Raw genomic sequence first — 144,179 nt, forward strand, 5'->3', positions numbered from 1 at the left:
AACCGATGTTTCAGGTTCATCAATAATGTGGGGGAGTAAGGGGGTTGAGAGATAATTAGGGTGCGGTGGGGCTTTTGGGGAAGGTAGCTGGGAAGGTGCTTGGTAAATCCAGCTGATGGGGTGATTGTGATTGGTTGGTGGGGAAGGTGGAACATATAGGTAAAAACAATGACTGCAGATGCTGGAAACCAGATTCTGGATCAATGGTGCTGGAAGAGCACAGCAGTTCAGGCAGCATCCGAAGAGCTTCAGCAAAATCGACGTTTCAGATTCCTGATGAAGGGCTTTTGCCCGAAACGTCGATTTTGCTGAAGCTCCTTGAATGCTGCCTGAACTGCTTGCTCTTCCAGCACCTTTGATCCAGAAGGTGGAACATATAGTTGGGAAGGAAGATGGACAGGTCAAGAGGGGAGAGCTGACTTGGAGGGTTGGATCTGGGATGAGGTGGGGGGAGAGGAGAGATTTGGAAACTAGTGACGTCAATGTTGATGCCATGTGGTTGAGGGTCCCAAGGCAGAAGATGAGGTGTTCTTCCTCCAGTTGTCAGATAGCTTGGATTTGGTGGTGCAGGAAGTGTCATTGTGGAGTGGGAGGGGAAGTTGAAGTGGTTGGGCACAAGTCAATGGGGTTATTTGTGCCCAGTCTCACAGGGACACATCCACCAATAATACTCAACACTGCACGAGTGGGCACTGCATTACTGGAACACTGCACGAGTGGGCACTGCATTACTGGAACACTGCACTAGTGGGCACTGCATTACTGGAACACTGCACGAGTGGGCACTGTACAGCTGGACACTGCAAGATCAGTGCTGTGACCATCACTATTTTTTTATTTTTATCATTTTGGTTTGGAATTGAGTCCAAATTGAGAATTGAACTTTGAACAGTGGCTAGTTCTTCTTTAAAAAAAACTGGAGAGACAAAAGACTGATAGGATCTGGCCAGGAAAGGCAATTCAGGTGAATTACTGCTCTCTGAACACAGCAGACATTTCAGCACCGAGATATAGTTCTGCTCAGGAACTGACAGCTGGATGGATATTGAATGGGTCAGTCAGTAAGAGGAATGCTGCCAGGCAGGTAACCACAGAGAATGGTGAGAAAAAAGCAAAAACCATGAGTGACCTCGCTCTGACTGGATTTTGGGCTTGGTGGATGTGCTTCTTTGGAAGCTGCTGGACTGGTCTGGTCTTCTTTTTGGTTTGACTTTGTCTAGTTATTTCCCCAGTTGTCAACTTGTCAAAAGGTCAGAGATGAGAATGTGAGTCTTCGGGAATGAGTGTTAGTCTCCACAGGTCTGCAGAATTTGTTCGCATTGGCTGGTGACTTTAAGTTCAAACATGGTGTACAGTTCTTGTGACTGTAATACAACCCAGCATCAAAGGATTTCATGATGGCCTACTATTGATCATTGAAACTGTTATCAACTGGCAAATTAAAATTTTTGAACAAGTTTATCTCTTAACTGTCTACTGGTGTGCGAATTGGGGGGGGGGGGGGTGCATGGGTTTATGATCATCTGTGTTATGCTAGATTGACATAATAAATTGTTAATTTCTGTTTAAGTTATAAACTTGATATCCAAGATCTGTTATTTGTAAATTCTGGTTAGGAACAATTGAACGATCTTGAGGGTCATTGAATGGTTGAATGTCACTGTGTTGCAAATCCAGTGATCGGGAGGTTGGTTTTGGTTCAGCTTCATTTTCCTGTGTCACTCCGGACACTGTACCTCTGGGCACAATAACTCTGGACATTGTCACTCCCTGTATGACATTGTCAGTCCTGACACTCCAACGCTTGACACTGTCACTCTGGTTCCAACACTGTCACTCTGGACACTATCACTAGATACTGCGAGACCAGACTGTGACCCTGGACAGTGTAATGCTGGACATTGCAATGTCAGCTGTGTTAACTATAGACACTAACACCGGAAATGAAAACAGTCAAAAAGAAAACAAATGAGATAGAATCTACTTGTAGAAATGGGAACTAAATGGGACTGAGTGAGAATGATTATGGCTGTTTAATGAACAGAAATCAGAACACTGCAATAATGTCCACATCTAAGTGAGGGTTTCGTGGGGGTTTGTATAAAGAATACCAGATATGCGGGAGTGGGTTTCAGACTGGAATCTAATCAAGGGGTTCAGGGTGGTTTCTGTACAAATGACGGAAGCTGACCTATGTGTGTGAATGTCCCGTGTTAATCTAACATTCAGGGATTGTTTAATGGAGCTTGCTTCATATTTCAAGGACTCTCCATTTTATCCATCTCCCACCAAAATTGACAGAGCAATGACAGCAGAAGCTATACAAAGAGAAATGCTGCCACTGTGATGCCACATGTAATGCCATCTGTATACATCCAGGGTAGGAACAATCCTGGGATTGATAAGAGTAAATCTCCCTCCACTCCATCCTCATCAAACACTCCCAGGACAGAGACAGAATGGTGTTAGGTACAGAGGAAGAACTCACTTCAACATTGTTCCCATGATTGTTCCTTTGGCTATGGGTTTGAAATGCCATCTCCACATGGTCATTGACTATAGATCTGTCTCTGAATTTTGTTTCATCATTTAGGGATGTATTCAGCCCAGTGAGCACTCACAGCTCTCTCTCCCTCATAGGCATAGACAGTGTGTTTGTCTCTCCTCTTCTGTCTCCCTATTTCTCTCCCTGTGTGTATCTCTCTCTCTCTCTCTCTCTCTCTTTGCCTCTCACTTCTCTGCCTCCCTCCCTCATCGCTGCTTTCTGTGGGTTTTCTGTGGGTTCGTGACACCATTGCGATGTTAAGAGAGACTGTACCATGAATGTCACAGTGTTTGCTGTGCCCTGGAGGGTGGAGGGCTAGCTGGTGGGCAGTAAACAAGGTCATTTCCAGGTTGGTGAGCTAGTACCACCCCAGCCTCAAATTTACCTGCACCGTCTCAGACTCCTCCCTCCCCTTCCTCGACCTCTCCATTTCTATCTCGGGCGACCAACTCAACACAGAAATTTACTACAAACTGACTGATCCCACAGCTACCTAGATTACACCTCCTCCCACCCTGCTCCCTGTAAAAATGCCATCCCATATTCCCAATTCCTTCGCCTCCGCCGCATCTGCTCCCTGGAGGACCAATTCCACTACCGAACAACCCAAATGGCCTCTTTCTTCAAAAACCGCAATTTCCCCTCCGACGTAGTCGACGACGCTCTCCACCGCATCTCCTCCACTTCCCGCACCTCCTCCCTTGAACCCTGCCCCTCCAATCGCCACCAGGACAGAAACCCACTGGTCCTCACCTTCCATCCCACCAACCTCCGGATACATCGTATCATTCTTCGTCATTTCCGCCACCTCCAAACAGACCTCACCACGAGGGATATATTTCCCTCCTCACCCCTATCAGCGTTCCGGAGAGACCACTCCCTCCGCGACTCCCTCGTCAGGTCCACACTCCCCACCAACCCACCCTCCACTCCCAGCACCTTCCCCTGCAACCACAAGAAGTGAAAAACTTGCACCCACACCTCCCCCCTCACCTCCCTCCAAGGCCCCAATGGATCCTTCCATATCCATCACAAATTCACCTGCATCTCCACACACCATTTACTGTATCTGCTGCACCCGATGTGGTCTCCTCTACATTGGGGAGACAGGCCGCCTACTTGCAGAACGTTTCAAAGAACACCTCTGGGACACCCGCACCAACCAACCCAACCACCCCGTGGCTGAACACTTTAACTCCCCCTCCCACTCCACCAAGGACATGCAGGTCCTTGGCCTCCTCCATCGCCAGACCTTGGCCACACGACACCTGGAGGAAGAGCACCTCATCTTCCGCCTAGGAACCCTCCAACCACACCCGATGAATGTAGATTTATCCACCTTCCTCATTTCCCCTCCCCACACCTTATCTCAGTCCCAAACCCCAGATTCAGCACTGCCGTCTTGACCTGCAATCTTCTTCTCGATCTCTCCGCCTCCACTCCCTCTCCGGACTATCACCTTCACCCTCACCTCCTTCCACCTATCGTATTCCCAGCGCCCCTCCCCCAAGTTCCTCTCCCCCCCCCCCTCTTACCTCAGCCCGCTTGGCACACCAGTCTCGTTCCTGAACAAGGACTTATGCCCGAAACATCGATTCTTCTGCTCCTCAGATGCTGCCTGGCCTGCTGCGCTTTTCCAGCACCACACTTTTCAACTCCAGTCTCCAGCATCTGCAATCCTCACTTTCTCCGAGTTAGTACCCAGTGGGGCTGCCTGAAGGGTCACTGCTAAAGACACAGGCACTTGTAATTGATAGCAATGAGTAGCTGAAGGAACAAATGTAATGTTTCCAGGTTCACTGAAAAGACCTACAGTGGGTGGGAGAGAAAGCTGTGGGGACGACCAAAGATATGGGCAACTTCATTGAGTGAGGAAGGAATTAGCAGATGGAATATAATTGTCAGCAGATACTTCCAAACTAACTTAGTGACTGATTAAAATTCCCATTCTTTGCCCAGTCCATCCTTCTACACCCAAAGGTGATTTGTCCCTGTGGGACAGCAGTGTAGGTCAAACTGCAGGATATGAAGATGGGAACTGTGAAGTGTTCCCAGACTGAGCCACAACATGAGGAGCACAAGGATTGAGATGATTATTCTGTCGTGTAAGTTGAATGAGTTTTGGAAACAGGGTCCCTGTGATTTACAACACTATAAACCTGGCAGCATCCAGAACCAGAGGAATCACAGATGGAAGTGGGAAGGGACTGGGCAAGGGCAGAAAAAAATCAAGTAAATGTTCTGGGGACATGAGTTTGAATCCTACCGTGGCAGATGGTGGGAATTGAATTCCATTTCAGGGGAAAAGGAAGGAGTCTTCCCCATTAAAACATTGTTGTGAAAACCCGTCTGATACACTCATGTGCTTTAGGTAAGGAAATTTGCCATTTGACCTGGTCTGGCTTACATGTGACTCCAGACCCACAGCAATGTGCTTAACCTTTAACTATCCTCTAGGCAACTGGGGATGGACAATAATGCCGGCCCAACCAATGATGCTCCCATTTGTGAGCAAATTTAAATAAAGTTCTCCAGCTCCGGTACCCTCCTGGTAATCTTCCTGTGCCAACTCTCCAAGATTGATGAATTCTTTGGCAATGCAGTTCAGTTCAGTTCCCAGTTCCAACATTTATCTCAATTAACAGGGTTTGTGTAGCTTTAATTTTTAATGTTTGCTTTAATGATTAATTGCATTAGGTACTTATCTGTGATTGTCACTCAACTTGTCAAAGATTATAGAATCCCTACACTGCAGAAAGAGACCATTTGGCCCATTGAGTTTGCATCGACCCTCCACAACCCAGGCCCTGGTCATGACACAGGCTGCTTCAGGCACAGCCAACTCCATTTTCACCTGTAGCTCCATGATCAGCTTGTCTTTCTCCCTGCCTCACAATTATTCATCCCTTTGTCTGCCAGACTGCTCTTTTCTCTCTTTTTCTGGGCTCCATCTATTGGAGGAGTGGGACACAAGTAAGTTGTTCTCTCTTACTGGTTCCCTTCATGTGAGTTTCAGGTCCATCTCCTCACAAATTGACGAATTTGGTCCCCAGTATTGCTACTGCGAATCTGATACTTCCCAGTCAGAATCTGTTCTCCGTCCTTGCCATTTGAAGCACGTCTTTGAGGTGGTGTTTAAAGGGCAATCAACATTTAGGAGTGAAGTGATGTAATAATCAGCAAAAACAAACTTGATCATGTCTGTCTTGCTACCAGTTGTTAGGAAGAAGTACTTTACTGTGTTCATTTGTTAGGAAGAAGTACTTTACTGTGTTCATTGTGTGTTTGGCCAATTTCAATGTCGAAGCTGAAACCGAATAGCATTCCTGTTTTCATTCCTCACTCATGTCTGAAACATACATCTTTAATCACACATTAAATAGTTCTGACTGATATATCATGTCTTCTGAAAACACTTCTGGGCCAGACCAGGTAAGATTCCCAGACTCCCTTTGGTGAAGGACATGAGTGAAGCAGATGTGTATTTATAGCAATTGGTGTTTGGTTATATTGGTGTATTTATAGCAATTGGTGTTTATTGCAATTGAAACTAACTTTCAATTCCAGATGGATTAATTATTTGAGATTAAATTCTGTCAATTGCTGGTATTTGTATCCTGGGTTACTGCATTAAAAATCCAGTGAGGTTCCCCAGTCCAACTACATCACAATTTACATTATTCCCCAAATATCAACACCTTAGTTTCCTACAGCACTATCTGTGTGTGCAGCAGCTCATTCAATTCTCTCTCCCCCACCATTTACACCATTTGTTACTGTGTACCTGCTACAGTTTAATTTCAAAATGCATGCATTTCAGTTGGAAAAATACAAATGATTCTGTAATTTTAACTTTATTAATTGGTTGGTTATTAATCATTTATTTCATTCTTAGATTATGGAGTAATCAGTTCATTTCAGATGGAAAGAGGTAGCTCTAATCACTGAGATAATGCAGGGCTGGTGTCTGAGTATTTGTGTGATCAAAGGATCAAGAAGTTGCCAACTATTTGGACTCGAGATTACAGTGTGGTGTATTTCTCTCACCTCTATAAAGGATAAAGCAAAACACATGAGACATTACACTGACTCAAGAAAAGCAATTCCTGGAATTCTGAAATAAAATGGGAGCAAAGTGGAGTCTTCTTTGTTTCAACAAGACTCAGTAGAAAATTTCAGCAGCAGCTGGTGAGCGTTGGGTTGTGAGTTATAGTCACTGTCAAGCACAGGGAGATGGAGCTGTGATTGTGAAGGTTTTATAGAGTCCTAGATGTCTACAGCATGGAAACAGGCTTTTTGGCCCAATTTGACGATGCCACTCAGTTTTCACTGTTAAATAGTCCCATTTGCCTGTGTTTGGCCCATATACCCCCCCCCCCCCCCCCCCCCAGTTGACCCTCACTCCCAGAGAATATGGATAAAGGGGACTCAGTAATAGCAGTGCCACTGAATTTCATGCTAAAATGGTGAAACTTAACAATAAATCTCTAAACAGAAAGTAATCCTTCATGTCGAGGAAACAGCAGTAATGAGGTGAGATGATGTAATGCATGTGGGCAGGACAAACAAGACAGGGAAATACACGATGAACAATAGGACCCTGGGAAGCATTGACAATTAGAGAGATTTGTGGTGAATGTACACCAGTCTCTGAAGGTAGATAAAGAATGGAGATAATATACTTGCTTTTATTAGCCTGACATCTTGTTTCTGTCCTTGGGATTTTCACTTGCAATCTCTTCCTTCCTTGAACTCTCTTTTTCTCATTCCCTCCCTCTGACTGTCACTATCTCATTCTCTGTTGGTTCTTCTCTTTTTCTCTCAATGCATTTTCTCTCCCTCTTTCTCCCTGGGCCCTCTGCTCTGTCCCATGGCAGGGAAGGGGGATTGGGAAGATTTGGACTTAGTGCCACATGTTGCTGTACAGTTAATGCAGTAGGATACACATTTCCCCTATCTCTCCCGGGTTTTACCCTCACTGTTGTCCAAACCGGGCCAGGGGGTGCAGGGATGAGTGGAAGGGGCATATAGCACCTTTCTCATTGTGTGTGTGATCGGTTGGCTGCAGACTGGAATCTTGCTGTGCATTACAGCAGTCAGTCAAAAGACCAGTAAGTCTCTGAACATACTCTTCATGTCCTTCAGCCCAGGGGTTGTGAGTCTTTGAGGGTAGGTGGAGTAGCCATGCCCCTGAGTTCTTGAGCGGAGGAATGGGAAGCAAGGAGGTGGTGAGAGAGAGCCAGGGAGAGGGAGAGTGTTTGGTGGGGCTTGAGGGAGAGAGGGTTGGAGGAAAGAGAGAGGGAGAGAGATGGAGGGGTGAGAGGACAAAAAGGCAGAGTATGAGACAGAGCAGAAGAGCGGTCTCCCCAGGTAGGGGAGTAATAATGCCATTCAGGGTAAGGCCTGAGTAGCTGGACAGCACCAGGATCATTTAATGGGGTGTGTGTGTGTGGGGGGGGGGGGGATGGAGGGTTGTTGGTGGTTGTGGTGGTAGGGACGCATGATGGGCTGAAAGGATTATCTGTGTAATGTGAAGCTTCCATAATTCTGGGACTGGGATCTTGCTGTGCACAAAAGCTGTCAGTTACAGGCCAATTAGTCCAGACAAACTCATTAATCTCTTTGCCAGGGAGTGGGGCTCAGCATGATATGGGGGACAGCAAAACATTTGTGAGGGTACACATTTGGTGAGATGTATATTTGGGAGGGCAAAATAATTGGAGAAGGGCAAATATTTGGGAGCGGAGTACAATGGGAATAGAATAGGGGGATGCAATATTGTGTGGGCAATTTTAAATCTAAGAGAAAAAGACAGGGTGAGAGAGCATGAGAGAAAGAGACAGAGAGAATAAGTGACAGAGAGAAGAGAGGAAGAGTGGGGATTAAGAAACAGGAACAGACAGAGAACAGAGAGGTCGAGGAGGAGGAGAGCAAGCGAAGAACAGAGACAGAGAGAACTAGAGAATCTCAGAGAGGGAGAGAGAGAAGGGCAAAGGGAGAGAAAGGGAAGAGAGAGAGAGAAAGAGAAAGATGGAGACAGAGAGAAAGAGAAGGACAGTGAGAGGGAGATAGAAAGAGGGAGGCAGACAAAAGGACAGAGAGAGAGAGAAGAGGAAAAGTCAGACAGGGAAAAACAGAAGTTAAGACATGGACAGACTGAAGTGGTGATACTCATATTCCAGTTAGTCCCAGCTCTCTTGATGGTTTCTCATATTCCCTCTCTCCCATGAGGTTTGCTTCAGCCTGGGAATGTATCAGTGTGTTGTATATTTGTGAGTAATCTCTGTGTCTGTGTCTCTGTCCAATGGAGTGTCTTTTGTTTTGGGGGTTAATTCCCTCTTTCTCTCTCTCTCTCTCTCTCTCTCTCTCTCGTGTTTAAAATGATACCCTCTGCTGAACACCCCATGCTACTGCACAAGCATCAACAGCATTTCCTTCGAGTGAACTTTTTTGGAATTGAAGTAACAGGTTGTTATTCCATCAAAAAGTCTGATGCACTGCATTATTCCCTTGATGTAAAACATGCTGTGCCAGCAGCTGCCCTGACATATACAATGTACTGGAGGAATGTTGAGCTCAGTGTTGTTGTTACTGCAAACATTTATAAACTTTCAATTGTTAGCTGGCAACAACAATTCCCTTCAATATTACCTTACTCCCACCCTGATATACTTTCCAATCATCAATAACCACAAAGCAATCTGGGGTTATTCAGCACCCTAAATGTGATATTCAATAAATCACCTCACTTTCACACAGTGATTCGAACAACATGAAAAATGACAAATAAAAACTGAAAGAACTGTGGATGTTGTAAATCAAAAACAAAAACATAAGTTGCTGGAAAAGCTCAGCAGGTCTGGCAGCATTGGTGGAGAGAAATCAGAGGTAATGTTTCAATTTCAGTGACCCTACCTCAGAACTGTCATCCAAACAGGAGCTGAACATACTAAACTGCCCTATGTGAGGTCAGTTCCCTGAATAGCCATCCCCAACCAGCAAAGGGTCTCGTCATGAACAACTACCCATAAAGTGAACACAGGCGAGCAGTCATTCCCACTCTCCTCCTTTCCAACCACCCAGAATGCAAGGAAGATGCAATAAAAATTCTAAGAAGTAGATTGGCTAAAATTGCTCAGCAAGATCTTGAACTGACTTGTACTACAGCAATTATAACGGTTGGAATTTATATGTCTATATAAATCTGCCTCTCTGTGGTGTGAATCACCATCACTGCTTGGACAGACATCCCATGTGACAATCGATGTCCCACACCATAATGCAAAGAGCATCTTGTAAATCACGGTTGACAGATGATTCATATTCTTTTAGCAGTGTGCTGCTGATGGACTATGAATCAACTGATGATCCATTTACAGTTTCCAACTCACGAGTCTCTCAATGTTGAATTTCAGTTCAACTGGAGGGCACAACAGAGAGAAAGCACTGCAGATGCTGGAGATTAAAATTAAAGAGTGTGGTGCTGGAAAAGCACAGCAGGTCAAGCAGCATCCGGGGAGCAGGAGAATCGACATTTTGAGCAAAAGCTCTTCATCAGGAATAAACAATAGCAGCACTGACTTTCACTCTGTCGGGCCAAATGTTCTTGATCCTGATTGGAGCCTTGGAGCAGCACAAAAATATCAAATATCCTAAATCACACGTCAGTCACCATAAACCAACTTGGCTTTCATCTGTGAAAAATCCTTTTGGACCAACCAATTTCCACAGTGGTGAGGCCTCTGGACCAGGTCCAATAACAGAGATTTCACAAAGTTGATGGAGTACTGCATCAAGGTGTAACACTATGGCCTCACAGTGAATTGGTCTAAAAATATATCTGGGCATTTATCTCTAAAATGTCAGTACCAACAAAATAATAATAGCAATAATAAATACTTACGCAAATTAATACCCTAAAATGAAATAACAATCCCAAGCAAATGTACATGGGAGTATCTTCACATAGACCATTATCGTTTGGGAACTTCAAAGGATAACAGCAACAAAGGGCAAGATGGGAAGCGTCCTGTTTGACAAAGTTGTTCGATCCTCTCTGGGACAGTTGCTACCACAACACTCCAGATCTCAGTGTTTGTCCTGTTAAAATGTACACCACAGCACTATGCCTCTTTCTACAAATAGCATAACTCACACGTCTTTTTGACAAACAAATAATTCAACAATACACATCATAAATGGAACCCTGGTGTCCTACCATTCACTGGGTACTGCCTTGTCTTGCAACTTCTGGTAAAATGTAAAATGTATCACGTCAGGGTTTATCAGGATTAAATTTTATCTGCCGTTGATCTGCCTGTTTTTCCAATCTACCTACTTTTGTTTGTAGCCTAAGAATATTTTCCTCACTGCCAACCACCCAGTCAATATTTGTGTCATCACAAACTTACTTAGTATCCCCAACCACCGCCACCCCCCAACAACACACACATTCACCCACATACATGAACACACACACACGCAGACGTACACACACTCACACAAATACACATACACTCTTTATCATCATTTACGAATATCACAAACAATAAAAGATCCAAAATTGATCCCACTGGATACCAGTCTCTAATTACACTAACAGCCTTCTTTCAGCTTTGCCTCTGCTTCCTCTGACTGAGTCAATTTGCTAATTTATTCTGAATTTCATGTGTTTTTACTTTAGTTGTTAATCTCCTATGTGTGGCTTTGGGACAGTTCAGTGACTCAGTGCTTAGCACTACTGCCTCACAGCACCAGAGCCCTGGGTTCGATTCCAGACTTGGGTGACTGTCTGTGTGGAGTTTATACATTCTCCCTATGTCTGTGCAGATTTCCTCTGGGTGCATGTTTCCTCCCACAGTCCAAAGGTGTTCAGGTTAGGTGAATTGGCCATGTTAAATTGCCCATAGAGATAGGTGCATTATGCAGGGGTAAAGGTAGGGGAATGGGTCTAGGTGGGTTAACCTTTGGAGGGTGAGTGTGGACTTGTTGGCCTGCATGGCCTGTTTCTATACTGTAGGGAATTGAATATAATCTTGTCAAAGGCTTTGCTAAAATCCATATAAACTACATCAATTGCCCTACTCTCATCCAAAGACCTGGTGACTTCCTCGAAAAATTTCACCACACTTGTGATGCATTTTGTCTCTCTGACAAAACCATGCTAACAAAAAAGAACAAAGAAAATTACAGCACAGGAACAGGCCTTTCAGCCCTCCAAGCCTCTGCTGATCCAGATCCTCAATTAAAACCCGGCGCCTATTTTCCAAGGATCTGTATCCCTCTGTGCCCTGGCCATTCATGTAGCTGTCTAGATACATCTTAACCGATGCCTTCATGTCCATCTCTACCTCCTCTCTGCATAATGAACTTTCCACGCATATTTCCCTTAACCCTTTCCCATCTCACCTTGAATTTGTGACCCCTCGTAATTAAGTCCCCCAGTCTGGTATAAAAAAAGCTTCTTGATATCCACCCTGTCTATACCTCTCATGAATTTGTCGACCTCAGTCAGGATTGCCCCCTCAGACTCCACCTTTTTAATGAAAATAATCTTATTCTACTCAACCTCTCTTAATAGCTAGCACCCTCCATACTAGGCAACATTCTGGTGAATCCCCTCTGCACCCTCTCCAAAGCATCCACATCCTTCTGATAACATAGCAACCAAAACTGTATGCTGTGTTTCAAATGTGGCCAAACCAAAGTCCTATACAACTATAACATGACCTGGCAAATCCTGTACTCAATACCCTGTCCGATGTAGGAAAGCATGCCGTATGCCTTCTTGACCATTCTATTGACCTGCATTGCCACCTTCAGGGAAATATGGGCCTGACCACGCAGATCTCTCCGTATGTCAATTTCCCCAGGGCTTAAGTCCAAAGATATGCAGTTTAGGTGAATTGACCTTGCTAAATTACCCATCGTATTCGGGGATATGTAAGCAAGGTGCATTAGATAGGGGAAGTCTAGACAAATTGGTGTAGGGGACTGGGTTGGTGTGGATTTGTTGGGCAAAATGGCCTCAGCCTGTTTCCACACTCTAGGGATTCTAATTTACTGAATAGTTTCCTTGAGAACTGGGTCTTCCAAAATGCATCACCTTGCATTTGCCTAGACTGAACTCCATCTGCCATTCCTCTGCCCAACTCTCCAATCTATCCTTTTCTGCTGCATTCTCTGACAGTCCCCTTCACCAACTGCTACTCCACCACTGATCACAGTTCTTCATTTTGAGAAACTCTGTTCCACTATTACTCACAGCCTGCTGTTGTCCAGCCAATTCTCTATCCATCTAGCTAGTACACCCTGGATCCCATGCAACTTCACTTTCTCCATCAGCCTGCCTTGGGGAACCTTATCAAATGCCTTATTGAAGTCCACGTATATGACATCTACAGCCCTTCTCTCATCAATCAACTTTGTCACTTCCTCAAATAATTCTGTTAAGTTGGTATTATCTCAGAGAATAGATAAGGGAGATCTCGTGGACGTGGGTACTTGGATTTTCTTTGCTTCTATACTCAATTCCTCTTGTTATGAAGGCCAACAAGCTATTAGCTTTCTTCACTGCCTGCTGTACCTGCATGCTTGATAGGTCAAAATTAACTTGATTTAATTTGTCATGATAAAAGTGGGTACATCAGCATCAGGCCAGGATGAACTGAATGGAAACAAACCAAGTAAAGTATTGCTGAAAATACATTTGCAATCAAAAGGCACAGATTTTTAAAAAAGTATGTGATTTAATCTTTATAATGGAGCATGTTGTCCTCTAATTTCTCGAATTTACATTCTCACCTGTTTACCTGTATTCAAAATGTTCCATGTTCATCATTAATTTATTTGCTTTCTTGGACAGGCATGAATCACATTTTGTAAAATCTCTACGAAAGTGTTAGCTGTTCTGTTGTGATTCTTTCTCTAAGTCCTTCTGATTATCCAACTCCGTCTCCTAAACCTATACCCTCTAGTTTTGCACTTCTCTCCCCTGGGAAATAGACCTTGGTGATTCACCCTATCCATGCCCCTCATGATTTTATTAACCTCTATAAGGTCACACCTCAGCCTCCAATACTCCAGGAAAAATTGCCTCAGCCTATTCAACTTCCCCCTATAGCTCAAACCTTCCAACCCTGGCAACATCCTCGTAAATCTTTCCTGAAACTTTTCAAGTTTAACATCTTTCCTACAATAGGGAGCCCAGAATTGCGCACAGCATTCCAAAAGGTCTAACCAAAGTCCTGTATAGCCGCAACATGACTTTCTAACTCTCATACTCAACACACTGAACAATAAAGGCAAGCACACTAAAAGCCTACTTCACTACCCTGTCTACCTGCGACTTCACTTTCAAGGAACAATGAACCTGCACCCCAAGGTCTCTTTATTTGTCAACACTTCCCATTAAGTGTATTGGTCCTTTCCTGATTTGCCATACCAAAATGCAACACCACATGCTTATCTGAATTAAACTCCATCTGCCATCCTTGGCACATTGGCCCATATGATGACGATTCCATTGTACTCTGACATAACTATCTGTACTGTCCACTACACCATCAATTTTGGTGTGATTTGATTTTGATTATTATTTTATTGTCACATGCATTTTACATAAAAAAGTACAATAAAATACAGTGAAAACATTTCATTTGTCACAATGACACAGCACTATTTTGAATAATTTAAGAATAAGGAAAAATGGAAAGATATGGCTAAAGCTGAGCCAGTTAAACACTGTCATCAATGCCTATGCCATCACTCTTTTTCCATCACCACTTCACCACCATATGCAGTGGACCCAGCCAACACTGAAGTTGCTGATCCCTAGACATATACTGCTCAACCATTGCGAGCCAATGGCTGCGCCAAACCAACCAACGTCAGAGCTGTATTTCTCACCGGTAGACTCACCTCATCGATGTTGCCATCATGCCTTTCCGCCACTGCACTGCCGCTAGTGCTGGACCCAACCAACAACAAAGTCACCAAACCTCAGGCATGATCTTTTGCCGCTGGGTTGATCTCGCTGATGTCGTCTCCACCGATATGACAGACATTGATTTTAGGTCCTGTGCATGCTTTGGAAAAGTAAGTAGCTGCTCACTCGAGGTGTGTCCTGGGCTCACTCTTCCCTGTATTGGACACTTGCTGCCATGGTACTGTCCAAACTCAGGACAAGGTCAAGAAGAGAAATAAAAAACAGAGAAGCAAAAGAAAGAAAGAGAAAAGTGGTCGGAGCAAATGAGTTCTGGCAGAAGAACCATCCTGCCATATGGTGCTGCCATCTTAGGACGAAGCAAACTTATTGCAAACTTGCTAACCATACCTCCTATATTTACATCCAAATCATTTATGTAAAATGATAAAAAGTAGTGGACCTAGCACCAAATTCTGTGGAGCACCACTGGTCAGAGGCCTCCAGTCCGATAAACAAACCTCCACCACCATCCTCTGTCTCCTACTCCAAAGCCAATTTTGTAACAAATTGGCAAACCCACCCTGAATCCCGTGTGATCTAACTTTACTAACCAGTCAACCATGCAGAACCTTGTCAAAGGCTGCACTAAAATCCAAGCAAACAACTTCTTCTGCCCTCAATCTTTTTGATTACTTCCTCAAAAAACTCAAGCAAGTTTGTGAGGTACGATGTTCCTTGCAAAAAATCCATGCTATCTCTACTCAATCCTTGCCTCTCTAAAAGCATATAAAGCCTATCTTTCAGAATCATCACCAACAACTTACCCACCACTAAAGTTAGACCCACAGGTCTATAGTTCCCAGGCTTCTCCTCACACCCTTTCTTAAACAATAGCACAATATTAGCCAAATTCCAGTTCTTCGGTTCTTCACCCATGCTCATAGTGTTGAAGAAAACTCTCGAGACTTGGACCTTGCAAACTGATTAGTTTATGACACAATATATCATGGGAATTCACCATCCTAACTGTGGCTCAGTGTTATTCCGAAGTACATCAGGATACTACAGGATTATATAGAGAAAGGAGCTGATCGTTAATTACACAGTTTGGCATGCTTACAAGTTGGTACTAAATTAGAGGTTAGTCATTAAGTTCAAAACTAAAGCACTATTATGCATTCTATAAGTGGACAGATGAAATGGTATCACCACCTGCTCCAGTTAACACTAAACAGAGATATCCGAATTGGCTGAATGACCATGAAGAGGCAATAACTAGAGAAGGAAGGGGGATGAATTGGAAAGTCTATGTCAACTTGACTAGTTCTACAGCCTGCGCTGATCATTCAGCAAAGGGAGGAGATGCTATCTTGAGAAGGAAGATAAGGATAACCTTTCACATTACCTCATAGTAAGGAATGCATAGCCAGCAAAGTTCTGGCTGGGGACACAAAATGGAACTCTCAGCCAAATCAGGAAAATGGCTTCTGGGCAAATAATGTTAACTTTTCCCCAACATATAGATAAACAAATATTTCTACTAGGTGCCCCGCAATTTCCTACCCACCTTCCCACAACATCCTGAGACACATATAATCAGGTACTGGGGGGTTATCTATCTTTATGTTTTCTAAGACCTCCAGTTCTTCCTCTTCTGTAATGTGGACTGTTTTCAAAATATCAATATTTATTTCCTGGAGTTCTCGAGCCCCCATTTCTTTTTCAACAGTAAAAATTGATGTGAAATATTCAGTTGCCATCTCTCTCACCTCCTGAGGTTCAACACAAAGACAACATTGTTGATCTTTAAAGGGTCTTACTCTTTCTCTCTCAATGCTCTCCTGCTCTTGAAGTGTTTATAGAATCTTTTTTGGGTTATCTTAAATCTAATTTTCCATTTTTGCTTTTCTGATTTCCTTTTTAAGCATGTTCCTACCCTCTTTATACCCTTCAACCAACAGGACCATATGCTTCTAAACACTCATTATCACACTTTTAAAGACTCCCATTTGTCAGTCATACTTTTACCTGTAAACGGTCTGCTCTAATCAACTTTTGAAATCATTCTCTTAAATTTTGCCTGATTCCAATTAAGAGCTTTAACTTTTTTTGGAAGATTTATCCTTTTCCATAGCTATTTTAAAACTAACAGCATTATAATCACTAGTTCCAGCCACTTACTCTGCCTTATTTTGCAAAAGATATTCAAGTTTTGCTCATTCTCCACAGAACATTTATATATTGATAAAGAAAATTTTCTGAAACACATTTAACAAATACTTCACCAACCAAAACTTTAACACTATGACAGTCCCTCAGAAATATCTATTCTAATTGCCATCATTTTGGACATGCTGGTGTTGGACTGGGCTGTACAAAGTTAGAAATCACACAACACCAGGTTATAGGCCAACAGGTTTAATTGGAAACACACTAGCTTTCGGAGCAAAGCTCCTTCATCAGGTGATAGTGGAGAGCTCAATCCTAACACAGAATTTATAGCAAAAATTTATGGCAAATGTCCGAGACTGGTGGTCGGATCTCCGGGTGACCATCCTCCAAGGTGGACTTCGGAACAGGCAGCAGAGGAAAGTGGCCGAGCAGAGGCTAATAGCTAAGTTCGGTAACCATAGGGAGGGCCTCAACCAGGACTTTGGGTTCATGTCACAATACAGGTGATCACTATTGCACTACACACACACACACACACACACACAGATATTCCTACACACACACACACTTTCTCACACTCACAACCCCCACCCCAGACAGACACACACACACACACAGAGACAGACAAAGACCCACATGCACATATATATTTTGTGGGGTGAATTTGTACTTGCAGAGTTATATTGCACTTTGCTCAAAAACTGCATACAGTCATGTAGAACTCTGAGCTCAAAAACTGCATGAATTTATGTAAAACTTGTTATCTCATTTTTTAGATTAGAATCAATCTAAACATCAGGTCATAGACAGAGAACACAGGGGGCTAACATCTTCAACATTTTGTCTAGCTATCACCATTGTTAACAGCTAACCCAAGAATGCAACTTTTAAAAAAACGTTTTGTGATTTACACATGAAAGAAGTGAAACTATCACTGTATTCTAACGGATGAAAGGCTTAACAAACGATCAATTTTCAATGTATAATTTCAGTTACCTCACACTGTAAATTTTTGCTATAAATTCTGTGTTACGATTGAGCCCTCCACAATCACCTGATGAAGGAGCGTCGCTCCGAAAGCTAGTGTGCTTCTAATTAAACCTGTTGGACTATAACCTGGTGTTGTGTGATTTTTAATTTTATTCTAATTGCAGTAGTAATGTATTCCTTAATTAAATATGCCATTTCCTCTCCTCTCTTACTATCCCTCCTATAACACCTAAAGCCTGGAATGTTGAGCTGCCTCTCTTGTCAATTCCTCAGCCAAGCTCCTGTAGTAGCTTTGACATCCCAAACCCACATTCCCATACATGCGCTGAGCTTATCAGCCTTACCTGAAAGTTAAATCATTCTCTGACCGCTCATGTCTGTCTTTTCGAATTAACTTGCTCTTTTCTGATTCAGAACCATCCTCATATTTCTGTCTATGCACTGTTACTTAGAAGCTCCCACCTCACCACTCTAAAAATGTTGGCAGGATCCGAAACTAGAACTAGCAAATCTCCCCAGTCGGATATTGGTCCCTTTCCAGTTCAGGTGAAACCCATCTTTTTTGAACAGATCTTTTATTTCCCAGAAAAAATCCCAATGATCCAAGAAACTGAATCCCTGCACATTGCACCACCTTTTCAGCCATTGATTTATCAATCCTCTCCTTCCCTCAAACGAAACCCCAAAACACAGAAATGATGTGCCATCTACATTTCGGAAATAAGCCTTTCATCAAGAATGTGACTTGGTTTCAATAGATTCCAGTATCTGCAGTAATCTGCTCCTACATTTTCCCCTGTATCAGCTTTTATTTCTCCCTGCCTCACAATTATCCATCCCCTTTATCTGCGTCTCTTCTCTCTCTTTCTGGGCTCCATCTCCACCTATTGCAGGAGTGAGAGCCACTAACTGCACTTTTTTTCCGAGCTACTTTGAGTGATGAAGGGTCACTGAATCTGAAACGTTACCTTTGTTTTAACTCCACAGAAGCTGCCAAACCTGCCGAGTTTCTCCAGCGATTTCTCTTTTCATCCACATCCACTTCCAGATGACGTTCCCAACGCGGGACCGCACTTCTATTGGCTATAAGCACGAGATTGACAGATGGTCTGATCAATCAGAGCTGGATGAGAGTAAAGGTCCGCCCTGAGGGCTCACGCGGGGTCTCGAGGCGCGGCCGTTTAACCGACTCTGCGCGAGCTCGCGGACTGGGGCCTCGCGCTGGAGAGAAATAAGAGTTTATTTTTAAGTCTTTCAAATGAAGGTGAGAAAACAGGTATGATACTAATCAGTAAACTGTTAATGTGTGGATACACTGAGGAGGAAAGTTTTTCTATCCAGTTACCTGTCCAAATGACGTTGGCGCTCGGGGTTAACAGGACACCAGATCAGGATGAGATCCATCCAAGGATTCTGAAGTGAGAGGGGCACTGGCCACAACATCACAGTCTCCTCTGGACTGAGAGGAGGTGTCAGGAGACTGGAGGGTTATCAACATTATGACCTTGTTCTGTGAAGACTTGTAAATTAATCCTGGAATTGACAGCCTTGTCAGTTTAACACTGTTGTTGGGAGAGCTTCAGGAAACAACTATTGGGATAAAACTGATAATCACATGGATAAAGGTGGGTTGGTTAAAAAATGTCAAGGGGAATTGTGTAAAACTATCTTGCTGAAGTTTTCTGATGACTTAACAGAAAGGGTCAATGAGGGCAATGTTACTAATGTGATTAACATGGATTTCCAGAAGATAGCATACAACAAATTGTGCAGATTATAAGTCATGGCACAAGAGGTACGGCAACATGGATACAACATTAACTGAGTGATAGGAAAGAGAGAGTCAGTGGTCAGTGGATATTTTTCTGGCTGGAGGAAGATTTGGAGTGGAGTTCCCAACGGGTCAATATTGGGACTGGCATGTTCCAGTAAGGAGAAAGGATAAGGATAGCAAGGTAAGGGAATCTTGGACAAAGAGGGAGGTTGTGAATTTATTCAAAAAGAAAAAAAAAAGCAAATGGAAGGTTTAGGAAGCTAAAATTGGACAAGGACTGTAAAGATTATAAAGAAAGCAGGAAAGAATTCAAGCAGGGAATTAGTAGAGCAAGAAGGGACCATGAAATTGACAAATAGGTTTAAAGAGAATTCCAAGGCATTCTAGGCATACATTAAAAAATAAAAACAAGAGGATAATGAGGGAGAAGGTAGAACCATTTGAGAATAAAGGAGGAACTTGTGCTTGGAGGCTTGCAAAATCCTAAATGAGTACTTTGTGTCAGTATTGACCCAGAAGAAGGATTTAGAGGATAGTGAGATTAGTGTGGAGCATGCTAATATGCAAGGGCATTTTGAGATCAAGAAAGAAGTGGTGTTGGGTTTTTTGAAGAGCATTAAAGTTGCTAAGTCGCAAGGGCTTGATGCTATCTCCACCAAGTTTTTCAGTAAGGCAAGAGTGGAGATTACCGGGACCTTGACCAATACATTTGTATCTTCACTAGCCACTGGAGAGATACCGGAGGACTGGCAAGCAGCTAATGTTTTTCCTCTGTTCAAGACTGCAATTAGAGATAATCCAGGAAGTTATAAACTGGTGAGTCTTTCATCATTCGTTGGGAAGCTATTGACAGAATTCTCCAGGATCGGATTTAAGCATGGCTTTGTGTAGGGCAGGTTGTGTCGAATTTACTTGGTTGAATTTTTTGAGGAGGTGATCGATGAGGGTACAGCAGATGGATATTGTCTCCATGGATTTTAGTAAGGCTTTTGACAAGGTCCCTCATGGTAGGCTCATCCAGAAGAGTATAATGCATGGGATCCACAGTAACTTGGCCGCATGGATTCAGAATTGGTTTGCCCATAGAAGGCATAGAGTAGTTGTGGAAGGGTGTTTTTCTGGCTGGAGAATGGTGACTAGTGGTGTTCCGCAGGGAATCATACTGGGACCTCTGCCTTTGTAACAGATATAAATGACTTGGATGGAGTTGTAGATGGATGGGTTAGTAAGTTTGTAGATGATGCAAAGATCAGTAGAGTTGTGGATATTGTAGAAGGTTGTGAAAGGATGCAGCAGCATATAGATCAGTTGCAGAAATGGGCGGAGAAGTGGCAGATGGCATTTAATCTGTCTAAGTGTGAGGTGCTACTCTTTAGGAGATCAAATGTTAAGGAAAAGTATACAGTTAAGGACAGAACCCTGAACATATCGATGTACAGCGGGATATTAGGGTTCAAGTTTGTAGCTCCCTGAAAGTGGCCACACATGTAGATAGGGTGTTAAGAAGGTGTGTGTCATACTTCCAGTCTTGGTCAGGACATTGAGTCCAAGAGTCAGGATGTCATTTTGCAGCTGCATATGACATTGGCTAGGCCATATGTAGAATATTGCATTTGGTTCAAAGTTTAAAAAAAAATCACACACCAGGTTATAGTCCGACATGTTTATTTAGAAGCAGTAGCCTTTGCAGTGCTTTCGATGGTCGTGGAATATAAAATCGAAAGACATAGAATTTATAGCAAAAGTTTACAGTGTGATGTAACTGAAATGATATATTGAAAAAGACCTGTATCTTATAATCTGATACTCCACAACCACCTGATGAAGGTGCAGCACTCCAAAAGCTAGAGCTTCCAAATAAACCTGTTCGACTATAACCTGGTGTTGTCTGATTTTTAACTTTCTCTTCCATCATTGTATAATTTGCTCTAGAAATAGACTTGCCTTACCTATGAGATAGTATGCTTTCTCGCATGACTCATGAACTGCCTTATCTGGAGACTGTCGCTAATGAGCATGTGAATACAGAGTATTGACCCAAGTCCTGAGAACAATGCACCATTAATACCCACTCTTGGCAAGGTCTCAACTCTGCTGCATGCAAGTGTAAGTCAGCCATCTCGTGGCTAATTTTTAGTACTGAGTCTAGTTAAGCAAATTGTCGTTGGGCCATTTATGAATCCCTACTGAACTGGAGCTTTTCGACACAGTCGTGATCCATTTGTTTTATGGACTGGCTGCTACCCATGACATATTATGAGATGTAATAAGATTGGTCAATTCAAGGTCTGCATCTGAGATTTTCTTCAACACCGTCCGATGAAGAAAAGCAATCCGTATGCCTTCTTGATCACTTGGTCGACCTGCATTGCCACCTTCAGGGCCTGAACATTCTGTACGTCAATTTTCCCAAGGGCATTTCCATTTACCGTGTAGTTCGCTCTCGAATTGGATCTTCCAAAATGCATCATCTCACATTTGCCCGGATTGAACTACATCTGCCATTTCTCTGCCCAAATCTCCAATCTATTTATGTTCTGCTGCATTCTCTGACAGTCCCCTTCATCATCTGCTAACCCACCAATCTCCGTGTCATCTGCAAATCAGACCACCTGTACATCACTCCAGATCATTGATGTAAATAACAAACAACAGTGGTCTCAACACGGATCCCTATGGAACACCACTGGTCACAGTTCTCCATTTTGAGAAACTCCCTTCACTGCTACTCTGTCTCCTGTTGCCCAGCCAGATCTGCATCCATCTAGCTAATACACCCTGGAGCCCCAGAAACTTCACTTTCTCTATCAGCCTGTCTTGGGGAACCTTATCAAATGCCTTACTGAAGTCCATGAGTATGACATCTACAGCCCTTCCCTCATCAATCAACTTTGTCACTTTATTTTTAGATTAGATATCTCAAAGAATTGTCTTCAGTTTTAAAAAAAAGCCAAGCATTAAAATCCCTGTTACTCTTTCTTTCGTCAAAGCTTCCAATGGAAGTATTTCAAAATACGAACTATATTGCACCACTGTTACTTTAACTTGAAGTAGTTAAAACTCTCTTTGCTCAAAGGTTTTTGAAAAGAAACAAGCATTTGGAAAGGCCTTGGACATAAAGATGCAGGTTAGATGGAGATCTAAATGAAGACGGAATATACTCAAAATGAATTTCCCTTCTGGTGAGAATCCAGAAGTCACTCAGGAAGGACATTGCAAAACATCATTTTTTTTTCTCCCAATCACTGCATAGTCAGTTGCTCAAAACAGAAGAGACCTTTGAGATGATATTGTAAAATCAGGCAGTCAGTGGAAGCGCTGCTGACATTGATGTGTCTGGAAAATTCTAAACTATAAGCAGCAAAACCATTAATCAATTTAAAAAGATTTTAGTACAGGACATTTTTACATCATCTCGGAGAAAGATGCTTGAGATCAGAGCTGAAAGTGTGTCCATTCCTGAAGAAGGGCTCATGCCTGAAAGGTTTCATATTTAGTATGATTTTTATTGCTTTTGTAGGATGTTTCAGACAAGCTGACCAACCAATTTATTTTTGAAACCTGTTGTGTCTTATGAAAAGTTGTCGGAGTTGTAAGATGTTTACCTGTTTTAAGGACGTTCCCAGAACAGCTCCAATTATCATGCTCTGCTCCCAAGGCAAAACGTTTACTTCCCTCTACAGGAACTAAATAGCACATCTAGAGACCGAGTGTCTAATCAATCCAAAATTGATTGATAAATCAATCCAAAATTGCACCTCATAAATCCATAATTTGAAGGTCTCTTATGGTAAAATCCGTGTGTCTTGTCAAGGAGGCCTGGAATCAAATCCCACCTGCTCCAGAGCTGTGCAATAACTTTGAACATAGAACATATCTACAAACAATGCACCTGAAATGGAGCTCCATTTGTCTTGAGAGGTTATGGATACATGATTTTCCAGCAATCTTGTTTTTAACTTACAGTTTAGCAACAGGGCCAACACTAGCAAGGCTTGTCATTCACTTCCATTGAGACAGTGCTGGTGAGTTGCCGACTTGAACAACTGGTCTATCCGGTGAAGATGCATCTATACTGATGTTAGGCAGGGACTTCCATGACTTTGATTCAGTGACAATGCAGGAATACCAATCTAGTTCCAAATTAAGGTAGGACACGAATGTGAATGCACCTGTCAACTTTCTTTTTCAATGATGGAGATTCCAGAATTGGAAGCAACAGCTTGACAAGTGGCTCCAGGATACAGTAAGGACAGGAGCTGCACATGGTGCTGAACATTGTACGGTCATCAGTAAATATTCTCATCTCTGACATTATGAAGGAGCAAATAGATGCAAAGATTATGTGCGAGATAAGCGGCTGTCCGGCCCCATCTCCGGCACTTTTATTTCCCTTCCCAGGAACAAAGATACAGAGGGGTCTGTCCAAAACTTTTTCATTCAACTTTGCAAAGTCGGGTGTTGTTCCCGTTGGTACACACACAAGCATAGTAATCTCCACGCATTATATACACGTATATGTGGGCTGGGTCTCCTACTGCTGTCTTGACCAATGAGTGCTAGGGTTCCCCACCGTTTTCCTTATTTGGGTTCTGGTGCCTGCGATTATTTTGTTATTCACTTGGCCAATCAGTGTTCGAGCTCCCCTTTCTTTCCTTATATGGATGATGTTGTACAACTGTGGTTAAGGGCGGCCTCTCAACTATCGAGGAAAGCTGTTACAATTGTTTCATTCATTAAAAACATGGGGGAGGTCCGGCAACAGTTTCGAGTGTCTGCTTGTGTTTACTATAAGGTAGAAAAGACTAAAATGCTGCTAACCGTTTAAAAATTACACTACAAATCCCCCATGTCTTTTCTTACGGCCTGTAATTTTTAAACCGTAAGTTTCTTCTCCAGGGCGTTTAATAACTCCCGAGCTTGTTCATCAAACTGCCCGTCTCTAATACTACCCCCGCCCAAGAGGGATTCACTTTGTTCCATCTCGAGATTCATTCCTTCAACCTGCCCATAGGGAACATCCCTCTTAGTAAGGGCGGTTTCGATCAGTCGTTGAGTTAATCCCCGGACGCAGGGAATAACGCAACACCCAAGGGCAGTGAGTACCTCTGCCACCACTATACATGAGACAAGAAAGGAAACGACCACTCCCGTCCATTTACCGAACCAAGCTTCCAACCAGTCCGTGAGGCCAGAGTCTGCCCGAGTTTTCGGCCAGTTCGTCCACCAATGTGGTGAGTCCATCCAGGGCGCGGGTGATGGACCCATCAGGGGCTGTGTTGTTGTGGATGAAAGTGCAGCACTGAGTGCCTATCATGACACAAACACCCCCTTCTCTGCCAACATCATGTCTAAGGCCAACCTATTTTCCCACGCCATCCTACTAGTGGCGCCCAGTTGTTCTGCTATTCCTTTCACTGCATCCCAGGTACAATTAATGAACCTCTGCTGATTGTATTAAATATAATTAATCCAATCCACGTTCTTATTGATGGTCACCCACCAGAACAGTGACGACTCAAAACCCGCCGCTATCTGGTTCCTAGCCTTGTATTCGTCAGGAACACCCCTGGGGACCCCTATGGCATCTAAATATGTTATCATCGAAAGAGGTCTCCAAAGCTCTCAGTTCTTCCACTGGAACGGGGTTGCTCTTGTTTTTCGAATGCCAGGGTGAATGGGATGGCCAATTGAACGATTGCACAAGTGCTCGTCCATTTTTGGGGCAGGGTCGGTCGCAGAACTCTCCCACCACAGTACCACCAGAGGTCTGACCTAGCCACATGAATGTGGGAGTAATTCCCGCCCCCGGTAGTTTCATTGACCAGCCGAATTGATCCGCTGCACTTGTCAAATGTCCCCACATCGTTGTCCCACTGTAGTCCCATCCGAGAGACGCAGGCCTGATGCGTACCCGTTACCCCTGAGAATGATGGCGGGCGGGGCGCCCCCTCTGACCTGACGGGGGGAAACTTCAAACTCAAGGATCGACAAGTGAAATCGTTCCAGGCCTCTCGGTCCTGGTACAGCCTTATCATGCAGTCCAAGGCTCATGGGTGTTTCTCCCATCCCAGCAGGAATGGGACCACCTGAGGGTTAGGGTGGGCACTCGTGCATGCGTAGCAATCACTCTTTTTCATGCTCCTCACAATATATTTGACCCATTCCATCCAGGCATTTGCCTCCCCATATCCCGTTTCTATTTCAAAGGTCTTTTCCAAATCCGTCACCTCAATTATTCTAATCTTTTCCTGCTCATCGGTGGCGGATGAGCCCCCAGACTCAGCTTCAATGACCGTGATATACATGCAGCACAGCTGCAACCCCTCCTGTCCTGCCTGGCTCCCAACCCTAATACCCAGTATTGTTCCATTAAGGCTCGCCCCATTGTTTCCCAAGTTCTTTATGGTCAGATAGAGCGGATTGCATTGATTCTGCCCACAATCCCGTCCAGGGGTGATGGGATCACAGACAACTGACACCATAGCTGGACCCTGGGGGCTGGAGGCATATTTATGCCTTCCCTACCATGCAATTGTAATACTAATGTCTGACCCTGGAATCCCCTTTCTCTCTCTAGGTTCCGCTTAGTTTGATTCAGTTCACTTTTGGTCCTACAGGGCACCAACCCACGTAGGTCTAAGCTAAATGTCTGTGTTGGCTTGTTGGCAAGCACTGAGATGGAGAACCACTGACGGTCCTCTGCTTGTTTTTTCCGGAGGCCAAATTGGGTAACACGCACACTATGACCCAGCCCAAGGATAATGGCATAGCAAGTTAACAATACGATTGACCGCATTTTGTCGCGACACCTGTAGCCAGAGGGCACAGTTCCTTTAGACTCGCCAAAGTCCGATTAGTTTGTTCTCGGGGTCTCTGTTCCTTAGATGCCATTGTCAGAGACGTTCGTTCGTCCTCCGTCGGTTGTGGCACTGGTCCCTTGACTCGAGCGTAATGTGTCCAGCCCTTTTCGGCCGTACGGACAGCCGTTTCGGTCATCAAAAGTACCAGGAAGGGACCGTCCCAAGTTGGTTCGAGGGTACGTTGCTTCCAGCTTTTAATCAGGACCCACTGACCCGGCTTGACGGTGTGCACCGCAAACTCGAGGGGCTGCGTCTGTGCCAAAAGTCCCTGTTGGCGCAAACGAGATAGAGCAGACCCCAGAGCCACCACATATTTTTGCACAAACATATCCCGAGACTCGAATACAGGAGGTTCCCCCTTCGGCCCATGGAACGGGAGGCCAAACAGCATTTCGAAAGGGGAGACGGCCAAATCCCGCCTTGGCTGGGTGCGAATTTGCAATAGGGCAAGGGGTAGGCACTTGGTCCAAGGCAGGCCGATTTCACTAGTGAGTTTGGTTAGCTGCTTTTTGATGGTCTGGTTCATTCTTTCGACCTTGCCCGAGGAGGGGGGATGCCAGGGGGTGTGCAAATGCCAGTCAATCCCCATTGCTTGCACTACATTCTGGAGGACGGTCAAGGTGAAGTGGCTCCCCTGGTCAGAGTCAATAGCGCGGGGCAGCCCAAATCGTGGGATGATTTGTTCGAGTAGAATTTTGCTAACCTGAGTTGCCATTGCCATGGCAGTGGGGAAAGCTTCCACCCATCCTGTCAGGTGATCTACTATTACTAATAGATACTTCAAGCGACCTATGGGGGAGAGCTCAGTGTAATCTACCTGGACATACTCAAACGGCCTATAGGCCGGACTCCTACCTCCTTGTCTTGCATGCTGCCGCAGCCCTCTTTTGTTAATCTTTCGACATGTTATGCAATCTCCTGTGACCTGCTTGGCTACCGTGTACAGACCAGGGTGAGCATATCGGCGCAGGAAGACATCACACAGTGCCTGGGCGCCCCAGTGACCCCCTTGGTGTAGACGGGCAATAATGTCCCGCGTCAACGGTTGATTTAGTAGCTGGCGGCCATCGGGTAAGGTCCACTTCCCTTCCCTATCCTTTGTACCCCCCAGAGATGCAAGAAGAGTTTCTTCTTTGTCAGTAAACGTGGGCACTTCGGTAATTTCGGATATCTGGGGAATCCTTACCAGGCAGTTTATTACTTCCTTCCTCATCCTGGCCAATTTTGCCTGTTCTTCTGCCAATTGATTCCCCAGGGTCTCTATTTTATCGTCTTTCTGGTGCCCTTTCACATGTACTACAGCAATCTCTTGTGGCAGCAACAAATCCTCCAAGATCATGGCTATTAGTTTCTCATGCACCAACTCCTTTCCTCTATTATTTATCATTCGCCTTTCCTTCCAGATCTTCCCAAAGGTGTGTACTACCCCAAATGGCATACTTAGAGTCAGTGTAGATTGTCCCGGCTATTCCCTTTAAATTCCTCAGAGCCCGGTGCAAGGCATACACTTAGCACATTTGTGTGGACCAGGCATTCGGTAGCCGTCCACTTTCCACTAATTCCCAACCAGTCTCACTAATGACTATTTAACCATTGTGTCTCTTCCCATCTATGACTCGAGCGGACCCGTCAATGTACCACCGCCTTCCTGCATGTAAGGGGGTATCCCTCAGATCTTCCCTCACTTTACTCTGGTACTCTTTTATGTCTGAACAGCAGTGTTCCAGTTCCTCCTCCCCTTCCCCTTTCCAAAGAAAGTCCGCCGGGTTCTGGCAGCCCCCGACTTCTATTCGGAGGTCTTCTCGGTCTAACAATATGGCTTCATATTTCAGAATTCTTGAGTCAGTCAGCCACCTCCCAGCCTTCTGATTCAGGATAGTTCTAACCTGGTGGGGAGTAGTGACTGTCAAGGGGGCCCCGAAAGTCAACTTCCTGCTTTCCTCTACCAGCTTTGCCGTGGCTGCCACCGCTTGGACACACTCCGGCCACCCTCGGGAGACTGGATCCAGAATTTTTGACAGGAAAGCCCCCCCCCCCCCCCCCCAATACTCCAAAAGCGGCTCCCTTTCTGGAGTTCACAAAGAGATGAAATGTCTTACTAAAATCCGGCAAGCTTAAAACAGGTGTGGTCATCAATTTTTCTTTTAGGATTCCAATTAACTTTTTCTCCTCCTCCTCCCATTTTATTCTGTTGGGTGCCTCCTCAATGAGTTTTAGGTACAAGTCTTTAGTAAAGGGGGCATAGTCATCTATCCATAACCGACAATAGCCTAAGAGTCCCAAGAACTTCCGCAACTCCCTCTTGGTCGTTGGGAGCTGGTCTTGGCCCAGCTATGTCTGCCTCTTCGTAGGATATGTGGAACAATCCATCTTCCGCAACTACACTGGCCCCACCCCCCACCTTTTCCTCCGCTACATCGATGACTGTATCGGCGCCGCCTCGTGCTCCCACGAGGAGGTGGAACAGTTCATCCACTTCACCAACACCTTCCACGCCAACCTCAAATTCACCTGGACAGTCTCAGATTCCTCCCTCCCCTTCCTCGACCTTTCTATTTCCATCTCAGGCGACCGAATCAACACGGACATCTACTACAAACCGACCGACTCCCACAGCTACCTAGACTACACCTCCTCCCACCCTGCCCCCTGTAAAAATGCCATCCCATATTCCCAATTCCTTCGACTCTGCCGCATCTGCTCCCAGGAGGACCAGTTCCAAAAACGCACATCCCAGATGGCCTCCTTCTTCAAGGACTGCAATTTCCCCCCCGACGTGATCGACGATGCCCTCCACCGCATCTCTTCCACTTCCCGATCCTCCGCCCTTGAGCCCCGCCCCTCCAACCGCCACCAGGACAGAACCCCACTGGTCCTCACCGACCACCCCACTAACCTCCATGTACAGCGCATCATCCGCCGTCATTTCCGCCACCTCCAAACGGACCCCACCACCAAGGATATATTTCCCTCCCCTCCCCTATCAGCATTCCGTAAAGATCACTCCTTCCGTGACTCCCTCGTCAGATCCACACCCCCCACCAACCCAACCTCCACTCCCGGCACCTTCCCCTGCAACCGCAGGAGGTGCAAGACTTGCGCCCACACCTCCCCTCTCACCTCCCTCCAAGGCCCCAAAGGAAACTTCCATATCCGCCACAGATTCACCTGTACCTCCACACACATCATCTATTGCATCCTCTGTACCCGATGTGGCCTCCTCTATATTGGGGAGACAGGCCGGCTACTTGCGGAGCGTTTCAGAGAACACCTCTGGGACACCCGGACCAACCAACCCAATCACCCTGTAGCTTAACATTTCAATTCCCCCTCCCACTCCACCAAGGATATGCAGGTCTTTGGACTCCTCCATCGTCAGACCACAGCGAAACGACGGTTGGAGGAAGAACGCCTCATCTTCCGGCTAGGAACCCTCCAACCACAAGGGATGAACTCGGATTTCACCAGTTTCTTCATTTCCCCTCCCCCCAGCCTGTCTCAGTCAAATCCATCAAATTCAGCACCGCCTCCCTAACCTGCAATCTTTTTCCCGACCTCTCCGCCCCCACCCCAATCTGTCCTATCACCCTCACCTTGACCTTTTTCCAACTATCACATTTCCGACGCCCCTCCCCCAAGTCCCTCCTCCCTATCTTTTATCTTAGCCTGCTGGACAAACTGTCCTCATTCCTGAAGAAGGGCTAATGCCCGAAACGTCGATTCTCCTGTTCCCTAGATGCTGCCTGACCTGCTGCGCTTCTCCGGCAACACATTTCCATCTCTGATCTCCAGCATCTGCAGACCTCATTTTCTCTTGGTCATTGGGAGGCCTAGTTCGATTATTGCCAGCAATCGTTCCGGACTTATTCGTTTCTGTCCCTGGCTTATCAAGTGTCCCAGGTACTTAACCTCTTTCTCGACATATTGGAGCTTCTTCTGACTCACTGTTAACCCCTTCTCAGCTAGGTAATTTAACAGGGCATTAGTCCCAAGTAGGACGTCCTCCTCCGCGGGTCCGGATAAAAGGAGATCATCCACGTATTATATAAGCTTAAGGGCCGGGGACAAGGTTAGTCCCTCCAATAATTGTTCCAGAATCTGCCCGAACAGAGTCAGGGACTCAGTGAATCCTTGGGGGAGCACGGTCCACCTGTACTGCTGTTTTCTGCCAGTATCAGGATCCTCCCATTCGAAAGCAAAAAGATCCCTACTGTCCTTGTCCAGGGGACACGCACAGAAGGCATCCTTTAAGTCTATAACACTAAACCAGCCGTGGTCCGGGGGTATTCGCCCCAGAAGAGTGTATGGGTTCGGTACCACAGGGTGCCGTACTTGGACAATTTTATTTACTTCCCTTGGGTCTTGGACCATTCGGTAGCTCCTGTCCGACTTCCGGACCGGCAGGATGGGGGAATTGTATCGTGACATACAGGGCTCTAACAATCCATCTTTTACTGGGTCTTCCATAACTGTCTTCAGGCCCCGCCTCCCTTCCCAAGAGATGGGGTATTGGCGCACTCTGACGTCGGGGCTCTGGGGCTTTAAGTTTACCTCCACAGGTCGAATTGCGAGTCCTCCCCGGTTCCCTTTGGCGACCCAAACCCTAGAGTCTATCTCTGTCAATCGGGACTCACTAAGGTATGACATGGTAACGGCTAATTCATCCTCTTCTCCCACTTCTATTTGTAATCTGAAACGGACTATCAAATCCCGTCCCAACAACCCATAGGGAAGATGGGGGAGGTGAAGGAGTTCCACCTGGAGCTCCTCCTCCTCCAGCCGCAAGGGTTGTGGTTCGAATATTTTCGCACTTAAAAACCCCACCCTTAACTCCTGAAATGTTTAATGTTTTCGGGAATTGAGGATCTGTCGGCTCCTGTGTCAACTAAGAAGGTAACATCTTGTCTAAATGGGCCCACCCGTAAATTTACCAGGGCTTCTTGGTAGGTCCATGTTTCGATCCTCCCCTGAATTCCCTAATCCATTTGTTCACGCTCCATTTCATACATCCCTTCTCTTTCCCTTTTAAACTCAGGACAATCCCTTTTGAAGTTTCCCGCAATGTAACATCCGGCCTCCTGAGGCCGCTCAATTCCATAAGATCCTCCTCTCTCACTTCTGCCCTGACTCGCTTCTCTCCCTCTCCAACTTTTCTTCGACATTCCTCTTTCCACCCCATAACCTCCCTCCCCCATTCCGGTGGACTTACAAGCTTCCCGTACGGCTGCCACCATCATTTTTGTCTTATGTTTCTCCCTTATTACATCCCTCTGAAAGTACACCTTCTGTGCTTCCCATAATAATTCTGCAACATCCTTTTCAGCCCAATCCTCCACTTTCTGTAATTTCTTCTGAATGTCAGGCCATGACTTAGTCACAAAGTGCACCTTAAGCATGCCCTTGCCTATTTCCCCATCGGGGTCCAAACCTGAATACTTTCGCATGGACTCCCGCAAACGGTCTAAAAACTCACTCGGGGATTCATCCTTTTTCTGTCCAACTTCGAATGCTTTCGCTAAATTCCGCTGTTTGGGCACGCAGGTTTGGATCCCCCTGATTATAAGGCTTCTGAGATCTGTCATATTGGCCCGTCCCCCCGCGTCGAAATGATCCCACCGGGGGTCCTCTAAGGGTTACTTCTGCTCTCCACGCTGAGGGTCGTCCTGATGCTCCCTATCCCAAATGGCCATTGCACTATTCCGGATCATAACAATTTCATCGTAATTAAATAGTATTCTCATCATGGCCTGCAGTTCAGCCCATGTGTATATACTGGGCCCCAGAAATTGGTCCAGTTGTATTCCCACACTGACGGGGTCGTCCAGTAGACGGGGTAGTTCATTACGGAGTTGCCGGATATCCCCAGAATTTAAAGGTTGTACTACGAACCCGGTCCGTTCGTTCCCAAATGGCGCCTCTCGTAAGGGGTTCAGCTGTTCAATATTGTCACTCCTCCCAGCTCTCAATCCCTCTTCTCCGTCTCTCCGCATCTCGAGTCGGACTGATTTCCTAGTGCCTGGGGTGGGTTCTGCGTCCCCTCCTGTGCCCCCCCCCCAGCAGTCCCTGCCTCACTGGTCATAGCCTGCTGGGAATTGGATTTATCCATCGCAGGAGGGAGGTCTGCGCTGGACGCCTGGTCGTGCGCGGGTGGTATATACGGGGGCGGGGCAGACAGTGGCAAACCGTCGGTGAGGATGTCCCAAGATTTCTGGGGCTTCCTCGGGTCTGTTTGGGGAATCAGAGGATAGAGACGCGTGGGACTCTCGCCGTCGCCCGCCAACCAGGTGGAGCATTTGCTCTCTTCTGGGTCAAACGGTTGTTTTCTGTTAACATATACATTTAGGATTTGACACACCCAGTCTTCATCAGACCCATACTCGGGCCAAACTACCGAGGGGGCGCGGATTGGTTCTTTGGTCCATATAAAACAACAATATTTTATCATGGTCTCTTTCTTTAAGTCCTTCGTTCTACTACTGTCCATCCATAGACTTAACTTCCGACCTAGTGGACTATCGGGGGGTATTTCTTTCCCATTTGCAGTCTTCCCTGACTTCTCCTTAGTAAATCTAGAAGTCTGATTTCCCATGGTCTATCTTCGGTCCTGGTCTTAAACGCCTAAAACATTTTCACAGATGACCGTCAAAACCACGCGGCCAACAAGGAAGAACAAAAGAAACTCTCGAACCTTGATCCGTGCATGGAGTTGTCTGGCCTTTTTAAATGTGTGTACCCCCCGTGTATAGTCACTAACCGGTCGTCCCAGCACTCGTCCGTGTGTTCCTTTTTCCAGGATTCAAAATTATTTTTAAATGAGCCGGGTCACATCCTCTCTTGGCCGACGGCCGACGGACCAAGCTGATCAATGAGAAGTATAAATATGTACTAGACATGTCTTTGTTGTGATCAGGCTTGATCCGTGAGCCGAAGAGACTCTTCCCCCCCCCCCCCCCGGCAATAATTATTTCATCCCTGAGGAGCCCCCAGTTGTGCAAGATAAGCGGCTGTCCGGCCCCATCTCCGGCACTTTTATTTCCCTTCCCAGGAACAAAGACACGGAGGAGTCTGTCCAAAACTTTTTCATTCAAATTTGCAAAGTCGGGTGTTGTTCCCGTGGGTACACATACGAGCATAGTAATCTCCACGCATTATATACATGTATATGTGGGCTGGGTCTCTTACTGCTGTCTTGACCAATGAGTGCTAGGGTTCCCCACTGGTTTCCTTATTTGGGTTCTGGTGCCTGCGATTATTTTGTTATTCACTTGGCCAATCAGTGTTCGAGATCCCTGTTCTTTCCTTATATGGATGATGTTGTATAACTGTGGTTAAGGGCGGTCTCTCAACTATCGAGGAAGACTGTTACAATTGTTTCATTCATTAAAAACAGGGGGAGGTCCAGCAACAGTTGAGTGTCTGCTTGTGTTTACTATAAGGTAGAATAGACTAAAATGCAGCTAAACGTTTAAAAATTACACTACCCCCTACAATTACAATAAAGCAAAAGATTTTCTCCCGATTTTAAAAAATCATTAGTTAAATCCCAGTCAGAGAACTCTGCTCAACACTGGGCAACATAATATAGAACGAATGGCAACGCACAAAAAGGGGATTCACTGAAATGGTATTGAGGATAAAGGATGATAGCAAGAATAGTTGGAACCAAGAGAAGCTAGGAATATTCTTCTTACAGCTGAGTAGGTGAAGGGAAGATTTGATAGAAACTATTTATATAAAAAGAAACAGACTCCACTGACAGCAAGATGAATGGACAGTGGATGTATTTGATGGTGGAATGATAGTTGATAAAAGGTGGTTTGGTTCCACATGGGACTTCCCTCCAAGTGTCCCTCTTCTCCATCTCCATTTACCTTTTCCCCAGGCAGAATTCAGCCCCGTTCCCTATTCTCCCCCCATTCACCAATCCTTCCATTTCCCCTGCTTCCTATAGTTCCTTGACCTCCACATCTCCCCCCAGTCTCCCTCAAGCCCTCCAACGTCCTATTTGCTCCACCCTCAGTGAATGGAAGTTGGTTTCTCTTGCTCTGTGACTGCATGGATAGAATGTGCAAAAGCAGAGAAGTGAGGAATACCATGCAAGCAACAACAGGAATTGCTTAGCTATGCAGGGGCTATCACCAATCCTGCCAACCAAGGTGTTGGTTAGGCCTCCAGTGGAGGTGGCACAGGCTACATTCCCAAAACTATCTAATGCAATAGCAAATGGTCACTATGTTAGCTAAAAATGAAACTTAAGAAATAGGAAATCAGAAATAAAGTATCAGTGCACAGCCCTTCAGTATTAAACTACTTTAACCAATTAATCACAGCAACGAGGTTAAAATGACCTCTACTTGTCCACTTGAACTGAAGCAAGTGTTAATGCTCCAATAATGACATAATATTGTTCGCAAATAGTCAAACTTCAGGACATGAAGTTAGTGCATGGTGTACTGAAGTTATGCTCATGTTTCTGCACAGCCTTAGTCACAAAGATAAAGTCTTTTATGAGTGACGGCAGAAATTGAACTTCCTCTCCCACTCTGACAAGGTCATGCAGGTCCTGGGCCTCCTCTACCGCCACTCCCTCACCCCCCAACGCCTGGAGGAAGAATACCTCATCTTCCGTCTTGGAACACTTCAATCCCCGGGCGTCAATTTGGGCTTCACCATTTCCTCATTTCCCCTCCCCCACCTTACCCCAGTTCCAGACTTCCAGCTCAGCACCTTCCTCATGACCTCTCCCACCTGCCAATCTTCCTTTCTGCCTATCCACTCCACCCTCCTCTCTGACCTATTGTACACTTAGCTACCTTCTCCCCATCCCCACAACCCTCCCATTTATCTCTCCACCCCGGAGGCTCCCAGCCTCATTCCTGATGAAGGGCTCTTACCCGAAACATCGATTTTCCTGCTCTTCGGATGCTGCCTGACTTGCTGTGCTTTTCCAGCACCACTCTAATCTTGACTCTGATCTCCAGCATCTGCAGTCCTCACTTTCACCTAAAACTTTAACATAGCAGAAGGAAACTGCTGGTTAACACAAGTATAAGTGATTAACTCTGATATCACATGCCCGGTGACCGTGTTCTGAGGATCTGTGTACAATGTGATAAACACTATTGCGAATTTGACTATTTTAGGCAAATGCAGGGTGAATGAATAACATCCAAGTGTAAAAGTACCTCTGGCCATAACCCAGGCTCGTGCTTCTTTCTACATTTTGGCTTAGATTCTGCAGATATGGGAATTCAGAAAATCATGCTCAACTCCAGCCCCCACATCTAACACCATAGTAAAACAGGGAAGGTAACAGGCAACTTGATTCAAACAAGTACCATATTGTAAGAAATGCTAATTGTATTAAATGAGCCCTCACTAAAACCCCATAACCATAATGATACTGAGGTCAATAAAAATCATTGTACACGATTCTGTACAATGTATAGTTTAATGAACAAAATAAGATAGAATTAAATACACTTCCATTTGCGAATCCACTGGGGTGGAAGCTGCTTGGAGGTTTCGCTGCCATCAATCCCCTAAACGTTCTGTAATCAAAGCCTCCGTTGGGACTTTGGGAAACCCCAGTGTTTCAGCAAATCGCGATGCCCCTCGGTCACTCAGCATCACATGATTGGTCTGGAACAGCAGCAGCTTCCAATCAGCATTTAATTAAGCAAATCACAACATATCACCAACAAAAACAGAATTTGCTGGAAGACTTTAGCAAGTCTGGGTGGTACAGTGGTTAGCACTGTTGCCTCACAGCGCCAGAGACCCAGGTTCAATTCCTGCCTCAGGCGACTGTCTGTGTGAAGTTTGCACATTCTCCCTATGTCTGTGTGGGTTTGCTCTGGTTTCCTCCCACAGTCCAAAAATGTGCAGGTTAGGTGAATTGGCCATGTTAAATTGCCTGTAGTGTTAGGTGAAGTGGGGGGGGAATGGGTCCGGGTGGGTCGGTGTGGACTTGTTGGGCCGACGGGCCCGTTTCTACCCTGTAAGTAATCTAATTTAATATCACCAACAAAAACAGAATTTACTGGAAGACTTGAGCAAGTTGGCAGTGGCTGTGGAGAGAAATCAAGATTTAACATTTTGGGTCCAGTGACTCTTCCACAGAGCTGCTAGTCACGAGGAAAGCTTTTTTCTTCATGCAGAAGATAGAGTTGGTTGGGGGTGGGGGAGGGAAGGAGTAAAATGGAGATGGAGCCCAGAGAGAGAGATAAACAGTTGGGCAGATGGAGAAGTGGAGCAGCCTGGGAAATCAAATAGCTAATAGGGGGATAAATTAATGGCTAATAATGGGTTGGTATGTAATAGCAGACCAGGCAAGGACAAGGCTTGGGGTTGGGGCAAGGAATGGGAGAAGGTTTTTCAAGTTCTAAAATTGTTGAACTCAACGAGTCTAGAAGGCTCTAGAGCTCTCAAATAGAAAATGAGGCACTGTTCTTGAACAATGCAGCAAGCCTGACACAGTGATGTAGGCCAGAGAGCAAGATGGGATGCTGAAGTTTCAAGCAACTGGAAGCTCAGGGACATTTTTTTGCACACACAACATGGATGTTCTGCAAAGCAGTCACCCAGTCTATGCTTTGTTTCCCCAGTTTAGTAGAGACCACATTTTGAGCAGGGATTGCAGTAAACTAAATTGAGTGAAGTATAGATTAAGCATGACTTCATCTAGAAGGTGTGTTTAGCCGCTGAGATATTGATGATGGAGGAAGTAAATGGGCAGATATTCCACCTTCTGGGGTTGCAGAATGAAGGAGGAGTGCACCAGAGTCTCCCAGAGAGAATGGTCCTTGCAGAAGGCTGACACGGGAGGGGAGGAGATGGGAGGACATATTTGCTGATGACATTTGGAGGTGGCAGAAATGGGGCTTATGGAGTGTAGAGAGACCTAACTCAGTTCTGCTTTTCTTCCCTTGTCCACATACCCCACAAAGAGACAACATAATTGGGCTCTATGTGGGTATCCACGGCCACCTCTCTGACCTGAAGAAGGTGAGTGCCATTAAGAGAAGCTGTTCAGGTGAGGATAAGCTCAGCCAGGTGGAGGAGGGTGGTGGTGGGTAGGGCCCATCAGGCTATTTTTCCAGGAAGAAGCAGAGAGCCCTGAGACCACCCTGATGGGGAAAGGATTGCTTGTCCATGGTAAAGGGGAGGTGGCTAGAGCCTGCAAACTGAAAATTCTGAAACTGACGTAAAGTATCAGAGAAATTATAGATGTAAGTGGGAAGGGACTGGTCAATGGAAGAAAACCAGATGTGAGTTAGGATCTCTACACTGCATAAGCCCCATTTCTGCCACCTCCACACGCCATCAACAAACTGTTCTGGATACTGTTTGTGTGGAGTTTGCATATTCTCCTTGTGTTCTGTGTGGGTTTCTTCAGGATGCTCCAGTTTCCTCCCACATCCAAAGATGTGCAGGTTCGGTGAACTGGCCAAGCCTCCCATGAGAGGAAACATCCTCCCTGCATTTTCCCTGTCAAAGCCTATGTTTCAATGAGATCACGGCTCATTCTTCTGAATCCCAGTGAGTACAGTCCCAAACTGTTTAATGTTTGTTCATAAGACAATCCATCCATTCTCGGGACCCTCCGAGCGAATCTTCACTGAACTGCCTGCAATGGAATGATGCCTTTCCTTAAATAAAGGGACTGAAACTATTAACACTACTCCAGATGTAGTCTCACCAGCACCTTTTCCAATTACAGGAAGACCTCCCTACTCTTATATTCCAACCTCCTTGAAATAAGGGCTAACAATCACAATTGTCTTTTTTTTCCGGAATCCCTACAATGTGGAAACAGGCCCTCTGGCCCAACAAGTCCACACTGAGCCTCTGAAGAGTAACCCACCCAGACCCATTCCCCTACCCTACTACTCTACGTTTACCCCAATCTAATGCAGCTAACCTGCACAGCCCTGAACACTATGAGCCATTCTCTTTGTTGGCTACGTAGAGCAGTTGATCTTCCGTAATTACACCGGCACCACTCCCCACTCTTCCTCCGCTACATTGATGACTGCATTGGCGCCACCTCGTGCTCCCGCGAGGAGGTTGAGCAATTCATCAACTTCACCAACACATTCCACCCTGACCTTAAATTTACCTGGACCATCTCTGACACCTCCCTCCCCTTCCTGGACCTCTCCATCTCCATCAGTGACGACCGACTTGACACTGACATTTTCTACAAACCCACCGACTCCCACAGCTACCTGGATTACACCTCTTCCCACCCTACCTCTTGCAAAAATGCCATCCCGTATTCCCAATTCCTCCGCCTCCGCCGTATCTGCTCCCAGGAGGAGCGGTTCCACCATAGAACACACCAGATGGCCTCCTTCTTTAGAGACCGCAATTTCCCTTCCCACGTGGTTAAAGATGCCTTCCAACGCATCTCATCCACATCCCGCACCTCCGCCCTCAGACCCAACCCCTCCAACCGCAACAAGGACAGAACACCCCTGGTGCTCACCTTCCACCCTACCAACCTTCGCATAAACCAAATCATCCGCCGACATTTCCGCCACCTCCAAACAGACCCCACCACCAGGGATATATTTCCCTCCCCAACCCTCTCCGCCTTCCGCAAAGACCGTTCCCTCCGTGACTACCTGGTCAGGTCCACGCCCCCCTACGACCCACCTTCCCATCCTGGCACTTTCCCCTGCCACCGCAGGAACTGTAAAACCTGTGCCCACACCTCCTCCCTCACCTCCATCCAAGGCCCTAAAGGAGCCTTCCACATCCATCAAAGTTTTACCTGCACATCCACTAATATCATCTATTGTATCCGTTGCTCCCGATGCGGTCTCCTCTACATTGGGGAGACTGGGCGCCTCCGAGCAGAGAGCTTTAGGGAACATCTCAGAGACACCCGCATCAATCAACCAAATCGCCCAGTGGCTCAACATTTCAACTCCCCCTCCCACTCTGCCGAGGATATGGAGGTGCTGGGCTCCTCCACCGCCGCTCCCTCACCACCAGACGCCTGGAGGAAGAACGCCTCATCTTCTGCCTCAGAACACTTCAACCCCAGGGCATCAATGTGGACTTCAACAGTTTCCTCATTTCCCCTTCCCCCACCTCATCCTAGCTTCTAACCTCCTGCAACTCGACTTGTCCGACCTGCCCAGCTCCTTTTCCACCTATCCACTCCACCCCTCTTCCCTGACCTATCACCTTTATCTCCTCCCCCACTGACCTATTGTACTCTATGCTACTCTCTCCCCACCCCCACCCTCCTCTAGCTTAACTCTCCATGCTTCAGGCTCTCTGCCTTTATTCCTGATGAAGGGCTTTTGCCCGAAACGTCGATTTTGCTGAAGCTCCTCGATGCTGCCTGAACGGCTGTGCTCTTCCAGCACCATTGATCCAGAATCTGGTTTCCAGCATCTGCAGTCATTGTTTTTACCACTATGAGCCATTGGTTAGCTCAGTTGGCAGGGCAGCTGGCTTGTAATACTAATAGCAGAAGTTCAAATGGCACCCTGGCTGAGTTTACCAAGAAGGACTCTCCTTCTCAACCTTTCCCTTTGTCTGAGATGTCGTGATCTTCAGGTTAAACCACCACCACCACCAGTGACCTCTGTCTAATGAGAGATCAGGACGATAGTCACTTTGCCTTTTCTGTTCTGTATGATTTGAAATGGACTTTAATGGAGTGTATTGCACATATTATTTCATAAAATGCTGCATACCTTTGCAACAAAAAAAAATCATTGATTCACATAAATTATCCAGTTATATTACTTAACAATTCAGTATCATCATATCCTACCTCATCAGTGTTCTAACCTGGATAGCTGCCAGAATTTGTTTACCCAAACTATACACAAAATCTTTGAAAATGCTGCAATCTGAATGTCCCTCTGGAGATTTCCAGAGAATATAGATAATTGGCTTCATTTACTCAGTTTAATTCAGTCGGGTTGTTCGAGGCAGAGTAATGCAGTCCGAAAATGCACGGAATTATTCGCAATGTCAACAAAATATGTGACATGATCCTGGCCATCATTGGTATTCCGGGTAAGTGAGTTTGTGCAGAAACTGTGTAAATATGCTGGTTTTACTGTGGGACTGATACTGCTGACCGTCTTTCTGCAGATACCAGGTCACTTTTTATCATATATTTTCAAACTGGTCGGTTGGTCTCAATTCACTCTGGAGTTTTGATTTACTGCCTCGGATACAAGTGAGGTTCTGATTGTAGTTGGCATGACTGTTTAGTACAATGATATCTAAACCAGCGATGCCTGCAAAAGAAAATTTTATATTATCAAATCAGAAACAGAAATTGCTGGAGAAACTCTGCAGGTCTGGCAGCTTCTGTGGAGAGAAAGCAAAGTCAACGTTTTGAGCCTGGTGATCCTTCTACAGAATTGAATCTGTTCCAAAAGCTTTGCCTTTGTTTCTATTTGCTTCATCATCCCAGCTCATCTTGCTCTCCTGCTCCCACCCCTACCCAAATGGGGAATCCAGAGCAAACTGAGGTCCAGCTGCATTTGGTTCACTTTGGTAACTGAGGTCACTGCTCATGACATGGTTATTTGGCAACGTGTTTAAACTTTGGTCAGAAGATAACTCTTCCATACAGGACTTCATCCTCGTATTTGGATCTTCTGTTACTCATCTGCAAGAGGCCACTCAACTCATCATCCAGAGGTGTGATGGGAAATGGGGTAATGTGGTGGAATCTGGTCCGGGTAATGTCTAAAATTAGAAATGTCTGACCAAACTTAAATTGACCAAATCCCAGTATGATCTGAAGATACAATCGGAATGGGATCCGATCTTCAACATTGTGCAGCTTTAGCTTCTCGTGACTCCAAAATAGGTGAGCTTAATCAAAGAACTTTGTCCAGCCTGATAAGAAGTGTGCTTACATTTTCACTGATTCTGGGTTTACCTCCTTTCAGCTTCCTGAATTCCCACACCAGGCTGGGAAATGCTCAAACTGCAAAATCAGTTAAATCAAGGTTCAAAAATCTCATTGAAACTTAGAAAGATGTCAATCAGCTTTCAGGAAGTGGACTAAGGTTTATCCCATAAACTCTCTGTGTATTAAACTTTGGAATAGGCATGTCTGAGATTAAATGAGATCACAGTTGTGATGTTTAACCATTTGCTTAATTCAAAGTCTATGTCTTTTTGTATCAAAATACAAATATGATAGCCTGGACTTGGACAGTATGTTTGCTTCAAACTATTTTAGTCTATTTTCTTTTCTCTTCCTAGCAAGTTAATTTAGTGGCACTTAATATTTTGTCTCTGAAAAGTGTGGCCTGTCTTCCTGCACTTCTTGCTACCTGGTGGCCATGGCAGCATCTGATCTGATGGTTGTTATCACTGAGGTCATACCAAGGCAGATCAATGTTTATTTATCCCTTTATCTTTCTTGGATAAAACTCCTGTGTGAAGCATAAATTACATCCTGTCAATAACAGCCACTTCTTGCTCTGGTTGGTTCATTGTTAGTTTTAGCTTTGATCGTTTTGTCACTATTAGCTTCCAGAAAATGAAAAACTAAATATTGCACAAAGAGAAATGCTGTTGTAGTTCTAATAACAACCTATCGTGGTTTTGTATTTCAAAGTTGAGCTATTATAGTGAATCCCAGCTGAGTGGGATTTAAATGGTTCCTTACAGTTCTTAATCCATTGTTGCCATTTGATCTTATTCTGCTGCTCAACGCTCTGACAGTCAGACACATTATAGTAGCCAGTCGAGTCCATAAAGGACTGAGGGGTCAGAACAAAGAAGAGATTCACAGTGATCCAGAGATGGAGAGCAGAAGGAGGTCTATAATTTTACTCTCTACCATTTCTGGCAGCTTTGTTATTTTGTGATCCACATATGTGATAAATTTCATTTGCAATACTATTCCTTGAACTGATCCCATCGATGGAAATCATTCTTTACACGTATTTGAACAAGTCGGAGTTATTTTGGTGAATTTAAGTGGTTGCATTTATTTGTGGGGCAACACAGTCCAAATTCAGGCACCAGATCAAGAAAGCAGTGAAATGTTCTTTTACATAAATCAGCATTGTAATGAACAAATAGAACAGCATAGAGTGTCCAAATACAGATCCTAGTGTTTCCAAAGCATGGAAGGTTTATTAATATCTTAACTTGACATTTGCATATCTCTAGTAGCTGATTTTGTGGGTGGATAAATGAGATGCTGCTGGGGAATGGTGTGCAGGGGGATGCAGGTAGTGTTGTAGATGGTAAAATAATTGTGATTCTGAAAAAAACTGCACAGAGCTGGTATCCCAATATCAGTTCACCTTTTATCTACATGTGCACAGTACACTGGCTGTGGGTAGCCAGCTCAGAATCAACCCCTGAAGTGAGGAGACTGAATTTCCTATTTCCTATTTCAGATGGTGGTAATTCTGTGTGAAATTGTGCTCTGTTATTATCCTTATGCAGCCTGTTTTGGAAGTCAATTGCTCATTCATTCTCTTTGCCCAATCTGTCTAAATCATAGAATCCCGACAATGCAGAAGGTGGTGATTTGGACCATCGGGTCTGTCCTAACCCTTCAAACAGCATCCCACCTAAACTTGGTGCATCACCCTACCACTGTAACCCCAATTTACCATGATCAATTCACCTAGCATTGTACACCCCTGGACACTACTGCACAGTGAATCCACCTAACCTCTACATCTTTGGACTGAAGGAGGAAACCCATATGGATACAGGGAGAACATGCAAACTCTACACAGACAGGGGGTGGAATTAAACCCTGGTCCCTGACACTTTGAAGCAGTCATGCTAACCACTGAGCCATCATGCCAACTTTCCCACAGAACATAGAACATAGAACAATACAGCACAGAACAAGCCCTTCGGCCCACGATGTTGTGCCGAACTTCTAACCTAGATTAAGTACCCATCCATGTACCTATCCAAATGCCGCTTAAAGGTCGCCAATGATTCTGACTCTACCACTCCCACGGGCAGCGCATTCCATGTCCCCACCACTCTCTGGGTAAAGAACCCACCCCTGATCTCTCCCCTATACCTTCCACCCCTCACCTTAAATTTATGTCCCCTTGTAACACTCTGTTGTACCCGGGGAAAAAGTTTCTGACTGTCTACTCTATCTATTCCTCTGATCATCTTGTAAACCTCTATCAAGTCATCCCTCATCCTTCGTCGTTCCAACGAGAAAAAGCCGAGAACTCTCAACCTATCCTCGTACGACTTCCTCTCCATTCCAGGCAACATCCTGGTAAATCTTCTCTGCACCCTCTCCAAAGCTTCCACATCTTTCCTAAAGTGAGGCGACCAGAACTGCACACAGTACTCCAACTGTGGCCTAACCAAAGTCCTGTACAGCTGCAACATCACTTCACGACTCTTGAATTCAATCCCTCTGCTAATGAACGATAATACTCCATAGGGCTTCTTACAAACTCTATCCACCTGAGTGGCAACCTTCAAAGATCTATGTACATAGACCCCAAGATCCCTCTGTTCCTCCACCTGACAAAGAGCCCTACCATTAACCCTGTATTCCGCATTCTTATTTGTTCTTCCAAAATGGACAACCTCACACTTGGCAGGGTTGAACTCCATCTGCCACTCCTCAGCCCAGCTCTGCATCATATCTAAGTCCCTCTGCAGCCGACAACAGCCCTCCTCACTGTCCACAACTCCACCTATCTTCGTATCATCTGCAAATTTATTGACCCACCCTTCGACTCCCTCATCTAAGTCATTAATAAAAATTACAAACAGCAGAGGACCCAGAACTGATCCCTGCGGAACTCCACTTGTAACTGGGCTCCAGGCTAAATATTTACCATCTACCACCACTCTCTGCCTTCGACCGGTTAGCCAGTTTTCTATCCAATTGGCCAAATTTCCCTCTATCCCATGCCTCCTGACTTTCTGCATAAGCCTACCGTGGGGAACCTTATCAAATGCCTTACTAAAATCCATGTACACTACATCCACTGCTCTACCCTCATCCACATGCTTGGTCACCTTCTCGAAGAATTCAATAAGACTTGTAAGGCAAGACCTACCCTTCACAAATCCGTGCTGGCATTCCCTAATCAAGCAGTGTCTTTCCAGATACCCTCAGTACCCTTTCCATTACTTTGCCTACCACAGAAGTAAGACTAACAGGCCTGTAATTCCCGGGGTTATCCCTATTCCCTTTTTTGAACAGGGGCACAACATTCGCTACTCTCCAGTCCCCTGGTACCACCCCCGTTGCCAGTGAAGACGGGAAGATCTTTGCCAACGGTACTGCAATTTCCTCTCTTGCTTCCCACATAATCCTAGGATATATCCCGTCAGGCCCAGGGGACCTGTCTATCCTCAAGTTGTTCAAAATGTCCAACACATCTTCCTTCCTAACAGGTATCTCTTCTAGCTTACCAGTCCATTTCACACTCTCCTCTTCTACAATATGGTCCCTCTCGTTCGTAAATACTGAAGAGAAGTACTTGTTCAAGACCTCTCCTATCTCTTCCGACTCAATACACAGTCTCCCACTATTGTCCTTGATCAGACCCACCCTCGTTCTCGTCATTCTCAGGTTTCTCACATACGCATAAAATGCCTTGGGGTTATCCTTGATCCTATCCGCCAAGGATTTTTCATGCCCTCTCTTAGCTCTCCTAATCCCTTTCTTCAGATCCCTTCTGGCTATCCTGTATCCCTCCACTGCTCTGTCCGAATCCTGTTTCCTCAACCTTATGTAAGCCTCCTTCTTCCTCTTTACCAGACATTCAACCTCTCTCGTCAACCAAGGCTCCCTCACACGACCATTTCTTTCCTGCCTGATAGGTACATACATTTCATGGACACGTCGTATCTATGGAAGAAACTGGAACCAAATCAATGAAAACAAAGGAGTAGTTGTGGCTATATCTTCACCCCAATATTGTATAATGTTGCAGAACCATTGGCATTACCTCAGTGTCCCTTAGCTTGTTGTCAAGGAAGAGCTGAATCTCATGGTCATTTGTACAATTAACAGACTTGTATAACAGATCTGTGTAATCACTGGATAGCCGTCTGTGAAAAGGATTGATGTTTACCCTCAGAAACTCAATCAAAAAGTAAAACTTGCTGACTTTACAAGTTCATGTCAGTCTCATTCATACCTTGTGTCGATCCCGTGGGAATTGTGTGAAATAATTGCTGGAATAGGGAAGGGTCCAGCAATTCCTTTCCCTCCAGCTCAGTCTGAACAGCATCAAGAAGCTGTGACTCTGGGACTGGAACAGATCTGCAGCAATCTCGGCTGGTTCTAACAAGTCAGTCTGACAGAGAAAGACGTTTGTGTGTGGATGTGGGGATGGCACGGACTGGGTCCTGGTCACTGGATATCCCACACTGAGTCTTGGTTCAACCCTCCCTGTTCCACTAAGCTGCCATCACCTGACTGGTCGCACTGTATACTGCAAAGGTTGTGCATCCTGACAACATCAGTCTCTAAAAATTGTCACATGCCTAATAAAGGTGTGCCAGTACAGCTACAGTGCTGACGTGGAATACAATGTCTACAGTATGAGATAACTGATGTGTGGACAGTCCACAGTGTGCAACGTATGTACTGTCTACAGTAATACAATATCTACAGTAATGCAACATCTGTAATATTTGATAACTAATATACGGACATTCTGTAATGTGCAAAGTGTGAACTTCCAACAGTGATTGCTGTCTACAGTGTGTGACAATGACATGTGGACAGTTAGCAGAGTGCACGTTTGTATTGTCTACAGTAATACATAGTCAACAGTGTGGGGGACTGATATTTGAATATTTAGCTGAGTGCAGCCTGAATTGAACACACGGGTGCACAATGAGGTGCTGGGTTCTTTCCAGTCTTTACCATTGGACGATGCACCATTTGTTGAACTCTAAGACTGAATGGAGCCTTGTGGAGATCTGTGTTAGAGGCAAATATTTAACAGACAAATCGACAAAATGGCCGTTGGACACTGACAAGTTGACCCGACCCTGCAGCCCGACATGAGATAGGGAACCAGAGATGGTCAAAGTGAAATTACAGTGAATGCAGTGGGAGCATCAAAAAATGGCCTTTTAGGGGCTAGGAGGGAGATTACTTAATTAATCTTCCCTTACAAATGTGATTTCTTTCAGAGTTTTGTTAGCGGGGTCTCTGCTCGTGTCGGAATCTCCAGCATATTTGATGGGAGTGGGACAGGCACAGGTGCAGATGGTCACTGGTTCCAAAATATGACCTGATCCTGACTGATTTTACACACACTGTTAATGCACACCCTATCATTTCCACAGGGGAACAGTTACAGCGCTGACCAATCTCTGTCCCAGTATCAAACAGACTGTCATCAAGTCTAACGCTGGGAATAATCACACACTTGAACATATGGTTGTTTGTGTAATAAACATATGTTTATGACAAATTGAATATAGCTTTATGTACAACTGAAGTCAGGTAATAATAAATAATTAATAACTAACAGGTTTATTGTACAATTGAACAAATTGCAGAGCATGGAGTACAGGAGTTGGAATGCCTTGTTGCAGGTGTATAAGAATTCTTTGAAGAAGTAACAAAGAGGATTGATGAGGACAGAGCAGTAGATGTGATCTATATGCACTTCAGTAAGGCTTTGAGAAGGTTCCCCATGGGAGACTGATTAGCAAGGTTAGGTCTCATGGAATACAGGAAAAACTAGCCATTTGGATACAGAACTGGCTCAAAGGTAGAAGACAGAGAGTGGTGGTGGAGGGTTGTTTTTCAGACTGGAGGCCTGTGACCACTGGAGTGCCACAAGGATCCTCTACTTTTTGTCATTTACATAAATAATTTGGATGTGAGCATAAGAGGTACAGTTAGTAAGCTTTCAAATGACACCAAAATTGAAGGTGCAGTGGACAGCGAAGAGGGTTACCTCCGATTACAAAAGGATCTGGACCAGATGGGCTAATGGGCTGAGAAGTGGCAGATGGAATTTAATTCAGACAAATGTCAGGTGCTACATTTTGGGAAAGCAAATCTTAGCAGGACTTATATACTTAATGGTAAGGTCACAGGTAGCGTTGCTGAAAAAAGAGACCTTGGAGTGCAGGTTCATAGCTCCTTGAAAGTGGAGTCGCAGGTAGATAGTGAAGAAGGCGTTTGGTATGCTTTCCTTTATTGGTCAGAGTATTGAGGATAGCAGTTGGGAGGTCATGTTGCAGCTGTGCAGGACATTGATTAGGCCACTGTTGAAATATTGTATGCAATTCTAGTCTCCTTTTTGGAAAGATGTTGTGAAACTTGAAAGGGTTAAGAAAGGATTTACAAGGATGTTGCCTGGGGTGGAGGAGTTGAGCTATAGGGAGAGACTGAAAAGGCTCGGACTGATTTCCTTGGAGCGTCGGAGGCTGAGGGGTGACCGTATAGAGGTTTACAAAATTATGAGGGGCATGGATAGGGTAGGTAGGCAAAGTCTTTTCCCTGGGGTCGGGGAATCCAGAACTAGAAGGCATAGGTTTAGGATGAGAGGGGAAAGATATAAAAGAGACCTGAGGGACAACATTTTCATGCAGAGGGTGGTACGTGTATGGAATGAGCTGCCAGAGGAAGTGGTGAAGGATAGTACAATTGCAACGTTTAAGAGGCATTTGGATGGGTATATGAATAGGAAGGGTTTGGAGGGATATGGGCCGGTGCTGGCAGGTGGGACTAGATTGGGTTGGGATATCTGCTCTGCATGGACAGGTTGGACTGAAGGGTCTGTTTCCATGCTGTACATCTCTATGACTTTATGACTCTGACATGAGTGAGGTTACATTTGGAATACTGTGCCCAGTTCTAGTCGCTCTACTATAGAAAGTAACTATTAAACTAGAAAGAGGACAGAAAGGATTTACTAGGATGTTACCTGGACTGGAAGGTTTGAGCTGCAAGAAGAGATGTGATAGGATGGAACATTTTTCCCTGGAGCGTAGGATATTCAGAGGTGACCTTATACAGAAAAATATAAAATCATGAGAGGCATAGATAAGGTAGGTAGCCTGCAGCTTTTCCCCAAGGGAGTCTAAAACTCTGGGGTGCATGTTTAAGGGGAGAGATACAAAAGGGTATAGAGAGGCACTTACCTTTACACTGAGGATGGTGAGTGTCTGGAATGGGCTGCCAGAGGTGGTGGAAGTGAGTGCAATTTCATCATTTAAAAAACATTTACACACGGTTCGATACGGGGATACATGGACCAAACACAAGCAAAAGGGACCAGTTTAACGGTGAAAACTGGACAGCTTGGGCACATTGGCCGAAAGGCCTGTTTCTATGATGGCGATCTCTCGGACTCTTTTATAAATGCTTCACAGTCACAGCTCCATCTCCCTGTGCTCGACGGTGAATATCACCCACACACCAACACTCACCAGCTGCTACTGAATACTCCACATCATTCCCATTCTATTTCAGAATTCCAGGAATTGTTTTTCTTGAGCCAATGTAATATCTCATGTGTTTCACTTGATAGAGGTGAGAGAAATACACCTCTCAGTAATATCAAGTCCAAATAGTTGGCAAGTTCTTGATCCTTTGATCACACAAATACTCGGACACCAGCCCTGCAATCTCTCAGTGATCGGAGCTGCTTCTTTCCATCTGAACTGATTCCTCCATAATCTAAGAAAGAAATTAATGATTAAGAACCAACCAATTAATCAAGTTAAAATGACAGAATCATTCATAATTTTCCAGTTGGGAAACACATTTTGATATCAAACTGTGAGCAGCTACATAGTAACAAATGGGTGTAAGTGGTGGGGGAGAGAGAATCTAATGAGCTGCTGCACACACAGTGCTGTAAGAAACTAAGAAACTGGGGAATGATGTAAGTTGAGGATGTAGTTGGACTGGGGGAAATCGCATTGGACTTGTAATGCAGTGACCTAGAGTACAAATACCAGCAACTGGCTGAATTTTATCTCAAATAATTAATCCATCTGGAATTGAAAGTTAGTTTCATAGTCACCATTGCAGAACCTAATCAGTAATTGCTGTAAATACTGCTTTACTCATGTCCATCACCAAAGGGAATCTGGGAATCTTACCTGGTCTGGCCCAGAGATATTTTCAGAAGACATTAAATAGTTCTGACTGATTGATATATATAATGTGTGGTTACAGATGTATGTTTCAGATATGAATATGGAATGAAAATGGGATGGATATCTGGTTTCAACTTTGGCACTAATATTTACAGGGAGAAAGTGAGGACTGCAGATACTGGAGATCAGAGCTGAAAATGTGTTGCTGGAAAAGCGCAGCAGGTCAGGCAGCATCCAAGGAGCAGGAAAATTGACGTTTCGGGCATGAGCCCTTCTTCAGGAATAGATTCCGACTGGGGAGCATCAGATTCTCAGTAGCAACATATGGGACCAAATTCGTTAATTCATGAGGACATTGTCAACCAGCCTAGACCTGAAACTCGCGCAAAGGGAACCAATAAGAGATAACAACTTGTTTCAACTTAATGAGAAGGGAATCGCAGAGGCCATGGGGCTCAGCAGGAGGAAGAGCATCCACCAGAGGGTGGTAGTGAGAAGTGACTGAGGAAAATTCTTGGAGTTGAATCACTAGAACAGGGAAGGAGATTGCTGAGTATTCAGTGTCAAAGAACAGCTGGATTAACTCCTGGAAAGGGAGGGTGAACAGCAGTGTGTGTGATTCAGGTGGGAACTAATAATCAACAACTTTAAGGCAGAACAAAGAGTGTCTTTCAGCAAGGTGATGGTCCTCCAGAAGCAGTTGATGTTTGTCTCGTTGTGCTCCCGGGGAACAGACTGTATAGCACAGAGTCTTGTGTCATGGAGCTGCTCAGGACGAACCTTGACAAAGGCCACTGCATCTTTATCCAGACTTCTTTTGCAAAGACAAATTCCAGAAGGAGATGTGTGACAGTCTCTCTCTCTCTCTCTCTCTCCCCCCCCCCCCCCCCCCCCCACCCACAACCCCTTAGAGAATAGCATGCTGAGGCAAAGAGTGTCTGGGTGTGAGAGAGGCAGAGGGAGAGAGAGAGAGAGAGAGAGAGAGCGACAGAGAGAGAGAGAGATAGAAAAAGAGGGGAAAAAAAAGAGGATTCAACGACAGGAACAGGACTGTCTAGTTGCCTACATGCAGTGCCTTGGTGAGACCACACCTGAAGTCATGTGTATAGTTTTTGTCCCTTATCTAAGGAAGGACATTCATGCATAGAAGGAATACGACAAAGGTTTTCCAGACTGACTCGTGGGATAGCAGGACTGATGAATGAAGAGAGACTGGATCAGTTAGGACTATTTTCACTTAGGTTAGAATAATATGGGGCACTTTTTAGAAACCTACAAAATTCTAACAGGAAAGGTCAGGGTAAACACAGGAAGGGTGTTCCCACGGTCCAGAACCAAGGGTCAATGTCTAAGGATCTGGGGTAGGCTATTTCGAGCTGAGCTGAGGATAAATGTCTTCACTCAGATTGAGGTGAGTCTGTGAAATTCCCTGTCAGAGAGAGTGTTTGTTGGCTAAAACACTGAATGGTTGGAAAGAAAAAGTTAAATATTGTTCTCAAAAAGAACAGAAATTTCTGGTGAAACTCAGCAGGTTTACAGAGAGAGAAACAGAGTCAGCTGTGAAGAAGAATCACTGGACTTGAAACATTAATTTTACTTTCTCTCCACAGATGCTGTCAGGCCTGTTGAGTTTCTTCAGCAATTTTGGCTTTTGTTTCAGGTTTCTACTATCTGTATTTCTTTGCTTTAGTCCGTCATGTTGTGGCTGTGCAGGCCATTGCTTTGGCCACTTTTGAAATGCTGCATGCAGCTCTGGGCTTCTTGCTATAGGAAGGATGCTGTGAAAGTTGAAATGGTTCAGAAAGGATTTACAAGGGTGTTGGTGGGGTTGGAGGGTTTGATCTTGAGGGAGAGACTGAATAGGCTCGGGCTGTTAACCCTGAAGCATGGGAGGCTGAGGGGTGACCTTATTGAGGTTCATAAAACAATGAGGGGCATGTATGGTCAAATAGACAAGATGTTTTCCCCAGGGTTGGGGGAGACCAAAACTAGGGGGCATAGGGTTAAGTTGAGGGCGCAAGATTTAAAAGGGTCCTAAGGGGCAACTTTTTCACACAGAGGGATGGTATGAGATTGGAGTGAGCTGCCAGAGGAAGTGGTGGAGGCTGGTACAATTACAGCATATAAAAAGCCTCTGGATGGGTTCATGAATGCGAAGGGTTGAGGGGGATTAGGGCCAAATGCTGTCAAATAGAGTCTGTGATGATGTTGCTCCTTTAACAAGGTTCTGTTGTACTTGATTTTGTTCCCCCCCCCAGAGAGATCGTAAAAGACACAAGTTCCAAAAGGTTTGGGTTTTGAAGAGTTTTACGGTGAGTTTAATTATAGCTACAGATACTGCCTCCAGCAAAAAGTTTTATTTTTAAAAGACATTTGTGCAATGAAAGGAGAATGGTCACTTTCACCAGCTCAGCTTTTCTCTGGTTTGATTTGGTTTTGGAAGTTTGGCTATTCACTGAAAGCAGACAGGTAGCGTTTTGAGGCTGCTGATCCAAGAAACAGTTACATGAAAGAAGCAGGTTTGTGCTGATCCTCTCTGTCTGACATCTCTCTCCTGTAAGACCCTGTGTTTGATGCTACCTTTTGTGCAATGAGGTTTTTATGGGGATTGTTGCAAGTATAGGGAACAACAGGTAAAGTCTGTTTGGTTTTTGGATAGGTGAGGTTATTCTGCATTCGGTTCTCTTTTGCTTCTATTTCATTGGGTAATCTTGTAAATAAATTTGGTTTTGTTTAAAATGAAGTGGTTTGACCAGTGGCACCTCTCCTGGAATATCCACTTTACACCTTCTTAAAACAACGAGCAATGTTAGTGTCTGGACTACTTTCTTGAAATGTTTTGAGGGCGTCTGGCCCGGTCCATAACAAGTCAGAGACATGTACAGCACAGAAACAGATCCTTCGGTCCAACTCGTCCATGCTGACCAGATATCCGAACCTAATCCAAAAATCATTCAACACCAGGTTATAGTCCAACAGATTTAATTGGAAGCACTAGCTTTCGGAGCACTGCTCCTTCATCAGGTGGTTGTCCGGAACAGTGCTCCGAAAACTAGTGCTCCCAATTAAACCTGTTGGACTACAACATAGCGTTGAGTAATTTTTAACTCTGTATACCCCAGTCCAACACTGGCAGCTCCACATCCTAACCTAATCTAGTTCCATTTGCCAGCGCTTGTCCCATTTCCTTCCTATTCTTGTGCCCACCCAGATGCCTTTTAAACGTCATAATTGTACCAGCCTCCACCATTTCTCTGGCAGCTCATTCCATACACGCACCACCCTCTGCATGAAGAGGTTGCCCCTTAGGTCCCTTTTCAATGTTTCCCCTCTCACCCTAAACCTACACCCTCTAGTTCTGGACTCCCCCATCCCAGAGAAAGACCTTGTCTACTTACCCTAACCTTGGTACTCATTATTTTATAAACCTCTATAAGGTCACCCCTCAACCTCTGACGCTCCAGAGAAAACAGTTTATTCAGCCTCTCCATACAGCCCAAAGCCTCCAACACTGACAACAGTAAATCTTTTCTGAACCCTTCCAAGTTTCACAACATCTCTCCTCTAGGAGAGAGACGAGAATTGCACAGAATATTCCAAAAGTGGCCTAACCAATGTCATGTACAGCTTCAACATGACCTCCCAACTCCTATACTCAGTCGTCTGACCAATAAAGGAAAGCATACCAAATGCCTTCTTCACTATCCTATCTACCTGTGAATCCACTTGCAAGGAACTATGAACCTGCACTTCAAGGTCTGTTTGTTCAGCACAGTCCCCAGGACCTTCCCAATAAGTGTATAAGTCATGCCCTGATTTGCCTTTCCAAAATGTAGCACCTCACATTTATCTAAATTAAACTCCATCTGAACTAGATTAATTTGGGGTATCTGTTTGACATGGACAGTAAGACAAAAGGGCCTGTTTCCATGCTGAACATCTCTATAACGCCAGGCAAATAAAGTTCTTAAGGGTTAAAGGGGTCAAGGATATCCAGGAGAAAACAGGAATCGGGTTCAAAGTTGGATAATTATCCATTGGTATATATAATGATAGATCAAGGTCTATGGGCTGAATGGCCTGCTGCTGCTCTGATTTTTTATGTTCCGGTGAATTAATATGTTAAGCACACCTGAAGAACTTGCTGTGGACATGACTTAAGGAAATTATTGTTTACAATACAATGGAAATGTTTAATGTTTTAACATATGCACTCACTGAATAGCTCCAAATTCTTGCAGTTGATGATGAAGTTTCTCATTTTCGGAATGCAATCATCTGTGAATTTATTTACATCCAGATATAACATTGACAATGATTCGCTCTGACTAAATGCCATCCTCCGGTCTTCAATGCAAGCAAATGTCAGATTGTTATCCAGCAAACTAAAGATTGATAATTACAAATCAGTTTTCAACATAGCTCGAAAAGATAAAAGAAATTCTACTGAGAAGGAAGAGCAATAATTGGATCATCATAACAAAGTGGGCTGCACAGTAGCACAGTAGTTAGCACTACTGCCTCACAGCGCCAGAAACCCGGGTTCAATTCCCGCCTCAGGCGACTGACTGTGTGAAGTTTGCACATTCTCCCTGTGTCTGCGTGGGTTTCCTCCGGGTGCTCCGGTTTCCTCCCACAGTCCAAAGATGTGCGGGTCAGGTGAATTGTCCATGCTAAATTGCCCATAGTATTAGTAAAGTGTAAATGTAGGGGTAAGGGTCTGTTGCGCTTCGGCGGGTTGGTGTGGACTTGTTGGGCGAAGGGCCTGTTTCCACACTGTAAGTAATCTCATCTAATCTAAAAGTGAGAAAGCTCTTGAACCATCAGCCTCCTTTTCATTTTATTTGACTCAGTAATGACGAACTAATAATCAATTAACTTTAATGCTTTTAGTCTTTAACACTATTATTCCTTAATTGAAAGACATCGCTCTTAATTTTGAAAAGAATATGCGTACCTACAGCCTCACAGAACCAAACAGGGTACAGTGCAGGAGGAGGTGATTCGAGGCTCCGAATGAGCAATTCACTTCCTGCCACTCTGTATTCCGTATCCCTGTGCACTGGGCCTTTCCAGACCAAAGTTTAATTCCTTTTTGAACACTTCAGTTGAACCGGCCTCTGCCATGAGGTGAGTGAGGTACAACATTCCAACCTTAACCAGTCACTGTGCAGAAAAGATTATCTCACATTGTTCTTGCTTCTTTTGGCAATTTCTTGAATTTTTGTGCTGACATACTTGACCATTTCATGGCAGTGAACAATTTATTGCTACCGACTCTTTCCACTGTCATTATCATTTTTAATACTTCATTCAAATTACATCACAGCTTCCTTTCCTTAATGGAGACAGATCCAATGTTTGCAATCTATCTTCAGACCTTATGTTCATGATCCATGTAATCCTTTTCATGAGACATTTCTTCCTTTCTTCGATGCCCTGCATCTCTCCTCAAGCATTGTAACAACGTGAGATGTAAACACATCAGCTTAGGCCAAATTGTATTAATTGAACAAAAAAAATAACAACTTTTTTACTTTCTTCTCTGAAACTTAACAACTCTTTTTGTTGAGAATCTGAAAATTGTGCTTCTCTAGTTGGAAGAAGTGTTGTTTGAACTGGCTCCTGAATGAATGGCTTAACTGTAACTTTAAAATAATGCTCTTTCCTTGATTTTTTAGCTAACGACCCTGTCCCATCATTCAGCATTTTAAACATCTCCATTGGTTACCATGTGACCGTAGTTTCCACAAAAAGATTCTGATTCAATTTCTCCCTAATATCTTCCTGTTGAAATTTGATTGCAGTCTAATATATACTTGTTGTGTAGAACAGAACAGAATACTCCAGGTGCAGTCTAGCAAGATCGAAGAATGTGGTGCTGGAAAAGCATAGCCGGTCAGGCAGCATCCGAGGAGCAGGAAAATCGACATTTTGAACATAAACCCTTCATCAGGAGTCCTAATGAAAGGTTTATGTTCAAAACATCGATTCTGCTCTTCGCATGCTGCCTGACTGGCTGTGCTTTTCCAGTACCACACTCTTGACTCTGATCTCCAGCATCTGCAGTCCTCACCTTCCCCTTTATTTTCAACAGTGGTCATGCCAAAGATACAGCAAATTCCTGACTTGCCACAAATCATTGCACATAAAATTTGGGGTTAATGTTGGGAAGATTATCTACTCCAATCGCTTTGTTTTGCATTCCGAATGCGCCACTGATGCAGACAAAATGTTGACTCCTGTATCTCCAATGTTATTGTCATTCAGCCTAACAGCCAAGAAAAAAAAACAATCAAGAAGTGGGAAATCTCTCCGATTAACATAACATAAACTTCACCTTACAGAAACTCCATCCAATTGTTTCTCATTGACACACTGAGGCATGGGCAGATAGAATAGTGTTGTGCAGTATTAGAAAGCAGATTTAAATCTTGCATAACTATTCTCACTGAATTAGTTGGTGACCAGTAAACATATATTTCAAACAGTAAATTAATTGCTTGAATGGTGAAAAATGAGAGGTGTATAGTTATCATATATTTTACTCAGTAAATTGCTGTTACTCGTTCACCAACTGAAAGGCTATTGACAGCACAACCCAGCACAACTCTGAAAAGAGGAATTTGATATATACCTGAAGGAGAAAACGTGATAGCTTTGAGGGAAGAGGAAGGGAATAGGATGAAGTGTGTAGGCCATTTAAGGAGCCAGTGCAGACATAATTGGCCAGATGGCCTCATTATTCACTACCTATTTTATGACCTGGAAATAGAATATATATTTTAACCCAAAACTGGACACATGGGATTCAGGGAGAGCTTGCCAATTGGATACAAAATTAGCTGAACAGCAGGAAACAAAATGGAGGGTTGTTTTTCAGACTTGGAGGCCTGTCACCACTGATGTTCCACGGCGATCGGTTCTGGCTTGTCTTTTGTTTGTCACTTATAGAAACGATTTGGATGAAAATACAGAAGGCATGGTTAGTAAGTTTGCAAATGATATCAAAATTGGTGGCATAGTAAAGAAGAGGATTTTCTAAGGGATTTTGACAAAATGGGTCAATGGGTTGAGAAATGGCAGATGGAGTTCAATCTAGATAAATGCATTTTGATACAACAAACTTGGGGAGAGGTTAATCAGTTAATGGGAGGGCTTTGGACAGTGTTGTACAACAGAGGGAGCTTAGGATTCAGGTACATAATTCTTTGAAGTTTGCATTGGTAGGCCTCTTCTGGAATACCGTGTCCAGTTATAGTCACTTAGGTAAAAGAAGAATATTGTTAAGGTGGAGAAGGTTCAGAAAAGATTTACCAGGAAGCTTTGATATGGCAGGTTTGAGTTATAAGGAGAGGCTGGATAGACTGGGATTTTTTCCCACTGGAGCATAAGAGGTTGAGAGGTGACCTCAGAGGGTGATAAAATCATCAGCGGTATAAAAAGGCTAAATGGTAGGTGTCTTTTCCCGAGGATGGGGGATTTCAAGACGAGGGGCACATTTTTAAGGTGAGAGGAGAAAGAGTTAAAAAAGTCACAAGAAGAAATTTTTTTAAACTCAGAGGGTAGTTCCTGAGGAAGTGGTGGATATGGGTGCAATTAGTGGCAGATGGAGTTTAATTCAGATAAATGCGAGTTGCTGCATTTTGGGAAAGCAAATCTTAGCAGGACTTATACACTTAATGGTAAGGTCCTAGGGAGTGTGTCTGAACAAAGAGATCTTGGTGTGCAGGTTCATAGCTCCTTGAAAGTGGAGTCACAGGTAGATAGGATAATGAAGGCGGCGTTTGGTATGATTTTCTTTTTTTGGTCAGAGTATTGAGTACAGGAGTTGGGAGGTCATGTTGCGGCTGTACCAGACATTGGTTAGGCCACTATTGGAATATTGTGTGCAATTCTGGTCTCCTTCCTATTGGAAAGATGTTGTGAAACTTGAAAGGGTCAGAAAAGATTTACAAAGATGTTGCCAGGGCTGGAGGATCTGAGCTATAGGGAGAGGCTGAACAGGCTGGGGCTGTTTTCCCTGGAGCATTGGAGGCTGTGGGGAGACCTTATAGAGGTTTACAAAATTGAGGGGCATAAATAGGCTAAATAGACAAAGTCTTTTCCCTGGGGTTCAGTAGTCCAGAACTAGAGGGCATAGGTTTAGGGTGAGAGGGGAAAGATATAAAAGAGACCTAAGGGGCAACTTTTTCACACAGAAGGTGGTACGTGTATGGAATGAGCTGCCAGAGGATGTGGTGGAGGCTGGTACAATTGCAACATTTAAGAGGCATTTGGATGGGTATATGAATAGGAAGGGTTTGGAGGGATATGGGCTGGGCGCTGGCAGGTGGGACTAGGTTGGATTGGGATATCTGGTTGGCGTGGACAGGTTGGACCGAAGGGTCTGTTTCCGTGCTGTACATCTTTACGACTCTATGACTCTAAAAGATATTTCGATAAATACATGAGAAGGAAAGGTTCGGTGGGATATGGGCCTGGAGCAGGAAGGTGGGACTAGTTTAGTTTGGGATTATGTTCAGCATAGACTGGTTGGACCAAAGGGTCTGTTTCCATGTTATTTGACTCTATGACAAGTTGAACGCAAGACAGAAAATTGATTGTCTTATATCCAATTTTTAAAAACATTTGTGCAATTATATTCCATTGAACTCATCCATATGTAATCCAGCAAAGAGTAAAAGCATTGGTTAATTGTGAGGCATTATTGCCCTGCTTGGATAACACAACAAAGAAAAAGACTTATAGACATCAATCAATCAATAAATTCCTGCTTCTCTGATGCATTTACCAATACACAAGCCATGTTTTCAGTTCCAAGCAGAATGGATAATCGTTCATCCCAACAGTCATATAAAATATGTGGTGATGAGCTGCCCAATCTCCCTGCTGCTGAGGTGAATGGTGAATTTTGTGCTACCACAAAGGGCAGATCATGCCTCCTGTAAATCACAGACTGTTGAACCTCTATTTCAAACCCACCCTGACCTCACCCGTAACAGTTTCAGATACATGAATGGCAGCCTTGCTGTGTTAGCAACGTATTCTGCATTGAACTAGGTACAGCATTCACTTACTATTTATCTAGTGAATGGTTGGGTCAAATACATTATCAGATTAGCTTTGGTTTGTAAAAGTAAACTACAAAGGATGATATTCATCTCTGCAATGGCACACAATTGGTGACAGAGGTTGGGTTCAACAGTTTGATTTGCCACCTGATCTCCATTGCTATTCTCTGTCAGTGAACTGTGTTCAGTCACACGCCAGGTCTATTCATTTAATTGAGGGCCTCTTAGGATTAGTGTTCAAACCTTCGCCAACTTTTGTAGCTGTGAACTTGCAATGAGCTGGAAATGATCTTTGGATTGGGAACAGCAACTTGTGTTTCAGCACAACAAACAAGCTGCTCTTTGTTCAGAGGTGGGGTCTCACAGTTAATGGCAGGTTAGCTCTTGATCAATAGGATCCTGTAGATGTTTCAGCACAGTGGGAGAGCAGCACATTGAACCAGATAAGAAATGTTTGGGAATTGACCAGGCCAGTACCTGGGAATTGTTGTGAACAAGCCTGGGATACAACATAAAATCAAAAGAACTGTGGATACTGGACATAAGAAACAGAAACAAAAACAAAAATTGAGGGAAATGTGCAGCAGGTCTGGCAGCATCTGTGGATAGATATATTTCGGTCCAATGAGCTTTCCTCAGAACAGCAATTTCCATTTGTTTCTGGGAGGGAACGAAATGATCAAACATAGGCATAGATCACAGTTTAAATTGGTGTTTGGGACTGTGTTTTTGAGAGAATGAATTTAGCTATTGATGTTACAGCATGAAGATTTAAATGCTCCCTGCCTAACCTTCCACTTTATTTCAGAATTTCAGTCCTCAGAGTGAATTCAAAGGTGGCACAGATCGATATCTTCAGAAAATTAACAAAGAAACCATCAAATATACATTGAGAGTCAGATATGAAAACCACTTAATCTGGCCAGTTTTGTTACTTTATTTTAATTATCCCTTCACTGTGTTTATTTGTCTGTCTGTCTGTCTTTTGTGTGAATTGCCCTGAAAACAAGGTTATTGGTTTCAAACGTTGTTGTTTAAGTTTGCTCTGCTAAAGTTCCTATATTGGTAATAAATTACTTTTTTTTGTTGTTTCAGTTATTAACCTACCATCTAGGTTTCATTATCAACAGAGTCTGCGATTGGTTATAAAGCCTGGTTAGGAATTGCTGAGGTTAAAATCTTTGAAGGTTTTAATTTTACTCTGTTGTGAACACAGAGGTACGATGATTTGGCTCGGTTCTTTGTTTCCTTGTCATAGCACTAGTTAAAGACTCTGCCAGACTCCTTGTGGCTTTGAATGTCTCACAGTGTAAGACCAACTAAGTCAGCCTGGTGCTTTTTTTTGTTATAGTTAGAGCACTCAGTATCAAGGTCAATGCAGTAGTAGTGTTAAAAATAAATAAAAAGCATGGAAAACTCCTTGACTCTCAAAAAAAAACGAATAGTAATTGTGATTCAGCTACTATAGTGATAAGTGGCTCAACAGTTAGCATTGTTTCCTCGAGGCACCAGGGATCTGGGTTTGATTCCACCCCTGGATGACTGTGTGGAGTTTGCACATTCGTCCAGTGTCTGCGGGGGTTGCTTCTGGGTACTCCAGTTTCCTCCCACAGTCAACTATGTGCAGGTTAGATGGACTGATCATGCTAAATTGCCCATAGTTTCCAGGGATGTGCAGACTAGATGGGTTATAGAGTCATAGAGATGTACAACAAGGAAACAGACCCTTTGGTCCAACTCATCCATGTCGCCCAGATATCCTTAATTAATCTAATCACATTTGCCAGCATTTGGCCCATATCCCTCTGAATGATTTCTATTCATATACCCATCCAGATGCCTTTTAAATGTTGTAATTGCACCAGCCTCCACCACTTCTTCCTCTGGCAGCTCATTCCATACCCACACCATCCTTTGTGTGAAGAAGTTGCTCCTTAAGTAGCTTTTAAATCTTTTCCCTCTCACTCCCAGATCCCAAGGAAAAGACCTTGCCTATTTACCCTAAACATGTTCCTCATGACTTTATAAACTCTATATATAAGGTCACCCTCAGCCTTCAATGCTCCAGGGAAAACAGTCCCAGTCCATTCAGCCTCTCCCTATAGGTCAAACGCTCCAACCCTGGCAACATCCTTCTAAATCTTTTCTGTAGCCTTTCATGTCCCTTGGGAAATGCAGGGATAGGGGAGGGGTCTGGATGGGATGCACTTCAGAGGGTTGTTGCAGACTAGATGGTCCAAATGACCGTTTTTTGCTCTGTAGAGATTCTATGAAATTCATATCAGGTGGAATTTATAAGAGAAAATCAATGGGTCATTGCAGACATGTTATCTAATTTCACCCGGATCAATACATACCTTAGAACTTTGCACTTGTGGATTGCAGAGGCCAATCGTTTGATCCCCTCCTCCTGAATATAACATTTCTCCAAATTCAACTCCATCACTGATTCACAAAGTTGTACAACATGAGACATTACAAAACAGTCCATTGGGTTCAATCTCAGTGCATTCTTTGGATTGGAGTCCCCAAAGTTCAAACGTTCCACAGATCCAATGGTCTTCTGGACGAAAGCTCTATTCTGAGACTCTGACAAATAATGGAATGTGTTCAGCAGTTTCCTCTTTCCAGTGACTCTGTCCATGTTTTTGATTTCTGCCTGAACATTGGCCTGCAGCCAGTCTATCACCTGACAGGTCGTGTAATGAGACAGCGGACCCAGGAATGGTTCCAGATTTCGGGATGAAGTGGGTGTTGAAAGACCAACTAAAAATCGAATAAAAATCTCAAACCAACCATCATCCTTCTTAAAGGCACAGTGAAGCATTTCCACCACGTTCTGATGCTTTGGACTCAAATACTGCGCCAGGGCAGCCAAGAATTCCTGGATGGTAAAGTGTAGAAATGTGTACACAATGTTTTTAGCTGTGTCATCCCTTTCCAAGATCTCCATCATGAATCCTGAATTGAATTTGCTGGACTGCAGCTGATGCTGAATGAAGTGATTCTCATTAAAAACAATTCTCCTTTTCGAAACTCCCTGGTAAGCCAACTCCCCGAGTCGCTGTAAAACCATCCGCTGGTCCTCAACATCTCGCTTGTGGTTGTCCAACAGATTGGAAAGGTAGATGGAGAAAAGTTGAGTGATGGTTTTGGGAAGAGATTGCTTGCACTTCAGCTGTGTAAAGAGTGGACCTAAGGTTGAGCAAATGATCCAAAAATATGAAGGGTTGTAGCACGTGGTGTACATGATCTCATTCTCCTCTATGTGTTTGAAAACATTGGTAGCAAGTTGCTCACTGCCAAAAAACTTTCTGGAAAATTCTTTTCTTTCATCAGCAAGAAAGCCCAGGATCTCAGCCCAAAGGTTGACATTGGCCTTTTCCAATGAGTCAAGGGCAGTCGGCCGGCTGGTAACCAGCACAGAACAACCTCTGAGCAGCTGTTGCTGTACCAGGGAGTGCACCATTTCAAAAACTTCACATCTGCAGTCAGGCGCAACACAGTCATTCGCAGAGACATCACCAGCCACACGGCCAGTGAAATCAATCTGGTGTTTGTACTCATCTAATCCATCAAAAACCAAGAGAAGATATTCAGGTTTCATCCAGATATCTTCAATTATCTTTTCTAAATAAGGGTACTGATCCAATACCATTTCAGTCAGAGAAACGGCTCTGTTGATGGCATTAAGATTTCAAAATGTGAAATGTAGAACAAATTGGAACTGAGGATCGAGGTTTCCTGCTGCCCATTCATGGACCATCCTCTGCACCATTGTTGTCTTACCAATGCCAGCCACTCTGCTAACCACCGTGGTGCTAGACAGGCTGGAGTGGCCAAAACGGCTCCTGAATAATTAATCAATCCGGATTTTTTCAAGTTCACTGGTGACGTACTTCCGCTGCCATTCTTCATGTTCCCTGCCTCTGGAAAGGAGCTCATGTTCCACTAGTCTCCGTTCACGCAGAGTGAAAATAATGATAAGCTCTGTATATCGATCAGCGAGGGAAATGGTCGTTATTTTGCTGTCTCCTTTGATGGTGTGTTTGACCACATGCTCGGTTTGGTGGAGGAGGTGTTGCTTGTGTTGATCTTGTATACCTTTCATGACAATGATCAAAATTATGTTGGTATTGTTCTTATTTGTTAATTAACTACATTAAAACAATTAACGAGAAGCAAGGAGGAGTTTGAGTTGGGTAGCAATATAAAATGTGAGTCGAATCCAAATTTTACTATGCCATGCTAGAAATTAATCTTGCCGAATAAATATTGAATTAAATTAAATATAAATTGGGGAGAATCAGATGGATTATAGTAGATTTTACATTATAACAGACAAGCCCCTCCACTCTATCATCATCTCCATCTCCATTTGAGGAGAATTTAACATTGGAACATGTGAGAAGCCAAATATTATCACATTGTTCATTTATTATTATTTACTGTATTCATTTTTGTTTTGTCTGTTGTCCCCAGTGGAGATAGTATCAGAGTGTTTATAAGATTGATATCTGATTAGATTAGATTAGAGTGTGGAAACAGGCCCTTCGGCCCAACAAGTCCACACCGACCCGCCGAAGCGAAACCCACCCATACCCCTACATTTACCCCTTATCTAACACTACGGGCAATTTATTATGGCCAATTCACCTGACCCTGCACATCTTTGGACTGTGGGAGGAAACCGGAGCACCCGGAGGAAACCCACGCAGACACGGGGAGAACGTGCAAACTCCACACAGTCAGTCGCCTGAGGCGGGAATTGAACCCGGGTCTCTGGCGCTGTGAGGCAGCAGTGCTAACCACTGTGCCACCGTGCCGCCCACAAATCTCAGACAATTCAATCTCAGCTTCAATCTCAGACAATTTATACCTAATGTAAACGTATGGCCCACTGGCTGAATAGGGAGTGTGCATAACACTCACTTTTTCAATGCTTAATGTTGGGAACAGGATGACAAACCAGTGATACAATTAAATGTGCTATGTGAACTATAATTATAAAATAACACTGCCGATGTATAAGGATCACATTGGGATCTTCCACCAATTTTATCAACTCATTGTCCATTTCAGTGCGAAAGCTGAAACCTCTCCTTGTACAGACTAAGACTGTATGTGAATGGACTCCCTGTCTATTCTGAATCTTCATGTGAATCTACCTGTACCCAGCTTGACCCCTTTTTTGATTTCATGTTTTAACAAGTTTGAGACATAGACGAAGCAAATCTTATCTCGATATGAGCCTAAATATGTTTCCAAGTCAACTAATTGCCTGGCAAGACAATTGAGTACAGTCTTTGACACAGCCACTCTACGTTAGTAAGATTTTAAATATGGGCTCTTCACAAATCCAATGTTTCAGCACTGTGTGTAGAAATGTGTTTCTGGGATATGTGACTTATTGAAAAACAATTCCTTATCTAGTCTTGGTTGATCAATTAGGTCAAGCTAATATCATTGTAGCCCTATTTGTGCCTTCATTCAATGCCCAAACAACATGTGTGCAATCTGATACATGTTGAACTCTAGTACATATGCAGTCGGTAGAAATATGACACTTGAATGTTTAAAGATTCTGTTTCTATACGTGACCCATATCCTCACCTTCTTTAGGTCAATGTGCATTTCAAGTCATTGCCCAAGGTGGAGCCGACATATGATTCAAGACCTTCTTCAACCAGTACATACATATCAGTTCAGTCTATCCACACTATGGGACCACACTCTAACTTCTGTATTCATCAGATCTGACTTCATCAGTAACTAGTCTAGAACCAATTGTGATCCTATAAATGACATCATCTTTACTCAGTCTGTCATGTATTTGATTTAAGCTTTAACTGGGTCTGGAGCTCTATGTGACTCCAGCCCAATACAGACTTTGTAGACTCCGAGACTCTGGCGATATTGAGATTTAGATTTGCATTAAGGCACCCGACGGCCTTGTATTGACAGTAAAAGCAAGACTTCTTTTCAGACCCTGATGTGACTGAAGGGAAAAGAAATAATGGCCTGACAAAGTACCAGGGAAGATTTTGAAACCAACTGAATTGCAAAACTGAATGTGACTTTGTGGTTCAGCATCTAAAACTGGAAGGTTGGGTTCAGTCTGCTCCAAAGCAGCTGGGAAAATCAAAATGAGCATTCAGCAATTTCTGACAAAGCTCAATATCACACATGTGGCATATAATTTGTGGCAGATGGAACACTGTCCATGCCCAAGTTCCAGTTGATTTGCTTCGTGTTGTAACTTGGATTGTATTTTATAGAAACAGTTCATAGTAATAATTTGGAGAATTTGTTTCCTTTCAGTGATGAATTGTGAGACACAAATAAAATGTTAGAACTTAATTAATGCGGTACGTTTTTATGATTAACGATTACTTTTATTTTAACTTACTTTTGAGGTGATCTGATAGCTCTCCTTCCATCTCTCCGATGTGTGCATTATAAAGCAAGTCAAAACCTGGGAAAGATGTTTCATTTCATTAGTAGTGTGTGGCAGCCTCACCATTAAAGAGGCAACAATGTTTGATTGCTAGAAATACTTGGACTGTACAATACCTCTGCTCTGAATTTCTTTCAGAATGAGTTTCAGTTTTGGCTTTCATTCTTGCATTTTCACCAATGTTTCCCAAAATATTCATTCTCTGCAGCCATTGGTTTTGGTCACTGTGTTCAGAAGATGTTTTGTTGCTTCCTTTCTCTGTTGATGCTCTGACAGATTATGGATATACTGGAATAAAAGAGAAGAACAGGTAAAATAGAAAGGGAAATGGGAAAAGGGAAACAATAGATGAAGGAACGGAATGGAAGAATGAATTGAAGAAGGAAATGAGGGAAAAAGAAAGATGGGAAAGAAAGAAACAAAGGAAGAACAATGAAATAAACCAGAAAGAAACAAGAAAAAGAAGAAATAGAAAGGAAAACAATGAAAGAGAGAAAATGATAAACAGCAGTGTCGTAATTGTGATGTTCGATTGGTGAAGAATATTCATCTCAGCACACTGATGTGACCTTGCCTCCACTTGTGAAGAAGAACTATGAGGGAGACATTAGTAGTAGGCAAAAACAAGGGCTGCAGATGCTGAAAACCAGATTCTAGATTAGAGTGGTGCTGGAAAAGCACAGCAGTTCAGGCAGCATCCAAGAAGCAGGAAAATCGATGTCTTGGGCAAAAGCCTTTCTTCAGGAATAGAGGAATCTATTGGATGTGACATGAAACTTGCAGTTAACAAGTCATGTGATAAACAAAATTGGACTCTACAATATTGGAAGTTTTGGGGTTTGGGTTTGAATCCATAACACTTGAACTATGATGTGAACATGAGATCCATGTTGTCACTTTAATAGCTTGTTGTGTATTGCCTTTGATGCTAGAACCACAACACCTTCGATGAATTCCGACATTAAAAGTGGACTAGTTTCACTGCTATATCCAAAGAAACAAAAAGGAAATCCAAAACAATAGATTAGAAATTTTGTAGGAAACATTGAAAAGTTTGTAATTGCTAGGATTTTATTGCAGTAAGAATTGAAAGGATATCAATGGTCATTATGGTATTTGGGGCAATTTGGGTAACTAGTTCTGATAACATCATGAAACTCCAATAATTGAAGTCATAAATATCCTTCAGCTCACCAACAGACACAATATTAACATCACTGCAACTGCATGAAGTGTTGCCTTTTCAACGTGTGTGCTTCCAAAGAACAAAGAGAATTTACAGTCCAGGAACAGGCCCTTCAGCCCTCCAAGCCTAAGCCGATCCAAATGTACTGTCTAAACCTGTCGCCCAATTCCTAGCATCTGTATCCCTCTGCTCCCCACCTACTCATGCATCTGTCTAGATGCAAGTTAAATAAATCTACTGTGCCTGCCTCTACCACCTCTGCCGGCAACGTGCTCCAGACACCCACCACCCTCTGTGTGAAGTACTTACCGCGTGTATCCCCATTAACCCTTCCATCTCTCACCTTGAAAGCGTGACCTCTTGTTATTGAATCCTTCACCCTGGGTAAAAGCTTATCTCTATCCACCCTGTCTATATCCTTTATGATTTTGTAAACCTCAATCAGGCACCCCCTCAATCTCCTTTTTTCTAATGAAAATAAACCTAACCTACTCAACCTCCCTTCATAGCTAGAACCTTTCAGACCAGACAACGCCCTCGTAAAACTTCCCTGCAACCTCTCCAAAGTGTCCACATCTTTTTGGTAATGTGGCAACCAGAACTGTACACAGTATTCTAAATGTGGCCAAACCAATGTCTTGTATAATTTTAACATGACTTGCCAGCTCTTATATTCAATACCCCGTCCAATGAAGGCAAGCATACTGTATGTCTTCTTGATTTTGGATGAGCAGCTGGTTGATCCTCTCCCTCCAATTTCCCTATCTTTGTAAACCACTCCAGCTGCAGCAATCCGTACTGGCTTTGTAACACCGTTCAGGTCCTGGCCACTCTCTGTAACACTCTCACCACCTCCAGCACCTTCATCTCTTCCTGTTCCTGTCACGTCATTAAACCCTGACAATGATTCACGTTCCACCTGCCCTCCTCCTGCGAGCAGACCCTTTGCGATTCCTTTAAAACTTACTCTTAAAGCCCGCTCTCACTTCTGGATTTTAAGCACGTTTTGCTGATCTTGTTTGCCTCATAATCTAATATGATCCATTTTGTCCTGAGTGAGGGACAGGAGTCAGTTTCTTGTTGAGGTTTTGTCTGTTTCGATGGAATGGTTATGTAGTGCAGACCACGTCAGGATGTGTAGATGTCCATCTCTGAAGGACAAGTGTTTGGGTTTTTGTACATCAGCAATGGTCTCATACTTACATGTGGATTGTTAATTACTATTTTTAACATTATTGATTTCAAATTCTACCATTTCTGATGGTGGGATTCAAACCTTTCTCCCCTGTACATTAGCTGAGGTTTTGGATTCATGCTCGAGCAGTTATACCACTCGGCCATCACTTCACCTGCTCGATGGTTGCCCATCCCTGAACACTGACACCAGTGCATCATGAAGCTAAACCCGTTCTTCCAACACAATTGTTTGATCTTGATAACTTGCTGCACTCTGGTGATATCACTCAGTCTCTCTCCATGTGGTATTCCTCACCGTGTGGGTCTAATTGCTGCCTCTGTCAGTGTCTCTCGCTCAGGATCTCCAGATACTGAGCCAACAGAATTCTCCACTCCAGAGAGATGCAGCAGCACAGGCCAGGGATGGAAACTGAGATTTTCCAGATCTCTGTGTGATACAGTGCCATTTTCCATGTGTAACCCTCACAGCATTAGTCTAATTTCCCATTCTGTCTGTCTCCTACACATACTCAGGAAGGTCCTGACTCAATAGACTTCCCAACTACTGGGTGTCTCGTCAATCATCACATTGAAGATGGTTGGTCAGCCAGAGAGACAAAGAACAGGGGGATCTGGAACCTTCAATACATCCTGGAGTGAGGTAAGATTACTCACAGTGCACAGGGCAGAGAGCAATGAGAGGCCTCCAAACATCAGCTAACAGGACATGACATAGATATAGTGCTGGAGGGGGAGCACAATACAGACATACCCCAGGCTCAATCACTGCCCATAATTTAAGGTCTGTTGTACTAAGACTAACTACACTGCAACACTGAATCTATGTCATATCTTGGTGACCAATGTCTTCAATAATTTTTTTAATCCTATAACAGTTGCTATCTTTGTAACCTCCTCTCTTCCTTATAGTCACTTCACTAATTTGAAACGTACTGCATTCCAGCCTACCATCTCTATCGCTGTAGCTTGCTTCAGTGCCTACAACATGCCTTATCTCAGTATTCTCCCCCTCTTTAACTGGATACAGAGTCATGTAGCACGGTGTTTTAAAAATTCTCAAGGTCAAGGACCAGGCTCGCAGGAAAGTAGTCTGACACAGAACAAACAGCCAAGAGGCGAGTCTGCTAGAATATAAGTGTTTTATTCCCCGCAGCGTCGCCACAACCAGGTCTCGTACTTACAACGGGTCTGGTTTATACTCACTCTACGTGTTACCGGAACTGGGAGCCGTCAGTTCTCGTAGAGCGGTTGCCAACAACCCACGCTCGGCGGTTAAACGCAACCCCGGAGCAGACTCAACCGAACTGGAGACCTTTCCAGCTGATATACTCTTTTCGAGATCTAAACATTCATGTGAACAGCAGAGCAAGGCTAAAAAACACATTCCATTCTGGTTACATACAGATAAGAAGATTCACACCGGAAGGAGTGTAATAAGATTCACACGGGACTAAGCAACACCTTCCATTCCGGTTAGATTCACACATGTATTGGGACATAATTTTAACCCTTTCACCACATTCCACTGCTTGGCCCAATACATGTGTTACATTATGCTTAATTCAGTTCAATTCGTTTCAGTTAATTTCAGTTCAGTCAATTCAGTGTAGTTCAATTCAGCTCAGTTCAGGTCTGTTCAGTTCAATTCAATTGTGTTCAATTCAGTTCCGTCTCATTTCAATTCAATTTCAATTTGATTCACTTCAGTTCAATTCAGTTCAATCCCATTCAATTCTGTTAACTCCGCTTCAGCTTTTTGGCGCTTGTCTGACGGTTGTCTACAAGCCGCAGCACATGCCCACATCCCCCGCTGTACCCCAGGCAAGGGGTTCTTCGGCAGGACTGGGATCCTCTCAAGGGTGGACAGCAGCGACCCTGGGGTTCCTCCGGTCGCCCCCCACCATTTCTCAAACAAACTGCCACGTCATGCCACGGTCCATGCCATCCCGGGACGGTCGGGACCTCCACAGTTTGTTCTTCTGGTTTCTTAGTCTTTTTCCAAAACATTGTTCTGTATCAAAATCTCTCCTCAATTGCGATTGACCCTGCTCGCAGCGCCAAAATGTTTTAAAAAAATTCTCAAGGTCAGGTTCGTAGGAGAGTAGTCTGACACAGAACAAACGACCAAGAGGCGAGTCTGCTCCGGGGTTACGTTTAACCGCCGAGCGTGGGTTGTTGGCAACCGCTCTGCGAGAACTGACAGCTCCCAGTTCCGGTAACATGTAGAGTGAGTATAAGCCAGACCCGAGAGTCTGCTCCGGGGTTATGTTTAACCGCCGAGCGTGGGTTGTTGGCAACCGCTCTACGAGAACTGACGGCTCCCAGTTCCGGTAACATGTAGAGTGAGTATAAGCCCGACCCGTTGTAAGTATGAGACCTGGTTGTGGCGACGCTGCGGGGAATAAAATGCTCATATTCTAGCAGACTCGCCTCTTGGTCGTTTGTTCTGTGTCAGACTACTCTCCTACGAACCTGACCTTGAGAATTTTTTTAAAACACACGGAAACAGAACCTTCACTCCAACTCATCAATGCTGACCATGATTCTTATACTAAACGTGTCACATATGCCTGTGTTTGACCCTTATCTCTTCAAACCTTCTCCTTTCCATGTATCTCTCCAAATGTCTTTTCCATGTTGTAATTATATACGTTTCTCCCATTTCCTCTGGTGGCCCATTCCGTCTATGCACCATCCTCTGTGACTAATGTTGCTGCTCAGCTCCCTCTTTAAATCCTTGCTCTCTCACCCCCTGTTTATACCCTCTAGCTTTGGACTCACCTATCCTTGGCTTTTCACCTTACTGAGGCCCCGTATGGTTTTATAAATCTTTTTAGAAGGTCAATCCGTAGCCTCCTCTGCCTAAGGCAAATATTTAGGACAATGTTACAAATGTCTCCAATTCATATCAACGCTCTGGACAATGAAGGAAAGTGCGTCAAATACTGCTTTCACCACCCTATCCAACTGCAATGTCACTTCCAAGGAACAATGTAACTGCACCCCTTGGTCTCTCTCTGTTCGACAACACAGTCCAGGGCCAAACCATTAACTGTGTTAGCCCTCCCTGGTTTGTCTCAACAAAACCCAACACCATACGTCAACTGTATCTTTCATTCCTTGGTCCACTGGCTCCGTTGTTTAAGAGTCCCTTTGATAACCATATTCACTGCACGATGCTATTAATTTGATCATCTGCAAACTTACTAATAATGACTCCTATATTCTCAATCAAATCGTTTATGTAGATGATACAAATCAGTGGACCCAGCCCCGACACTTATAGCACACCGCTGGTCACAGGCCTCCAGTCTGAGCAACAATCCCCTTCCACCACCCTCTGTCTCCAACTGTCAAGCCAATTTTGTATCCAGTTGGCTAGCTTTCCCTGATCCCATGTGGATCTAACCTTCTGAACCAGTATATCATGCTAAACCCTGTCAAAGGTCCTGCTGACTTTAGTGTAGACAATGTATGGTCACCACTTCAACAAAAGCAATCAAGTTAGTGAGACCTGACTTTGTACTGACTAGCTTTCATCAATCCTTGCCTTTGCAAAAGCATGTAACTGGCAGAATCATTTCCACAACCTACTATCACTGACATCTGGCTAATTGGTCTTTAGTTCCCTCGCATTCCATCAACGCGTTTCCCAAAAAATGACCAAAACTATATTCTTGTCATAGTTGTACAGCATGGAAACAGACCCTACAGTTGGTAGAAAATATAATCTCAAACTAAACCCATCCCAGCTGCCTGTTGCTGGCCCATATCCCTCCAAATGTGTCCTATTCACGTACTTATCAAAATGTCTGAAAAACGTTGTTATTGTACCACCCCTTCCTCAAGAAGTTCATTCCACACTCAATCCGCCCTCTGTGTAACAATTTGACCCTCATGTCATTCTTTTCAAGATCTCTCTCCCCTAACCTTAAAAATGTGGCCCGTTCTCTTGAGACTCCCCCATCCTGGGGAAAATGCAGCGACCATTAAGTCTATCTATATCTCTCATTATCTTATAAACTTCTATAAGGTCACCTCTCAATCTCCAGGCTCCTATGAAAAACGAGTCAGCATATCCTGCCATTTTTCACATCTCAAACCTTCCATACCCAGCAACATCTGGTATATCTCTTCTGAACCCCTTGCAGCAGAATAATATCCTCCCTATAACTGGGTGACCAGAATGGACAAGAGTGTTGCAGAAGAGGCCTCACCAATATCGGTACAATCTCAACATGACGTCCCAAATGCTACACTCAATGGACTGTGCAATAGTCAATCATGCCAAGCTCTGCCTTATCCATCTTGTGTTGCAAACTTCAAGAATTATGTACCCAGAGATTACTCTGCTCTGAAACACTAACCGAGGCCCTAACATTAATTATATAAGCTCTACCCTTGTTTGTTTTACCAAATTTATTAGGTTGCATTTATTCAAATTGAATTCCTTCTACAGTTTTTCAGCCCATTCACTCATCAAGATCCCTTTGTAATCTTAGAAAACCTCCTTCACTGTCAATTATTCCACCCTCCAAACTTCCAGCCCATCTCACGTGGCTGTCAATGTTACAAATACCTTTGCTCGGGGCTCCACAATTTCTTTCCTGGCATCGCTGTCTTACAGTTAATCAGGTACTGGGACTGAGGGGTGACCTGACAGACGTTTATATAAACATGAGGGGTATGGATAGGGTAAACATTCAAGGTCTTTTCCCAGGGATTGGGTAGTCCAAACCTAGAGGGCATAAGTTTAAGTTTAGAGGGGAAAGATTTAAAAGGGACCGAAGGAACAGTTTTTTCATGCATAAGGTGATGCATGTATGAAATGAACTGAGAGAGAACAGATATTGATACTATGACAACATTTAAAAGATATCTGGATGGGAATATGAATTGTAATGGTTTAGTGGTACATGGGCCAAATGCTGGTAAATGAGATGGATTTGTTTAGATCTTCTGGTCAGCATGGACGACTGGGACCGAAGGGTCTGTTTCCATGCTGTACATCTCTATGACTTGAAAAGAGTGCATGTTATAGAAGAGGTGGTGATAGAAGCTTTATAACACAAAGGTAAAGTGTTATACCTTACCTTCTGAACCAGTATATCATGCTAAACCCTGTCAAAGGTCCTGCTGACTTTAGTGTAGACAATGTATGGTCACCACTTCAACAAAAGCAATCAAGTTAGTGAGACCTGACTTTGTACTGACTAGCTTTCATCAATCCTTGCCTTTGCAAATGCATGTAACTGGCAGAATCATTTCCACTGAGTCTCCGATGCTCCAGGGAAAATAACCCCAGCTGTTGGCCAGCCAATTCTGTATCCAGACAGCTAAGTTCCCCTGTCTCCCATTTCTCCTGACCTTCTGAATGAGCCTACCATGGGGAACCTTATCAAATGCCTTGCTGACGTCCACCTACACCACATCCACAGCTCGACGCTCATCAGCTTTTCTAGTCACATCCTCAAAGAACTCGATAAGGTTTGTGAGGCATGACCTATCCCTCACAAAGCCGTGTTTACTGCATTTAATCAAGCCATGCTCTTCTAGATGGTCATAAATCCTATCCCTCAGAATCCTTTATAACACCTTGCAGATGACAGATGTGAGACTTACTGGTCTGTAATTGTCGGGAATTTCCCTATTTCCTTTCTTAAGAGAGGAATTACATTTGCTTCTCTCCAGTCCTCAGGTACGACTCCAGTGGAGAGCGAGGATGCAAAGATCTTCGTAAGTGGCGAAGCAATTGAATTTCTCATTCTCCAAAGCAGTCGAGGACAAATCTGGCAACTTGTCCAGGCCTGGCAACTTGTCAATCTTAATGTTTGACAAAATTTTCAGCACATCAGCTTCCTCTATCTCTGTCCATTCCAACGTGCGCACCTGCTCTTCAAAGGTTTCATTCACTACAAAGTTTGTTTCTTTCGTAAAGACAGAAGCAAAAAACTCATTTAGGGCTTCCCCAACTTTCTCAGACTCCACACACAAATTCCCTATGCTATCCCTGATCGGCCCTACTCTTTCTTTGACCATTCTCTTATTCCTCACCTAAGTGTAAAATGTACTTGTGTTCTCCCTAATCTGTTCTGCCAAGCCTTTCTCGTGCCCCCTCCTGGCTCTCCTCAGACCATTTTTAAGCTCCTCAGTTTCTCATATTTGTTCCTCAGTCTCCCACTGATTATTAGGCGTCAGCAGTATGGTCGTGTCAAAGTGATGACCCATTCTTGTTTCTCAGTTCCACTAACATAGCTTCACTGGGAATTCCCACAGGAATATCCTCTCTAAGTACTGCTGTGATGATTCATGTAATCAAAACCCACCACCACACATCCTCTCTTGCCTCCCCTTCGATGCTTCCTGCAATCCCTGACAATGAGTTGCCAGTCCTGCCCCTCCCTCAGCTGTGTTTCTGTGATAACTATAATCTCCCAGTCTGATGTTCGAGTCCATGCCCTGAGTTCATCTTCCTTAGCTGTCAGGTCCCTTGCATTGAAATACATGTAGTTTAATAACCAGTTTTCCTCCATTTCCTGCTATGTTCTTGCCTGCCTTGTCTTTTGAAATCACTCTCTTTAACTTGTGTACCATCTTCTTTCTGACCTGACGGCTGTTTAAGGTCCAACACCCTGCCAGACTAGGTTATGTCCTCTCAAGCAGCTCTATCAATTCACTCCACCAGGATATGGGTCCCTCTCCTGCTCCCAGTTGAGATGCCCTTCCCACCCTCTCTCCCTGTGCTGACACCTTCAGGGATCTATGGACTTGTCCACCAAGGTCCCTGAATTCCTCAGTACTCCGCAAGGACCTACCGTTCATTATGTCTGTTCTTCGCTTATCGTACCTCACTTCAATCAGAACTAAATTCTGCTTAGATTATCATCCGATTGACATCGGACTGCAGACGGAGACCATCCTCCTCACTGTGAACAACACCCTTACCTTTCATGTCATCTGCAAACCTACTCTTGATACTGTCTGCTTTCACTTCAAAGTTATTATTTGACAGAATACCCAGCAATGGTTCCTGCACAGATCCCTGTGGTACATCCACTGGTGAAAGTATGCTATCCACCAATTTTGCATCCAATTTGCCAACTTGTCTTGGAACTCAGTCCTTTTGGACCAGCTTTCCATGTTGGATCTTGTTTAAGGACTTAGTCAAGTCCATGTAAACCACATCATTTGCACAGCCCTCATCAATATACTTAAGCACCATTTCAAAAAAAAACTGAACTGAATTCCTCAGACAGTATCAACCTCTGCCAAATCCGTGATGACTAAACCAAGTTGATCCTTACCTTTGCAAGTGTTGATTCATCCTCACAGTTGTTTCCAATAATTTCCCTCCCCCTGCTGTTAGACTATCTACTCTGTAATTACCTGGCCTATCCCTGCTGCCCTTCTTGAACAAAGGAACCACATTAGCTATCCTCAGTCATTCAGCACTTCACCTGTGGCCAGCAAAGTATTAAATATATCCACCAGGGCCCCAGCAATCTCTGGGTAATTAGCATGGGGTCAAAGAATGCTGGTCTAGGCAATGACACCCACATCGCATGACAGAATAAATAAAAATACATATGTCCCTCCTTACCTCTGACACACCTCACAGCTGCAGCAATCCTTACTGGCTTTGTAACACCATTCAGGTCCTGGCCACTCTCTGGAACTCTCTCACCACCTCCAGCACCTTTACCTCTCCCTGTTCCTATCGTGTCATTAAACCCTGACAATGAATCCACTTCCCACTGCCGTCCCCCTGCTAGCAGACTCTTCACAATGATGGAGACCGAGATTTTCAGTTTGACAATTATTACCATTCTCCATCTGTTTCCATCACCCTAATTTCAGAGTCTGTCTATTTCTCTGTCTCCTGTAGGTATTTAGGAAGTTCCTGACTCAGTAGACTTCCCAACTGCTGGGTGTCTCATCCATCACCTCATTGAAGATGGTTGGTCAGCCAGAGAGGCAAAAGGAAGGGAGATCAGGAGCCTTCAATAAATCCTGCACTGAGGTGAGATCACTCACGGTGCACAGAGCAGAGAGCAATGAGAGGGCTCCAAAGATTGGCTAAGAACACATGACAGAGATACAGTGCTGGAGGGGGAGTACAGTACAGACACACCTTAGGCTTAATCACATCCAATTGTAAGTTTTGTTGTACTGAGACAGTGTCGGGAATGTCTCAGTTATCAGTCCAGACCTGTGCAGTCTTTGTGAGCACCTGGGCAACAGAGGGGAAAGCAGGCCTCCCAAGAGAGGGTGGGAATGCTGCCTGGGATTTCTCTGTTGTGTATTTTCCCCCAACACTATATCTATGGCATTTCTTGTGGACCAGTGTCTTCAATAAGTTTTAACTCCTATAACAGCTCTTAGCTCTGTCATCTCCTCCCCTGTCTACAGTCCCTTCCCATAATTGAAACGTACTGCATTCCAGACTACCATCCCTATCTCTGTAACTTGCTTCAGTCTCCACAACATGCCTTGTCGAGATTGTCTCCTCCTCCAATAACTGGAGACATAGAGTCAGGCAGCATGGAATCAGACCCTTCAGCCCAACCTGTCTATGCTAACCAGGTTTCCGAAACTAAACGAGTCGGGTTTGACTGCGTTTGGCCCATGTCTCTTCAAACCGTCTACTCTCTATGTACTTGCCCAAGTGTCTTTTCCATGTTGTAATTGTACTTGTTTCTACCATTCCCTCTGGCAGTCTGTTCTGTCTCTGCACCTTCCTCTGTGGATCATGTTGTCCCTCCACTCCCTCTTTAAATCTTTGCTCTGCCACCTCCTGCTTATACCCTCCAGTTTTGGGCTCACCTACCCTTGCCTATTCACATTCCATGGTTTTACAAACCTTTGATAAGGTCACCCATTGCCTCCTATGTCCAAGACAAATATTGAGGGCAATATTACATAGAACATAGAACATAGAAGAATACAGCGCAGTACAGGCCCTTGGGCCCTCGATGTTGCGCCGATCCAAGCCCACCTAAACTACACTAACCCACTATCCTCCATATACCTATCCAATGCCCGCTTAAATGCCCATAAAGAGGGAGAGTCCACCACTGTTACTGGCAGGGCATTCCATGAACTTACGACTCGCTGAGTGAAGAACTTACCCCCAACATCAGTCCTATATCTACCCCCCCCTTAATTTAAAGCTATGCCCCCTTGTAATACCCGACTCCATACGTGGGAAAAGGTTCACACTGTCTACCCTATCTAACCCCCTAATCATCTTGTAAAATAGCTTCAATTCTTCACTCGGTGCTTTGTCCAATGTGTGGAACAAAGCGCTGTCCAATGACAGCAAGTGTGCCAAAAAAGAGTGCTTTCCCCTCCCTGTCCACCTGTGATGTCACTTCCCAGGAACAATGTAACTGCAGCCCTTGGTCTCTCTCTGTCCGACAACACTGCCCAAGGCCCTACCCTGGTTTGCTGAAACAAAACCCAACACCTGAATTCAACTCCATCTTTCATTCCTTAGCCCATTGGCCCTGTTGATCATGATCCCCTTTGATAACTGTATTTACTGCACAGGAGACCACAAATTTTGGTATCCACAAGCATAACAACAGTGACTCCGATATTTTCACCCAAATTGTCTATGTAGTTGATGCACAACAGTGGCCCCAGCATCAATCCTTACAGCACACTGCTGGTCAGAGGCCTCCAGTCTGAACAACAATCCTCTGCCTCCTCCTATCAAACCCATTGTGTATCCAGTTGGCTAGCTCTTGCTGATCCCATGTGATCTAACCTTACTAACCAGTGTACCCTGCTCAACCCTGTCAAAGGCCTTGCTGAAGTCATAAACAATGTCTATTGCTCTGACTTCATCTGTCTATTTTGGTCACATATTTAACAAAATCAATCAAGTTTGTGAGTCATGTTTTCCCACGCACAAAGCCACTCTAACTGTCTGTAATCAATCCTTGTCTATCCAAATGCATGTAAATCCTACATCTCAGAATGATCTCCAACACCTTACCGATCCTTGATTTCTGTCTGCTCAGTCTGCAGTTCCTTGGCTTCCCCTTGCAGTCTTTCTTAAATAAGGCCACAGCATTATTTTCATCATCATGTAGTCATACAGCATGGAATTTAGCTGTTCGGTTGATGCCGATCATAATCTTAAACTAACCTTGTCCCTCCTGCCTGTTCCTGGATCACATCCCTTCAAACCTTTCCTATTCCTGTACTAATATTTTAAGCATTGTAATTGTACACACATTCACCCCTTCCTTGGAAATTTCATTCCACACACAAAACACACTCTGTAACAGTTTGCTCCTCATGTTTTCTGATTTTAAATCTCTCCCTTCTAACCTTAAGAAATGTAGCCCCTAGTCCTAAAATGACCTGCTATTTGGACAAGACAAGTCACATTAACTCTATCTATACCGCTTCTTATTTTGTAGACTTCTATACGGTCACCTCTCAGCCTCCAGGCTCAAGTGAAAAACGTCCCAGACTGTACAACCTTCCTTTATAACTGAAACCTTCTATACCCATCACCATTCTGGTAAATGTGATCTGAACCCTCTCCAGCTTAATATCCTTCCTATAACTGGGCAGAGTATTCCAGAACAGGCCTTACCAATGTCCTGTACAATCTACACATGACTTCCCAAACTCCTAAACTCGAATGATTGAGCACTGAAGGCAAGTACCATTTATAACCATCCTGTCTCTCCTTGTGGCAAACTTCAAAGAACTACGTACCTGAACCCCAAGGCGTACAACACTACTGAAGACCCTACCATTAATTGTGAAAGCTCGACCCCTTGTTTGTTGTAACCTAAATGCATTACCTCGCATTTACCCGAATTGAACTCCATCTGCAGTTTTTCAGCCATTCACGCATTTCATCGAGATCCCTTTGTAATCTCAGAAAATCTCCATCACTGCCCAGAATGCCACAAATATCACTGCTCAGGCCCCTACAATTTCTTCCCCAGCTTCCCACAATGTTCTGAGATACACTTGATCAGGTCCTGGGGATTTATCTACCTCTATGTTTTAAAACTTCCAACACCGCCTCTTCTATAATGTGGACTCATTTCAGGACATGGAGTCATTGAGATGTACAACACGGAAACTCACCCTTTGGTCCAACTCCACCATGACGTTTTTCATCCCATTTGCCAGAACTTTGCCAATATCCCTCTAAAATCTTCCGATTTATATACACATCCAGATGTCTGCTAAATATATTTCTGTCAGCCTCCACTATTTCTTCTGGCAGCTTATATCATACATATACCAACCTCTGCAGGAACCAGCTGTCCCTTTGGTCCCTTCTATATCTTTTCCTCTCAACTTAAAGCTATGTCTTTTAGGTTTGGACTCACCCCCCTCCTCCCACCCCCCCACGACTGGAGAAAAGTCCCTTATCTATTGACCCTATCCATGCTCATCATGATTTTATGAAACCTTTCTAAGATAACTCCTCAGCGTCCCATGTTAAAGTAAAAATAATCCCAGTCTATTCAGCTTTTCTCTGTAGCGCAAACCTGCCAATCCTGGCAACATCCTTATTCATTTCTTCTGAACCTTTTCAAGTTCCACAACATCTTTCCGATGGCATTGAGACCAGAATTGCACACAATATTCCAATAGTGGTCTGGCCAAACAATGTTTAGTTCCCTGACCGCCCCCGACCTTATCCACAGTAAGCTCCAAAGTGAAATATTTGTTTAGGATCTTATAGTTTCACACATCGTTGGATTTGTTGATCATAAAGAAAACTGGTTTTGTCCCCAGCTCTTCTTTTGCTCTTAATACACTTGTAGAATATCTTTGGATTCTCCTTAACTTTATCTGTCAAAGTTATTTCATGTCCCCTTTCTGCATTCCTGATTTCCATCCGAGGAGTATTCCTACAGCCCCTATGCTCCTCAGGGATTCCCTTGATCCAGCTGGCTATACCTGACATGTGCCCCCTTTTCTTTGACCAGAGTCTCAGTAGACCGCCAGTGTTTCCGAAAGCTGCTAGCATTGAGCTGCACACTAACAGGAACATGCTGGTGCTGAACGGTCCTTTTATCTCACGTTTAAAATATTCCCAATTGCCAGAATTCCGTTTTCCTGCAAATAAACTCTGTAATCAACTTTTTCAAAAGGTTCATGTCTAATACTATCGAGATTTGTCTTGCCACATTTTATAACTTTAACTTTTGGACCAGGCCTGTCTTTCAGCAAAGCTATTTTCAAACTAATACAATAGCGGTCACTTTGCCAAAGTGCTCCCTCACTAACACCTCAGTCCTATTCCCTACCTTGTTTCCCAAGGGGATGTCAGGTTTCGCTCCTTTCTCCAGTTGGGCTGAGACCTTATCAAAGGCCTTACCGAACACCATGATAACCACATCATCTGCACTGCTCACATAAATATTTCTAGATAACTTTTCAAAAAAACTCAATTGAATTCATCAGACAGGGTTTTCCTTTACAAAATCTGTCCTGAATCTATTCCTTCCTTTTCAATGTTGATACATCTTGTCCCTCAGAATTGTTCCCAATTTTTACCTAATATCCCTGTGGCCAGCAAAGTTTTAAATAGATCCACGAGGGCCCCAGTAATCTCCTCCCTTACCTCCCACTGCAGCCTGCAATACATTTCATTGGGCACTGGGGATTTCTCCCCCTTTATGCCTGTGAAAGCAGTTAATACCTCCTTATGATCTGAACATGTTCTCGAGTCTCACATCCCGACTGAATTCCCTGGCTACAGTATCTTTCTCCTGTGTGAATACAGATGGGAAGCATACATTGAAGACCTCAGCTACTTCCTCTGGCTCCATGCGCAGATCGTCCCTTTGGTTTCCAACAGGCCGCACTCTGTAGCTGGGAATCTTCTTACTCTGATTCTCATCATAAAATAACTTGTAGCTTTTCCTTACTAGTGTCTGCCAAGGAGGTTTCATGGCCATTGAGTGCCCCTCATTTTTAAGGATCCCCTTGCACTCTCTATAGTTGTTGAAGGGCTTCTCCTGGTTTTATTGCACTGTATTTTCTTTACCAAACTCACAACATCACTTGATTAGTATTCGCTGAACTTGGTGCCTTTGTCATTCACTGTTCATGGTACACGCTGGCCCTGAATTCTAACTGTATCATTTGAAAATACTCCCTTTTTCCAATTGGAGGCTCGACTGCAAATAGTTCCTCTGAGTCTATATTTTTCAAATCCTGTCTAATGCTAGTAATAATGATCAGTGATAGTGATAATGAAATGATAAGTGTCATTCCCCAAATTTACACACACAACTTCTGCATGATCCTTAGCTCTTTCCATCATGACTTCAAAACATATAGAATTATGGTCATTATCCCCAAACACTACCTTATCCTTATCTCTGTCAAAATGTCCAGTACCTACAGCCCACCCTGTCTCTTTAATATCCTCCAGCCCTTACCAATCGCCCCATCTGTGTACCTTCCTCATGCCTTTCCATCATATGATATCACTGCAAACTTCTCCAATCCCCACAGCACTCCTCCATCCTATCCTACAGCACCTCACTCCCATCAACCTTCTACCATCCCTATAAACCTCCTTATCTGTATAAACCCCTCCAGCTCCCACTGTCTTTCCTGCCCATCCCCTTTGTGTAAATTATGAAGCCACGTGACCGTTCCCCAGATCTGTAACCCCGGCCAATCTCTGCAATCTTATCTATCTCTGTGACCTCCTCCCATCACTACTAGCCTTCTTAACTCTGTAACCTCCTGCAGTCACTAAAATCATCCGTGAATGTGTACCATCCTATTGATGACTGTCACCTCTTCCAGTCTGAACAACTCTCTCTGCCGGTAACCGTGGCCAGTCTGAAGAGTCCTTGATAACTCTGCAACCCTCAGTACTGATAACTTCATCCAGTCTCGATAACCGAGAAGAGAGGAATGAGAAGGCTCCAAACCTCTGTTAACAAGACATGACATCGATACAGATCTGGAGGGGGAATACAGTACAGGCCCACCCCACGCACAATCCCCACCCCTACTTTAAGTTCTGTTGTACTAAAACGTCCTACACTCCAACACTGCACCTATGGCATGTCTTGTGGACTGGTGTCTTCAATAATGTTTAACTCCGATAACAGTTTGTATCTCTGTAACCTCCTCCTATCCCAACAGTCACTCCACGTTTTTGAAACGTACTGCATTCCAGATTACTATCCCTATCGCTGTAATTTGCTCCAGTGTCTACAACATGCCTTATCTCGGTTGTCTCCAGTTATTGGAGGAGGAGACTGAGTCATGCAGCACGAAAATAGTTCCTTCGATCCAACTAGTCCATGTTGACCAGAGTCCCTGACCGAGTCGCGTTTCCCTGCATTTGACCCAAATCCCTTCAAACCTTCTCCTCTCCATGTTTCTGCCCAAATCTTTTTTACATGTTGTTATTGTTCTTTTCTCTACCACCTGCACCATCCTCTGTGTGAAAAATGTTCTCCTCCAATTCCTTTTAAGTCTTTCCCCTCTCACCTTATGTTTATTCCCTCTAGAACATAGAACATGGCGGCACAGTACCGGCCCTTCGGCTCTCGATGTTGTGCCAACCTGTGGAACCAATGTGAAGCCCAAGTAGCCAACACTATTCCATTCTCGTCCATGTGACTATCCAATGACCGTTTAAATGCCCTTAAGGTTAGCAGATCGACTCCTGTTGCAGGCAGTTTGTTCCATGCCCCTATTACTCTGAGTAAAGAAACTATCTCTGACATCTGTCATATATCTTTCACCCTCAATTTAAAGCTATCCGCCCTCAGATCACCATCTGAGGAAAAAGGCTCTCGCTGTCCAATCCATTTCACTTTCTGATTATCTTCATGTCTCAAATAATTCATCTCAAACGTCTTCTATCAAACAAAAACAGCTTCAAGTTCCTCATATCACATTCCCTCCATATCAGGTAACATCTTTGTAAATCTCCACTGAACCCTTTCCAAATCTTACACATCGTTCCTCTAATGGGGTGACCTATCTGCTCTGTAATTTCCTGGCCTATCCCTGCTGCCCTTCTTGAACAAAGGAACCACATTTGCGATCCTCCAGTCATTCGGCATTTCATCCGTGGTCAGCAATGTATTAAATATATCCACCAGGGCCCCAGCAATCTCCTCCCTTACCTCCCAAAGCAGATTGGGATACATTTCATTCAGAGGGAAGAGAGACCTGGAGCCTTCAAGAAATCCTGCAGCGAGATAGGACCACTCCCAGTGAACAGAGCAGAGAGCATTTCAGTGATCGATCTTTGGTATGGAGGACATGACATAGATGCAGAGTTGAAGGGTGAACACAGAGTGTGATGGTCCCAGGCTCAATCCCCACTCTCTTGTTTACTTTCATCTCTGCTGTATTGAGCCTTCCTATGTCAATATAGGAAGTTAACAATTAACAATCCAGGCCTGTGCTGTCTTAGTGAGGATCAGTACAACAGAGGGGAAAGCAGGCCTCCCCCAAGGAGATGGTTTTGAATCCTGGGATCTTTCTGTTCTATATTTCCCCCTATCACGTTGACTTTTGTCATGGGATGGAGTCATTCAGCAAGGAAACATACCTTTCGGTCCAACTCATCTGTGCCAGGGCCTTGAATGCTTGTAATTCCCAGAAAAGTTCTTACTTCTGTCACCTTAACCCCGCCCACAATCCCACGATTAATTTGATCCCTACTCCAATACTGATGATTCTTCCTATTTGTAAATTGCTCCAATCTTGATAACATGCCGAATCTCAATAATCTCATCCCACACTCAGTACAATAATCACTATTTCTGTAGTTTTTCGCAATAACTAGAGTCCACCCTGTCACTGTAAAATCCTTTTCAGACCCTTTTCCAGTCGCAACAACACTCCACATCTCTGTTTGCTTCTCCGAGCACCTCTAACACTCCCACTTTGTGGGGCCAGTACAGTGTGTGAATAACCCTTGGCATGTGGATGGACAATATGGTATGTGAATAATCCTGTGGCCAGAGGATGGTCAATACTGTGTGAGAATAATCCTGTGGTCTGCGGTTGGTCAATTCTGTGTGTAAGTAATCCTGTGGCCTGAGGATAGTCAATCTGTGTGAGAATAATCCTGTGGCCTGAGGATGATCAATTCTGTGTGTGAATAATCCTTTGGCCTGAGGGTGGTCCATACTGTGTGAGAATAATCTTGTGGTTTGACATATGTCAATACAATGTGTGAATAATCCTGTGGCCTGAGAATGATCAATACAGTGTGTGAATAATCCTGTGGCCACATGCTGGTCAATAAAGTGTGTGCATAATCGTGTGGGCTCAGAATGTTGAATATTGTGTGTGAATACCCCTGTGGCTTGAGATTGGTCAACACAGTTTGTGAATGATCCTTTGGCCTGTGAATGGTCAATACTGTGTGTGAATAACCCTTGGCCTGAGGATGGTCAATCCTGTGTAGGAACAATCCTGTGACCTGTAAAAGTGGCCTGTGAATCGCCAATACTGCGTGTGAACAATCCTGTAATTTGAGAATGGCCACTACTGTGAGTGAATATTCCTGTAGCCTGATGATGGTCAATACTGTCTGAAAATAATCATGTGCCCTGAGGATAGTCAATAGCGTGTGTGATTACTCCTGTGGCCTGAGGATGGGCAATACTGTGTGTGAACAATCCTGTGGCCTGAGGATGGGCAATACTGTGTGTGAACAATCCTGTGGCCTGAGGATGGTCAATACTGTGTGTGAACAATCCTGTGGCCTGAGGATAATCATGAATAATCCATGGCTTGAGGATGGTCAATCCTGTGTAGGAACAATCCTGTGACCTGTAAATGATCAAGACAAAGTGTTCATTAATCCTGTGCCTTATGCTAGTCAATACTGTGTGAATAATCCTGTGCCCTGTGAATGATCAATACTGTGTGTGAATATTGCTGTGGCCTGATAATCGTCAATACTGCGTGGAAATAATCCTGTGACGTGTAAATGTTCAAGACAGTGTGTTCATTAATGATGTGGCCGAATGGTGGTCAATACTGTGTGTGAATAATCCTGTGGCCTGAGAATGGTCATTCATGTATGGGAATAACCTGTGGCCTGAGAACGATCAATGCTGTGTGGGAATAATCCTGTGGCCTGAGAATGATCATTCATTTATGGGAATAACCTGTGGCCTGAGAACGATCAATGCTGTGTGGGAATAATCCTGTGGCCTGAGGATGTTCAATACTTTGTGTGAATAATCCTGTGGCCTGAGTGTGGTCATATTCTGTCTGGGGAAAATCCTGTTGACTGAGGACGGTCAATACTGTGTGTGAATAATCCTGTGGCCTGTGAATGGTCAAGACTCTGTGGGAATCATCCTGTGGCCTGAGGTTGGTCAATACGGTGTGTGAAAACGTATGTTGCCTGAGGATGGTAAATACTGTGTGAATAGTCCTCTGGCCTGAGAATGGTCAATAGTATGTGTGAGAAATGCTGTGGACTGTGAATGGTCAATATTGCATGTGAGTAAACCTGTGGACTGTGAATGGTCAATACTGTGTGAGTAATCCTGTGGATGGAGAATGGTCAATACAGTGTGTGAATTAACCTGTGGCCTGAGAATTGTGAATACAGTGTGTGAATAATCCTGTGCACTGTGAATTCTCAATAAAGTGTGTGAATAATCCTATGGCCCATGAATCGTAAATACTGTGTGTGAATAACCCTTGGCCTAAGGATGGTCAATACTGTGTGTGAATAATTCTTTGGACTGTGAGTGGTCAATACACTGTGTGAATAATGCTGTGGCCTATGAATCATCAATATTGTGTGTGAATAATCCTGTGGCCTGAGGATGGTCAATACTGTGTAGGAATAATCCTGTGGCTTGAGGATTGTCAATACTGTGTGTGAATAATCCATGGCCTGAGAATGATCAATGCTGTGTGGGAATAATCCTGTGGCCTGAGGATATTCAATACTTTGACCTGTAAACTGTAATCCTGTGACCTGTAAACTGACAAAGCAGTAGGTTCAAAAATCCTGTGGACGTAGGCTGATCAATACAGTGTGTGAATAATCCTGTGGCCTGAGGATGGTCAATACTGTGTGTGAATAACCCTTGGTCTGAGGATAGTCAATACTGTGTGTAATTAATCCTGTTGCCTGAGATTATTCAGTACTCTGTGTGAATAATCCTGTGCACTGTGAATATTCAACACAGTGTGAATAATCCTGTGGCCTGAGGGCAGTCAATACTGTGCGTAAATAATACTATGGCCTGTGAATTGTAAATACTGTGTGTGAATAACCATTGGCCTAAGGATGGTCAATATTGTGTGTGAATAATCCTTTGGACTGTAAATGGTCAATGCACAGTGTGAATAATCCTTCCGCCTGTGGATGGTCAATGCAGTGTGATAATAATCCTGTAGACTGTGAATGGTCAATGGTGTGTGTGCATATTGCTGTCGACTGTGATTGGTCAATACTCTGTGTGAATAATCCTATGATTTTAGGATGGTAAATACTGTGTATGAACAATCCTGTGGCCAGAGGATGGTCTTCACTGTGTGTGAATAATCCTATGGCCTGACGATGGTCAATACTGTGTGTGAACAATCCCGTGGCTTGAGGATAGTCAATACTGTGTGGGAATAATCATGTACCCTGTGAATGGTCAAGACAGTGTGTTCGTTAATCCTGTGTCCATATGCTGGTCAATACTGTGTGTGAATAATCCTGTGGCCTGTGGATTGTCAGTACTGTGTGGGAATATTCCTGTGACCTGTTAATTGGTAAAGAGAATGTGTTTATTAAACCTGTGGCCTCCGGTTGGTCAATATAGTGTGCGAATGATCTTATGGTCTTAGGATGGTCAATACTGTGTATGAATAACCCTTGACCTGAGGATGATCAATACTGTGTGAGAGTATTGATCCTGTGGACGGAGGATGGTGAATAATAATGGGGCCTGAGGGCAGTCAATACTGTGTGTGAATAATGCTATGGGCTGTGAATCGTCAGTACTGTGTGTGTATAACCCTTTGCCTAAGGATGGTCAATACTGTGAGTGAATAATAATGTGGGCTGTGGATGGTTAATGCTGTGTGATAGTAATCCTGTGGCCTGTGGATGCTCAATGCTGTGTGATAATAATCCTGTGGCCTGTGGATGGTCAATGCTGTGTGATGATAAAACTGTGGCCTGTGGATGGTCAATGCTGTGTGATAGTAATCCTGTAGCCTGTGGATGCTCAATGCTGTGTGATAATAATCCTGTGGCCCGTGGATGGTCAATGCTGTGTCATAATAATCCTGTGGCCTGTGGATGGTCAATGCTGTGTGATAATAATCCTGTGGCCTGTGGATGGTCAATGCTGTGTGATGATAAAACTGTGGCCTGTGGATGGTCAATACTGGGTGTTAATAAACTGTGGCCTGTGCATGTTCAGTACTGTTTGTACTGCATGGTCAATGCAATGTGTTTATTAATCCTGTGGCCGTATGTTTGTCAATACTGTGTAGGAATAATCCTGTGGGCTGGGAATGTTGAATATTGTGTGTGAATACTCCTGTGGCCTCTGTACAGTCAACACAGTGTGTAAATAATCCTGTGGCCTGAGGTTGGTCAATAATGTGTGTGAATAATCCTGTGGATTGTGAATGGTTAATACTATGTGTGAGTAATCCTGTAGACGTAGAATTGTCAATACTGAGTGTGAATAATCCTGTGGCCTGAGAATGGTCAATACAGTGTGAGAATAATCCTGGTGCCTGTGGATGGTCAATACTGTGTAGGAAAAATCCTGTGGCTTGAGGATTGTCAATACTGTGTGTGAATGATCCATGGCCTGAGGATGGTGATACTTTGTGTAAATTTTCCTCTTCCATGAGGATGGTCAATACTGTGTGGGAATAATCCTGTGACCTGTAAATGATCAGACTGTGTGCTCATTACTCCTGTGGCCGTAGGCTGGTCAATACTGTGTGTGAATAATCATGTAGCCTGAGGATTGTGAATTCTATGTTGGAACAATCCTGTGACCTGCAAAAGTTGAAGACTGAGTGTTCATTAATCCTGTGGCCGTGTGCTAGTCAATACTGTGTGTGAATAATCCAGTACCCTGTGAATGGTCAATACTGTGTGTGAACATTGCTGTGGCCTGAGAATCGTTAATACTGCGTGGAAATAATCATGTGATGTGTAAATGATTCAGACAGTGCGTTCATTAATACTCTGGCCTTATGGTGGTCAATGCTGTGTGTGAATAATCCTGTGGACTGAAAATGGTCAATACTGTGTAGGAATAACCGTTGGACCGAAGGATAGTCAATACTGTGTGTGTGAAATATTCTGCTGCCCGAGGATATTCAATACAGTGAGGGAATAATCCTGTGGCCTGAGAATGCTCCATACATTGTGTGAAAAATTACGTTGCCGGAGGACAGCCATACTGTGTGTGAATAATCCTATGGCTTTAGAATAGTCAATAATGTATGGGAATAATCCTGTGGCCTGTGACTCGTCAATACTGTGTGTGAATATTCCTTTGGCCTGAGGATGGTTAATACTGTGTGGGAATAATCCTTTGGACAGTGAATGATCAATGCCATGTATGCATAATGCTCTGGCCTGTGAATCATCAATACTGCGTGTGAACAATCCTGCAATTTGAGAATTGTCACTACTGTGAGTGAATATTCCTGTAGCCTGATGATGGTCAATACAGTGTGAAAATAATCATGTGCCCTGAGGATAGTCAATAGCGTGTGTGATTACTCCTGTGGCCTGAGAATGGGCAATACTGTGTGTGAAGAATCCTGTGGTCTGAGGATGGTCAGTACTGTGTGAGAATAATTCTGTGGTCTGAGGACGGTCAATGCTGAGTGTGAACAATCCTGTGACCCGAGGATAGTCAATACTGTGTGAGAATAATTCTGTGGTCTGAGGATGGTCAATACGGTGTGAGAATAATTCTGTGGTCTGAGGACGGTCAATACTGAGTGTGAACAATCCTATGGCTTGGGGATGGTCAATATTGGGTGCAAATATTTCTGTGACCTGTAAATGGTCAAGACAGTGTGTTCATTAATCCTGTGGCCGTATGCTGGTCAGTACTGTGTGTGAATAATCCTGCGGCCTGAGAATGGTCAATACTTTGTGGGAATAATCCTGTGGCCTGAGAATGGTCAATACAGTGTGTGAATACTCCTGTGGTCTCAGGATGTTCAATACTGTGTGTGAACAATCCTGTTTCTTGAAGATAGTTAATATTGTGTGGAAGTAATTCTGTGACCATGTAAATGGTTAAGACAGTGTGTTTATTAATCCTGTGGCCGTGTTCCAATCAATACTGTGTGTGAATAATGCTGTGGGCTGGGAATATTGAATATTGTGTGTGAATACTCGTGTGTCCTAAGGATGGTCAGTACTGTGTGTGAATAATCCAGTGGCCTGAGGATGTTCAATGCAGTGTGCGAATTATCCTGTGGCCTGAGGATTGTGAATACAGTGCGTGAGTAATCCTGTGGCCTGAGAATGTTCAATACTGTGTGCAAATTATCTTGTGGCTTGAGGATTGTGAATACAGTGTCTGAGTAATCCTGTGGCCTGTGAATTGTGAATACTGTGTGTGAGTAATCCTGCGGTCTGTATACTGCCAATACTATGTGTAAATAATCCAGTGGCCTGAGGATGTTCAATACAGTGTGTGAATAATCCTGTGGCCTGAGGATTGTCAATATTGTGTGTGAACAATCCTGTGGCCTGAGGATTGTCAATACTGTTGGGAATAATCCTGTGACCTGTAAATGGTCAAGACAGTGTGTTCATTAATCCTGTGGCTGTATGCTGGTCAATACTATGTGTGAATAATCCTGCGGCCTGAGGATGTTCAATACGGTGTGTGAATAATCCTGCGGCCTGAGAATGGTCAATACAATGTGGGACTAATCCTGTGACTTGCAAATGTTGAAGACAGTGTGTTCATTAATCCTGTGGCCATGTGCTAGTCAATGCTGTGTGTGAATAATCCTGTGCCCTGGTTCAGGTGTAGACCATGTTGTTTGTAGATGTCCCACTTACCCCAGAATGAGCCCCAATTATCCGGGTATCTGAAACCCTCCCTCCTATAACATCCCTATAACCACATGTTCAAATACTCTGTCACCTTATTCCTCACCTCACGAGCATGTGACATGGGTAACAAACCAGAGACATCAATTCTGTTTGCTCTAGCACTAAGCTTCCACCCTAGCTCCCTGAATTTCTGCCTGAAATCCCCCTCCCGTTTCCTACATATGTTGTTGGTGCCTATGTGGAGCACGACTTGGGGCCGCTCCTCCTCCCACTTAAGGGATACCGAAAACACGATCAGAAACATCATGGACCCTGGCACTTGGGAGGCAACACATCAACCGTCAGTCTCTCTCGTTCCCACAGAACCTTCTATCATTCCCCCTAATTATGAAGTCCCCAATGACTAATGTTCTGCTCCTCCTCCCCCTTCCCTTCTGAGCACCAGGGACATACGCCACGCCAGAGTCCTCTACCCCATGTGTTACTCCTGGTAAGTCATCCCCCCCAGCAGTATCCAAAACAGTATACTTGCTATTGAGGGGAATGGCCACAGGGGGTCCCTGCACTGTCTGCCGGTTCCCTTTCCGGCTCCTGACTGTAATCCACCTACCATTCCCCTAACCTGAGGTATGACTACCTCCCTGTAACTCCTCTCAATTACTCCCTCAGCCTCCCAATTGATCCGAAGTTCATCCAGCTCCGGCTCCACTTCCCTAACACCGTTTCCGAGGAGCTGAAGTTGCCAGGATCTTGCTGCAGAGCCACATGGAGTGCTTCAGTATCTGAGAAGGGAAGAATGCTGCTGAACATTGTGTGAGTATTAGCGAACCCTCTGACCCATGACATTCTGCCTGAGGGAAGGTCAGTTACACAGTCACTAAAGATAGTTAGGGCTAGGATACAATCTTGAGGACCTCCTGCTGTGAGGGCCTGGAGCTTAGATGGCTGACCTCCACCAACCGCACCAATTGTTGTGGGTCTGGAGTCACATTTAGCCCAGACAAGACAAGGACAGCCCTAATCCCTAAAGGGCATTAGAGAACCATATGGGTTTTAACAACAATTGACGAGGGTTTTGTGATCATCATTAGAGTCATAATTCCACATGTTTATTAAATTGAAGTTCTGACATCTGTCATTGATAGGATTTGACCCGGGTCCACGATAAGATTTGGGATGTATCTGAATATGAGCCAGTTCGATGGATGGCCTCCTGGCTGATTTAGAATTCAACTTGACATTTTTGTCCCAATTATGAAATAAATATTTAAGTTTTATTATTTCTCATTGAGTGTAATATTAGTTTGCTTCTGTTTGGTCTCGAGAAAATATGAATACAGACTGACTGAGTGAGGGCTGTCAACTCCATGAACTTGAATCCTACCTGAACGATTGTGACATCACCCAGTTTGAGATCGGTGAGTGAATTCGCTCAGTACCAAGTTTAAATGAACTACAGATGAGCGGAGTGAGCTGTTTTCCCATGCAAAGGAAGGTATTATGGAGAAAAGCAGAAACATTATTTACGTGTGTGTGTGTGAGAGAGAGAGAAAACCATAAAGATGTACAACACAGATATATACCCCTTGGTCCATCTCATCCAGACATTCTAAATTAATCTAGTGCCATTTTCCAGCACTTGGCCATATCCCTCTAAACCGTTACTGTACATATATCCATCCGGATACCTTGTAAATGTTGTAATTGTACCAGTATCCACCACTTCCTCTGGCAGCTCCTTCCAAACTCACACTACCCTCTGCATGAAAACGTTGCCCATTAGGTCTCTTTGAAATCTCTCCACCAACCCCAGGAAAATTCCTTGTCCATTTATCCTATCCATGTCTCTCATGATTTTGTAAACCTCTATAAGGTCACCCCTCAACATCCAATGCTCCAGGAAAAACAACCTCAGCCTATTTAGCCTCTCCCTGTAACTCAAATCTTTCAACCTTGTAGATATTTTTGGAACCCTTTCAAGTTTCACAATATCCTTCCGATAGAAGGGAGACCAGATTTCCTTACAGTACTCCAAAAGTGGCCTAACCAATGTCATGTACAGCCATAACATGATCTTCCAACTATGATACTCAATAATCTGACCAACAAAGGAAAGCATACCAAATGCCTTCTTCACGACATGTAACTCGGCTTTCAAGGAGCTATGAACCTGCGCTCCAAGGTCTCTTTGTTCAGCAATACTCCCCAAGACCTTACCATTAATGTATAAGTCCTGCTCTGATTTGTCTTTCTTAATTATAGCACCTCACATTTATTTAAATTAAACTCGATCTGCCACTCCTTGGCCCATTGACCCATCTGAACAAGATCATGTGTATGCTGAGGTAACCTCCAATTTTGATTTCATCTGCAAACTTACAAACTATATGTCCCAGGTTCATATCTAAATCATTTATATAAATGATGAAAAACAAAGGACCCAGCACTGATCCTTGTGGCACATCGCTGGTCACAAGCTTCCAGTCAGAAAGGCAACCCTCCACCAACATCCTCTGTCTTCTACCTTTAAGCCAGTACTGTATCCAAATGGCTAGTTTTTCTTGATTTCCATGAGACCTAGCCTTGCTAATCAGTGCACCATGAGGAACCTTGTCAAATGCCTTACTGAAGTAGATCATGTAGATCACATCCACTGCTCTGCCCTGATCAATCCTCTTCACATCCACAAAGCCATGTTGACTATCCCTAAACAGTCCTTGCCTTTCCAAATAAATGTAAATCCTGTTCGTCTGGATTCCATCCAACAACCTGCCCATGATCGATCAGGCTCATCGGTCTATAGTCCCTGGCTTTTCCTTAACACCTTTCTTAAACATTAGCCAATCCTCAGTCTTCCAGCACCACACCTGTAACTATCAATGATACAAGTACCTGAGCAAGGGGCCCAGCAATCACTTCATTAGCTTCCCACAAACTCCTAGGTTACACCTGATCACATCCTGGGGATTTATCCACCTTTGCGCATTTTAAGACATCCTCTGCTGTAATATGAATATTTTTCAAGCTGTTACCATCTCTTTCCCCACATTGTATATCTTCCATGTCCTTCTCCACAGTAAACACTGATGCAAAATATTTGTGTAGTATCTCCCCAATCTCCTGTGGGCACACATAGGCTGCTTTGCTTGATCTTTGAGGGGACAAATTCTCCCCCATTTACTCTTTTTCATTAATGTATTTATAGAATCCCTTTGGATTCTCCTTAAATTCAGATAAATGCAAGGTGGTGTATTTTGGGAAAGCAAATCTTAGCAGGACTTGTACACTAAATGGTAAGGTCCCAGGGATTGTTGCTGAACAAGGGGACCTTGGAGTGCAGGTTCATAGCTCCTTGAAAGTGGAGTTGCAGGCAGATAGGCTAGTGAAGGAGGTGTTTGGTATGCTTTCCTTTATTGGTCAGAGTATTGAGTACAGGAGTTGGGAGGCCATATTGCGGCTGTACAGGACATTGGTTAGGCCACTGTTGGAATATTGCATGCAATTCTGGTCTCCTTCCTATCGGAACCCTTTTGAAAGGGTTCCAAAAAGATTTACAAGGATGTTGCCAGGGTTGGAGGATTTGAGCTATTGGGAGAGGCTGAACAGGCTGGGGCTGTTTTCCCTGAAACTTCGGAGGTGAAAGGGTGACCTTATAGTGGTTTCCAAAATTATGAGGGGTATGGATAAGATAAATAGACAAAGTCTTTTCCCTGGAGTCGGGGAGTCCAGAACTGGAGAGCATAGGTTTAAGGTGAGAGGGGAAAGATATAAAAGAGACCTAAGGGGCAACTTTTTCACACAGAGGGTGGTATGTGAATGGAATGAGCTGTCACAGGAAGTGGTGGAGGCTGGTACAATTGCAGCATTTAAGAGGTGTTAGAATGGGTATATGAATAGGAAGGGTTTGGAGGGATATGCGTCGGGTGCTGGCAGGTGGGACTAGATTGGGATGGGATATCTGGTCGGCATGGATAGGTTGAACCGAAGGGTCTGTTTCCATGCTGTACATCTCTATGACTCTATGACCTTATTTGCCAATGCTTTCTCATGTCCCCTTTTGGCCCTCCTGATTTCCCTCTTAAATATATGCCTACATGGTCTCTGCTGTCCAAACCTGACATATGTCTCTTTTTTCTTTCTTAACCAACATCTCAATTTCTCCCGTCATCCAGCATTCCCTACACCTACCAGCCTTGCCTTTCACCCGAACAGGAACACATTCTCTCTGGACTCTCGTTATCTCATTTGTGAAGGCTTCCCATTTTCCAGCCATGTATAGCTTTGAGTGTGATTTGAGAGATACAGACTCGATGGAGCGAAGGGCCATGTCAGTCCTGTATGATGTCATCATTCTATGAATTTGATCTGGATGTAATAATTTGTTTTGAGTAAATGTGACTGAGTGGAAGTTCCAGCTGTTGGTGTGGTCGGTACCAGCTTCAGGTTCTGTATTAGAGTGCTCATTCACAGAGAGAATTTCCCAAATCAGTCGTATAACTGAATTAACAAGGAAATTAGTGGGATAACAGTGTGCAGTGGAACAGCTCTCCAAAAGCTCTCCAACACGAGGTATTGAATGTCTGAGTAGAATGAAGGTCATCATCAAAAGGTAGCTAGATATTGATGGGACTGATGGTGAGTGAAATTTGCAAGAACTGTTGCTTGAAGCCAAAGTAGATTCCCTGAGAATTAACAGGATCAGACTAATCCAGTCTTTGGGGAATTCGAATACAGACGTAAATCTCAATGCTATCACATCATTAAAATAAACCTGTTGTCATAATTTGTTTGTTCAAAATTATGTGAAAAAAATTGAAGGTGTAATCACAGTTTCCCAGTGGAGATACCTCACAATATAAAATAAAGTCTCTGGAACTGTGTCAGCTCCATCTCTGAGAGAATTCTCTGATTTCGAACATAGCGGGCAGCAGGAAGGGAAAGGTTGTACCACACACAACGAAATGCATCTTCTCAGGGAAAGGATCTATAGAGTGTACGAGACCATCCTCGCTGTCGTTGGTGTTCCTGGTAGGTCTTGCAACAACTTAACTTACATAAACCTCTGCATTGAATTATCCTGATTTCTACCGACAACTGATAAATTATTATATTTCCATTTAACAAAGCAAATCCTGATGGCAGACAATAGTATCCTCATTTAGTGAGTTTAAAGTGAATAGATTGTCAGTTCGGAGGCTCCACAGTAATGTGCAGCATTGTGTGTTTCCCTATACTGTGCAGAATGGGTTTACACTGAGGCCACATTGATGCAGCTTGGCTGAGCACCAGCCCTGGCTGGTCTAGAAAGTGTTTTGGAAGACCACCCTCTCTCTGTGGTAGTTCACAGCCTGCTATAAGTCAGATGGGTTTTGTAACAACCCACCTCTCAGTGACACTTAGTATTTCCCATTCCTTGATGGAAAGGGATTGTGTTGGTGGATCTTGATCAGGCAGTTCGCTCCAAATGGGAGCTCAGATACAGCAGGGTAATGGGTGGGTTCAACAGGTCATTAGAAATGAGGAGACAATGGGGGCTGCAGATAGACCATGGTGATGGAAAAGGCACAGCAGGTCAGGCAACATCCGAGGAACAATAGAGTCAAGGTTTTGGGCAGGACCCTTCTTCAGGACAGTTAAAGTGACCAATGTTGCATGGATTCAGATTTTATTTGCGGGAGGTGCTATTCCATTGTGGGCAGGTTGGGGGGTGGGGTGGGGGAAGTCATGCCCAAAATATGGACTTTCTTGCTCCTGGGATGCTGCGTGACCTGCTGTACCTTTTCCAGCATCATGCCGTATCAACTCAAGTCATCAGGAGTGATAAGTGATGGTCAGCAAGGATGAGTTTGACAGTCTTGTGTGTTTTCATCAGTCAGTGGATGTGTGACGGCATCGTATTTGTGAGGACAGATCACTGGGAGGGTTGTTGAGAACTGGAGGCCAATTATGAAGTGTATTGTTGAATTCTTTGATTGTTGAACAGACATGTCAGTGTGCCGTTTGTAAAATGATGCACAGTACCGTGGTACAGTGTCTAATAGGACAGACTCTAAGGTCTGGAGTGTTGTGGCAGCAGATTTCCCACAGAGGATCAAACAACTTTGTCCACAGGATATTTCCTTCATTGCCCTTTGTTGCTGTTACACTTTGATGTTCCCCAAACAATAATGGTCTTTGTGAAGGTGCATTCATTTGAGAATGTTATTTTGTCTTTGACTATCAATTTTGATAAGTATTTATTAGTCTGCAATCCACAGCTGTGGGTACAAGTCTAGTGAACTCCATGGAGAATGCTGGGTAAACTGTGGGGTATTCTAGCCCCAGGATTCACTCCGAATCTGAGAGGGGGAATCTCCATTCACTAGGAGAGGGCTGAGGAGAGAAGCTTGGGAGCATAGGCCTCGACATCAGGCAGGAAGCTTTGCTTCATCCCAGATAAAGTGTCTGCTTTTTAAACCAGAGTGTTACCATGACCAGTGTTGTGGGGATTCAGATTTTATTTGCATGAGGGCTGTGCTGTACTATCTTGGACAAATGTTGCAGTTTTTCTGATTAAAGTGGATATCCAACCTGGGGCATGGTGATTGGATTCACTGCTGAATACCTTCATGGGAAAGGGACTCAATACCCTATCATTTGTTCATCCATATTGTGATTAAATGCCCAGCCCTATGGTTCATAAAGTGTGGATATCGAATTCTGGATGTAAACTGAACTGTGGAGATTCCAAAACCAAATAGAGGAATGTTGTGATCAATGTCCATATTAGGTGTCTGCTATTCTGTTTTACTGATCCCTGGTGTCTTTGTGTGGGTGCTATGGGCTTATGGGTAATGCCAGCCAGTCAGAGTAACCCGGAAAGCAGATGAAATTGACTGCTGCTGAACCAAAAACACCTTGAGTATATGACTATGTTTCTGTGAGTAATCTGCTGCTCATGTTCTTCCCTATGTCCTTTAAATGTGCAAATGATTCATTTAGAGAGAATGCGATGATATGGTTCAGATTCTTTAAACTTCATATAACATGGAACAACAATTATCTTTGTGTCATTACTTACAGTCTGGGCTCAGGCAAAGAGAATGTTTGATTAATAACCTCAAGTCCCTTTTTTCTTTCTCTTACAGTTAGTCTAGTGGTGATTGTAATCTTAGCTCGGGGCAAATGTGGCCTTTCTACATGCAGCACTCGCTATCTGGTGGCCATGACAACGTCAGATCTACTGTTCATTGTTGTTTATATCATCCTTCGCCGATTTCAACTTTATTATTATCCACCGTGTTTCCTGCAAATCACTCCTGTTTGTACCGTTCTCTATGTCCTCAGCCACTTGAGCATTGATTGTTCTGCGTGGTTCACCGTTGCTTTTTCCTTTGATCGATTTGTCGCCATTTGTTTCCATGAGATGAAAACTAAGTACTGCACAGGGAAAACTGCAACCAGGGTTCTAGCAACAATCTGCATCTTCTTTTGTTTGAAGAATATTCCCAACTCCTTTGTGTATAGACCTGGAAAGATGGTCAACAATGTTCCATGGTACTGTTATTTCAGGCCTGGTTATTATAACGACCCTCGGTGGACAAGTTTTAAATATTTGGAGACTTTTTTAACACCAATGTTCCCATTCATTTTTATTGGCTTTATCAACATTCTGACTGTCAGACACATCTTCGAGGCCATTAAGATGCGGAAGGAACTGAGAGGTCAGAGAAAAACAGAGAATGATCCAGAGGTAGAGAGCAGGAAGAATTCTGTGATTGTACTCTTTGCCATATCTGCCAGCTTCATACTTCTCTGGTTGTTGCATATTTTATATTTCTTTAATGCTGGTTATTTCTTGGATTCTGTTTCTTTTCGTCTTTTTGTTCAGATTGGATACATGCTGAGGAACTTAAGTTGCTGCACAAATGCCCTTATTTATGTGGTGACACAGAAACATTTCAGAGACCAGTTAAAGTACGCCATGACGTATCCAGTTAGAACAATAATTCAATTGATGAATCAATCCAACATTAGGTGCAGCAGGTAACAGAACGAGGAGTCCACGTGACGAATGGACCGAAAGGAGAAGGAGGAGCAGCAACATGATAACACTCCTTTCCTCATGGGCAAGGAATGACTCCATCTGAGGAGCAAAGTGAATGAGATTGGAGGGGTAAAGCCAGTGTAAAGTGCTGTTTGCAAATTGCAAATTGCAAAAATTTCGTAGGAAGTGGGACAACAAAAGCAAAACCAAAAGAGAAATTAAATGTACACAAATGCTATATTTATCCCAAGTAATCCATTCTCAGTGAGTGAAGTGGGGAGAAAAATAAATGGTATGGTGTTAGGTGTAATCGTTCACTGCAGGCCAGAGAGGGAAATGAACAACAGGAATGACTGTCCACTCTTCCTCACTGAATACTCTGAGCAACACATCTGGGCAAATTAAAACACATGAGTAGTTTCCTGTTGGAAAGAGGAAAGAACATACTGTAAGAGTTATGTGTGTTTTGATTGCACATTTATTTTCAATAATAATTTACTTTGTTTCCTTTCTCTTCCTTGTGTTGATTCCTGGCAATCTCAAGCTGAGCCTTTCACATTGATCAGGAGTAAACCCCAAAGACAAAAGGAATTTGATCAGTTTGAAAATACATTTGGCTTTCATTCCAAGATGATAAAATGCAAAGTTGGAGTAGACAAAGGCAGACTGGATAAAACTGTTTACCTGCTGCATCCTCTCACACCTCCACCCTCCCTTCCTCCCCCCATCCCTCTAATCCCACTGTGGTGACTCTGGCTATGCTCCATCCCTGGGGGAGTTAATTCCCGGATAGAGGGAGCTGAGTTTCACTTCTCTCATGTGTAAATCACAAAACGTTTTTTTAAAAGTTGCATTCTCAGGTTAGCTGTAACAATTGATGTTAGGTAGACAACACACCCTTCCCCCTGATGTGTCCGTGAGCATGTGCAGAGACTAACGTGTCTTTTGACTGCCTACCATAATGTCATGTAGTCATTGAGTCATATAGCACGGAGACAGACCCTTCAGACCAACCAGGTCACACTGACCATGTTCCAAAACATAAACTATTCCCACATTCCTGTGCTTGGCCCATATCCCGCCAAACATTCCTATTCATGAACTTATCCAAATGTATTTTCAACATTGTAACTGTACTTACATCCATCACTTCCTCTGGTAGTTCATTCCACACATGAACTAGTCAAAACGATGCCCCTCATCTTCTTTTCAATCTTTCTCCTCGCACCTTAAAAATATACCCCCCTGGTTTGAACTCCTCACCCGAGAGAAAAGACCCTTGTCATTCACCTGATCTATGCCCCACGTGATTTTTTAAACATCAATAAGATCACCCCTCACCTTCCAATGCAATAGCCCATTTTTATATCTCAAGCCCCCTATTCTTGGCAACATCTTAGTAAATCTTTACTGAACCCTTTCTAGTTTAATAATATCCTTCCTATAACAGGGGGATGAGAATTGCACACATTAATCCAGAAGAGGCCTCATCACTGTCCTGTACAAATTCAATATAATGTCAGAACTCCTATGCTCAAAAGTCTGAACAATGAAGACAAGCATGCTAATCACCGTCTTAACCAGACTGTTTAACTGTGATGCAAATTTCAAAGGATTATGCACTTGAACCCTGAGGTCTCTCTCTGCTCTACAACTCTACCCAGGGCCGAGGACCCACACTGAGGTCAGACTCACAGGTCGATCTTTTCCAGGCTACTCCTCACATCCCTGCTTAAACAATGACATTTTAGCCACACCTCAGTCCTCCAGTACTTTGCCCAAGTTTATAGATGATACAAATATTTCTGCTCTGGGCCTGACAATCTTCTCTCTAACTTCCCTCAACGTCCTGGGACACACTTGATTAGGTCTTCAAGGTTTATCTATCTTCATGTTTTTTAAGATCTCCAGCACTTCCTCTTCTGGACTGTGAAGTGTTTCTAAAATATCAGTATTTATTTCCCTCATTTCTCTAGCCTCCATTTCTTTCCCAACAATAACAACTGATGTGAAATATTCACTTTTATCTCTCCCATCTCTTGAGTTTCAACACAAAGACAACCTCATTGGTCTTCAAGGGATCCTACTCTCTCTCCAGTTGCTCCCTCACTCACTATTTATAGAATCTCTTTGGATAATCTTTACCCTATCTGCCAAGACGATCTCCTATCCCCTCTTTGCCTTCCTCATTTCCTGCTGAAGAATGCCCCAAAACTCTTTATGCTCTTCAAGACATTCAGTTGATCTCAACTGTCTTTCTAATAGATGTTTTTTTTTTATTCTTGACTTAAACTTCAACATCTTTATTCACCCATTGCACCCTAATCTTACCAGCCTTGTCTTTCACTCTAACAGGAACAGAATGCTTCAGAATTCTTGTTCTCACACATTGGAAGGCCTCCTACTTGTCAGTCATCCTTTTACTTGCGATCATTCTGCTCCAGAAAGTTCTTGTTTCATACCCTTTCATAACCATTTGCCTTACTCCAAATAAGAACTTTAACTTTTATCCTTTTACATAACTATTTTAAAATTATTAGTTGATGACTGGTCCAAAATGACCCTGACTAACACTTCAGTTACTTGCCCTGCCTTATTTCCCAAGAGAAGTTCAAGAATTGATCTGTCTCTCGTGGGAAGATTTATATATTGATAGCGAAAATTCTCTTGCAATTGAACAAATACTTCACCATCAAAATCTTTAACACCATGGCAGTCTGAGTCAATGTTTGGAAAATTAAAATCCCCTCCTATTACAAACTTATTATTCTTACATATATTCGAGATCTCTCTGCATATTTGCTTCTCAATTGCCCTCTGACTTTTGGGGAGCTGGTAGTATAATCCCATCAAGGTGATCACCCCTTTCTTATTTCTAACTTCAACCCATACATTTTCACTAAATGATCCCTCAGAAATATCTTCCCTAATTACAGTCGTAATATTTTCCTTAATCAAAAATGCCAGTCCTTCTCCCACCTTGCCTCTTTCTATCCTTTCTGTAAAATCATTGAGCTGCCAGTCTTTTCCATTCAGCAGAAGTGGGTACTGCAGATGCTGGAGGTTAGAGTCAGAATCAGAGTGGTGCTAGAAAAGGGAAGCACGGTGGCTCAATGCTCCAAGAAAGTGACTCCCTGCACATTGCAGCACCTTGTCAACCATTGATTTATCTGTCCTGTCCTTTTATTACTTCCCTCATTAGAACTTGGCACCAGAAGTAAACCAGAGATTGCTACTTTTCATACTACTACTTTTTTTAACCTTCGACCTAACCACTTGTACTCACTCTGTAAAGCTTTAACCCTTTCCCAGTTCCAGCTTCTCACTCTCCCCTTTTGATAATCTGCTTCAAACATTTTGAGACGTCCTTCACCCTGGTACCAGAAAAGCAACGTACTATCCTCGATTCACACTCACTACTGCAGAATATCCTGTCTGCATCCCTGACAGGAGAGCTCCCGAAAACGAATATTCCTTTAAAACTTGACAAACCCATTTAACACAAAATTCATTGTTAGTGCCCAAGATCTGACAACCACTTCTATTTTTCTCATTCAACTATACCCAAAATGGAATATCTGTTTGAGAGAGAAATAGCCACGGGGACTTCTAAACCACCTTCATACCCTTCCTGATGGACAGTTATCTGGCTGAATGATCTTGTTATGTAACCAATTCACTAAATCTATTTCTCATCGTCCTCAATATCTCTTTTACATTAATGTGAAAATGAAGAAGCTTTCAATAGCACCTTATATGATTGTATTTTACATTATCTATAGTGTAGAAACAGGTCCTTTGTCCCAGCAAGTCCACACCAACCCTCCAAAGAGTAACCCATCTCCAACTTTTACCCTGACTAAAGGACCTAAACTATGGGCAATTTAGCATGATCAACTTGCCTGGACTGCACATCTTTGGATTGCCTTATTCCCAATTCCTCCGGCTCCGCCACATCTGCCCCCAGGAGGACAAATTCCACCATGGAACATCCTAGATGGCCTCCTTCTTCAAGGACCACAGTTTCCCCTCCCAGGTGATCGATGGTACCCTCCAGTGCATCTCCTTCACTTCCTGCTCCTTCGCCCTCGAACACCAGCTCTCCAATCGCACCAAGGACAGAACCCCCCTGGTTCTCACCTTCTACTCCACCACCATCCCGATAAAACATGTCATCCTCTGCCACCTACAACAGACCCCACCACCAGGGATATATTTCCATCCCCACACCTATCAGCATTCCACAGAGACCATTCCCTCCGTGATTCCCTTGTTAGGTGCACAAGCCCCACCAACCCGCCCTCAACTCCTGGCAACTTTCCCTGCCACTGCAAGAAGTGCAAACCTGTACCCATACCTCCCCCCTCACCTCCATCCAAGGCCCCAAAGGATCCTTGCACATCTGACAGAGATTTACCTGTAATTCCGCACACACCATCTACTCTGTCCGTTTCTCTGGGTGTGGTCTCCTCTACACTGGGGACACTCGAAACCTACTTGCGGAATGTTCTAGAGAACATTTTTAGATTAGATTACTGACAGCGTGGAAACAGGTCATTTGGCCCAACAAATCCACATGGACCCTCCAATGTGTGACCAACCCAGACCCCGCTTCTTCAAAGACTCTGTCCGTCTTCAGTTTCTTTCTGGGACACAGTCACTAAGCAGCCCCACTGTGTCTCTGTCACTGACCTAGGGGAGAACAGACTGATCCACTGTCGCTGATCCCAGAGACACAGTGGGGTCAGTCTGTTCTCCCCTGGGACCAGTGACAGAGACACAGTGGGGTCAGTCTGTTCTCCCCTGGGTCAGTGACAGAGACACAGTGGGTCAGTCTGTTCTCCCCTGGGGTCAGTGACAGAGACACAGTGGGGTCAGTCTGTTCTCCCCTGGGGTCAGTGACAGAGACACAGTGGGGTCAGTCTGTTCTCCCCTGGGGTCAGTGACAGAGACACAGTGGGGTCAGTCTGTTCTCCCCTGGGGTCAGTGACAGATACACAGTGGGGTCAGTCTGTTCTCCCCTGGGGTCAGTGACAGAGACACAGTGGGGTCAATCTGTTCTCCCCTGGTTCAGCGACAGAGACACAGTGGGGTCAGTCTGTTCTCCCCTGGGTCAGTGACAGAGACACAGTGGGGTCAGTCTGTTCTCACCTGGAGGCAGTGACAGAGACACAGTGGGGTCATTCTGCTCTCCCCTGGGTCAGTGACAGAGACACAGTGGGGTCAGTCTGTTCTCCCCTGGGGTCAGCGACAGAGACACAGTCGGGTCAGTCTGTTCTCCCCTGGGGTCAGTGACAGAGTCACAGTGGGGTCAATCTGTTCTCCCCTGGGTCAGCGACAGAGACACAGTGGGGTCAGTCTGTTCTCCCCTGGGTCAGTGACAGAGACACAGTGGGGTCAGTCTGTTCTCCCCTAGGGTCAGTGACAGAGACACAGTGGGGTCAGTCTGTTCTCCCCTGGGGTCAGTGACAGATACACAGTGGGGTCAGTCTGTTCTCCCCTGGGGTCAGTGACAGAGACACAGTGGGGTCAATCTGTTCTCCCCTGGGTCAGCGACAGAGACACAGTGGGGTCAGTCTGTTCTCCCCAGGGTCAGTGACAGAGACACAGTGGGGTCAGTCTGTTCTCACCTGGAGTCAGTGACAGAGACACAGTGGGGTCATTCTGCTCTCCCCTGGGTCAGTGACAGAGACACAGTGGGGTCAGTCTGCTCTCCCCTGGGTCAGTGACAGAGAGACAGTGGGGTCAGTCTGTTCTCCCCTGGGGTCAGCGACAGAGACACAGTCGGGTCAGTCTGTTCTCCCCTGGGGTCAGTGACAGAGTCACAGTGGGGTCAATCTGTTCACCCCAGGGTCAGCGACAGAGACACAGTGGGGTCAGTCTGTTCTCCCCTGGGTCAGTGACAGAGACACAGTGGGGTCAGTCTGTTCTCACCTGGAGTCAGTGACAGAGACACAGTGGGGTCATTCTGCTGACCCAGGGGAGAGCAGACTGACCCCACTGTGTCTCTGTCACTGACCCAGGGGAGAGCAGCCTGACCCCACTGTGTCTCTGTCACTGACTCCAGGTAAGAACAGACTGACCCCACTGTGTCTGTCGCTGACCCCAGGGGAGAACAGACTGACCCCACTGTTTCTCTGTCACTGACCCAGTGGAGAACAGACTGACCCACTGTGTCTCTGTCGCTGACCCCAGGGGAGAACAGACTGACCCCACTGTGTATCTGTCACTGACCCCAGGGGAGAACAGACTGACCCCACTGTGTCTCTGTCACTGACCCCAGGGGAGAACAGACTGACCCCACTGTGTATCTGTCACTGACCCCAGGGGAGAACAGACTGACCCCACTGTGTCTCTGTCACTGACCCCAGGGGAGAACAGACTGACCCACTGTGTCTCTGTCACTGACCCAGGGGAGAGCAGACTGACCCACTGTGCCTCTGTCAATGAGCCAGGGGAGAACAGACTGACCCCACTGTGTCTCTGTCACTGACCCAGGGGAGAACAGACTGACCCCACTGTGTCTCTGACGCTGACCCCAGGGGAGAACAGACTGACCCACTGTGTCTCTGTCAATGACCCCAGAGGAGAACAGACTGACCCACTGTGTCTCTGTCACTGACCCAGGGGAGAACAGACTGACCCCACTGTGTCACTGTCACTGACCCCAGGGGAGAACAGACTGACCCGACTGTGTCTCTGTCACTGACCCCATGGGAGAACAGACTGATCCACTGTGTCTCTGTCACTGACCCCAGGGGAGAACAGATTGACCGACTGTGTGTCTGTCACTGACCCAGGGGAGAACAGACTGACCCACTGTGTCTCTGTCGCTGATCCCAGGGGAGAACAGACTGACCCCACTATGTCTCTGTCACTGACCCCAGGGGAGAACAGACTGACCCCACTGTGTCTCTGTCACTGACCCCAGGGGAGAACAGACTGACCCCACTGTGTCTCTGTCGCTGACCCCAGGGGAGAACAGACTGACCCCACTGTGTCTCTGTCACTGACCCCAGGGGAGAACAGACTGACCCACTGTGTCTCTATCACTGACCCAGGGGAGAACAGACTGACCCCACTGTGTCTCTGTCACTGGTCCCAGGGGAGAACAGACTGACCCCACTGTGTCTCTGTCACTGACCCAGGGGAGAACAGACTGACCCACTGTGTCTCTGTCGCTGACCCCAGGGGAGAACAGACTGACCCCACTGTGTCTGTGTCACTGACCCACGGGAGAGCAGCCTGACCCCACTGTGTCTCTGTCACTGACCCAGGGGAGAACAGACTGACCCCACTGTGTCACTGTCACTGACCCCAGGGGAGAACAGATTGACCCGACTGTGTCTCTGTCACTGACCCAGGGGAGCGCAGACTGACCCCACTGTGTCTCTGTCACTGACCCAGGGGAGAACAGACTGACCCCACTGTGTCTCTGTCACTGACCCAGGGGAGAGCAGATACCTCCCACTGTTAATCTGTCACTGACCCAGGGGAGAGTATACTGACCCCACTGTGTCTCTGTCACTGGATTCGGTATGTGGGTGAATCTAAGTGTAAAAGGAGCAAAATTTGCCCTTCTCTTGGGAAATTAGCGAGGGCTGGGGAGCACATTGGGGTCAGAGACCAAAGCTCTCCTTGTTTTAAAACCGTGATGGAAAAGGATAAATTGGATCTAAAGTTAATGTTCTAAATTGGAGAAAGGCTAATTTTAAATATATTAGGCAAGACTTTTCAAAAGTTGATTGTTCACTGCTAAAAGGAGGGCTGGAAAATGGGAAGCCTTTGAAAATGAGATACTGAGAGTTCAGGGACACTATGTTCCTGTTAGGGTGAAGGACAAAGATTGTAAGTGTAGGGAGTGCTGGGTGATCAGTAATAATAACATGCTTCCCTATTACGTAACCTCCTCCAGGACCTGCACTCCTCCACGTTTCTGTGACATCTCCCTGCCCCGAAACACCACCCTATCATTGTAACCACCTCCAGACCCTGCCCCCTTCCCTATCTCTGTAATCACCTCCTACACCTCCACCTCTCCCTCTCTCTGTATCCTCCAGCCTCTTCACCACAAACTATCTCTGTCATGTCCAGTGCACATGTCGGAGACACGTCACGTGCACAAAGATTGCTCGTCAGTGACAGACTCTTTGTTTCATCCGAAGTTCTCAGGATCTGAGAGGAAGGGTCCATCACATCAACACCAGAGGGCATTTCCCCGAGTCTTCCCACTGAAACTGGGCTGGCACAGAATTTCTGTAAATACAATGAATTGGTTGCTTGACTCAAGGCCCGCTTGCTGAAACAAATTCCTTTAAAACTGAGAGTAACTGGCAATGTGAGAGTTAATGATGAGAAAAATGACAGAATTCATTCAGAATCTGAGAATAAATGTGTATCCTGTAAACAGTGAAGGGGGACATGACAGAGAACCTCACCTTCTTATCTCTGTCACCATTTTCTTTTGTTTTGTTTTTAGATGACAGTTAGTGAGGATCAATTACACCCCAATCTTTTGTTTCTTCACTTCTCCCATTCTCCAATCTTAACCTGACCCCGTTCCTTGCACCATTTTGGTCAATATTGTTACTGTGTCATTTAATCCTCTCCTTCCCTTCAGCCCATCACAGCCTTTCCCTTCGGCTCTTCTTCCCACCTTCCCGCTGAGACTCAAGTAACAATGCAGGCAGTTCCCTCTCACACACCCTCACATTATCACTGACAGAGATACAGAGACACAGAAGGGTCATCACTCCCACAGGCTCAGACAGAGACAGTGTTTAGTCCCACTCTGATCCCACCTTCCAGTGACATTTTTATCCAAACACTCAAACAGAACAAGAGAGAAAGAAATGATTTATATTTCTCTCTAAATTGGTCTGTAAACAAATCACAGCCTCCAATAATACGTTATGGAGATTTATAATTTGAAAAGCTGTATAATCCAGATACTGAAAATATTAAATAAACACAGAGACTGCTGGCAATTCTCAGTCACTCTCTCTGATGAAAGAAACATTCATTCTGTTTTTCTCTCTCCAAATGCTGTCTGACATATCAAGTGTTTGCAGCACTTTCTGTTTTATATCATGTAGGTTCCCTCCATGTTCAGAAGGCACGCAAGTTATTCAATTCAAATGGATACTCCCATTAGAGGTCAGGTTCTTTATAATTGATATACCACATTGAAAATTATTTGTACACTGCACTATTAAAGATTCAATTACAATCATAAATAGAGATAAGCATTTAGTATATGAACATAATCCATCAGGCTTGTAAAGAATAACAGAGACCTGAATGCAGAGTGAATCTCACTCTCATTTACAAGACTCAGAAAAGGTTTCTACAAATCACACTTACAGATCGTAATGTCCAAAGACCCCACTGTCAGCTCCATACACTTTAACTTGTCGACCAGTCTATCCTTTTCCATAGCTATTTTAAAACTAATCGAATAGCAGTTAGTGCTCCCCCCACTAATACCTCAGTCACTTGCCCTGCCTTATTTCCTGAGAAAAGGTTGGGTTTTGCCCCTTCTCATGGAGGACGGCCTTTATATTAATTGAGAAAATTTTCCTGAATATACCCAGTAAGTTCTCCAATCCATTCCCAGTCCATATTTCGAAGGTTAAAATCCCCTTTTCTTGCAACCCTATCATTCTTATAGATTTTGGCGAGTTCCCCACGTATTTTCTCCCCAATTTCCTGCTGAGTATTGGGGTGGGGCGAAAGTGTAATCCCAACAATGTGATTACACCCTTCATTTTTCTCAGTTCCATCCATACAACTTCACTGGATGATCCATCAGGAATATTCTCTCTAAGTACTGCCATGACGTTTTCCCTTATCTAAAACACCACTCCCCTCCTCTCTTGCCTCTCCTTCCCTCCTTCCTAGAAACACACCTTCGATGCAGGTTTGCATTTGAACACAGACCTTGTGGTTCTGAGGTAGGGACACTGCCACTGCACTGCAAAAGCCCTCACAAATCAGAATTAAAACCACAGAGAACATTCATAACACATGACATAATAAGAGACACCAATGTTCGAGTGTCTGTGTAATGGTGACCACTGGACCAGAACGTAACATCTTCCATCACAAAGTGCAGGGAGCAACTCTCACCCAGATTTACAAAGCTTCAATAATTTTAATCACATATCAGGAAGACTAACATGACAAGAATCATTTTGAATAATTTATTCATAATTGCAAATGTTTTAAGCATTGGGATAATCTGTGTTTTCATGCTGCAGTCAATCTCTCTCCATCAAACACTGATGTCCCACATTGCCCAGCCCTTTAACCTATACCATGGGGGATCACCTGGGGATTGTGAGGTGCCACCACTCTTCAAATGAGTGTTTCATTCAAATGTGAACAAACAGATTAGGACAATGCATATTAAGTGCTCAAATGAATATACATGTATTTCTAAAATTAAGTTTTAAAGATTGGACAATTCTATCACATTAATTAATGAAATGAGAACTTTCATTCCACAAGCAATATTGTTTTCCAATCAAACACTCCCATCTCTAAATTGCATTGTTTTCCAAAGATATCCTTCTCTCGAGAATGCCCATTCAGTCACTCTTCCCTCAGTGAGCTGGACAGCTGGTTTGTAATATAGAGGCATGCAACTACATTGGCCTTGTTCCCACATTAGATGATACTACCATGAAGGACTCTTCTTCTTACCCTGACCTGAGCTATGGTGACCCCGAGGTTACACTCAGCACCAGTTGCCCCTCTCCACTGAGGGAGTGGTGTGTGACCATGGCCTTGGAGAAAAACAGATGATACCAGAGGGTGGTGTGAGTATAACTGGGTTTAATGTTAAAGCTGCATTTGACTGAGTGTGACATCAAGGAGCCTGAGCAAATCTGGAGCCAATGGAAATCGAGGAAAACTCTCTGCTGGTTGGAGTTGTACCTGGCATAAAGGAAGAAGGTTGTGATTGTTGGCGGTTAGTCATCACAACGACAGAACATTTCTGTTGGAATTCCTCAGGAGAATGTCCTCGGCCCAACAATCTTCAATAGTTTTATAAATGTACACAGAAGCTCCTTAGACAGCACTTTCCAAACCCACAGCACATTCTCAACAACCACTAGGGATGGACAATAATTGCCGGCCCAACCAGCGATGCCCAGGAATGGATTAGAATTCATTTAAAATGTTACCCAATCACAACCAATGGTGGGCACTGGGTTTTAGGTTTTGTGAGTGTAAGCTGGCTGGGTCCAGGCAGTAACCTGTTTGTTGTGAAGAACTGAAGAGAAATGCTGTTTGGAACAATCTGTCAGTCTTTCAGAGGCATGGTCTACATACATATCATCACACAGACACTGACCTTCACACACCAGATTACTCCCACGGGAGATAGGCGGAAGCAATTTAAAATGTATTTTTTTTTAGATTACTAGATTAGATTACTTTACAGTGTGGAAACAGGCCCTTCGGCCCACAAAGTCCATACCGACCCGCCGAAGCGTAACCCACCCATACATTTACCCCTTACCTAACACTACGGGCAATTTAGTATGGCCAATTCACCTGACCTGCACATCTCTGGACTGTGGGAGGAAACCGGAGCACCCGGAGGAAACCCATGCAGACACGGGGAGAACATGCAAACTCCACACAGTCAGTCGCCCGATGCGGGAATTGAACCCGGGTCTCTGGCGCTGCGAGGCAGCAGTGCTAACAACTGTGCCACCGTGCTGCCCACAATGTTTGTATCTGGACTGAAAAATATTTGGAAACACAGTTAAAATGTTGTAATGAAAACAATTTGGTCAAGAAGTTAGTATCCAAATAAGATATTTTCAAAGTGCTAGAACTTTACAATGATTTGATCTGGGTGTGATAACCAGGCACATTTCAACAGATTTCAGTCTGAAACTCAACCAAACGCATGGGTGAACCTGTGTTTATTGGACAATCAAAGTGGACATGGTTGGTATTGAAGAATAGTCACTGGATACGAAAGGTTAACTCTGATTTCTCTTCACGGATGCTGCTGAGATTTTTTTCAGCAATTTTTGGTTTTGTTTTTGATTTAAAGCATCTGTCGGTTTTTTTTGGATATGGTCAAAAGATTTATGACCTCGAATAATGAGACTTTGCTGTTGAAGCTCAGGACTCTCTGGGAATCATTGACATTCTGTCTCGAGTCACACAAAAGGATGTTGGCTGGGATTATACCGGACATCAATATCGATGCACAATTCTTTTCGGACACTGAAGTTGTGTAGCTGACACACACTGGATATGGTTGATGAGAGATTCAATGTGAGATCCCATGTGCTGCAGTATTCCATCACCGTTGTAACACCTTCACTAAGGATCTGGTCCAGGGGGCAGAATTAAAGAGCCTTTATTGGTCAGTGCATTGAGTGTAGGGGTACATGACATTAGTTAGGCCACTTTTGGAATAGTATATTCAATTCTGGTCTCCCTGCTATAGGAAAGATGTTGTTAAACTTGAAATGTTGCAGAAGAAATGTACAAGAATGTCACTTGCCCTTGAGGGCTTGTCCTAATGGAGGCTGAGAAGTGACCTGTTTCTGAACAAAGAGACCTTGGAGTGCAGGTTCATAGCTCTTTGAAAGTGGAGTCGCAGGTAGATAGGATAGTGAATGAAGTATTTAGTATGCTTTCCTTTATTGGTCAGCGTATTGAGTACAGGAGTTGGGAGGTCATGTTGCGGCTGTACAGGACATTGGATAGGCCACTGTTGGAATACTGCGTGCAGTTCTGGTTTCCTTCCTATCGGAAAGATGTTGTGAAACTTGAAAGGGTTCAGAAAAGATTTACAAGGATGTTGTCAGGGTTGGAGGATTTGAGATATAGGGAGAGGTTGAACAGGCTGGGGCTGTTTTTCCTGGAGCATCGGAGGCTGAGGGGTGACCTTATAGAGGTTTACAAAATTATGATTTGCATGGATAGGATAAATGGACAGAATCTTTTCTCTGGGGTGGTGAGGTCCAGAACTAGAGGGCATTGGTTTAGGGTGAGAGGGGAAAGATATAAAAGTGATCGAAGAGGCAACCTTTTCATGCAGAGGGTGGCAAATGCATGGAGTGAGCTGCCAGGGGAAGTGATGGAGGCTGGTACAATTGTAACATTTAAGAGGCATCTGGATGGGTGTATGAATAGGAAGGGTTTGGAAGGATATGGGCTGGGTGCTGGCAGGCAGGACGAGATTGGATTGGGATATCTGGTCGGCATGGACAAGTTGGAGCGAAGGGTCTGTTTCTGTGCTGTACATCTTTGTAACTCTCTGAATCTATGACCTCAGAGAGGTTTGCTAAATCATGTAGAGCATGGATAGGGTGAATAGCTAAGGTCTTTTCTAAGGGGAAGAGGAGTTCATACTGGTGCGCACAGTGTTAAGGTGAGATGGGAAAATTTAAGATGGACCCAAGGGGCAACTTTTCTTGAACAGAAGTCGGTGCATGCATGGAATGAGCTGCCAGAGGAAGTGGTGGAAGCTGGTACAATGACAGCATTTGAATGGCATCCGGATGGTTATATGAATAGGAAGGGTTCAGAGGGATTGGGGTCATGTGCTGTCAAATGGGACTGGATCTGTTCAGGGTGAATGGGTTTAACGGAGCGGTCTGTGTCCGTGCTATGACAATTTAACTCTCAGTCATCAGCATAGAGAAACTGTGAGACATGGTTGTTGGCAGATCATTTGTCTGAATGTTGAAAAGTGTTTCGATCAACCCTGTGCCAACGCTTGGACAGTCTGCCCCATGCACTTCCTATCTTTAATAAAGTCATAGCGTCATAGAGATGTACAGCACGGAAATAGACCGTTGCTTCAAACCTTCCAACCCGCCCAGATACCCGAAATTAATCTAATCCCATTCCCCAGCATTTGCCCCACATCTCTCTAGGCCCCTCCTATTAATATAGGCATCCAGATGCCTTTTATATGTTTTAATTGGACCAGCCTTTTCCTCTGGCAGCTCATTCCACATACACATCAGTCTCTGCAAGAAGAGGACTGCCCCTTAAGTCCCTTTAAAATCTTTCCCCTCTCACCTCGAACCTACAACTTCTAGTCTTGGAAATAGATATTGGCTATTTCCCCTATGCATTCCCCTCATAAATCTCTACAAGGTCACCCCTCAATCTCTGAGGGAAATAGCCCCAGCCTATTCAGCTTCTCCTGATAACTCAAAACTTTCAATCCTACAACACCCTTGTAAACCTTTTCTGAACCCTTTCAAGTTTTATAACATTATTCCTGTGGCAGGGAAAATAAAATTGAATGCAGTATTTCAACAGTGGGATAACCAATGTCCTTGACATCCATAACATGACTTCCCAACTCCTATATCAATGCACTGACAATAAAAGCAAGCAATCCCGGCATTGCAAAGTGGATAGAATGGGAACCGGCAGTGTGAGGGAGAGAGACTGGGACATGGCAGTGTGAGGGGGAGAGAGAGAGAGAGTGGGAGACGGCAGTGTGAGGGAGAGAGAATGGGAGCCGGCAGCATGCGGGAGAGAGACTGGGACCTAGCAGTGTGAAGGAGAGTGAGTGGGACCTGGCAGTGTGAGGGAGAGAGAGTGGGAGCCAACAGTGTGAGGGAGGGATTGAGCAAGTTATCCAAGATTGTGGAACTGGGACAGTAGGCCCATCTGCTCCAGGCTGGCCATATTTCCTTTCCCTCTCTCTGCTTCTAGTATGCTTTCCCTTCCCTTCTGGAGTTGTGTCAAGAGGCAGCAGTGTGGCAGCGGCCGTGGGTCCTGAGTGCTGGGGTGAGGATGTGGCTGTGGGCCCGAGCCTAACATGGTCAAAGCAAGCCCAAAGTGTGTCAATGAGGGAGATACATAAATGATAAAACACAGTGAAGCCAGTACCAACCGACGTGTCACACCGCTGGTCACAGATCTCCAGTCTGGAAAGCAAATTTCCATCACCACCCTCTGTCTCCTACCTTCTGTGTCTAAATGGCTAGTTTTATCCTTGTATTCCACATGACCTCATGTTTCTAAACAACTGACCATTCAGAACTTTGTTTTATGCCTTACTGAAGTCCATATAAATCACATTCACCACTCTGCCTTCATCGATCTTCTTCATTACTTCCTTAAAAACTCAATTAAGTTAATGAAACATGATTTCCCACCATGTTGACTAACTCTAATCTGTCCTTGCCTTTCCAAATTTGTGTAAATCTTCAGGATCCCTCAGGATCCTCCTTCAACATATTGCCCAGCACCAATGCCAGGCTCACCGATCTATATTTCCCTGGCTTCTCCTTCCCAGATTTCTTGAACAATGACACCACGTTTGCCAACCCCCAGCCTTCTGGCACCTTATCAGTGACTATTGATGATATAAATATCTCAGCAAGAGGCCCAGTAATCAGTTCCCGAGCTTCTCACAGAGCTCTCAGGTACACCTGGACAGGTCCTGGGGATATATCAACCTTTATATGTTTAAAGGTGTCCAGCACCTCCTCCTCTCTAATATGGACACTTTTGAAGATGTCCATATGACAGATATTTATTTCCCCAAGTTCTCATGCTTCCATATCCATATTACAGTAAACACTGATGCAAAATGTTCGTTTAGTGTCTCCCATATCTGCTGCGGTTCCACAGGTGGGCTTGTTGATCTTTCAGGGGCCCTATTCTCTCCATAATTACCCTCTTGTCTTTAATGTATTTATAAAATACCTTTGGATTCTCCTTAACCCTATTTGCCAAAGCTATCTCATGTCCCGTTTTTACCTTCCTGATTTCCCTCTTCAACTGCCTTTTTACTCTTCTTGAGATTCTCCAGAATCCTGCTGTCTATACCTGACATATGCTTCCTTCTTATTTTTGAACAAAACCTCATTTTCTCTGGTCATCTGTCTTTCCCTACACTTACCAGCCTTGCCCTTCACCCTGACTGGAACATTGTCTCTGGACTCTCATTATCCTATTTTTGATGGCTTCCAACTTTCCAGCCATCCTTTATCTGAAACTACCCACCTCCAATCAACTTTTGCAAGTTCTTGCCTAATATCATCAAAATTGGCCTTCCTCTAAATTAATATCTTTAACTTTTAAATCCGTTCTGTCTTTTTCCATCATTGTTTTAAATCTAATAGGATTATGGTCACTGGCCCTGAAGCGCTCCACCACTGTTATCTCAGTCACCTGCCCTGCTTTATATTTCCCAAGAGTAGGTCAAGTTTTGCTCCTTCTTTAGTAAGTACATCCACATACTGAATCAGAACATTTCGTTGTAGGCACTTAGCAAATTCCTCTCTAACCAAGACATTAACACTATGGCAGTCCCAGTCTGTGCTTTGGAAAGTTAAAATCCCCGACTGTTACCACGCTGTCATTCTTGCAGATAACTGAGATCTCCTTACAAGTTTGCTTCTCAATTTCCCACTGATTTTTGGGAGTCGACAATAGAATCCTATTAAAATGATTATTCCTGTGAGGACATCTAGGGAAATTATTCCCTCCCTACCAGCATTGTGGGTCAACCCACAGCAAGTGGACTGCAGTGATTCAAGAAGGCAGCTCACCATCACCTTCTCAAGGACAAATAGGGATGGGCTGTCAGTGCTGGCCAGCCAGAGACACCCATGTCCCATAAATGAATAAAAGAATTGGGTGGAACCGAGAAATAAGAAAGGGATAATCACCTTAAGTACAGCCGTAATATTATCCCTAATCATAAAACTCCTCTCCCTCTCCTCTCTTACCCCATTTCAATCCTTCCTCTATCATCTATACCCTGGAACATTAAGCTGCCAGTCCTGTCCATCCCTGAGCCACATCTCTGTAATTTCTATGATATCCCAGTTCCATGTTCCTAATCATGCTCTGAGTTCATTTGCCTTATGTATTAGACCACTTGTATTGAAATAAATGCAGTTTAATTTCTCAGTCCTACCTCGTTCTCTGCTCTGTTCCTGCCTGCCCTGGTGTAATTGACAAGCTCGTCTTCCCAACTATACCAGTCTCAGACTGATCTCTTTCCCCACTATGGCCCTGGGTATCAATTCCAAACCCCTCCACCCCCAACCCAAGCAGCTCGAGCAAATCTCCCCATCAGTATATCAGTCCCCTTGCAATTCAGGTGCAACTGTTCCTTCTTATACAGGTCTCTTCTACCCCAGAAGAGATTCCAATGATTCAAAAATGTGAATCCTTCTCCCCTCCACTAGCTCCTCAGCCACATATTCATCTGCTCTACCCTCCTGTCCCTACTCCCACTGGGACACAGCACTGGGAGTAATCCAGATATTACTGCTGTCGGAGTGACCGCTGTCTCTGAGGAAAGAAGACTGTGAAGGCCTGGGCAATTCAGCAGGAACAGCAGTTTATTCCAGTGGGAATCGATTACAGCCAGGAGAGGAACTCAAGACCATCACACAGGACAACCGAGCTCTCTCTGTCAAACACCCGCACAATACCAATCTTACACTTTCTGACATCAGTTATGTCAGTCGACAACCTAACTGTTCGTGTGCAGTTGATCACATCAAGTCTTCACAACTGCCAAAATGTAAATACAACAAACATTCACTCCCCAAACTCAAGTGATGTTTTCTAAAGAAGCAACATGAGCTAATAACACTTTGATAATGATCAGAGTGAAAAGAAGCAGGTCATTTGTTTACACAGTTCTTAAAATGTGGTTGAAACATTGCAGAGCTGAAAATGTGTCGCTGGAAAAGCGCAGCAGGTCAGGCAGCATTCAAGGAGCAGGAGAATTGATGTTTCTGGCATGAGCCCTTCTTCAGGAATGAGGAAAGTGTGTCCAGCAAGGATGCCTTCCTTGAAGAAGCTCTCTTCCTCCCTCTACAAGGATTTCAGTGAGTCCCTCTCTCATCTGCACACCCCAGGTCATAGGCCTGCTGGACACACTTTCCTCATTCCTGAAGAAGGGCTCATGCCCGAAACGTCGATTCTCCTGCTCCTGGGATGCTGCCTGACCTGCTGCACTTTTCCAGCAATACATTTTAAGCTCTGATCTCCAGCATCTGCAGTCCTCACTTTCTCCTTGAAACATTGCAGGACATGGTTAGTTGCTGATCTCTATTTATTTCAGATATTAATTATCCCTGAACTCCTATAGTTTACTTTATTCTAAAGATGTGGGCTTTGTTAAACTGGACCGCCATTTATTACCCATCCCTAGTTGCTCATGAGAAGATAGTGGTGAACTGCCTTTTTGAACCACTGCAGTTAGTTTTGTGTAAGTAGATCAACCAAGTCCCATTTACAAAGGACTTCCAGGATTTTAACCCAGGGTCAGTGAAGGAACGGTAGTAAACCTCCAAGTCAGGGTGATGAGTGGCTTGGTGGGAACTTGCAGAAAGTGCTGTCATGTTCTACTATCCTCATTGTTTAAGATGATAGTTTTATAGGTTTGGAAGACATTGTATAATGGCTCTTGATGAACATTTATTGTATACCTTGTAGATTGCACACACTTCTGCTACTGAGTGACGTGAATAGGTCTCTTTGTCCTGGATGGCCTCAAGCTTCATGAGTGTTTTTGGGGCTGCTCTTATCTGCCTCAGAACACTTCAACCCCAGGACATCAATGTGGACTTCACCAGTTTCCTCCCCTCACCTTACCTCAGTTCCAACCTTCCAGCTCAGCTCTGAGCTCATGACCTATCCTACGTGCCAATCTCTTTTCCCAACTATCCGTTCTACCCCCCCAACATATCACCTCCACCCCCCCCCATTCACCTATTGTACGCTTTGCTACTTTCTCCCATCCTCCTCTCTGACCTATCACCTCCATCCCCACCCCCATTCACAATTTGTACTCCTTGCTAACTTCTCCCCAGCCCCACCTCCCCACCCCAATTATCTCTCCACACTGGATGCCTCCTGCCTGTATTCCTGATGAAGGGCTTTTGCCTGAAACATCGATTTTCCTGCTCCTCGGATGCTGCCTGACCTGCTGTACTTTTCCAGCACCACTCTGATCTAAACGCTGCACTTATCCAGGCAAGTGGGAAATATTCTATCACATTTTGACTTGTGTCTTCCAGATGGTGGACAGGCTTTGGGGAATCAGGAGGTGTGTTACATGCTGCAATATTCCTCACCTCTGACCTACCCTTGTATCCATAGTATTATGTGGTCGGTCAAGCTGATCATCCCCAGGATGTTGATAGTAGGATTCAGCGATTGTAATGATATAGAATATCGAAGAATGATGGTTTGATTCTCTCTTGTTGGAGATAGTTACAGTCTGGCACTTGTGTAGTAAAGTGTTTCTTTCTAGGGAGGAAATTAGAAATTGGCGACCAATCTCACTGCTAAATGTGGATTACACAATCTTGTCAGAGGTCATTGCCAACCAGGTCAGGTCTGCTCTGGGATCAGTGATCCACCCTGACCAAACCTGCACTGTACTGGGCAGGACAATCGCTGAGAGTCTCACACTGCTCAGGGATATGATCGCTTACATACAGGACAGGGGGGTGGTCACCAATCTCATCAGCCTGGTCCAGGAGAAATCCTTTGACAGGATATCACACACGTACATGAGAAATGTGTTCTCCAAAGTGCACTTTGGTAGGGAATCTGCAATTGGATCCGTCTGCTCTACACCATCATTGTCAGTGCAGTCTCAATTAATGGTTGGGAATCAGATAGCTTCCCAGTCAGACCTGGAGTCAGGCAGGGCTGCCCACTCTCTCCTGCCTTGTTTTTGTGCTGCATCGACCCATTTGCCAAGTCCATCAGGAAGGATGCGAGCCTGAGAGGGGTAACTATTCCTGTCAGCAGGGACCTATAGGTTAAGGCCTCCCTGTACATGGATGACGTCGCCGTTTTCTGCTCAGATCTGCTGTCCGTGCACAGTCTCATGTGCATCTGTCACCAGTTTGAACAGGCCTCGGGGACAAAGGTAAACTGAGGCAACAGTGAGGCCATGCTCTTTAGAAACTGGGCCGACCAATCCTCTATTCCCTTCACCGTCAGGACTGACCATCTGTAGGTGCTGGGTATTTGGTTCGGAAGGGCTGGGGCGTGCGCCAAGTCTTGAGAGGAGCATGTCACAAAGTGAGGCAGAAACTGGGCCAATGGGAACAACGGTCGCTGTCCATCACGGATAAACATCTTGTCATTAGGTGTGAGGTACTGTCAGTGTTGTTATATGTGGCACAGGTCTGGCCTATTCCCAGAACCTGTGCTGCCACAGTCACCCAGGCCAACTTCCACTTCATGTGGAGATCAAACATAGACTGGGTCCAAAGTGACACCATGTACAAAGTTCTAGACAAAGGGGGGAGAAACACACCCAAGACTATCCTCACCCTGATGGCCAACTTTGTGTGTGCCTGTATCAAGCTGTGCTTGGATCCCCAGTACACAAACACTAAGTGTCACTGCGTACTGAGGTTCTACCTGTCCCTCGTGTTGCGAAGGATGGGCCTGGCCTCACTGCCGTGGAACGCTCTGAGTAGTTGGACAGTTCTGTATCACTTGCATCACGGAGAACTTTGTGAAGAAAAACATCTTTGACCACAAGTCCATCAGGAAGTGGTCAGCACGTAGTGTCCTCGAGACCCTTCGGGAACAGGAGAGAGTGGATCCCATTGAGCAGTTTCCTGGGCAGACTGTCAAAGTCATTTGGCAGAATGTCTCTTTGCCAGAACGTTCCAACAAGCACCAAGACATGGCCTGGCTGGTGGTGAGAAGGGCTCTGCCTGTGAGATCCTTTATGCACGCCCAGACTTTCTGCCCCACCATATGCTGCCCTCAAAACGGCTGTGGAGGGGACGAGACTGTCACACACCTCCTTCTGGAATGAGCCTATGCAGAGGAAGTCGGGAGAGGAATGCAGTGGTGTTTGTCGAGGTTCGTCCCGCGCAGCTCTGTAACACAGACTTTGCTCTATGGCCTGTTCCCTGGGAGGTAGACTAAGGCAAACATCAACTGAACCTGGAGGACCATCAACTCAGTGAAAGATGCTCTTTGATCTTCCCGAAACTTGCTAGTCTTCCAGTTAAAGGAGTTGACCCCGACTGAGTGTTGCCAACTGGCACATTCTAAGGTCCAGGACTACGTGCTGAGGAATGCATTGAAGCATGGGGCAGCTGCCACCAGGGCGTGGTGGGGAAAGACGACCATGTAAGGTCCTTCTGCTGAAGAATAATGGGGGTGGGGTGCATTCAGTAATTGGGCTCCGCTGACGCCTCAGCAAAATACCAAGAGGTTGGATTGTTAACATACAGAATTGTAAATACTAATGACTCAGTCTGTTCTCTGAATATAACAGCAGTATACATCTGAATGGCATCATCAACTGTACAGGTACCAAAGATTTCTATCAATAAAGTATATTTTGGAAATATAAAAAAAAATAACCCCTTGAGTGCTGTAACTTAAAATAACATGTACCAAACACACTAAGTTCAAATCGAAATAAAGGATATATGTTTATTTTTCACAACTGTCAAAATGTAAATGCAACAAACATTCACTCCCCAAACTCAAGTGATGTTTTCTAAAGAAGCAACATGAGCTAATAACACTTTGATAATGATCAGAGTGAAAAGAAGCAGGTCATTTGTTTACACAGTTCTTGAGATGTGGTTGAAACATTGCAGGACATGGTTAGTTGCAGATCTCTGTTTATTTCAGACATAAATTGTCCCTGAACTCCTATAGTTTATTCTTAAGTTGTGGGCTTTGTTAATTTGGCCCAACCCTAGTTGCTCTCGAGAAGCCTTCTTGAACCGCTGCAGTTAGTTTGGGGTAAGTAGATCAGTAAGGCCATTACCAAGGGGCTTCCGGGATTTTAACCCAGTGTCACTGAAGGAACGGCAGTATATTTCCGAGTCAAGGTAATGAGTGACTTGGTGGGGAACCTGCAGTTAGTGCTGTCATGTCCTACTGTCCGTGTCCTTCAAGATGACAGTGTTTTGGGTTTGGAAGGCATTGTATCAGAGCCCTTGATGAACATCTATTGTATACCTTATAGACTGTACACACTTCTGCTACGGAGCATCAGCGGTGACGTGAATGGGTCTCTTTGTCCTGGATGACATCAAGCTTCTTGAGTGTTGTTGAGCTGCACTTATCCAGGCAAGTGGGAAATTTGCTGACGCATGTTTGACTTGTACCTTATAGATAGTGGACAGGCTTTGGGTAATGTACCTACTAGAGAAGGTGCAAAACCTGACCTACTCTTGGGAAATAAGGCAGAACAGTGACTGAGGTGTTAGTGGAGGAGCACTTTGGGGCCAGCAACCATAATTCTGTTATTTTTAAAATAGTGATGGAAAAGGACAGACCAGATCTAAAAGTTGAAGTTCTAAATTAGAGGAAGGCCAATTTTGACGGTATTAGTCAAGATCTTCCAAAAGTTGATTGGACACAGATGTTTGTAGGTAAAGGAATGGCTAGAACATGGGAAGCCTTCAGAAATGAAATAACTAGAGTCTAGAGAAAGTATATTCCTGTTAGGATGAAAGGAAAGGCTGGTAGATTTAGGGAATGCTGAATGACTAAAGAAGTCGAGGGTTTGGTTAAAAAAAGAACAAAGCATATGCCAGGTATAGACAGGATAGATCAAGTGAATCCTTAGAAGAGTACAAAGAGAGTAGGAGTATACTTAAAGGGGAAATCAGGAGGACGAAAAGGGGACATGAAATAACCTTGGCAAATAGAATTAAGGAGAATCCAAAGAGGTTTTACAAATACGTTAAGGACAAAAGGGCAATGAGAGAGAGAATAGGGCCCCTCAAAGACCAGCAAAGGTGACCTTTGTGTGGAGCCGCAGGGAATGGGACAGATACTAAATGAGTATTTTGCATCAGTATTTACTGTGGAAAAGGACATGAATGGTTTAGAATGAAGGGAAATAGATGGTGACATATTGAAAATGTCCATATTACAGAGGAGGAAGTGCTAGATGTCTTGAAACGCATAAAGGTGGATAAATCCCAAGGACCTGATCAGGTGTACCCTAGAGCTCTGTGGGAAGCTAGGGAAGTGATTGCTGGGCCTCTTACTGAGATATTTGGATCATCGATAGTCACAGGTGAGGTGCCAGAAGACTGGAGGTTGGCTGACGTGGCACCATTGTTTAAGAAATGTGGTAACGACAAGCCAGGGAACTATATACCAGTGAGCCTGATGTCAGTGGTGGGCAAGTTGTTGGAGGGAATCCTGAAGGACAGGATATACATGTAGTTGGAAAGGCAAGGACTGATTAGGGTTAGTCAACATGGCTTTGTGTATGGGAAATCAAGTCTCACAAACTTGATTGAGTTTTTTGAAGAAGTAACAAAGAGGATTTATGAGGGCAGAGTAGTAGATGTGATCTATATGGAGTTCAGTAAGGCGTTTGACAAGGTTCCCCATGGGAGACTGATCAGCAAGGTTAGATCTCATGGAATACAGGAAGAACTCACCATTTGGATACAGAACTTGCTCAAAGGTAGAAGACAGAGGGTGGTGGTGGAGGGTTGTTTTTCAGACTGGAGGCCTGTGACCAGTGGAGTGCCACAAGGATCGGTTCTAGATCCACTACTTTTTAACATTTATACAAATGATTTGGATGTGAGCATTAGAAGTAAAGTTAGTAAGTTTGCTGATGACACCAAAATTGAAGGTGTAGTGGACAGCGAAGAGGGTTACCTCAGATTACAACAGGATCTGGACCAGATGGGCTGATGGGCTGAGAAATAGCAGATGGAGTTTACTCTAGATAAATGTGAGGTGTTGCAATTTGGGAAAGCAAATCTAAGCAGGACTAATACACTTAATGGTTAGGTGCTAGGGAGTGTTGCTGAACAAAGAGACCTTGGAGTGCAGGGTCATAGCTCCTTGAAAGTGGAGTCACAGGTAGATAGGATAGTGAAGAAGGTGTTTGTTACGCTTTCCTTTATTGGTCAGAGTATTGAGTACTGGAGTTGGGAGGTCATGTTGCATCTGTACAGGACATTGGTTCGGCCACTTTTGCAATATTATGTGCATTTCTTTTCTCCTTCCTACCAAAATGATGTTGTGAAACTTGAAAGGGTTCAGAAAAGATGTACAAGGATGTTGCCAGGGTTAGAGGATTTGAGACATATGGAGAGGCGGAATAGGCTACGGCTGTTTTCCCTGCAGCGTCGGAGGCTGAAGGCTGACCTTATAGAGGTTTATAAAATCATGAGGGATATGGATAGGGTAAATAGACAAAGTATTTTCCCTGGTGAGGGGGAGTCCAGATCTACAGGGCATTGGTATAGGGTGAGAGGGGATAGATATAAGAGGGACAGAACAGGCAACCTTTTCACGCAGACCGTGGTCCGTGTATGGAATGAGCTGCCAGATGAAGTGGTGAAGGCTGGTACAATAGCAACATTTAAATGGCATCTAGATGGCTCTATGAATAGAAAGGATTTGGGGGGATATGGGCCGGATGCTGGTAGGTGAGACTACATTGGGTTGGGACTTTTTTAATTTCAAAAATATACTTTATTCATAAAATAATTTGATGGTCTGTAGGTCTGTACAGTTGGTCATGCCATACATACATAAACATTTACATACAGAGATCAGAATTTATCATTTGTATATACAGCTCTGTTCGTTTATCAATCATATGTCCATATATTTAGCTGAGGCGTCAGCAGAGCCCAAATGACAGCGTGGGCCCCCTGTTCTTCTTAGGCAGGCAGATGTTACACGGTGGTCTTTCCCCACCGCGCCTTGGCGGCAGCTGCCCCAAGCTTCAGTGCGTCCTCAACACATAGTCCTGGTCCTTGGAATGTGCCAGTCGGCAACACTCAGTCGGAGATAATTCTTTCAGCCGAGAGATCAACAGGTTTCGGACCACCCAGAGAGTGTCTTTCACCGAGTTGATGATCCTGCAGGCACAGTTGATGTTTGTCTCCGTGTGCGTCCCAGGGAACAGATCGTTGAGCACAGCGTCCCGTGTCACGGCGCTGCTCGGGACGAACCTCAACAAACACCACTGCATTCCTCTCCAGACTTCCTCTGCGTAGGCACATTCCAGAAGGAGGTGTGTGACAGTCTCGTCCCCACGCAGCCGCTTCGAGGGCAGCGTGCAGTGCGGCTCAGAGTCCAGGCGTGCATAAAGGATCTCACAGGCAGAGCCCTTCTCACCACCAGCCAAGCCATGTCTTGGTGCTTGTTGGAAAGTTATGGCGGTGAGACATTCTGCCAATTGGCTTTGACTCAGGGAAACGCTCGATAAGATCCACCCTCTCCTTTTCCCGAAGTGTCTCAAGGACACTACGTGCTGACCACTTCCTGATGGACTTGTGGTCAAAGGTGTTTTTCTTCATAAACTTCTCCACAAAGAACAGGTGATACGGAACGGTCCAACTACTCGGAGCATTCCGCGGGGCCAGGCCCATCCGTCACAATACCGGGGACAGGTAGAACTTCAGTACGTAGTGACGCTTGGTGTTTGCGTACCGGGGATCCACGCACAGCTTGATGCAGCCACACACAAAGGTGGCCATCAGGGTGAAGGTGGCATTGGGTGTGTTTTTTCTGGTCTGGGGGTAACGATAGCCGTGCCTCTGGCCTGGGTTTCCTGTTGTGAGGAGGCAACTTCACCATCTCATAGGTTAAGGAAGTGGTGGGCGGATGCCTCCTCGTCACCGACGTCATGTACATGAATGCTCCCCTGAGAATGATTAATGTGTACGCACCAGTGGGGAAGAGTAAACGGTTGGCCACCCTGCAGCAGCTTCCATTGTTGCTGGCTACGTCCAGGCCGGTCACTCTGGCCAGAGACTTCAACTGTATCATTGATACAGATGGATGATCTGGGGGAGGGGGGCGGTGGGACAGTAAACTGGATGCCACGTTCAGAGCCCTGATGGGCACGGTAAAAGATGCCAAGCTGCACGACGTCTTCACCACCCCTGCAGATGGAGTGCAGCGTGGATACACCTTGTGTCTTGAACGCTCTTGGTCAGGCCCACCAATGTCGTCTCTGACTCGCGCAAGCAACGGGCTTTGGGGAGGGAATCTGCAATTGGATCAGACTGCTCTACACCAACATTGTCAGTGCAGTCTCAATCAATGGGTGGGAATCAGATAGCTTCCCAGTCAGATCTGGAGTCAGGCAGGGCTGCCCCCTCACTCCTGCCTTGTTTGTGTGCTGCATAGAGCCATTTGCCAAGTCCATCAGGAAGGATGCGAGCCTGAGAGGGGTGACTATTCCTGGCAGCGGGGGCCTGCAGGTTAAGGATGACGTCGCCATTTTCTGCTCAGATCCACTGTCCGTGCACAGTCTCATGTGCATATGTGACCAGTTCGAACGGGCCTCGGGGGCCAAGGTAAACCGAGGCAAGAGCGAGGCCATGCTCTTCGGGAACTGGGCCGACCAATCCTCGATCCCCTTCACCATCAAGACCGACCACCTGGGTATTTGGTTCGGGGGGGCTGGGGCATGCGCCAAGTCTTGGGAGGAGCGTATCAGCAAAGTGAGGCAGAAGCTGTGCAGATGGAACCTACGGTTGTTCTCCATCGCGGGAAAAAAGCCTGGTCATCAGATGTGAGGCACTGTCATTGCTGTTATACATGGCACAGGTCTGGCCTATTCCCAGAACCTGTACCGCTGCAGTCACCCAGGCCAGCTTCCAGTTTATATGGAGATCAAAGATGGACCGGGTCCGAAGAGATTCGATGTATAAAGATACATTGGGTTGGGATATCTGTTTGGCATGGACGGGTTGGACCGAAGGGTTTGTTTCCATGCTGTATATCTCTATGACTCTGACTATAAGTCCACTTGTCAATTAACTGGGCGATGATTACATTAGGCCTGGAAATCAGTTAACTCGGTAGTTAATTACATCAGATTTGTACATTAAGTACATCAAATTTATAATTTAATTAACTCAGCATTTTGATGACATCAGGTCACTGTCTATTACATATCTCCCGGTCAGATTCAAACACACAGTGCCTGTTCGCTGATGTGGTCACTTGTTTATCTTGTAACCTTTGTCCCTGAATATCCTGTGATCTGCTGAGGTTCTGCCCTGCTCACCCATATCAGTTAATCTTTCCCAATGTCTCCGTGGGCGAGCTGGCGTGTCTTTCCTGATGCAGAGAGTCAATCACCTTCAAACATCTTATTCTATGGTTGTGTGAGATATTGTACTATATGTTTCTTTATTTTTATATTAAGGCCCTTTATTTGCCAACCCACTCACAATCGCTCGGTATTTACTCCTTCCGCATTTCATTCAGTCATTCATCAAACTGTGGTCTCCCCACTCCCCAGCGCACTATCTCACCCGAAACTATGAAAAGATGAGAATACTAATCCCCCTCAGAACCATCTACCGGGACTTGAACAGCTGTCAGGACATCACACAAGTTGCTCCATCAGCATGGACCTGTTAGATACAGATTGAATGGGGTCTCTGGCCCCTTTAAGAAAGTTACTGTCAAATCGCGCCTCCGTGAAATGGAATGAATGAGGGAGGAGACCGGCAATAGGGAGTGAAATCTCAAAACCCAGCCGCGGGAATCCGTTTACTGAGCCCTCTGCTTTTATTAAGTACATCTACAGTTTCTGATTTGGTTAAATCATATAAGCCTGATATTCTTTCCCGGACTCTCTACCCTAAAAGGACTCACACCCTCATCCCCCTCCTACAACTACCCTCCGGGATCGACTTTTTAAGTTCCTAAATTCCTATTTTCTCTCCTCAGGACCTCGTCCTTTTCCCATCCTGTATCATGGGTTCCAATGTGTACAGCAACATCCTGCTGGTCCCTCTCCCCTTTGGGAATATTCTGCACCCTCTCTGAGATAGTTCTGAATTGTCTGTAGTGAGGGGATATTTGAATAACTGCCTGGACCCAGTTTGGAAGCTCTCTGGACAGATTTCAGATCCCATCATTGACTCACTCTTTCTTGGAGGGACAGTGAGGTGCAGCAGCACTATATTTGAATTCAGGCCTTTCCGAAGCCGTTTTCAATGTATTTGGTCAGGCAGTGTGTTGGGAAGGTGACCCAGCTGGTTACTGCAGTTACTGAATTGAGCAATAATTGGGTTGCGTACTCTGATTATCGAAGTGTAAAATAATTAAATTGTCTTCAACTGAAAAAGCAGTTTGTTTCGGCTTGAATTTAAAATTGAAAGAGATCAAGAGGTGTTCACTCTTTATTGTAGACAACATAAAACTGACCTGCAGTATATTCCTCACAGACTAATCGAGCAACAATCGAACATGGTCACACTCACAGAATCCCACTTTACAGACAATGTCCCAGACAACACAATGACCATCTCAGGGCAGGTCCTGTCCCACTGGCAGGACAGAGCCAGCAGAGGGAACAGCTCCGTGGGATACAGTCAAGAGGGCTGTGCTCTGGAAATGCTCAGCATTAATGTCCCAGACCCCATGAAGCCTCATGACATCAGGTTAAACACGGACACGGAAACATTCTGTGTGTCTTAAAAAGTATTAAGGTAAATAAGTCCCTGGGTCCTGATGGGATCGATCCCAGAATATTGAGGGAGACTAGAGAACAAATCGCTGCAGCATTGACAGACATCTTTGTATTCTCTCTGGCCACAGGTGAGGTCCCAGAGGACTGGAGAATAGCTGATGTTGTCCCATTGTTGAAGAAGGGTAGCAGGGATAATCCTGGGAATTATAGACCTGTGAGCCTTATGTCAATGTTAGGGAAATGATTGGAAAAGATTCGCAAGTACAAGATCTATACACATTTAGAAGAAAATTGATGTATTAGTGACAGACAACTCGAGGGTTTTGTGCGGGAGAGGTCGTGCCTTACTAACTTGACCATGTTTTTTTTTGAGGAGATGATGAAGATGATTGATGAGGGAAAACCAGTTTATGTTGTCTACATGGACTTCAATAGAACCTTTGACCAGGTCCCTCATGGCAGACTGGAACAAAAGGTGAAGTCACATGGTATCGGGGGTGAGTTGGCAAGATGGATTTTCCTATTTAGAACTGATGCAGTCATAGGAGACAGAGGGGATGGTGGAGGATGTTTTTTCAGAATGGAGGGCTGTGACAAGTAATGTTCCACAGGGATCAGAGCTGGGACCTCTGTTTTTCGTGGACTTTATCAATAATTTGTAAGAAAATGTGGCTGGTCTAAGTTTGCAGACGATAAAAAGATTGGGATGATACAAAGCTTGATGGAGTTGTAGATATTGAGGAGGATTGTCAGAGGATACAACAGAATATTGATCAGTTGGAAGCATGGACAGAAAAATGGCAGATGGAGCTTAATCCAGACAAATGTGAGGTGATGCATTTTGGAAGGTCAAGTGCAGTTGGAAATTATACAGTGAATGGCAGACTCCTTTGGAGCATTAATATGCAGAGGGATCTGGGTGTGCAGATCCACAGATCACTGAAGGTGGCAGTGCTGGTGGATAAGGTGGTTAAAAAGGCCTATGGCAAGTTTGCCTTCATTGGAAGGAACATTGAGTATATGGATAGTCCAAAGATGTGCAGGTTAGGTGAATTGGCCAAGTTAAATTGCCCATAGTGTTCAGGGATGTGTAAGTTACACACATTATTCAGGGGAAACTTAGAGTAAAAGGGAAGGGGAGTGGGTCTGGGTGGGATACTCTTCAGAGGATCGGTGTGGATTTGTTAGACCAAATGGCCTGTTTCCACACTGTAGGCATTTTATGATTTCTATATTATGAAAGTTATGCTCCAGATTTATAGAACACTTGTTAGGATGCACTTGGAATATTGCAAACTTTGCTACCTTTCCCCACCCTCCTCTCTGACCGAACACCTCCATCCCCATCCCCATTCACCTATTATACTCTTTACTACCTTTCCCCACCCTCCTCTCTGACCGAACACCTCCAACCCCATCCCCATTCACCTATTATACTCTTTGCTACCTTTCCCCTCCCTCCTCTCTGACCGAACACCTCCATCCCCATCCCCATTCACCTATTGTACCCTTTGCTACCTTCTCCCCACCCTCCTCTCTGACTGAACACCTCCATCCCCACCCCCATTCACCTATTATACTCTTTGCTACCTTTCCCCACCCTCCTCTCTGACTGAACACCTCCATCCCCATCCCCATTCACCTATTATACTCTTTGCTACCTTTCCCCACCCTCCTCTCTGACTGAACACCTCCATCCCCACCCCCAATTCACCTATTAAACTCTTTGCTACCTTTCCCCACCCTCCTCTCTGACCGAACACCTCTATCCCCACCCCATTCACCTATTATACTCTTTGCTACCTTTCCCCACCCTCCTCTCTGACCGAACACCTCCATCCCCACCCCCATTCCCCTATTATACTCTTTTCTACCTTTCCCCACCCTCCTCTCTGACCTAACACCTCCATCCCCATCCCCATTCACCTATTGTACCCTTTGCTACCTTTCCCTGCCCTCCTCTCTGACCGAACATCTCCATCCCCATCCCCATTCACCTATTGTACTCTTTGCTACATTTCCCCACCCTCCTCTCTGACCGAACACCTCCATCCCCACCCCCATTCACCTATTATACTCTTTGCTACCTTTCCCCACCCTCCTCTCTGACCGAACACCTCCATCCCCACCCCCATTCACCTATTATACTCTTTGCTACCTTTCCCCACCCTCCTCTCTGACCTAACACCTCCATCCCCATCCCCATTCACCTATTATACTCTTTGCTACCTTTCCCCACCCTCCCCTCTGACCGAACACCTCCATCCCCACCCCAATTCACCTATTATACTCTTTGCTACCTTTCCCCACCCTCCTCTCTGACCGAACACCTCCATCCCCATCCCCATTCACCTATTATAGTCTTTGCTACCTTTCCCCACCCTCCTCTCTGACCTAACACCTCCATCCCCACCCCCATTCACCTATTATACTCTTTGCTACCTTTCCCCACCCTCCACTCTGACCGAACACCTCCATCCCCACCCCCATTCACCTATTATACTCTTTGCTACCTTTCCCCAACCTCCTCTCTGACCTAACACCTCCATCCCCACCCCCATTCACCTATTATACTCTTTGCTACCTTCTCCCCACCCTCCTCTCTGACCGAACACCTCCATCCCCATCCCCATTCACCTATTATACTCTTTGCTACCTTTACCCACTCTCCTCTCTGACCGAACACCTCCATCCCCATCCCCATTCACCTATTATACTCTTTGCTACCTTTTCCCCAGCTCCCACCCCCTCCCCCTCCCCCTCCCATTTATCTTCCCACCCTGGAGGTTTCCTGCTTTCATTCTTGATTTGGGGCTTTTGCCTGAAACATCAATTTTCCTGCTCCTCGGATGCTGCCTGACCTGCTGTGTTTTTCCAGCACCACTCTGATCTAAACCCTTGGAATATTTTGTCCAGTCCGGATCACCACACTACCAGAAGGACGTTGATGCTTTGGGGTGTGTGTGGGGTGGGGGGGGGGGGGGGGAGGGGGGAGGTGGTTCAGAATATTTACTGGGGTGTTGCGTTGGTATGCGGGATTTTGAAGAAAGATTAGATAGACTGGATTTGTTTTCACTGCTAGGACAAATATTCAGCATAACATGGTGGGCCAAAGGACCTGTTCTGTGCTGTATTGTTCTATGTTCTATGTTCAATAATATCTTACCGCACAAGATGATCTCTCAGCCCAGCATGGTGATCTCTCCACCCGGCATGATGATCTCTTGGTCAGGTGTAGTGATCTCTCGGCCCAGGCAAAAGTGAGGACTGCAGATGCTGGAACCAGAGTCTGGATTAGAGTGATGCTGGAAAAGCACAGCAGGTCAGACAGCATCCCAGGAGGAGGAAAATTGATGTTTCGGGCAAAAGCCCTTCATCAGCCTTTACATCAAAATCCCTTCATTCCTGACGAAGGGCTTTTGCCCAAAACGTTGATTTTCCTGCTCCTTGGATGCTGCCTGACCTGCTGTGCGTTTTCCAGCACCACTCTAATCTAAATCCTTGGAATATTTTGTCTAGTCCGGATCACCACACTACCAGAAGGACGTTGATGCTTTGGGGTGTGTGGGGGGCGGGGGGGAGGTGGTTCAGAATATTTACTGGGGTGTGGCGTTGGTATGTGGGATTTTGAAGAAAGATTAGATAGACTGGATTTGTTTTCACTGGAATGCAGGACATTGAGGGCTGACCCAATAAGATTGTGAATGGTATTGGATGAAGTGGAAATATGAGGCTTTTTCCCAGGGTGGAGGGGTCAATTACGAAAGGCACAGGTTCAAACCTGTTCAAACAGGTTCAAAGGAGGCAAGTTTAAAAGAGATGTGCAAGGCCCGTTTTTCACACAAAGGGTGGTGAGTGCCTGGAATGTACTGCCAGAGGAGGTGAGAGAAGCAGACACATTAGCAGCATTCAAGGGAATACCTGGACAAATACACAAATAGGAAGGGAATAGAGGGATACGGATCCTGGAAGTGAAGATAGTTTTAGTATGAAAGGGCAACATGTGTCAGCACAAGCTTGGAGGGCCGAAGGGCCTGTTCCTGTGCTATATTGTTCTTTGTTCTTCTTTGTTCAGTGAGGTCTTCCTGCATTTAAAACACTGCAACAGGGATGCTATGAAAAGGCAGTAACCAGGTCACAGCTCCAGATCACTGAGATACAGACCCAACTTGGAGGATACAGTCCCAGATGTGGCTTTCCCAGACTAGTGCACATGGAAGTTTGATTATTATGTTTTATTTTTGAAAATAACCCTCCTCTGGATACTATTGAGTTAAAAATGTCAGTGCAATCACATTTTCAGAATTCCAGTGTTTTTCCAGTCAGATTGCTACTCCGACCCCCTTGATTAGATTCCAGTCTGTAACTCACTCCAGGATATTTATTATTCTATGTATAAACTTCTTGGTACACACAAAAAAGAAATCACTGGAGAAGCGCAGCAGGTCTGGCAGCATCTGTGGGGGGATAAAAGAGTTAACGTTGCTAATTCAGTGCCACTGGGTTTTTGAAACAACGATCCCTTCCTCCCAGGAAGTGAGACTTCTCTGAACTGTTTCCAATGTAAGTATATCCTTTTATTAAAAGAAACTAAAACTGAACTCAATACTCAATGTGTGGTCTAAACAGTGACTGTGCGGTTGTAACAAGACCTCCCAACTATTATACATTATTCCCTAACGTTAAAGGTCAATATTCCATCTGACTACTTACTTCTTTGATGTACCTGTATGTTACTCTTTAGTGATCCCTCTCCAAGAACAGGCAGATCCCCCTCTTTAATCTGTCTCTTTTTAAATAATATTCTGCTCTCTGTTATTCCTGTCAATTGAACAACCTCATGCCACAGCCACATTATACTCCAGGTTCCTTTTCCTTCCCATTTGCTCAACCCAGTAGTTTAATGTGATTGTAAATAGTTGAGGTCACAGCATTGATCCCTGTGACCCTCCATTAGTTACCAGTCTGAAACGGAACCATTTATTCTGATTCTCTGTTTCCTGATGATCAGGCTTTCATCTTCTGCCCTGCGTATATATCCTCACTGGCAAAATGCAACAATATCTTACACAGCTTCTTGTGCAGAGCTTTATAAAATCATGAGGGGCCAGAGATAGGATGAATATCCAGGGCCTTTTCTCCAGGGCAGGGGAGTCCAAAACCAGATGGCACAGGTTTAAGGTGAGAGGGGAAAGATTTAAAAGAGTCCAGAGGGACAACATTTTCATGCAGAGGGGTGTGTGTATGGAATGGGCTGCCAGAGAAAGTGCTCCAGGCAGGTACAATTACAACATCTCGAAGACATTTGGACAGGGACATGAATAGGAAAGATTTAAAGGGATAAATAAATATTGAACTGTTTCCAGAACACTGAAAGTAAATGTAATCTTGAACAACTCTATTACAATCCTTGTCCAGAATTGCATGTGAGACAATCTATTTTCCTGAATTTGCCTGTGCCAAGGATGTGTTTATGGGATGTTACGCTATTGGAGCAGTTGCTGTTTATGAGTTAAATAACCTATTATCCTGCTAAGTTTTCCAATAGTTATTACAACTCTTTTTTTGTTTGTAATTTGATTTTGATTTTATTGTCATGTGTACTCAGTACAAAAGTACAAGAAAAGTGTATAATGTCACAGAATGCATCATTTTAGGTACAAGTACCTCGGCACAGAATCTTAAGAAGGTGGAAAAAAAACTTTAAAATTAATCAATTTTTATTCTTAAAGTAATTATTATATCACATAAAATATATGATGTCAGGAGTGTGATGGAATCCTTCCCACTTGCCTGGATGGGAGCAGCTCCAACAACACTCAAGAAGCTTGACACCATCCAGGACCAAGCAACCCGCTTGATTGGCACCACATCTCCAAACATTCAATCCCTCCACCACCGGTGCTCAGGAGCAGCAATGTGTCTATCTACAAGATGCTCCGCAGAAATTCACTAAAGATCTTTAGGCAGCACCTTCCAATCCATCTAGAAGGACAAGGGCAGCAAGTACCAGGGAACACTACCACCTCCAATTTACCATCCCAGGCACTCACCACCCTGACTTGGAAATATACCATTGTTCCTTCAGAGTCATTGGGTCAGAATCCTGGAATTCCCTCCCTACCGGCATTATGGGCCAACCCACAGCAAGTGGACTGCAGCGATTCAGGAAGGCAGCTCACCACCACCTTCTCAAGCACAAATAGGGATGGGCTGTCAGTGCTGGCCAGCCAGTGATGCTCAAGTGCCATAAAACGAATTTTTAAAAATGGAATGAAACTAAAAGCTATATGTTGCAGATCTTCTTAGTTTTGAATGGAAAATAAATAAACGAAATTGCAAATTCAAACATTGCAACCTTTCTTAAGTGCTTAGCCTCGGTGAGATCAGAGGACCACGCTAAGGTGATGGCGAGCCGAGTGACTGCACATGCTGGGCTGAGAGATCAGAGTCTAGATTAGAGTGGTGCTGGAAAACGCACAGCAGGTCAGGCAGCATCCAAGGAGCAGGAAAATCAACGTTCTGGGCAAAAGCCCTTCGTCAGGAATGAAGGGATTTTGATGTAAAGGCTGATGAAGGGCTTTTGCCCGAAACATCAATTTTCCTCCTCCTGGGATGCTGTCTGACCTGCTGTGCTTTTCCAGCACCACTCTAATCCAGACTCTGGTTCCAGCATCTGCAGTCCTCACTTTTGCCTGGGCCGAGAGATCACTACACCTGACCAAGAGATCATCATGCCGGGTGGAGAGATCACCATGCTGGGCTGAGAGATCATCTTGTGCGGTAAGATATTATTGAACATAGAACATAGAACAATACAGCACAGAACAGGCCCTTCGGCCCACGATGTTATGCTGAATATTTGTCCTAGCAGTGAAAACAAATCCAGTCTATCTAATCTTTCTTCAAAATCCCGCATACCAACGCCACACCCCAGTAAATATTCTGAACCACCTCCCCCCCGCCCCCCACACACCCCAAAGCATCAACGTCCTTCTGGTAGTGTGGTGATCCGGACTGGACAAAATATTCCAAGGATTTAGATCATAGTGGTGCTGGAAAAGCACAGCAGGTCAGGCAGCATCCGAGGAGCAGGAAAATTGATGTTTCAGGCAAAAGCCCCAAGTCAAGAATGAAAGCAGGAAGCCTCCAGGGTGGGAAGATAAATGGGAGGGGAGGGGGAGGGGGTGGGAGATGGGGAGAAGGTAGCAAAGAGTACAATAGGTGAATGGGGGTGGGGATGGAGGTGTTAGGTCAGAGAGGAGGGTGGGGAAAGGTAGCAAACAGTATAATAGGTGAATGGGGATGGGGATGGAGGTGTTAGGTCAGAGAGGAAGGTGGGGAAAGGTAGCAAAGAGTACAATAGGTGAATGGGGGTGGGGATGGAGATGTTCAGTCAGAGAGGAGGGTGGGGAAAGGTAGCAAAGAGTATAATAGGTGAATGGGGGTGGGGATGGAGGTGTTCGGTCAGAGGGGAGTGTGGGGAAAGGTAGCAAAGAGTATAATAGGTGAATGGGGATGGGGATGGAGGTGTTCGGTCAGAGAAGAGGGTGGGGAAAGGTAGCAAAGAGTATAATAGGTGAATGGGGGTGGGGATGGAGGTGTTCGGTCAGAGAGGAGGGTGGGGAAAGGTAGCAAAGAGTATAATAGGTGAATGGGGGTGGGGATGGAGGTGTTCAGTCAGAGAGGAGGGTGGGGAAAGGTATCAAAGAGTATAATAGGTGAATGGGGGTGGGGATGGAGGTGTTCGGTCAGAGAGGAGGGTGGGGAAAGGTAGCAAAGAGTATAATAGGTGAATTGGGGGTGGGGATGGAGGTGTTCGGTCAGAGAGGAGGGTGGGGAAAGGTAGCAAAGAGTATAATAGGTGAATGGGGGTGGGGATGGAGGTGTTCGGTCAGAGAGGAGGGTGGGGAAAGGTAGCAAAGAGTATAATAGGTCAATGGGGGTGGGAATGGAGGTGTTCAGTCAGAGAGGAGGGTGGGGAAAGGTAGCAAAGAGTATAATAGGTGAATGGGGATTGGGATGGAGGTGTTCGGTCAGAGAGGAGGGTGGGGAAAGGTAGCAAAGAGTATAATAGGTGAATGGGGGTGGGGATGGAGGTGTTCGGTCAGAGAGGAGGGTGGGGAAAGGTAGCAAAGAGTATAATAGGTGAATTGGGGTGGGGATGGAGGTGTTCGGTCAGAGAGGAGGGTGGAGAAAGGTAGCAAAGTTTGCAATATTCCAAGTGAAGCCTAACAAGTGTTGTATAAAGCTGGAGCATAACTTTCCTAATATAGAAATCATAGAATGCCTACAGTATGGAAACAGGCCATTTAGTCTAACAAGTCCACACCGATCCTCTGAAGAGTATCCCACCCAGACCCACTCCCCTCCCCTTTTACTCTAAGTTTCCCCTGAATAATGTGTGTAACTTACACATCCCTGAACACTATGGGCAATTTAACTTGGCCAATTCACCTAACCTGCACATCTTTGGACTATCCATATAGTCAATGTTCCTTCCAATGAAGGTAAGCTTGCTATAGGCCTTTTTAACCACCTTATCCACCAGCACTGCCACCTTCAGTGCTCTGTGGACCTGCACACCCAGATCCCTCTGCATGTTAATGCTCCAAAGGAGTCTGTCATTCACTGTATAATTTCCAACTGTACTTGACTTTCCAAAATGCATCACCTCACATTTGTCTGGATTAAGCTCCATCTGCCATGTTTCTGTCTATGCTTCCAACTGATCAATATTCTGTTGTATCCTCTGACAATCCTCCTCAATATCTACAACTCCATCAAGCTTTGTATCATCCCAATCTTTTTATCGTCTGCAAACTTAGACCAGCCATATTTTCTTACAAATTATTGATAAAGTCCATGAAAAACAGAGGTCCCAGCTCTGATCCCTGTGGAACATTACTAGTCACAGCCCTCCATTCTGAAAAAAACATCCTCCACCACCCCCCTCTGTCTCCTATGATTGAGTCAGTTCTAAATAGGAAAATCCATCTTGCCAGCTCACCCCTGACACCATGTGACTTCACCTTTTGTACCAGTCTGACATGAGGGACCTTGTCAAAGGTTTTACTGAAGTCCATGTAGACAACATAAACTGGTTTTCCCTCATCAATCATCTTCATCATCTCCTCAAAAAAAAACATGGTCAAGTTAGTAAGGCACGACCTCTCCCGCACAAAACCCTCGAGTTGTCTGTCACTAATACATCAATTTTCTTCTAAATGTGTATAGATCTTGTACTTGCGAATCTTTTCCAATCATTTCCCTAACACTGACATAAGGCTCACAGGCCTATAATTCCCACGGTTATCCCTGCTACCCTTCTTCAACAATGGGACAACATCAGCTATTCTCCAGGCCTCTGGGACCTCACCTGTGGCCAGAGAGAATACAAAGATGTCTGTCAATGCTGCAGCAATTTGTTCTCTTGTCTCCCTCAATATTCTGGGATCGATCCCATCAGGACCCAGGGACTTATTTACCTTAATACTTTTTAAGACACACAGAATGTTTCCGTGTCCATGTTTAACCTGATGTCATGAGGCTTCATGGGGTCTGGGACATTAATGCTGAGCACTTCCAGAGCACAGCCCTCTTGACTGTATCCCACGGAGCTGTTCCCTCTGCTGGCTCTGTCCTGCCAGTGGGACAGGACCTGCCCTGAGATGGTCATTGTGTTGTCTGGGACATTGTCTGTAAAGTAGGATTCTGTGAGTGTGACTATGTTCGATTTTTGCTCGCTTAGTCTGTGAGGAATATACTGCAGGGCAGTTTTATGTTTTCTACAATAAAGAGATAACACCTCTTGATTACTTTCAATTTTAAATTCAAGCCGAAACAAACTGCTTTTTCAGTTGAAGACAATTTAATTATTTTACACTTCGATAATCAGAGTACACAACCCAATTATTGCTCAATTCAATAACTGCAGTAACCAGCTGAGTCACCTTCCCAACACACTGCCTGACCAAATACATTGAAAACGGCTTCGGAAAGGCCTGAATTCAAATATAGTGCTGCTGCAACTCACTGTCCCTCCAATAAAGAGTGAGTCAATGATGGGATCTGAAATCTGTCCAGAGAGCTTCCAAACTGGGTCCAGGCAGTTATTCAAATATCCCCTCACTACAGACAATTCAGAACTATCTCAGAGAGGGTGCAGAATATTCCCAAAGGGGAGAAGGACCAGCAGGATGTTGCTGTACGCATTGGAACCCATGGTACAGGTTGGGAAAAGGAGGAGGTTCTGAGGAGAGAAAATAGGAATTTAGGCAGGAACTTAAAAAGTCGATCCCGGAAGGTTGTTGTAGGAGGGGGATGAGAGTGTGAGTCCTTTTAGGGTAGAGAATACAGGGAAGAATATCAGGCTTATATGATTTAACTAAATCAGAAATTATAGATGTACTTAATAAAAGCAGAGGGCTCAGTAAACGGATTCCCGCGGCTGGGTTTTGAGATTTCACTGCCTATTGCCGGTCTCCTCCCTCATTCATTCCATTTCACGGAGGCGCGATTTGACAGTAACTTTCTTAAAGGGGACAGGGACCCCATTCAATCTGTATCGAACAGGTCCGTGCTGATGGAGACAACTTGTTTGATGTCCTGCAAGCTGTTCCAGTCCCGGTAGATGGTTCTGAGTGGGATTAGTATTCTCATGTTTTCATAGTTTCGGGTGAGATAATGCGCTGGGGAGTGGGGAGACCACAGTTTGATGAATGACTGAATGAAATGCGGAAGGAGTAAATACCGAGCGATTGTGAGTGGGTTGGCAAATAAAGAGCCTTAATATAAAAATAAAGAAACATATAGTACAATATCTCACACAACCATAGAATAAGATGTTTGAAGGTGATTGACTCTCTGCATCAGTAAAGACACGCCAGCTCGCCCACGGAGACATTGGGAATGATTAACTGATATGGGTGAGCAGGGCAGAACCTCAGCAGATCACAGGATATTCAGGGACAAAGGTTACAAGATAAACAAGTGACCACATCAGCGAACAGGCACCGTGTGTTTGAATCTGACCGGGAGATATGTAATAGACAGTGACCTGATGTCATCAAAACGCCGAGTTAATTGGATTGTAAATTTGATGTACTTAATGTACAAATCTGATGTAATTAACTACTGAGTTAACTGATTTCCAGGCCAAGTGTAATCATCGCCCAGTTAATTGACTTGTGGACTTATAGTCAGAGTCATAGAGATATACAGCATGGAAACAAACCCTTCGGTTCAACCCGTCCATGGCAAACAGTTATCCCAACCCAATGTATCTTTATATATCGAATCTCTTCGGACCCGGTCCATCTTTGACTTTCATATAAACTGGAAGATGGCCTGGGTGACTGCAGCGGTACAGGTTCTGGGAATAGGTCAGACCTGTGCCATGTATAACAGCAATGACAGTGCCTCACACCTGATGACCAGGCTTTTTTCCCACGATGGAGAGTGACCGTAGCTTCCATCTGCACAGCTTCTGCCTCACTTTGCTGATACGCTCCTCCCAAGACTTGGCGCATGCCCCAGCCCCCCCCCGAACCAAATACCCAGCACCTTCAGGTGGTCGGTCTTGATGGTGAAGGGGATCGAGGATTGGTCGGCCCAGTTCCTGAAGAGCATGGCCTTGCTCTTGCCTCAATTTACCTTGGTCCCCGAGGCCCGTTCGAACTGGTCACAGATGCACATGAGTCTGCGCACAGACGGCGGATCCGAGCAGAAAACGGCGACGTCATCCATGTACAGGGAGGCCTTAACCTGCAGGCCCCTGCTGCCAGGAATAGTCACCCCTCTCAGGCTCGCATCCTTCCTGATGGACTTGGCAAATGGTTCGATGCAGCACACAAACAAGGCAGGAGAGAGGGGGCATCCCTGCCTGACTCCAGATCTGACTGGGAAGCTATCTGATTCCCACCCATTGATTGAGACTGCACTGACAATGTTGGTGTAAAGCAGTCTGATCCAATTGCAGATTCTCTCCCCAAAGCCCATTTTGGAGAGAACATCTCTCATATACCTGTGTGATATCCTGTCAAAGGCTTTCTCCTGGTCCAGGCTGATCAGGCAGGTGTCCAACCCTCTGTCCTGCATGTAGGCGATCGTATCCCTGAGGAGTGCGAGACTCTCAGCGATCTTCCTGCCCAGCACAGCACATGATTGGTCAGTGTGAATCACCGACCCCAGAGCAGACCTGACCCGGTTGGCGATTACCTTTGACAGAATTTTGTAATCCACATTCAATAATTAGATTAGTCTCCAATTTCTGAGTTCCTCCCTCTTCCCCTTCCACTTGTAGATGAGGTTGATGATGCCTTTCCTCATGGATTCACTCATGGTACCTGCCCGAAGCATACTGACATACACCTCCAGCAGGTCCTGGCCAATCAAGACCCACAGAGCAGAATAGAGCTCGCCGGTAAGCCGTTGCTTGCGGGAGTTTTATTCTTTTCGAATGACTCGAGGGCCTTGGTCAGCTTGTCCAGAGATAGCGGCTGGTCCAGCCTCTCTCGTGTTCTGTCGTCAAAGACCTCCGTGATAGAGGACAGGAACTACTGGGAGGCCGCACTGTTGGTTGGCTTTGTGTCATACAGACTGGCGGAGAAGGATTTACTGATCCTCATGATGTCAGCCTGAGATGATGTTATCGAGCCATCCTCTTCCTTTAGGCTGCTGAGCACGGAGCTCTCTTTATGCACCTTCTGGATAAAGAAACATGAGCACGTCTCGTCCTGCTCCACCGAGCGGACCCTGGACCTCTTGATGTTCCCTTTTACTGTTTCCCACCAATCCGCTGGAGGCTCAAAGAGGGGCTTCACGGTTTTCTCCAACCTGTGTAGTCCCTCTTGAGCTCCTCAATGTTTCCCAGAGTCAACAGCTTTGTGTTCAGCTTCCACGTTCCCTTTCCAGCCGTTGCTCGTCCTGTAGGTGACAGTCAGCCAGCAGGAGGCAGTGGTCAGAGACGACGTCGGTGGATCTGACCGAGAGCGTTCAAGACACAAACAGGTAATCTATCCTTGAGTGGATAGACCCATCTGCCCATGACCAGGCGTATCCATGCTGCACACCGTCTGCAGGGGTGGTGAAGACGTCGTGCAGCTTGGCATCTTTACTGTGTCCATCAGGGCTCTGAACGTGGCATCCAGTTTACTGTCCCACCGCCCACCCCCCCCCCCCCCCCCCCCCCCCAGATCGTCCACCTGTATCAATGATACAGTTGAAGTCTCCGGCCAGAGAGACCGGCCTGGACGTAGCCAGCAACAGTGGAAGCTGCTGCAGGGTGGCCAACCGTTTACTCTTACCCACTGGGGCGTACACATTAATCAGTCTCAGTGGAGCATTCCTGTATATGACATCGGTGACGAGGAGGCACCCGCCCACCACTTCCTTAACCTATGAGATGGTGAAGTTGCCTCCTCACAATAGGATACCCAGGCCGGAGGCACGGCTATCGTTACCCCCCGACCAGAAAAAACACGCCCAATGCCACCCTCACCCTGAGGGCCACCTTTGTGTGTGGCTGCATCAAGCTGTGCGTGGATCCCCGGTACGCAAACACCAAGCTCCGAGTAGTTGGACCGTTCCGTATCACCTGTTCTTTGTGGAGAAGTTTGTGAAGAAAAACACCTTTGACCACAAGTCCATCAGGAAGTGGTCAGCACGTAGTGTCCTTGAGACACTTCGGAAAAAGGAGAGGGCGGATGCTATTGAGCGGTTCCCTGAGCAGACTGTCAAAGCCAATTGGCAGAATGTCTCATCGCCATAACTTTCCAACAAGCACCAAGACATGGCTGGGCTGGTGGTGAGAAGGGCTCTGCCTGTGAGATCCTTTATGCACGCCCGGACTCTCAGCCGCACTGCACGCTGCCCTCGAAGCGGCTGCGGGGGGATGAGACTGTCACACATCTCCTTCTGGAATGTGCCTACGCAGAGGAAGTCTGGAGAGGAATGCAGTGGTGTTTGTCGAGGTTCGTCCCGAGCAGCGCCGTGACACGGGACCCTGTGCTCTACGATCTGTTCCCTGGGACGCACACGGAGACAAACATCAACTGTGCCTGCAGGATCATCAACTCGGTGAAAGACACTCTCTGGTCGGTCCGAAACCTGTTGATCTCCCAGCTGAAAGAGTTGACTCCGACTGAGTGTTGCAGACTGGCACATTCCAAGGACCAGGACTATGTGTTGAGGACGCACTGAAGCTTGGGGCAGCTGCCGCCAAGGCGCGGTGGGGAAAGACCACCGTGTAACATATGCCTGCCTAAGAAGAACAGGGGGCCCACGCTGTCATTTGGGCTCTGCTGACGCCTCAGCTAAATATATGGACATATGATTGATAAACGAACAGAGCTGTATATACAAATGATAAATTCTGATCTCTGTATGTAAATGTTTATGTATGTATGGCATGACCAATTGTACAGACCTACAGACCATCAAATTATTTTATGAATAAAGGATATTTTTGAAATTAAAAAAATCCTAACCCAATGTAGTCCCACCTACCAGCATCTGGCCCATATCCCGCCAAAACCTTTCTATTCATATAGCCATCTAGATGCCATTTAAATGTTGCTATTGTACCAGCCTTCACCACTTCATCTGGTAGCTCATTCCATACACGTACCATGGTCTGCGTGAAAAGGTTGCCTGTTCTGTCTCTTTTCTATCTTTCTCCTCTCACCCCTATACCAATGCCCTCTAGATCTGACTCCGCCACAACAGGGAAAATACTTTGTCTATTTACCCTATCCATATCCCTCATGATTTTATAAACCTCTATAAGGTCAGCCTTCAGCTTCTGACGCTGCAGGGAAAACAGCCGTAGCCTATTCCGCCTCTCCATATATCTCAAATCCTCTAACCCTGGCAACATCCTTTGTACATCTTTTCTGAACCCTTTCAAGTTTCACAACATCATTTTGGTAGGAAGGAGAAAAGAAATGCACACAATATTGCAAAAGTGGCCGAACCAATGTCCTGTACAGATGCAACATGACCTCCCAACTCCTGTACTCAATACTCTGACCAATAAAGGAAAGTGTAACAAACATCTTCTTCACTATCCTATCTACCTGCGACTCCATTTTCAAGGAGCTATGAACCTGCACTCCAAGGTCTCTTTGTTCAGCAACACTCCCTAGCACCTAACCATTAAGTGTATAAGTCCTGCTAAGATTTACTTTCCCAAATTGCAACACCTCACATTTATCTAGATTAAACTCCATCTGCTATTTCTCAGCCCATCAGCCCATCTGATCAAGGTCCTGTTGAAATCTAAGGTAACCTTCTTCGCTGTCCACTACACCTCCAATTTTGGTGTCATCAGCAAACTGACTAACCTTACTTCTAATGCTCACATCCAAATCATTTGTATAAATGATAAAAAGTAGTGGACCTAGAACCGATCCTTGTGGCACTCCACTGGTCACAGGCCTCCAGTCTGAAAAACAACCCTCCACCACCACCCTCTGTCTTCTACCTTTGAGCCAGTTCTGTATCCAAATGGTGAGTTCTTCCTGTATTCCATGAGATCTAACCTTGCTGATCAGTTTTCCATGGGGAACCTTGTCAAACGCCTTACTGAACTCCATATAGATCACATCTACTACTTTGCCCTCATCAATCCTCTTTGTTACTTCTTCAAAAAACTCAATCAAGTTTGTGAGACTTGATTTCCCATACACAAAGCCATGTTGACTAACCCTAATCAGTCCTTGCCTTTCCAACTACATGTATATCCTGTCCCTCAGGATTCCCTCCAACAACTTGCCCACCACTGTCATCAGGCTCACTGGTATATAGTTCCCTGGCTTGTCGTTACCACATTTCATAAACAATGGTGCCACGTCAGCCAACCTCCAGTCTTCTGGCACCTCACCTGTGACTATCGATGATCCAAATATCTCAGTAAGAGGCCCAGCAATCACTTCCCTAGCTTCCCAGAACTCGAGGGTACACCTGATCAGGTCCTTGGGATTTATCCACCTTTATGCGTTTCAAGACATCTAGCACTTCCTCCTCTGTAATATGGACATTTTCAATATGTCACCATCTATTTCCCTTCATTCTAAACCATTCATGTCCTTTTCCACAGTAAATACTGAGCAAAATACTCATTTAGTATCTGTACCATCTCCTGCGGCTCCACACAAAGGTCACCTTTGCTGGTCTTTGAGGGGCCCTATTCTCTCCCTCATTGCCCTTTTGTCCTTAACGTATTTGTAAAACCTCTTTGGATTCTCCTTAATTCTATTTGCCAAGGTTATTTCATGTCCCCTTTTCGTCCTCCTGATTTCCCCTTTAAGTATACTCCTACTCTTTTTGTACTCTTCTAAGGATTCACTCGATCTATCCTGTCTATACCTGGCATATGCTTTGTTCTTTTTTTAACCAAACCCTCAACTTCTTTAGTCATTCAGCATTCCCTAAATCTACCAGCCTTTCCTTTCATCCTAACAGGAATATACTTTCTCTAGACTCTAGTTATTTCATTTCTGAAGGCTTCCCATGTTCCAGCCATTCCTTTACCTACAAACATCTGTGTCCAATCAACTTTTGAAAGTTCTGGACTAATACCGTCAAAATTGGCCTTCCTCTAATTTAGAACTTCAACTTTTAGATCTGGTCTGTCCTTTTCCATCACTATTTTAAAAATAACAGAATTATGGTCGCTGGCCCCAAAGTGCTCCTCCACTAATACCTCAGTCACCTGTTCTGCCTTATTTCCCAAGAGTAGGTCAAGTTTTGCACCTTCTCTAGTAGGTACATTACCCAAAGCCTGTCCACTATCTATAAGGTACAAGTCAAACATGCGTCAGAAAATTTCCCACTTGCCTGGATAAGTGCAGCTCAACAACACTCAAGAAGCTTGATGTCATCCAGGACAAAGAGACCCATTCACGTCACCGCTGATGCTCCGTAGCAGAAGTGTGTACAGTCTATAAGTTATACAATAGATGTTCATCAAGGACCCTGATACAATGCCTTCCAAACCCAAAACACTGTCATCTTGAAGGACAAGGACAGTAGGACATGACAGCACTACCTGCAGGTTCCCCACCAAGTCACTCATCACCTTGACTCGGAAATATACCGCCGTTCCTTCAGTGACACTGGGTTAAAACCCCGGAAGCCCCTTGGTAATGGCCTTACTGATCTACTTACCCCAAACTAACTGCAGCGGTTCATGAAGGCTTCTCAAGGCTTCTCGAGAGCAACTAGGGTTGGGCCAAATTAACAAAGCCCACAACTTAAGAATAAACTATAGGAGTTCAGGAACAATTTATGTCTGAAATAAACAGAGATCAGCAACGAACCATGTCCTGCAATGTTTCAACCACATCTCAAGAACTGTGTAAACAAATGACCTGCTTCTTTTCACTCTGATCATTATCAAAGTGTTATTAGCTCATGTTGCTTCTTTAGAAAACATCACTTGAGTTTGGGGACTGAATATTTGTTGCATTTACATTTTGACAGTTGTGAAAAATAAACATATATCCTTTATTTCGATTTGAACTTAGTGTGTTTGGTACATGTTATTTTAAGTTACAGCACTCAAGGGGTTATTTTTTATATTTCCAAAATATACTTTATTGATAGAAATCTTTGGTACCTGTACAGTTGATGCCATTCAGATGTATACTGCTGTTACATTCAGAGAACAGACTGAGTCATTAGTATTTACAATTCTGTATGTTAACAATCCAACCTCTTGGTATTTTGCTGAGGCGTCAGCGGAGCCCAATTACTGAATGCACCCCACCCCCATTATTCTTCAGCAGAAGGACCTTACATGGTCGTCTTTCCCCACCACGCCCTGGTGGCAGCTGCCCCATGCTTCAATGCATCCCTTAGCACGTAGTCCTGGACCTCAGAATGTGCCAGTTGGCAACACTCAGTCGGGGTCAACTCCTTCAGCTGGAAGACTAGCAAGTTTCGGGAAGATCAACGAGCATCTTTCACTGAGTTGATGGTCCTCCAGGCCCAGTTGATGTTTGTCTTAGTGTACCTCCCAGGGAACAGGCCATAGAGCAAAGTCCGTGTTACAGAGCTGCACGGGACGAGCCTCGACAAACACCACTGCATTCCTCTCCAGACTTCCTCTGCATAGGCTCATTCCAGAAGGAGGTGTGTGACAGTCTCGTCCCCTCCACAGCCGTTTTGAGTGCAGCATTTGGTGGGGCAGAAAGTCCAGGCGTGCATAAAGGATCTCACAGGCAGAGCCCTTCTCACCACCAGCCAGGCCATGTCTTGGTGCTTGTTGGAACGTTCTGGCAAAGAGACATTCTGCCAAATGACTTTGACAGTCTGCCCAGGGAACTGCTCAATGGGATCCACTCTCTCCTTTTCCTGAAGGGTCTCGAGGACACTACGTGCTGACCACT

General features: G+C 44.7%; 1 protein-coding gene across 1 annotated transcript; it reads right to left on the reverse strand.

Annotated features, from left to right (window-relative positions):
- Window positions 1-18,746: 18,746 nt before the first annotated feature.
- Window positions 18,747-62,087, reverse strand: LOC148134107 (NACHT, LRR and PYD domains-containing protein 3-like). Its single transcript, XM_087985684.1, has 7 exons — window positions 60,787-62,087; window positions 53,574-53,740; window positions 48,860-48,930; window positions 41,932-42,025; window positions 40,466-40,540; window positions 20,097-20,188; window positions 18,747-18,854 (listed from the first exon to the last, which is right to left on the reverse strand). Exons 1-7 carry the CDS (start codon window positions 62,085-62,087, stop codon window positions 18,747-18,749), a joined length of 1,908 nt encoding a protein of 635 aa, XP_087841810.1.
- Between the last annotated feature and the right edge of the window lie 82,092 nt (window positions 62,088-144,179).

This window comes from Chiloscyllium plagiosum, unplaced genomic scaffold (genome assembly GCF_037043375.1).
Source record: "Chiloscyllium plagiosum isolate Xiang-an unplaced genomic scaffold, Cpla_swu_hap1 HiC_scaffold_75, whole genome shotgun sequence".
Lineage (NCBI taxonomy): Eukaryota > Metazoa > Chordata > Chondrichthyes > Orectolobiformes > Hemiscylliidae > Chiloscyllium > Chiloscyllium plagiosum.

Bases quoted from the DNA above. Each gene is read 5' to 3' on its own strand.
- LOC148134107 (XM_087985684.1), bottom strand. From the start codon at position 62,087: ATGGTATTGGATCAGTACCCTTATTTAGAAAAGATAATTGAAGATATC. The intron at 48,931-53,573 runs GTGAGTGCATAT...TTTCTTTCTTAG, and splicing joins CAAGAATTTGGAGCTATTCA to ATTATGGAGGAATCAGTTCA. The intron at 40,541-41,931 runs GTAAGGAACCAT...TTTCTTTTGCAG, and splicing joins GCAACAATGGATTAAGAACT to GCATCGCTGGTTTAGATATC.